The following is a 144,179-nucleotide window of genomic DNA, read 5'->3' as shown; positions in this document are numbered from 1 at the left end:
CTCAGCCAACATCCTCTCTCAGGTTCTGTAGAAGGCCACTTTGGCCATCTCTAGGAGGAGGTTGACAAGAAGGTCCCGTGACTTTGTGGGGCCACGGAGAGGGTGTGCATATATGAGAAGGTGGGGGGAGAAGCCAAAACCACAACAGTAGGTCTACGAGGAGCCGGAAAAGAGGCTGCAACCTGAGGCACTCAAGGTAAACATGTTCCAGGGTCTCCTGCATGCCACAGAAGGGACAGGCTTCGGGGACAGAGGTGAACTGCGCATGCCAAGTACACACCCATGCTCACGGCTCCATGAAGGAGCCGCCAGCTGATATCCCTGGCAGGCTGCAGGACTAAGATGGAATATAAGCTGGCCCACTGGAGTTCCCCATCCTCCACTGCTGGTAAAACGTCCCGCCATTTAGTATCTGGGAGGGACACCAGGGTGGGGAAATGAAACGTGTGCAGCATGAGAGCATATTGATGGTCTCTTGGCGCAGTTCGAAAACGAATCCGCTGCAAGACTTGCAGCCTGCTTGGGGTATGAGGAGGGGAAGGTCGGGAAGGCTCACGGGGCAGGGGGCCGATGGAAAGATGGAGGGTCTGGAGTGAGAGGCAGGCGGGGCACACCCTCTCGCAGGACCCACTTGAGGAAAACCCAAGCCGCAGGGGGCAGGGCTGCCTTCACCTCCTGGAGAACGTGCCACGGAGTTTTAAGTGTGGAGAGCCCCATGCGATGACCGAGTGCCAGAGGATCCACCCAACCCCCCAGGTTGTAGTCCAGGAGGTCTCTGATCTTTGTGACTTCTGCCAGGACCAACCTCTGGCACACCAAGGTGGACTCCGCCACATGCACACAAAGATGGGGATTGTGTAGCAGAGGCTCTCTGAGGAGATCTACCCCCTCAACAGCCGCCACGGACCTGGTTGCCTCTGGAAGAGTGGTCCTATTGGGTACTGGGAAGTGGGCGGGCGGAAGCCCGCCCACAGCTAAAGGCACCTCCCCCAGCCTGGGGAGGAGCTACTAAGACCAGACCTCAACTAACGTCGTGGGACAACGAAGGAAAAAAAACAGGATGGGTGTGGGGGTCAAAGGGCCATAACTAGGGAACCGGAAGGGGACAACGAGCAGAGAACCGCGGACAGCGTGCACTGCTCCTCAAATGCATCCAAGGAGCCAGCAGACACCGCCCAAAGGAACTCTGCCTGGATGCGTTAATGGATGAAAGAATGAAAACAGGCCCCACAGTCACAGGCCCACCCCTCAGCCAACCTCCTCTCCCCGGTGTTACGAACGGCCACCTTGGCCATGGCCAGGAGGAGGTTGACGAGGAGGTCCCGCGACTTCTTGGGGCCTCGGATCGGGTGTGCATAAATAAACAAGTGCAGGGAGAAGTGCAGCCAGAACCTCAATAAGAGGTTCTGGAGGAGCTGGAAGAGGGGCTGCAGCCTGGCACACTGAAGGTACGCATGTGCCAGGGTCTCCCTCACGCCACAGAACGGACAGGCTTCGGATCAGAGGTGAACCGCGCATGCCAAGTACACACCCATGCTCACGGCTCCATGAAGGAGCTGCCAGTTTATATCCCCGGCAGGCCGCGGGACTATGATGGAATATAAGCTGGCCCACTGGGGTTCCCCACCTTCCACTGCTGGTAAAAGGTCCGGCCATTTAGTATCTGGGCGGGACACCAGGGTGGGGAAATGAAGTGTGTGCAGCACGAGCGTGTATAGATGGTCTCTTGGCGCAGTTTGAAAACAGACCAACTGCAAGTCACACAGCTGGTTCAGGGTACGAGAAAGGGGAGGCCAGGAAGGCTCACGGGGGAGGGGGCCGATGGAAAGATCCAGAGGGCCTGGAGTGAGAGGCGGGCGGGGCGCACCCTCACAGGACCCACTTGAGGAAAACCCAAGCCACGGGGGGCAGGGCTGCCTCCACCTCCTGGAGAATGCGCCGTGGGGTTTTAAGTGTGGAGAGCCCCATGCGATGACCGAGTGCCAGGGGATCCACCCAACCCCCCAGGTCGTAGTCCAGGAGGTCTCCGATCTTGGTGACTCCTGCCAGGACCAACCTCTGGCACACCAAGGTGGACTCTGCCAAATGCACACAAAGATGGGGATTGTGTAGCAGGGGCTCTGTGAGGAGATCTCCCCCTCAGCAGCCGCCACAGACCTGGTTGCCTCTGGGAGAGTGGTTGAAGGCAGTTAGATCAGTATTAGAATGGTTAAAGCCCTTTTTCCTGTGAACTGAAAGAGGTTACTTCAGCTTAATTATGGACACCTGAGTTTAATTAAGGGCCACCTGTAACCTTTAAACACCTCATACAGGGAGAGAAAGTGAGAGAAGAAGTATGCTACAGAAGGGTTGTGTGAAGTGAGGGGAAGAGGCTTCTTTTAGGCAAAGACCTGTTTCCCCCTGTGAAAATCATTTTGTTGTTGTTTTTTTCTGTCTTGGGAGGTGACCTTGATTCCTAGCATAGCTGAGCCTACCGTGGATTAGGGAGGGTGGCTGGTTGGCAAGTGTTAGCTGGTATAAGAAGAAGAATACTGTAGTGAGAATTAGGAAATGCAATGTTTTTTGTTTTTTCATAGATTCTAGGACTGGAATGGACCTCGAGAGGTCATCGAGTCCAGTCTCCTGCCTTCATGGCAGGACCAAATATTGTCTAGACCATCCCTGATAGACAGTTATCAGGGATGGTCTAGACATGGTCCAGAGATGGAGATTCCACAACCTCCCTAGGCAATTTATTCCAGTGTTTAATCACCCTGACAGTTAGGAACTTTTTCCTAATGTCCAACCTAAACCTCCCTTGCTGCAGTTTAAGCCCATTGCTTCTTGTTCTATCCTTAGAGGCTAAGATGAACAAGTTTTCTCCCTCCTCCTTCTGACACCCTTGTAGATATATGAAAACTGCTATCATGTCCCCTCTCAGTCTTCTCTTTTCCAAACATTAAGCATCTCTGCCATTTCCAAGTTTCCTGTTACTGTTTCTCCCTCCTCACTGAGCAGTGGGCCTGCTCTGTCCTTACTTTTCCTCTTGCTTCTAATGTATTGATAAAAAGTCTTCTTGTTTCCCTTTATTCCTGTTGCTAGTTTGAGCTCATTTTGTGCCTTTGCCTTTCTAATTTTGCCCCTGCATTCCTGTGTTGTTTGCCTATATTCATCCTTTGTAATTTGTCCTAGTTTCCATTGTTTATATGACACCTTTTTATTTTTTAGATCATGCAAGATCTCGTGGTTAAGCCAAGGTGGTCTTTTGCTACATTTTCTATCTTTCCTACCCGGTGGAATAGCTTGCTTTTGGGCCCTTAATAGGGTCCCTTTGAAAAACTGCCAACTCTCCTCAGTTGTTTTTCCCCTCAGTCTTGATTCCCATGGGACCTTACCTGTCAGCTCTCTGAGCTTACCAAAATCCTCCTTCCTGAAATCCATTGTCTATATTTTGCTGTACCCCCTTCAACCCTTCCTTAGAATTGTGAACTCACTTTCACCCGAGCTGCCTTCCACTTTCAAATTCTCAATGAGTTCCTCCCTATGGAAACTAGGACAGATTACAAAGGATGAATATAGGCAAACAACACAGGAATGCAGGGGCAAGATTAGAAAGGCAAAGGCACAAAATGAGCTCAAACTAACTACGGGAACAAAGGGAAACAAGAAGACTTTTTATCAATACATTAGAAGCAAGAAGAAGACCAAAGACAGGGTAGGCCCATTGCTCAGTGAAGAGGGAGAAACAGTAACAGGAAACTTGGAAATGGCAGAGATGCTTAAAGACTTCTTTGTTTCGGTCTTCACCGAGAAGTCTGAAGGAATGCCTAACCTAGTGAATGCTAATGGGAAGGGGGTAGGTTTAGCAGATAAAATAAAAAAAGAACAAGTTAAAAATCACTTAGAAAAGTTAGATGCCTGCAAGTCACCAGGGCCTGATGAAATGCATCCTAGAATACTCAAGGAGCTAATAGAGGAGGTATCTGAGCCTCTAGCTATTATCTTTGGAAAATCATGGGAGACGGGAGAGATTCCAGAAGACTGGAAAAGGGCAAATATAGTGCCCATCTATAAAAAGGGAAATAAAAACAACCCAGGAAACTACAGACCAGTTAGTTTAACTTCTGTGCCAGGGAAGATAATGGAGCAAGTAATTAAGGAAATCATCTGCAAACACTTGGAAGGTGGTAAGGTGATAGGGAATAGCCAGCATGGATTTGTAAAGAACAAATCGTGTCAATCCAATCTGATAGCTTTCTTTGATAGGATAACAAGCCTTGTGGATAAGGGAGAAGCTGTGGATGTGGTATACCTAGACTTTAGTAAGGCATTTGATACGGTCTCACATGATATTCTTATCGATAAACTAGGCAAATACAATTTAGATGGGGCTACTATAAGGTGGGTGCATAACTGGCTGGATAACCATACTCAGAGAGTTGTTATTAATGGTTCCCAATCCTGCTGGAAAGGCATAACAAGTGGGGTTCCGCAGGGGTCTGTTTTGGGACCGGTTCGGTTCAATATCTTCATTAACGACTTAGATATTGGCATAGAAAGTACACTTATTAAGTTTGCAGATGATACCAAACTGGGAGGGATTGCAACTGCTTTGGAGGACAGGATCATAATTCAAAATGATCTGGACAAATTGGAGAAATGGTCTGAGATAAACAGGATGAAGTTTAAAAAAGACAAATGCAAAGTGCTCCACTTAGGAAGGAACAATCAGTTTCACACATACAGAATGGGAAGAGACCGTCTAGGAAGGAGTACGGCAGAAAGGGATCTAGGGGTTATAGTTGACCACAAGCTAAATATGAGTCAACAGTGTGATGCTGTTGCAAAAAAAGCAAACATGATTCTGGGATGTATTAACAGGTGTGTTGTGAGCAAGACACGAGAAGTCATTCTTCCGCTCTACTCTGCACTGGTTAGGCCTCAACTGGAGTATTGTGTCCAGTTCTGGGCACCGCATTTCAAGAAAGATGTGGAGAAATTGGAGAGGGTCCAGAGAAGAGCAACAAGAATGATTAAAGGTCTTGAGAACATGACCTATGAAGGAAGGCTGAAAGAATTGGGTTTGTTTAGTTTGGAAAAGGGAAGTCTGAGAGGGGACATGATAGCAGTTTTCAGGTATCTAAAAGGGTGTCATAAGGAGGAGGGAGAAAACTTGTTCACCTTAGCCTCTAAGGATAAAACAAGAAGCAATGGGCTTAAACTGCAGCAAGGGAGGTTTAGGTTGGACATTAGGAAAAAGTTCCTAACTGTCAGGGTGGTTAAACACTGGAATAAACTGCCTAGGGAGGTTGTGGAATCTCCATCTCTGGAGATATTTAAGAGTAGGTTAGATAAATGTCTATCAGGGATGGTCTAGACAGTATTTGGTCCACCATGAGGGCAATGGACTGCACTCGATGACCTCTCGAGGTCCCTTCCAGTCCTAGAATCTATGAATCTATTTGTTAAAATCAAATCTAGAACAGCTACCCCCCTAGTAGCTTTTTCAACCTTCTGAAATAAAAAGTTGTCTACAATGCAGTCCAAGAACTTATTGGATAGTCTGTGCCCTGCTGTGTTATTTTCCCAACATAGGTCTGGATAGTTGAAGTCCCCCATCACCACCAAATCTTGGGCTTTGGATGATTTTGTTAGTTGTTTAAAAAAAGTCTCATCCACCTCTTCCACCTGGTTAGATGGCCTGTAGTAGACTCCTAGCATGACATCACCCTTGTTTTTTACCCCTTTTAGCCTAACCCAGAGACGCTCAACACTTCTGTCTCCTATGTCCATCTCCACCTCAGTCCAAGTGTGTACATTTTTAATATATAAGGAAACACCTCCTCCCTTTTTCCCTAGTCTATCCTTTCTGAGCAAGCTGTACCCATCCATACCAACATTCCAAGCATGTGTATTATCCTACCAAGTTTCGGTGATGCCAACAATGTCATAGTTGTATTTATTTATTAGCACTTCCAGTTCTTCCTGCTTATTATCCATACTTCTCACATTTGTATATAGGCATCTAAGATACTGATTTGATCTTGCCTATCAATTTTGCCCTGACCCTCCTTTCTCTCTGCCATTATAGCCCATGCTCCCTCCTATTTCTGACCCATCTCCCAGGTCTCCATGTTCTCCACTTACCTGTGGGCTTTACTCACCTGTCCCCATTGAACCTAGTTTAAAGCCCTCCTCACTAGTGTCCAAAAAAGGTCTTTCCCCTCCTCAAAAGGTGAATGCCATCTCTACCTAGCAGTCCTTTCTGGAATAGCATCCCATGGTCGAGGAAGCCAAAGCCCTCCTGATGACACCATCTTCGCAGCCAGGCATTCGCCTTCACGATGCACCTGTCTCTTCCTGGTCCCCTACCTTTGACAGGAAGGATCAAAGAGAATACCACCTGCGCTCCAAACTCCTTCACCCGTACTCCCAGAGCCCTGTAGTCACTCTTGATTCACTCAGTGTCACACCTCACAGTATCATTTGTGCTCACATGGATGAGTAGCATGGGGTAGTAGTCAGAGGGCTGGATAATCCTTGACAATGCCTCCGTAACATCTCGGATACGGACCCTGATTGGCTGAACCTGTGGACGCGGCAGGTAAACAAACCGGCCCGGCCCGCCAGGGGGCTTACATGGAAAGCCGCATGCCAAAGGTTGCCGATCCCTGCTATATAATATTTCAAACATGAGCGAGGTCTCCCATCCTGGATTTCTTTAAATCCACAGGTCTATCTAAGGTTTGTTGAGTAAAACATTATGAAAAGTGCAATACAAAACCTACTGGCTTCAGATCATTTAACTAGTGGTTTCAATTCAGGTGGTTTAGGCACCCTGAATTTTGCTCTAAGTTTTGAGTTGATATGAATTTTGACACTCAAAACAAACCTGCTGAAATTCGTAGTTTTGACAAGAAATACATATGTGGAGGTGAAAAGCTGCTATTCTAACTCATAGCCCTCCGGCTTCAAAGGAAAGACTGAAAATATTTATATATCCCCACCAAAATTCTCAATTCAAATATAGCAAATTTGGCACGGAGATTGTTTCCCCCATTTATCTTGATGAGGGAAATATTATTTCTGTAAGAGGAGGATAATGTAATATTTAAGTAATACAGAACACCACTTTTCTAAATGTTCTTTAAGGCATTTAGAAAAAATGGTGTCAATATCAGAAAATAATGTTCATGCCTTACATTTAAAATGATGGGTAATTTCACCATGATTATTTCAGAGAAGAACAGAAAAATAAGCAATGTGATAATTTAATGTTTTTGATGAATGGCTTGTTTGGAGAGTAAGCAAGATGAATATTAGATGTATTTTGAATGTTGTTATAGGTTTTTTGTGCTTCCTCTTTCTTCATTTCAAATATTTTTTTTTCATTTTCATACAATTCCCTCCTTTTTACTTCTATTATTTCTATTAATTCTCATTGGAGGTATTATTTAGCATTCTTTTATTACACTGTCATTTCCCCCATGTTTTGAATGTTTTCTGTATCATTTTAATGATTTTGCTTCAATTTTCAAATGTTGAGCAATCCTAAATCATAAAATTGCTTTGATAGTTATTGATCTATTACAGCAGATTGCATTGATTTTGGGGTGTCTTTGGTTCTTTTATTCTCTAGTGCAGTGGTTTTCAACCTGTGGTCTGTGGACGCTTTTCAGTCCACAGACTATGTCTAAGATTTCCGAAGGGGTCTGCATACCCATTTGAATTATTTTTGGAGTCTGCAAATGAAAAAAAATGTTGAAAACCACTGCTCTAGTGCCTTCCCTGAGTCCAATTCCCTTACATAGTCCTGAACACTGTTTAGAACAAGAACGTAGACATGAACTACTTCTTAAGTAGATTATTACACTAGAGCAGGAATCTATCCATCATTTATGTCTTCACTAAGCTAAATCTCAACATGTTCCTAATGCATATATTTACTTTTCTCTACTGCATTCCACATTATATACTGTCTGAACTAAATCCAGAGAAAGATGTTATGGACACAATAAGATCAAATCAAAATACTTGTTCCAAACATTCCTGAACTTTGGAGTCATCTAGAATCATATTCTAACTTTTCAGCTCAGGCTCAATCCACTTCCAAGCCCTTTATTTTGTTTCTAATTATCCCTGTAGCTTTGGATTGTATCTGTAAAAAAAAGTGAGGTTGATAGAAGAGCTATCAGAGCCTGAAATATTAGTGTGTAATTTATTTTACAAACACAGTTGAGATATATTTTATAAACTGATCAATATAGATTGTCACTGCTGTTGCAGCGGATCTAGGAGGGGAAATACAAGAAAAGTTTCATTGAAGATACATAAGCTATGTAAGAAAGTGGCTTCTTAGAGTTTATATATTAATATTTATGTCATGGGACTCTGGTGATTTAATATATAAACAAAAACAAAAAATCACACAGTGATACTAACACTATAACCAATAAAAACAATTTTTTGAACTAACCAGGCTGCTTGAAAAATGGGATATATCTGCAAGACTCCTCTGAGATAGACCAAGGAATAGAATCATAGAATCATAGAATATCAGGGTTGGAAGAGACCTCAGGAGGTCATCTAGTTCAACCCCCTGCTCAAAGCAGGACCAATGCCCAACTAAATCATCCCAGCCAGGGCTTTGTCAAGCCTGACCTTAAAAACCTCTAAGGAAGGTGATTCCACCACCTCCCTAGGTAACCCATTCCAGTGCTTCACCACCCTCCTAGTGAAAAAGTTTTTCCTAATATCCAACCTAAGCCTCCCCTACTGCAACTTGAGACCATTACTCCTTGTTCTGTCATCAGGTACCACTGAGAACAGTCTAGATCCATCCTCTTTGGAACCCCCTTTCAGGTAGTTGAAAGCAGCTATCAAATCCCCCCCTCATTCTTCTCTTCTGCAGACTAAATAAGCCCAGTTCCCTCAGCTTCTCCTCATAAGTCAGGTGCTCCAGCCCCTTATAATTTTTGTTACCCTCCGCTGGACTCTTTCCAATTTTTCCACATCCTTCTTGTAGTGTGGGGCCAAGCTGGACATAGTATTCCAGATGAAGCCTCACCAATGCCGAATAGAGGGGAATGATCATGTCCCTCAATCTCCTGGCAATGCTCCTCCTTATACAGCCCAAAATGTTGTTCGCCTTCTTGGCAACAAGGACACACTGTTGACTCATATCCAGCTTCTCGTCCAGTGTAACCGCTAGGTCCTTTTCTGCAGAACTGCTGCCTAGCCACTCAGTCCCTAGTCTGTAGCAGTGCATGGGATTCTTCCATCCTAAATGCAGGACTCTGCACTTGTCCTTGTTGAACCTCATCAGATTTCTTTTGGCCCAATCCTCTAATTTGTGTAGGTCCGTCTGTATCCTATCCCTACCCTCCAGCGTATCTACCACTCCTCCCAGTTTAGTGTCATTTGCAAACTTGCTGAGAGTGCAATCCACCCCATCCTCCAGATCATTAATGAAGATATTGAACAAAACCAGCCTCAGGACCGACCCTTGGGGCACTCCATTTGATACCGGCTGCCAACTAGACATGGAGCCATTAATCACTACCTATTGAGCCCGATGAGCTAGCCAGCTTTCTATCTACCTTATAGTCCATTCATCCAGCCCATGCTTCTTTAACTTGCTGTCAAGAATATTGTGGGAGACAGTATCAAAAGCTTTGCTAAAGTCAAGGAATAACACGTCCACAGCTTTCCCCTCATCCACAGAAGCAGTTATCTCATCATAGAAGGCAATTAGGTTAGTCAGGCATGACTTGCCCTTGTGAATCCATGCTGACTGTTCCTGATCACTTTCCTCTCCTCTAAGTGCTTCAGAATTGATTCCTTGAGGACCTGCTCCATGATTTTTCCAGGGACTGAGGTGAGGCTGACTGGCCTGTAGTTTCCCGGATCCTCCTTCTTCCCTTTTTTAAAGATGGGCACTACATCATTAGCCTTTTTCCAGTCATCCGGGACCTCCCTCAATCACCATGAGTTTTCAAAGATAATGGCTAATGGCTCTGCAATCACATCCACCAACTCGGTTAGCACCCTCAGATGCAGTACATCCGGCCCCGTGGACTTGTGCTCGTCCAACTTTTCTAAATAGTCCTGAACCACTTCTTTCTCCACAGAGGGCTGGTCACCTCCTCCCCATACTGTTCTGCCCAGTGCAGTAGTCTGGGAGCTGACCTCATTCGTTAAGACAGAGGCAAAAAACACATTCAGTACATTAGCTTTTTTCACATGCTCTGTCACTACTTTGCCTCCCCCATTCAGTAAGGTGCCCACACTTTCCCTGACCACCTTCTTGTTGCTAACATACCCGTAGAAACCCTGCTTGTTACTCTTAACATCCCTGCAACAGCTGCAACTCCAAGTGTGATTTGGCCTTCCTGATTTCATTCCTGCATGCCTGAGCAATATTTTTATATTCCTTCCTGGTCATTTGTCCAATCTTCCACTTCTTGTAAGCTTACTTTTTTGTATTTAAGATCAGCAAGGATTTCACTGTTAAGCCAAGCTGGTTGCCTGCCATATTTACTATTTTTTCTACACATCGGGATGGTTTGTTCCTGCAACCTCAATAAGGATTCTTTATGATACAGCCAGCTCTCCTGGACTCCTTTCCCCCTCATGTTATTCTTCCAGGGGATCCCACCTATCAGTTCCCTGAGGGAGTCAAAGTCTGCTTTTCTGATGTCCAGGGTCTGTATTCTGCTGCTCTCCTTTCTTCCTTGTGTCAGGATCCTGAACTCGACCATTTCATGGTCACTGCCTCCCAGGTTCCCATCCACTTTTGCTTCCCCTACTAATTCTTCCCTGTTTTTGAGCAGCATGTCAAGAAGAGCTCTGCCCCTAGTTGGTTCCTCCAGCACTTGCACCAGGAAATTGTCCCCTACACTTTCCAAAAACTTCCTGGATTGTCTGTGCACTGCTGTATTGCTCTCCCAGCAGATATTGGGGTGATTGAAGTCCCCCATTGAGAACCAGGGCCTGTGATCTAGTAACTTCTGTTAGTTATTGGAAGAAAGCCTCATCCACCTCATCCCCCTGGTCTGGTGGTCTATAGCAGACTCCCACCACAACACAACATCAACCTCTGGAACTCCTTGCCAGAGTGTGTTGTGAAGGCTGATACTATAACGGCGTTCAAAGGGGAGCTAGATAGATTCATTGAAGATATGTCCATCAATGGCTATTAGCCAGGATGGGCAGGAATGGTGTCCCTAGCCTCTGTTTCCTAGAAGCTGGGATTGGGTGACAGGGCATGGATCACTTGATGATAACTTGTCTGTTCATTCCCTTTGGGGCACCTGATATTGACCACTGTCAAAGGACAGGATACTGGGCTTGATGGACCTTTGGTCTGACCCAGTATGGCCATTCTTATGACATCACCCTTGTTGCTCACACAAGGGTGTCTAACTGAGATGTATCTAACTGAGAACTACCTGCAGGTATTTCAAGATATCTAAATCTTCCAGGTTCCCAACTCACTTTCAAGTGATCCCAGAAAGAAGCACTGAATGTTACATTCTATCTCTGAATACAGGGTTAACATATCATCTGAATCAATATAACCCTCGGTAACTCAGCTGTGATGTCATTGCTTGCTTCACCAGGTAGATGTGCACTGCAGGTATTTTACAGATCTTGCTGCTGGACCCAGCCAAAGAAAAGGAAAAGGAAAAGCCCTCCATGTATGTCCTGGGGTTAGTGGAGCAGTTTGTAAATCTACCAAGAGCAAAGAGTGGAGCAGTTTGTAAATCTACCAAAAGCCACAGTACCCTGTGGCTACTGAGAATGTTGGAACATACTCATAAAGAATCATCCAGAAAAAAAAAATTTCTGTGTTAGAAAAATCTTGGTTTGATTTTACTCCAGCTTTACATTTGGACATTTTTCATTGATAGACTCCAAATGTTATATAATTTGATTGTTCTCTATCATAGTATAATGATAGTCAAGGGCCAAATTCAACTCTGTTGACATGAGTACATTCAATTCAGTGGACTTATCCCAGAAATAATCCTAATGCATGTGGAGGTTGCCTTTTCATATTTGAAAAACAAAATGGATATTCTACAGACAAAGACTAATTATTGAAACTTTATCACATAGAATTGAAAACAATTCTAAATTTTGGTTAAATTAGAGCTTTTCCTAGACAAAAACATGGAGTACTAAATTGTCCCAGGCCTGCCATGATGCCAAATAGGTCAAGAGACTCATCTGTCTATCTGCAGCTGATATTCTGTACTGATAAACCCCATCATATTTTTGGCAATCATCATACTAGCAATTGAATACCACGAAAATCATGTGGAAAGTACAAAAAATATTATAATGGTAGTTTGGTATATCTTGTGCATGACCTTTGCTGGAAACTGATATCATTGGTGATTCTTGCTATGTGAAAGTCCATTGCAAGAAAATTAAAACCAGTTTTCCATCCTGTTTAAATACTGGTGTTACTCCCAAGGAGATTACGTAAATTCCTGGGGCTCTGTCTGCTGGCAGCTCAGGAAGAGGCACACTGTCCCTGGTAGGGACGGAGAGTCAAGGCAAACTCAGAGTCTGCCCGGCAACCAATAGAGAGTGAAATGCCCCTCCCAGGGAGTTCAGAAAAGGGAAGAAGCCATTTTTGAGTCAGTCTGGAGCGAGCCAGGGCAAGGGCAAGACTGGCTTTGTGGGGAGCTGGTAAGTCCCAGGCCTTCATGCAGGGTTCCCCCTGAGAAATGGCTTCTAAGGACCTAAAAGCAAGATCCCTGAGCTGGGCTTTTCCTTCTCCACTGATGATTCCCAGTTTGTAGAGTTTTGCTGGGAAACTTCCCCAGCCAGGCTGAGTTAGCCTTCCAGCTCCCTAGGTGAGACCAGTAACCACATGGTCAGCTCTGCTCTGTCTGCTAGTTTAGGGCTGCTGCATGCTGTGAGTGTGTCTGGACCCTGGGCTAGGAAACTACAGTTTGGATTTTAGTACAGTTGTGTAACCTGAACTTTGAGCCCTGTATCCCTTTGTGGTGAGGGGAAATCCTGGGGCCGAAGCAGCCTGATTCCTGTCTGAAGAGGATCCCTGCCAGCAGAGATCAGCCCCTCTGCAGTGACCGAGGAGTCCAGAGTCATTTTTGAACCTGCGGATCATTCGTGAAGTTTAACAGTGCACCATCTTTTAGTTAGTCAGTCAGGGAATTTGTTTTGGGGATCTCCTACTTCCTGAACTATGTCCTTACACCAGGGAGTAAGGGTTTGGGGATTTTATAACCTGATGCATATTAAACCTGTGGAGGGATTTACCACCTTCTCCCACTTGTAAGTCCTTTGGGCTGTACTGAACCCAGTCAGCCACACTGCTAAACCACTGTAGAATTTTTTTTTTTTTGTGGTCATAGGTCCTCCAGGGCCCCAACAAAGTATGTGTACCAACGGGACACTAGTCTTACATTTGCTACATCAAGTCACGTGACTGGGGAAAGTCACAGGTATTAGCAGCATGGGCACCGGTGAACCTAAAAATAGTTTTTTACCCTGTTATGTTATATTTGTCCCCTGTTTAATATAATTAATGTGTTTGTTGTTATTTCTATCTGGCAAGTAAGTGGGGATTACCGTGTGGTTAGAATTTTCCTCCCAAGCTGCCCTGGTAACTCTGCCAGGAAAAAGCAAAGGGGGTGAAGGCACCGCCAAATAAATTCATAAAAAAAAAAAAGAAATAACACCCTGCTAAGTGGGTGGCAGGATCCAAAGAAACCCAAACCTGTCCATCAAAATCTGTAAGCAGATTGGCATTAAAAAAGGTAACCAGGTGGAAAGGGGGCACTATGCTGGTTTAATAGACAAAAGCAACTTTCATATCTAAGAGTTTACAGTTAAACATATGCAAACATTATAGGTTTTTTAACCTATTATTAGAGCAGGTTGGCAAGTGGTGCAAAGTATCCTGGTCTGAGCTCTCTGACTAACAGTGGCACTCATGAGAACACTGTTCAGCAGGATGGATGACCCAAGTACTAACATAACTGGATTAAGGCAATCCTGGGATTTAGGCAAACAACAACAGAGTCCCTGCGCAGCTATGCCCCCATGGCTCAACCCCCAGGTCATGTCCCCACTCCTGGCTTGGAGTAGCAGGGGCCACTGTCTTCTCTCCAAAAGGCAGGAACAGTGGTACAGGTCACCCTTGCCCTGTGACCCTCCTATCCCCCACAGCAGGGATCCTCTCCCTTCTGAAGAGGCAGGGTGGCGCTGTAGGGAGGAGAGGAGAAAGTACTTCACCTCAGCAGCCAAATATCTGTGTGGATGTACTCCATTCAAGCAGTGTGTTTTGAAGATAACACCCCATTGAGATGCAGGACAATTTTCTCCTCTCAGTGCTATCAATTAAGGCTGCCTGCAGATTCAAAAAGTTATTGCATCATTTACTCTCCAAGGAAGTTTTTTTTTGGTTGGTTGTTTTTTGTTGGTTGGTTGGTTGGTTTTTTTTGTATGAAAGCTGATATTCTGTTGTAATGATATGACTCAGGAGCTGGGGCTATGACCTATGCCTTCATCTGGCCCTGAGTACTTAAAGTAAATAAGTGACAAAAAAGTGCATTTTACAATTTATTCATCCTGGATGATATTCTTCTTTATGCCAAAGCCTACCAGAAGGCCTATGCACTACTTAAATCCTATTTAAGCCCTTGAAACAGGGATTTCATGATACATCGGCCTTCAGTTGGCCTTCTGCACAGGGATCTGTTTCACCCCATGAAAACTGTTTATTACCTTGTGAATTTCATACTTCTGGGATGAGCAAAAGGATGTAGATTTCCTTTGAGGAAGGCAAAAATCTATTAGGTCACATCCTCAGCTCTGCATTATCCCCTTTGTCCATCGCTAGTATCACAAAAGTGACAAGAGCCAGAGAAGGATTCCTCTTGCTTAGGGAAAACCGCTAAGTAGCATAAAGACAGCATAGCAAGCTCTACACCACCAGCTGTAGAGTACTAAATCATAGGGAGCATTTAAGAGAGGAAAGAGAAGGAGGCGGGCTGAAGTATGCTGAGATGTGTGAATCCTGAGCCAGCTTGAATGACCCCTAGAAGATAGTGGCTGTCTTTGGAAGTTAGAGCAGCCCTAAATCTTCTTTAACTTATGTTGGGAGCTGAACTGGGATGGAGGAGGGGCAGAAAGGTGTGAGGATCTCGCTTCTTGACCTCAATGGGCTGTTTATTTATGGAGGGAGTGCAGGAGCAGTCAATTAAAAAAAAAAAAAAAAGCTATGTGTGAAATCTAAAACTTCTGTGACTATAAATTAGTAAACAATACATGTTCTAAATCTCATGGGAGTTACTGTAACATTTTCTCCAATCTTCCCATTCACTTAGCACTTAACACATTAAATAATTTAGGACATGTTTTTTTCTGTTATATATTCCTAGCAACTATTGAAGGAGCATGTGGCCATATGTAGCATATGTAAAGCAAATAGAGATAATGAGCAACTTAAAAGGCAATAGTGAAATTTAATGCTACATAATAAAAAAACAAAACTGAAAAACAAGCACTATATTTACCATTCAGAATCAAGAACTCCAATATACCAAATCCCTGCCAATTATTATACTGTTATACTCTTTCTAAAATATGGTCAACATGTATACTAGATTAATCTGTGTACTATAAAAAGACACGGGCCAGATTCTGAACTCATTTTACAGAAATGTAAATCAAATCACTTGAGCTATCCCAATTTATACCAGCTAAGGATCTGGCCTCATCTGATTTCACTGGAGTTACTCCAATTTTGTGCCAGTTAATGAGATCACAATGTAGGGTTATCACTGAAATATCATTCTTTATTTAGTAACTTCAAACTATTTCTTCTCAAGAACTATTTGTGATCGTTACATCTTTACAATCTTGTTTTTCTAACAGAAGAGGCTATGGTAGAACTGGCATCCCCTTTGTTCCTTCACAAAGGAGAGAAATTGGTTGGAGATTACCCTTGTACCCTTGGGCTCTGAAAGTACCTTTGAATATGAATAATGATAGAAAGAACAGGAACTGAGCAAAAGGTGAGAATCAAAGAATAGTATTAAACAAGGGCTTTCTAAAACAAGAAACATGTATTAAAACAAAACAAAAACATCCCAGGAAACTCAAGGTTTTGAATTGTTTCAGAATCTGAAATCTGTAAAGTAGCTTTGATTTTGTTTGTTTGTTTGTTTGAAAGAGCTGAAAAAGAGCTACTACTCCTGTAACAAAAATAACCTAACATTAATTCAAGAGAGACTTTGGGCCTGATCCTTCAAATTCTGAATCATGTGAGATCTCCTAATTAAATCAATGAGATTACTCATTAAATTCAAAGTTTGCAGGATTGGGCCTTTTTTCCAAAATTTGCTATGCAGAAAAGAACTATATTTTAAAACTAGAAAAGAATCTTTAAACAGATTTCCTCTTAAAGCCTAGAACAGAGAGATTTAGGACTGGTCTGCACCTAAAACTTAGGTTGGACTAGCGATGTTGCTCAGGGTGGTGAAAATTCACACCACTGAGTGACAGACATAGGGCTTGTCTAAACAACCCGCCAGATTGGCGGGCAGCGATCAACCCAGAGGGGGTCGATTTATCGTGTTTAGTATAGACACGATAAATTAACTGCTGAGTGCTCTCCCATGAACTCCGGTACTCCACCAGAACGAGAAGCGCAAGCGGAGTCGACGGGAGAGTGTCAGCTGTCGACTTGCCGCAGTGAAGATACCGCAGTAAGTAGATCTAAGTACGTCGACTTCAGCTACGCTATTCACATAGCTGAAGTTGCATATCTTAGATTGACCTCGTGCAGTAGTGTAGACCAGCCCATAAAACCAACTTAAGCCCCAGTATAGACACCGCTAGATTCATGGAAGAATTTCTCTGTACTAGCTACTCCCTGTCAAGGGGGTAGATTAACTGCAGCTATGGGAAAACCACTTTTGTCGCTATAGCAAGTGATTACACTATGCACAACAGCACAGATAGGATTGCTTGTAAATATTTTCAGTGATCACCAAGTGCCTCCTTCTTTCTTTTAATGTTTTGATGCTTTAAATAAGGCAGAAGTTTCATTTTGAGGCTCAATATATTACTCACTCCAGCCCTTTGTCGTTCTTGTTTTCATCCTTGTTTGTACAGAAGCATCATCAAGAGTATAAAGAAAGCTTCAGAAATAGTAGCTGTGCGGGTGAGACACAGAATAGGATGATATAACTTCCTGAAAGTCTTTGGAACAAGTTTAGAAGTAATTTAAATGCAGGTATAAGATTTGTTTCAGAAACCTGCTCTGGCTCTCTTTGCAATTAAGAGCAGAAAAACCAACGGCTTTGATGGTGTGGGAATATGCCCCACTTATAAGCGGCAAAGATAACCTTCATTGATTTGTCATTCAGGTGGTGTACAAAACAAAAATAGCTTACATGTCAAGGGGCAACATACAGGATACCTGAGACAAGGTGTATTACAAGCAGTCTCCCTAATTTAATGTATGCCTACACCATCCCCCAGTATGGCGATCACAACTCCTATTGACTTCAATTTGGAGTTGCACTCGTTTGTGTTGCCAAGGATGAAACTGACCCTCGCAAAATAGCATTGGTGTAAGATGACCTATTGAGTGATAAATTGGTGTTAGATACACTATGCTGCTCACATGTATTTTCTTATTACTTCAAGCCTAGGTTTACACTATGCCAGTTTTTTTTTTTACAACGGATTTACACCAGCAAAAAACTGGAGTAACACTGTGGTGAATCAAGCTCCAGATGTGTAATTTACATCACTGTTTAATTTAGTCAAGAATGTTTTAAAGAGCAAGGGCCAGATCCTCAGCTAGTGTAAACTGGTGTAGTTCCATAGGCTACAATAGAACTATGTTGATTTATATGAGATGATAATCTGGTCCCGAAGTTTTCCTTTGAACATAAGGTGAAATAATTCTTAAATAATTACTCTGCTAATTGATAACATGTTTTATGGAAACTAATCTGTGTTTTCCACAGAAAGAAACATTCTGGGATCCTTGTTTCTTATTATCATTTAGATAATGCTGTGATAGAAGCGAAAAAAACCCTCTGAAAATAGCTGAAAAGAAAGCTTGGAACAAATAAATAGGGCCAAACACCTTGACAAGATTATGAAACAATTTACCTCAAAATAAATATTAAAGATATTTTATAGGCAGTTTATCCTAACTGGCACAGACTTCAGGACCATGAAAAGGAAATAGTAATTTCATTGATGTGTCATAGATTGTAAACCAGTGCATAGTTTGGCTCAGACAATTTACCTCATTCAGTTAGAATATTGGTCCATTAACACTATTATACTGTCTCTGGCAGTTCCACTATCTCATGATTCAAAGGAGGCAAATCACCCACACACCTTGCTAATTCATCTAGTCAATTGTTAAATGCTGTCTGCAAATAAAATGTTATTTTTGTGATTCCTATGAAGAGGAGCTAAAGCCCTGAAGCATGAGATTTGATTCCCCTTTATTGGAATGCATAACGATAAGTCTTATTAATCATAAAATTACACAAGAAATCTCAAGAAAATTATTTCCCCATCTCTTAATAAACACTAAATCTGATTCAGGACCATCAGATTCTCAACCCCTGGCTGTAATGTAGACAGCAGTTAAACCAACCCTGCTGTGGAAGAGTTGTTCTGTCCCACAATAGGTGGACTTATTATTTATTTGTGCTAGTGCTCCTCATGCACTAGGTACTTGCCAGACATTTAAGAAGATATGATTCCTGCTCAGTTCAAAGTCTGAGACTAGACAGACAAGTAGGCAAGGGTCGGGAAAGAGAACAATAAAAGAGATTGGTAAATCTTGTTTATTGGTGCAGACAGAGGTAGCACTGAAGAATAGAGGTTTTAAGATGGATTTGAAAGTGGGAAAAGTAAGGGTCTTGCAGATGGACATGAAAATTGCTCCACTGCATTGGAGCAAAAGGTTCAATTTCTGATGATGACTCATGTTATATGCTGTCACATGATGGAATTTGGCTTTTTTATAAACTCAGAAAATTGCACACAAAATTGCACACAAAAATCATATTAACAGAACATGTTTAGGGTTGCAAGTCAAAAGTTAGGAAATGCCAGAATTAAGGTTGCCTATTTTTTTCGATAGGACTCCTGCCTTATTCAGTGTACAGGATGGATCTGCTCCACAGATGAATTAAGAATGTGTCATGGAGGAGCCTGTTTCATTTATTGCAGAAGTTGAAAGGTATACAATGAATGACATAGGGTATTGCAGAAAGAGAAATGATGGTCTCTTGATTAAGGCAGTTGAATGCAACCCTGTAGAATTGGATTCTATCTCTGCTTATCCACAGAGTTCCTGTGTGATGCTAGAAAATCACTTAAAATTTTCAGAGGTGGTCACTTATTGTATGTTCCCCGTTTTCTGGGTGCCCATCTTTAGACTTTGGATCTGATATGCAGAAGTGCTGAGAACTTGCAACTGAAACTAAAGTCAATAGGAGTTTTGCTTTGAACATTAAAAAAAATGTTACATAATGGTAAGTACTCTGAAAAATCAGCAAAAAGAACAGGAGTACTTGTGGCACCTTAGAGACTAACAAATTTATTAGAGCATAAGCTTTCGTGGGCTACAGCCCACTTCTTCGGATGCATATAGAATGGAACATATATTGAGGAGATATATATACACACATACAGAGAGCATGAACAGGTGGGAGTTGTCTTACCAACTCTGAGAGGCCAATTAAGTAAGAGAGGGGAAAAAAAACTTTTGAATTGATAATCAAGATAGCCCAGTACAGACAGTTTGATAGTAAGTGTGAGAATACTTACAAGGGGAGATAGATTCAATGTTTGTAATGGCTCAGCCATTCCCAGTCCTTATTCAATCCTAAATTAATTGTATCTAGTTTGCATATCAATTCCAGCTCAGCAGTCTCTTGTTGGAGTCTGTTTTTGAAGTTTTTCTGTTGTAAAATAGCCACCCACAGGTCTGTCATTGAATGACCAGACAGGTTAAAGTGTTCTCCCACTGGTTTTTGAGTATTATGATTCCTGGTGTCAGATTTGTGTCCATTAATTCTTTTGCGTAGAGACTGTCCGGTTTGGCCAATGTACATAGCAGAGGGGCATTGCTGGCACATGATGGCATATATCATATTGGTAGATGTGCAGGTGAACGAGCCCCTGATGGTATGGCTGATGTGATTAGGTCCTATGATGATGTCACTTGAATAGATATGTGGACAGAGTTGGCATCGGGCTTTGTTACAAGGATAGGTTCCTGGGTCAGTGTTTTTGTTCAGTGATGTGTGGTTGCTGGTGAGTATTTGCTTTAGGTTGGGGGGTTGTCTGTAAGTGAGGACAGATCTGTCTCCCAAGATCTGTGAGAGTGAGGGATCATCTTTCAGGATAGGTTGTAGATCTTTGATGATGCGCTGGAGAGGTTTTAGTTAGGGGCTGAAGGTGACAGCTAGTGGTGTTCTGTTATTTTCTTTGTTGGGCCTGTCTTATAGGAGGTGACTTCTGGGTACTTGTCTGGCTCTGTCAATCTGTTTTTTCACGTCAGCAGGTGGCTATTGTAGTTTTAAGAATGCTTGATAGAGATCTTGTAGGTGCTTGTCTCTGTCTGAGGGATTGGAGCAAATGCGGTTATATCTTAGAGCTTGGCTGTAGACAATGGATCATGTGGTGTGTCCTGGATGGAAGCTGGAGGCATGTAGGTAAGTGTAGCGGTCAGTAGGTTTCCGGTATAGGGTGGTATTTATGTGACCATCGCTTATTAGCACAGTAGTGTCCAGGAAATGGACCGCTTGTGTGGATTGATCTAGGCTGAGGTTGATGGTGGGATGGAAATTATTGAAATCATGGTGGAATTCCTCAAGGGCTTCTTTTCCATGGGTCCACATGATGAAGATGTCATCAATGTAGTGCAAGTAGAGTAGGGGCGTTAGGGGACGAGAGCTAAGGAAGCATTGTTCTAAGTCAGCCATAAAAATGTTGGCATACTGTGGGGCCATGCGGGTACCCATAGCAGTGCCGCTGACTTGAAGGTATATATTGTCCCCAAATGTGAAATAGTTGTGGGTGAGGACAAAGTCACAAAGTTCAGCCACCAGGTTAGCTGTGACATTATTGGGGATACTGTTCCTGATAGCTTGTAGTCCATCTTTGTGTGGGATATTGGTGTAGAGGGCTTCTACGTCCATAGTGGCCAGGATGGTGTTTTCTGGAAGATCACCGATGGATTGTAGTTTCCTCAGGAAGTCAGTGGTGTCTCGAAGATAGCTGGGAGTGCTGGTAGCGTAGGGCCTGAGGAGAGAGTCCACATAACCAGACAAGCCTGATGTTAGGGTGCCAATGCCTGAGATGATGGGGCGTCCAGGTTATCAGCATCTCAGATTGGGCACCCAAAATTAGTGGACACATTTGACCTTAATCTTTCTGTGCCTTGCCTTTCCATTTTTAGAATATAAATACACTAAAGTTCATGAAACACTAAGATAGTATAGTGATGGGTGCCAAGGAAATTAATAATTATGTCTTCAGAGCAGGGTTGAATAATTAGTTCGGCATCATCCAGTGTTCATATGGATGAGGCAGGGGTTCTGTCGAAAATATAGTATGTGATATTGGACTTAACAACCATAATAATGACAAAGCCCTGGTTGGGATGATTTAGTTGGTGTTGGTCCTGCTTTGAGCAGGGGGTTGGACTAGCTGACCTCCTGAGGTCTTTTCCAACTCTAATCTTCTATGATTCTAACATAAATCTTATGCCTTATATCATAAGGCATATGCCCAAAGGGGCTGAATTAAATTTACGTAGGCAACTTGAATTCTGGTGTTTTCTGACTTTTGAGTGCTTGACTTTGCAACCATAATAATGTTCATGTAATGTAATTCTGTGTAGTAAATAGCAGTTGGGTCAGTGGTGGGCAACCTGCAGCCCGTGGACTGCATGCAGCCCGTCAGGGTAATCCATTGGTGGGCCACCAGACCGTTCGTTTACATTTGCACAGCTGCCCATAGCTCCCATGTTGCCTACCACTGAGTTGCGTGGATGACTATACACACCCTTTATGAAGCTCCCTCCTTTTCGCAAGTGATCATTAAAGATTGGCTGATGAGGCTATACCTACACATGTATTTTAGAAGGTACGAATAGAGGCTAAGTCCTTGTACAAATCATTATATCTATATTTATCTATACACATAAGGTTTTTGTGTTTGCTTATTAGTTTCTTTGTATACCTTTGCTATAGCTGGGGTATTTTACTATTGGAGCAATTAATAACGTCTGTTTATTTGATGTGTACCTAGATTGTAAGCTTTTTACTCAGGGCCCATCTTTATGTACTGTGTTTGTACAGCACCTTGTACAGTAGATTCCTGGTCCATGACTATGGCTCCTTGGTGCTACAATAATAATAATTAATAATAATATGTTGCATATTTGTAAAGACTGTCAAGGATGCACAGCCTGGGATGGGTGCTCTTTTTTCCTAGTATAAAATGAAATTAATAAATTGAAATTGTTTCTATAATGATTAATCTTCCTTGTCATTCACTCAGATCAAGGAGAACCATTGTTTGAACACATGGCGTCACAAGTATACACCTGGTGTTTAGAGCTAATATCCTAATATAAACTGTCATAAACATCTGATCATGTGCAAATCAGGAAAGAACAAAGTCACATTAGTGTGAACCAAATATCTAATGTTCTGTGGAGAATCATTCTAATGTATGATTTTCAAAACTTTATGCTGTAAGCTTTCTTTTAAAAATAATCTAACTTTGTTTATTCAAAGAAACTTCATATAGCAAACAGAGAATTAAATGGGAAAATTATTTCATGATTTTGAATGGGGAATTCTATTTTTGCTAGGTTATCTGACCATTTAACTCAGAAGGCCAATTTGCACACACCGAAAAAACAACAACAACACCCATCTTCTAAGCACTTGCATCTTTCTAGGTACAGTGATTTGTCCTTTAATAACATTGTAAAAGAGAAACAGATAACTTTATACCATAAAGAAACTTGACAAGGAGGAAGTGTGTGGGTTTGATATCTCCACTCTCAAAAGATACAATTCACGTTTCCGCTACATCTGAGGACCAAATAGCAATTAGAAGAGATCAACTTTATTTTGAACTTCAGTTACATTATAGTTTGTAAAAGAATGAGGCTCTGAATTGATAGTTTGATGAAAGAAAAGAATAATTGTGCAGTCAGACTTTCAGACTATTTATTTCAAAGAGTATCATTAAAAAAAAAGTAGCTGTAAAATACATTAGAAGGGAGAAGAAAAATGAAAGGAAAAGTGTGGGTAGAAAGAACAAGAAACCTGCCCAACATTCTTCATTTCCTGTCACAGAAAGCAATGTCAATATGAAATAGAAGGGAGAAAAAGGCTAACATTAGTGTAAACAAGACAAATATTGTGAAATTGGTTATAATGTAAGCAATATTACCTGAGCAGGTGCGCATATGGGCCTGGTGTAATACCCACTAACTCAACGGAAAGACTGCTGATATACATCAGGTGTATTGTGAGGTATTGAATGCATTGCAGTCACTTGACAACAGCAAAAATGGCTGGGTTTTCTACATTACAAAATTATGTCAACCTATCTTACTTCGTCATATAGCTATCACAGTTATTAAATCACTTTTGTGTGTGCATGCTTCGCTCCTGGTGTCAGCCATGCACATCCTTAGTAGGAGCGCTTGTATTGATTGTAATGTCTGTGTGGGGCGGCTCCTGAATGCCAGTAACAGTTGATGTAAGCAATGCTGTGTCTACACTGGCATTGCGTCCACCTAATTACATTGCCCATGATTCAACAGCCACAAAATGTGACACAGAAGCCCTCTGCTAAATAAATAAATAAATGGCTTTTATAATTGTGAAGATAATCTTCTAAATGTAACTCAAATGTTAACTATGCAGTGCTGCCTTCTTCCAAATGCCACCATGCAGGTATTTAATTTTTTAACTTCTTGTCATTGTATTCTTTTTAGCATATCTATACTACTGAAATCGGAGATTTAAAAACCCAGGTCCTCAGTCCTGTACTCCTTACTGTTTGAACTCAATAGGAGTTTAGCTTAAATAATAAAGGAAAGACTGGGCACCTACACCTTTTTTCTTTCATCCATCCCTAGTATGCTGCAAATAAACACCCTGTTTACCTCCTTACTCATGTAAATCAGGAACAATTCTACTGAAGTCAAATGAGATACTGACTAATGTAAACTAAAAGGAGAGTCAGGCTCTATATTTGTAAAAGGAATCATAATGCATATACTTGCAAATCAAAATCCAGTCCATTTCTTTACTGACAGTCACAGTTATTATTGTTAACATTAAAATAAAATTGGGGAGAAAAATCAACCTGTAGTGTCCATAAATAATGGATCGACTTTACATATTAAATTTGTAAACATTTGTGATAGGACTTAATTTGCTAGACTTTTTTCTTTTAATATGCTTGTTTACTTACATTTTTAAGAGTATAATTCCACAATAAATGCTTTCCATTTCCTTGGTGACTGTCTGTGAATAATTATAGTCAAGATGTTGTAAAGTACAGTCAGCACTAAACTTTTTATGTATAACAATATTATGATAAGAATAAGCTATGCAACTAGTACAGCTTTAATATGTTACTCCCTACAGAAATGTTAATTACAAGGCCTACTGCAAGTATTTGTGGTGGTGACAAGTACTGCCTTCCTATTACTAGATTTATTATGTAAAATTATTAGCTCTGGATTAAGGCTGCAAAATATGTATAATATATAATATAACATGAGCAGTGCTTCTTATTTAACACTGAAGGGAAAAAAGAGATGTTAGAACAAGAGTATTGGGAAAACAACACAGAAAAAATGGTGTTAAACTGCCCCACATGTAAACACTTCAGTGCATTGCTTTTCAAGGGAATGCTATAATAGACTATCTTCTTAGAGACAGTAAATAATTCAGTGCAGAGCCTCTCTAAAGAGGAATTTAAAAAGCTGAAAAACATATTTGTTTAGCAACTAATATGACATGTTGGCATTCATGTCTAATTTTAAAAGAAATATATAGTTTATTCCAACCAAAAGACTCCATGTTTCTGATAACTAACGACTGCCAGTAGGTGCAACATTCTTCTTCTACCAGTTAAAAGCGCTGTTGTGCCACAGATTCCTGATTCCATGCATTGGCTCTGCTGCAGCTAGAGTTGTAAAAGTAACTTCATCTAAGCATCCTTATTTTTAGGGTGAAATCACCAATCCAGTTTATGGGCTGGATAGCAGTTCAATGTTACGTGTGGAGCCTATGGTTTCTGCTGAAGCTGCTGTTAGCACCTCCCTCCATGCCAGCCTAGATAGAGGACCCTCTCCTCAATTGTTAGAAATTTTCCCATGCAGTTTTTATGCAGGGCTTACGTAGTGCAAAAAACTTTGCACTAGTCCTTTGCATCTGAGGGAAAGTGGGGACAGGAAGGGTTTCTATGGATAAGTCTTTATCCATACAGAACTGAAAAAAATATCCTGAGTCCAATGTGGCTTCCATTGACATCAAGAGAAAAGTTAATGAATTCCATTAGAGCTGGATTAATGCTAATATTGTATCTGGTAATACTAATAACAATAATAGTATTTTTTTAAACAGCTATTGTATAGCACTAGATGATTTGAGACACTGGACTTTGGGAGTCATAAGGAAAAAGGAGTATATTTGGTCCTTTAATTTTTGTGTGTAATGCCCATGAACTTCCAAATGTTTTGTTATTTATCCTGTGGGGATAACAACCCGAGTATATACCCAGAGTCCCCAGTGGGCTTGTACTACAGCAGCTAGCCGACGCTGAAATCCATGCTGCCACATCTTTGTTGTTATTGTTAGCTGTGCTAGCTAATTTAAAGATAGTATGGGTATGCCTACCTGCACTACGATTACAAATGTATTTGCTGTGTAGACATACCTTAGTGGGATCATTGCCTGAGTAAGGAGAGTGAGGCTCAGGACTGCGCACAAAGGTTGAGATTTTGAAAGCCAGCTAGGTCATTTAGACACTGGTCTAACATACAGGTATCTAAATCCCCCAGATGGCTTTGAATGCCACTGTCAAACTTTCTATCTGGAGGTATTTGGAAGGGTTGCAATTGACACCAAACTCCAAAGATATCCACAACTAGCAAGTCTTGCTCTTTACAAGTCACCCATATAAAATTTGTGTCAGGTAGATCTTCATTTAAATAATCTATTTGATAATATTCAGGGTTTCACTATTGACCCTTAAGATGAGAGTGTGCACATTAAATACAGATATAAGTCCCTTCATATGGAAGTGTACAATAATGACATTAGAATGAGTTATAGATGTGGAATTTAGAGAAGGACTACCTAAGGTCCTCATTCTGCATCACCATTCTGAGTAATGGCTTACTCCTTCAAAAAGGGCTGTGTTTATTTGTTGGCAAGGATTTTGACCCAGTTTAATGCAGGTGCAGTGTTTAAAGGGGAGAAAAGAAGAATACCCTCTTCTAGGGTCCTCATAAGGAATGTCTAGAATAGAAACCCATGGGCTGTGTGGGTTTGTGAGAGTTGCTATTGAATATTTCCACACAAAGAGTAACTCAAAATGATGTGGGGCTAAGCAGGGAGTAGGTGGAGTCATAGCTAAGCCAAACTGTTCCCCTTACACACCAGCCATCAGAACTGGCTGGCCACGTAGGAGAAGTATGTTACACCTCTTAAAAGGGTGTCACAAATTCTTTCGCACTCAGTACAACTGAAAATCTCTGAGAGTCAGTGTGCCTCTGAGGCAGAATGTCTCTTAATGGTCTTCCTTGTGGCAGTGTAGCCATTTATTTATTTATGTATTTATTGTTATCAGTATACCTGCTGCATGCAATGACAGCTCTATGTTCACAAAATCTTATATGAGAAAAAAATGATAGAAATATTTATAGTAGATACAGACCAAAATGAAATACTTTACATTTGGAAATTTAAATGCAGTGGGGTTCACTTTGACAGTGTAACTTGGCAGCCATAGTCTAGAATCTTAGTAGAAATGTCAATCTCTCCGGTTCTATATCTGTGAAACCACAGTAAACATAGAAAAGGAGCTAGCAAACATGGAAATGGATACTATTTTTTTAAAATAAATGTGGTATTGAATCCATTATACTCTCCAAAATAAGACCAAGGTGGGAAGGGATCCATCAAATGATGGGGGTATTTTGATAACACATCTATCTGTTCCCTACGTTTCATGCGCACCTGAAATAGAAATGAGTGAACTATGAGTTAAAGGTGGATGGACTTTTTTTTTTCTTTCAATTTTTGAAGTATTGAAGAAAAGAATATGGAAAAAGGAAATGCATTTAAATGTGTACAGGAAGAAAAAAGGATTCCAATGCACATTGGTATTTTGTTTAAAATGTATAGTTGCCCCCAAAAATTTAGAGATTACAGGCTGGAAAAATAAATAAATGATAACTGCACTAAATCAGTTGAGTCATATGGGTGTAAAGCTGGAGAGATGAGAAAAAGAATCAGGGCCATAGTAGCTTCTCTGTGGTTACTTGTGCCATAAGGTATTAAGATATTAATATAAATTCACTGATGTTTCAGGTTGAATGACAATCATGTAACTGGATGAACGCCTTGTTATTCACACATCATATCATACATCACTTAAAACATAGAATTAGAATTGGAATAGAACTGGAATAAAATTAAAGCAAGACAGTTGTGTAAACAGTGTATGCTTGAGGTGTATATAGGACTAGCCAACAGAGTTCTGCACATGCAGACTTCTCAGCAGTTCTCCAGAGTCCCAGTTTTAATTTTTTTTTAAATGTCCAGCTGTTGTAGTTGCGACGAATACCTTCAAAACATGATGTGTGAGTGTAAACAATACAGAGATGTTTGCATGAGTTTGCAGAGAGCTTGAAACTATAGCTTAACAGTTGGTGTGAGCTGACCCATTAATTAAATTATTATAAATATATGATACATGCAAATATTATAATTGCAATGTAAAACAATTAACAGATTAGAGACCTAATATACACTTAAAATGGAATTTCTGAACATAAGAACATAAGAAAGGCCGTACTGGGTCAGACCAAAGGTCCATCTAGCCCAGTATCTGTCTACCGACAGTGGCCAATGCCAGGTGCCCCAGAGGGAGTGAACCTAACAGGCAATGATCAAGTGATCTCTCTCCTGCCATCCATCTCCATCCTCTGACGAACAGAGGCTAGGGACACCATTCTTACCCATCCTGGCTAATAGCCATTTATGGACTTAGCCACCATGAATTTATCCAGTCCCCTTTTAAACATTGTTATAGTCCTAGCCTTCACAACCTCCTCAGGTAAGGAGTTCCACAAGTTGACTGTGCGCTGCGTGAAGAAGAACTTCCTTTTATTTGTTTTAAACCTGCTGCCTATTAATTTCATTTGGTGACCCCTAGTTCTTGTATTATGGGAATAAGTAAATAACTTTTCCTTATCCACTTTCTCAACATCACTCATGATTTTATATACCTCTATCATGTCCCCCCTTAGTCTTCTCTTTTCCAAACTGAAGAGTCCTAGCCTCTTTAATCTTTCCTCATATGGGACCCTCTCTAAACCCTTAATCATTTTAGTTGCTCTTTTCTGAACCTTTTCTAGTGCTAGAATATCTTTTTTGAGGTGAGGAGACCACATCTGTACACAATATTCGAGATGTGGGCGTACCATGGATTTATATAAGGGCAATAATATATTCTCAGTCTTATTCTCTATCCCCTTTTTAATGATTCCTAACATCCTGTTTGCTTTTTTGACCGCCTCTGCACACTGCGTGGACATCTTTAGAGAACTATCCACGATGACGCCAAGATCTTTTTCCTGACTCGTTGTAGCTAAATTAGCCCCCATCATGTTGTATGTATAGTTGGGGTTATTTTTTCCAATGTGCATTACTTTACATTTATCCACATTAAATTTCATTTGCCATTTTGCTGCCCAATCACTTAGTTTTGTGAGATCTTTTTGAAGTTCTTTACAATCTGCTTTGGTCTTAACTATCTTGAGTAGTTTAGTATCATCTGCAAACTTTGCCACCTCACTGTTTACCCCTTTCTCCAGATCATTTATGAATAAATTGAATAGGATTGGTCCTAGGACTGACCCTTGGGGAACACCACTAGTTACCCCTCTCCATTCTGAGAATTTACCATTAATTCCTACCCTTTGTTCCCTGTCCTTTAACCAGTTCTCAATCCATGAAAGGACCTTCCCTTTTATCCCATGACAGCTTAATTTACGTAAGAGCCTTTGGTGAGGGACCTTGTCAAGGGCTTTCTGGAAATCTAAGTACACTATGTCCACCGGATCCCCCTTGTCCACATATTTGTTGACCCCTTCAAAGAACTCTAATAGATTAGTAAGACACGATTTCCCTTTACAGAAACCATGTTGACTATTGCTCAAGAGTTTATGTTTTTCTATGTGTCTGACAATTTTGTTCTTTACTATTGTTTCAACTAATTTGCCCAGTACCGACGTTAGACTTACCGGTCTGTAATTGCCGGGATCACCCCTAGAGCCCTTTTTAAATATTGGCGTTACATTAGCTAACTTCCAGTCATTGGGTACCGAAGCCGATTTAAAGGACAGGTTACAAACCTTAGTTAATAGTTCCGCAACTTCACATTTGAGTTCTTTCAGAACTCTTGGGTGAATGCCATCTGGTCCCGGTGACTTGTTAATGTTGAGTTTATCAATTAATTCCAAAACCTCCTCTAGTGATACTTCAATCTGTGTCAGTTCCTCAGATTTGTCACCTACAAAAGCCAGCTCAGGTTTGGGAATCTCCCTAACATCCTCAGCCGTGAAGACTGAAGCAAAGAATCCATTTAGTTTCTCCGCAATGACTTTATCATCTTTAAGCGCTCCTTTTGTATTTTCATCGTCAAGGGGCCCCACTGGTTGTTTAGCAGGCTTCCTGCTTCTGATGTACTTAACAAACATTTTGTTATTACCTTTGGAGTTTTTGGCTAGCCGTTCTTCAAACTCCTCTTTGGCTTTTCTTATTACACTCTTGCACTTAAGTTGGCAGTGTTTGTGCTCCTTTCTATTTGCCTCACTAGGATTTGACTTCCACTTTTTAAAGGAAGTCTTTTTATCTCTCACTGCTTCTTTTACATGGTTGTTAAGCCACGCTGGCTCTTTTTTAGTTCTTTTACTGTTTTTCTTAATTTGGGGTATACATTGAAGTTGAGCCTCTATTATGGTGTCTTTAAAAAGGGCCCACGCAACTTGCAGGGATTTCACTTTAGTCACTGTACCTTTTAACTTTTGTCTAACTAACCCCCTCATTTTTGTATAGTTCCCCCTTTTGAAATTAAAGGCCACAGTGTTGGGCAGTTGAGGTGTTCTTCCCACCACAGGGATGTTGAATGCTATTGTATTATGGTCACTATTTCCAAGCGGTCCCGCTATAGTTACCTCTTGGACCAGCTCCTGCGCTCCACTCAGGATTAAATCTAGAGTCGCCTCTCCCCTTGTGGGTTCCCATACCAGCTGCTCCATGAAGCAATCATTTAAAGTATCGAGAAATTTTATCTCTGCATTTCGTCCTGAAGTGAAATGTTCCCAGTCAATATGGGGATAATTGAAATCCCCCACTATTATAAAATCTGAAAATGATTTAACTTCAGGGACTTAATTGAAGCTAAGATTATCCTTCAAATACTCATTTTATCAGATAAAATGTCTATCTGATTGTATTGTATTTTAAATGAATTTGCAATAAAATTCAGTAATCTCATACCTGACATATTTCTAGATGGCAATTACATGTTGCAGCACTTAAGAACTAATTAAAATCTACATTGGGAATTTTCCTGACAGAAACTCTATTTTACTATTCTGTGGGGGTATGTCTACACTACAGGGACTTTACCACCACAGCTACGCCACCATAGCTATGTCGTAGTATTGACACAACCTACACCAATGGAAGGGATTTTTCCATTGGTGTAGGAACCCTACCAACCTTAATGATGGTATGTAGGTCAACAGAAACATTCTTCCATTTTCCTACCTATTTCTACACTGTGGGTTAGGTCGGCATAGCTCTGCCATACTGACATAGTTATATTGACCTACATTTTAATTGTAGACCAAGACTGAGTGAGTTAATGGCTGGTAGATCCAGTACAGAACTCATGTTAAAGACATATACCCCAAATAAACACCACAAAATCCATAAGGAGGGGATCAGTTAGTAAGCAAACATATCCTCATTTGAGATACCCTGTTTTTCAGTTATGCTACTTGCTGTGTTGGGGGGGGAGGGGCGGCGGTGTTGAGCATTTTACTAGCAGCCGGAATATTATTCTTACTGCTCAAGAGCAGGATTGCATATTTAAATGAAATATGGCTGCTGCTCACCTGTACATGCAGTATTCCAATATGCTCCCTTTTCATGCTGTGTTCATGGTTACAGCTTCAGAAGTGGCAGAACAGGGGTAAGGCAGCCTATGAAGATAAAGATAAAGATGTTTCATCAGCATTGTAGACATCAGCTGAGGAATGTGAGGAAGTTTTTTGCCACTGCCCCTGCTCAGCTGCTGGTTTGTCTGCCAACTGTTTTTTGCCATTATCATTTTTGTAAGAGACATGGAAGTGTTTCTTCCATCTGGTAAACCAACCGTCACTTCCCTTAAAATCATTCAACCAGAATGAAACGGCAAGCTGAAGAGCTTTTTCCTTGATTGTAGGTCCAGCAAGCAGTGCTCCCCATGCCCTCTTCTCTTTGAACCATAGAAAGAGAGCCTGATCGACAACAGGGGCTTTTCCTTCATGCCTGCACTTATGCCAGCTATTCAACTGTCTGTCTTTGTACTTAGCCAAAAGCTTATTCTTCTGCTTCCACATTCTGCATACAACCAACCTGTGCAACTCCCACTTGACTGCAAGTTGGTTTTGAGAAGTCCCCTGAGTTTGAGAATCTCAGATAATATGTACTTTTTCTTTCAGTGAGACAATTCTTGGCATTTTGTCTGTGTTTGCCAGAAAAAAATATGCAAATAAGTGGAGGATGTGATGTCACAAATGTTGCTGTTATGCAGCAGCTATGTTGCTGTTACTGAGTGTACAATTCACAGTAGGGAAAGTGTTCCCAGTGGAACTGTTGCTCATAAGCAGTGGTTCCTCTTACAAGGTGTAGCTGCAAACAAGCATCTACTGTACTTATTACTGTTTAGTTTATCAAACTGATTTAAAACCTTATGTTGACACATCAGTGTGAGACAGTACTTCAGATCTGTCACCCAAAAAGAATCGTTCAGATGTGAGTATCTCCCTCATATACTTTGCAGTGAAGATTGATGCATAAAGCTGGCCATGTCTCTGAGCAAAACTTGGTTGGGAAAGGAAAAAGGTTGATTAATCTGAAAGAAATAGTGTCTATTTCAGTGTTTAGATAGAATCCTAGGACTGGAAACGACCTTGAGAAGTCATCCAGTACAGTCCCCTGCACTCATAGCAGGACTAAGTATTATCTAGACCATCCCTGACATGTGATTGTCTTCTATAAACTCTCCAATGATGGAGATTACACAGTCCCCCTGTGGAATTTATTCCAGTGCTTAGCCACCCTGACGGTTAGGAAGTGTTTCCTAATGTCCAACCTAAATGGGCCTTGCTGCAATTTAAGCCCATTGCTTCTTGTCCTATCCTCAGAGTTAATGAGAACAATTTTTCTCCCTCTTCCTTGAAACAACCTTTTATCTATCTGAAAACTGTTGTCCCCTCTCAGTCTTCTCTTCTCTAGATTAAACAAACACAATTTTTTCAATCTTCCTCATAGGTCATGTTTTCTAGAACTTTAATATTTTTTGTTGCTTTTCTCTGGACTTTTTCCAATTTGTCAACATCTTTCCTGAAATGTGGTGCCCAGAACTGAAAAAATATTCCAGTTGAAGCATAATAAATGGAGAGTAGAGCGGAAGAATTACTTCTTGTGTCTTGCTTAAAACACTCCTGCTAATACATCCCAGAATGACATTTACTTTTTTTGCAACAATGTTACACTGTTGACTCATATTTAGCTTGTGATCCACTGTGACCCCCAGATCCCTTTCCTCAGTACTCCTTCCTACCCAGATTCTAGCTGCTTTCGAAACATCTAAGATAGCTAGACAGATAATTTTCCTGGAATATTGAAGTTGTGTGGATTCCATTGACAGTGTCATGTTAGCTAAAATCTGACCACTTGTTTGAAAATATAGGGGACTGTCTTCAGATCTTTACTGATGATAGCAGCATACATTATTGAGGGTGGTATTTGTAGAAAAAAAGATTGTCACTATATAAATATTGTGCTCTTTTAAAGGCATAAACATTGCCACCCACATTTACATATGACATAAAAATGCTTTTTGGCAATCACTGAAGCACATGAACAGTGGCTATTATATTCCGACCCCTTTTCAGCAAAATATTCAAGCTAGAAATCTGACTGTGAATTCCATTAGCCACTGTTTTACAGAAATGTACATAGTCCAGCTCCTTCTGACTTTTAGCACAAAGGAAAGTGATTAAGTGTAACATTATGTCTGTATAAAGAATTGATATTTTGGTAAATAAATGTTTTTGTTCGAGGACGAAATTACATGTGCTAATGCTAATAACAAGGCCATTTCAACGTATTTGATATCCTTTGACAGGGCTGATACTAACTGCAAATAATTAACAGCTTTTTATCTGAACAGCATGATTGTCTCTTTTCAGTACCTCCTCTTTGCTTTATTTTTTTTCCTTTCAGTTCCAATTTTTGTCTGCAAACTAGTCTGTGGAGATGTTTTTTTTTTTTTACCATGTATATAGTCCAGACTATTGCTTAATAGCTCTTCTGGAAATCTTTAATTCTGTACTCTCTTCTTATTTAGAAATTCCTGATCAGTTTAGAAAGATTTGGCTATAGTGCAAGTCACTTAAGAAGGAATCATCAGGAAAAAAAACTCAGTTATACCATCTTATCCAACATCATTTTAGGGAATGATTTTCAACTGAAGCCGTACGGCCATATACAAAAATGTGTGTGCAATTGCGTGCCTAATGAATGTATATAAATTGGAAAGAGTGGCTAGAGATGTTACACAGAACTGTTTGGCCTGGCAGACATGGTGAGGAATGAGAGACAGAGACAGAACGTGGTCTCAACATATTGCAAAAAATGACCTCTATATAGATTATGCAATATCTTTCATTAGCAAAGACATACAGAAATTCAGTATGGATTTGTAATTTAATTTGATGAGATTAGATACTGATCTGGAGCAACTTGGTGCAGCTCCATTGAAGTCAATGGAGATAAAGTGATTTTCACTAGCTGAGCATCTGGCCCATTGTGTTGTCCTTTCCAAGAACAGAAGTGGAGTTTATTCCATCTACAAACATTATTTAGCTAATACCTGACCTGAAGATATTTCCTTTCCTTTTCTCTAGTTGACTACAGTTGCTGGGTTTGATAATGCAGACAACCATCAAAATCTGCCCAGGAAGGAATTGGGTCAAGAACTTTATAAAGGATTCTCCATAACTCCTAACTAAATCCTTCTCTTTCCATGATTTCTCAGCACTTACTAAAATGGCAATCAAACCAAGAATCCCCCTTCAACCTTTATGCAAATGTACAGATGGGTGGATTTATGTTATCTAATTTTGAACCCACTTGAGTGTGCCTATCCACACTATAGGTTTTAATTTGCAGTGTAGATCCAAGCTTTTCCAGGCTTATGATCTGTCTAGACCTTTAAAAAAGGAATGAGAGACTTTATTCAAAACCAAAGCCAGTATCTTTTGTTCCCAAAGACCCAATGAGATTCTCTGGGCCAAATCTTGGACTTCAGTGAGAGAAGGAACAGATCCTTCAAAAATACTGCTACTATTTAATTTGTAAACATTCTATAAATTGGCTATATAATGAATGCCATAGTTGGTATCTATCCTAAATAACTTATGATCTCATTGTAACCCTTGTACTCCTCCTTCTTTGCCTTTATCCACCTGTCATATCTTGTTTTATATTTAGACTGTAAGCTCTTTGGGGCTCTTTTGTTCCGTATTTGTACAGTACTTAACACAGTGGGGTCCTGGTCCATGACTAGGGCTACTAGGTGCTACCATAATACAAATACTGTGAACTAGTTGTCATAAAGCTAATACATATACCAATTCTACCACCTCCATGGAATGACAATAATGGTTCTGAACTTAAGGGACATAGCCATATGCCCTTTAATTACTTTTCTGTGTGCAAAACAAATGACTGTTAGGGCTCAAGTTTCAAACCTATGAGTGTGGTCTCTTCTGTTCCCATTCCCAACTTCCCATGATCACACCTTGTATCTTCTCCTTCATTTTCTCATTCCCCTTTTATGTAATTTTTGAAAAATGTACCCAGTCATGAGTATGGTGAATGTAAGCATGGTGTAAACTCTTCTCACTCTAATATGTTTAAGCTATCCTCATGATATGTGAAATCCGTGAAAAATAGTCTCTCTCTCTCTCTCTCTCTCTCTCAAAAACGAAGGCACAGTAATATACAAGTAAAATATTTTACTAGAAAAAGAAAAACATCCAGGTCTAGTCATCCCCTCTTCTCCCAGTTCAAAACACTATTGGCATAAAAAAGAGAAGAGGGAAGAGGGCACATATCAGTTAAATAAATATATATTTTTAAAATGGAATAAAACATAAAGAACTTGTGTGCCACTCTTTCTCTCCTCCCCCCCACCCCCCGTTTTTGGTAGGGTTTTTCTCTCAGTTCTTGCTTTTCTACCTACTAGAGGACACTTTCTGCACCATCGGTTATATTGTCCTGTCACTGTGTGTGTGTGCTGCTGTGATGTACTGTACCTGCTTAATTAACATGTCTGACACAGGGCCAGCATATTAGAAGCCACTTGCTGTGTCACTGCTTTTCCATTCCTGCCACTCTTTGTGATGTTGTACTTTGTTATAGTGCCAAAGTAAGATATTAGTGTATAACAGGGGTCGGCAACCTCTGGCATGCGGCTCGCCAGGGTAAGCACTGGCTGCGGTTCACTGCTCCAGGCCAATGGGGGTGGTGGGAAGCCGTGGCCAGCACATCCCTGGGCCCGCGCTGCTTCCTGCAGCCCCCATTGGCCTGGGATGGCGAACCGCGGCCAGTGGGAGCCGCAATCGGCCGAACCTGCTGATGTGGCAGGTAAACATACTGGCCCGGCCCGCCAGGGTGCTTACCCTGGTGAGCCGCGTGCTAGAGGTTGCCGACCCCTGGTGTATAAGGTACCTGTATATGTCTATGACTGGAAGGCTCATATGGCTTCAGTTTCTGGGAAGCCATCTGTTGTATGTTTCCTGACACATGTTCCTGTGCTATGTCACAGAGCTGTTTTTGGTAAGGTATAAATTATTTCATAATGGGCTTCGACTCCAACAGCCTTTGGGTGTGTGGATGATGGTGGTTTTATAGTAGCCCAGACACCATGCCTGCTGTGATAGTGTTGTATGTTTCCTCTTTGATGCTGCTCTGTAGTGGTACATATTGCTAATGAGTAATATACATGTTCATCTAACCCAGGACACCTACTTTGGCCATCATTGCTTTTCCATGGAGGCAGCTGCAACAATAATAAAGAAATATTCACTTGATAGATCAACTTTTCTGCCCATTTCTTTTGTTGCTGTTCTGTTATCCCACTATTGTTAGTTACAGAGTTGTTTAGTTAAATTGCACCAATAATGTAGACATGAGGTCAGACATTGGTTTGCATTGAGGTCATTGCTCATTTGCTTTATATTCATCTACTGAAACTACTTGCAACACACCACTGAAGACGGCAATGCTGTGACTGAAAAGCCTTTGGAAGGATTCATTCAGCTAAGAATCTGCATGAAGAACTTTACTGAGAAATAGGTGAATAGTTTTCTTCACACTTAAGGAAAGTGGCTATACAGATGTAGCTTGTTTATTTAGGGCATTGTCTCAGCCCTCTGGTTTCTGGAAAATGAATGGCAAGTACAGAATGTGGTGAAAGAATTCACAAAAACTGGATTACTGCAGGCATTTTCTCAAGGATGTGAATATATTTTTTTCTAAGTAGCTGCCTACAGTTGAACTAATCCAGGAAGTGACAGGAAAGTATACCTTGACTGAGCTACAGCATCTAAATGAAGAAAAACAAATTTTGTATGAGTAGTGCTTAGAAAACAGTCATCTGATACTATCCCTGTAACTAGTCATTGTAGAGAGTGAATAGTGACCCCTGACATATGATAGGAGTATAACTTTTCATAGCTCTGACCAGTGTCAGTGATGGGGGCTGAGAAGTGAAGATGAATTTCTTCCCTGCATCCCTGTGACTCACAGTTCTATAATAGAGCATCATCAACAACAACACCCCCCCCCCCCCCCAAATCTTTGGGCGGAAATTGAGCAAGTGAATTCACCTGAGTCCCTCAGATTGGAAGAAAATGTGGCAAACTGAAAGAGGTGGTTGCAGCACTTACAAATATTCTGGAAAGCAAAATATTGTTCCACAGAAATCAAAGGGGGCAGGGAATCCTTTCACAGTGCTATGGGTCACAGGTCCAATGGCACTGGTGAGTTACATCACATTATAGTAGAAGCAGGAAAATATGACAAACTGCTAGACAAAAAGATTCAAAAATAACCTGAACCCAGTGTCAATGCCACACAGTCCTATATATGGCCAAGAATTAGGGAAATTTTGAATTTATTGAGTATAAGAAAGACTGGTTTCTCTAATTCCCCATAGGCAGCAACAAAGTGTAAACCATAATTTTTCTTCTCTTATTTCATGTCTACCTTGAGCCACTGGACAGACTCTTCCTGAATTAATTCTTACACAGCTTTTTGAACCTGTCCCAAGCTCCTTGTTTCTCAACAGCAGCTCCACCTATATCTCTTCCTATATTTCTCTTCAGTCAGAACAAAATTTACCCTGGGGAACCCACTAATTCATGTATCATTTAGGTTAAGAGTTTAGTAAGTTTAAAAAGATAGTATTGGATACTTATCTGAGTAATGAGAATATGCACAGTTGTATTAAGTAGGATGAAATATAGAAGGAACTGCCTTGGGTAAAGAAACAACCTTCTATATGGGTGTGGTAGGGTCTTCCATAGCTGGGTGGCCTTAATGGCTAGATCTTTCAGTCTGTAAGGCCAGAGGGGGTGGTAGAGGGACCCAGGCCCTCCTTCCCTACTGGGTCCCAGCCCAGAGCCCTGTGTAGATCAACCCCTAAACAGGGGAGATGGGTCTCCTCCCAAGAAAGAGTCAAGACCCACTTCCCTGGGCTACTTCCTACATGTCTCTTCAGTTTGGGACATGGCCCCGCTAGCCCAGTTTACTGGGGCTCACTTAGTCAGTTGCCCCAGGGCTTATCTGCAGTTGCTGGGGTTTATCTGCAGCCTCCCATTGGCAGGGGAGCCCTTAATTGCGGGGTGGGTCTAGCTGAACCCAAAGGTTTTCTTTAACCCCCGCTGTGCCAGACGGCAGTTTGTAGGGTTTCTTTAACCTTCCTCTCAAGCATCTGATACTCACCAGTATCAAAGACTGGACTAGATGGACCACTGGTGTGGTCTGGTAAGGCAATTAATATGATCCTATGTTCTCACTCTGCAAGTGTCCATCTGTAGGCGGCTTTTCCCTAGTCTTGGTATACTGACTGGGGAATTTAGCAGACTTCTGGATTTAATTATACTTTCTCCACCACGACACAGACTTAGTTTCCTGTAAAGGACAGACTAGTTTCAGATAAGTCCTGGCCAATAGTTCAATTTAAACTAGAGATGGGCCTGAATCACAACCCAATATGTGAAGTACCCAACCAATGGGAGGAGTTGAACTCAGTGGAAACGACTCACATGAATAAAATTATGTATTTAATAGTTTGTAAGCTCTGGCTCATTATCATGATAAGGGCATGGTTTGTTCACAATAAGGTTCACTGCAGGCTGTAACAGAGAACCTTTATTTTGGAGGCACTTGTTTTTTTTATTTTATTTTATTTAAGGTACAGCTAAGTATCCAAAAATTGCAATCTTGGTTTCTTGAGCTGTCTTTCCTTTCCTCAATTGTGTGGTCTGGTCAGGCTTTTTTGTATAAAATGTGTGGGTTTAAAAAACAGAAGGGGCTTAATCTCCTGGAGTTTAATGGCACTCTCTTCCTCTTTATACAATTTTCCTGTTTTTTTTTTTTTTTTTGATGAAAATAACTAAAGATCTATATTGATGGAAAACATCTTGTTAAAACACATTCATCTAGGACAGGGATCGGCAACCTTTGGCACGCAGCTCGGCAGGGTAAGCACCCTGGCGGGCCGGGCCAGTTTGTTTACCTGCCGCGTCTGCAGGTTCAGCCGATCGCGGCTCCCGCTGGCCGCAGTTCGCCGCTCCAGTCCAATGTGGGTTGCGGGAAGCAGCGCGGGACGAGGGATGTGCTGGCTGCCGCTTCCTGCAGCCCCTATTGGCCTGGAATGGCGAACTGTGGCCAGTGGTATCTGTAACCCCTGACAGTTGGGTATCATCTGCAAAATTTATAAGTGTACTTTCTATGCCATTATCCAAATCATTTTAAAAGATTTTGAATAGAACTGGACCCAGGACAGATCCTTGTATAACCCCAATCAATGTGTCCTTCCAGCTTGGTTGTAAACCATTTATAACTACCGTCTGAGGATGGTTTTCCAGCCAGTTGTGCACTCTCCTTATAGTAGGTTCATCTAGGCTATATTTCCCTAGTTTGCTTAAGAGAAGGTCATGTGGGGCAGTATCAAAGGCCCTATTAAAGTTGAGCTATATCACGTCTACTGCTTCTTCCATCCACAAGTCTTGTTACCCCATCAAAGAAATGTATTAGGTTGGTTTGACATGATTTGTACTTGACAAATTCATGTTCACTGTTACTTATCTTATTATCTTCTAGGTGCTTACAAATTGATTGATTGATTATTTGCCTCATTGTCTTTCCAGATATTCAAGTTAAGGTGATTATAATTCCCTGGGTTGTCCTTATTCCCCTTTTTATAGATAGGTACCATATTTGCCCTTTTTCAGTCTTCTGGAATCTCTCCCCTCCTCTACAAGATCCGACAAGGAATCGCTAATGTCTCAGAGATCTCTTCAGCCAGGTCCATAAGTATTCTAGGATGTATTTCAGGGATCGGCAACCTTTGGCACGCAGCTCGCCAAGGTAAGCACCGCGGACGTAACAGGTAAACAAACTGGCCCGGTCCGCCAGGGTTCTTACCCTGGCGGGACGCGTGCCAAATGTTGCTGATCCCTGATCTAGGAGATGAAAAACACTAAATAAGTGGGGTTTTAAAGCAATTTAGTTTATTTTTAGAATGCATTCTCTCTAATCTCAGCCACAGAAGAGAGAACAGGGACAAGAAAAGACTTGATTCTAATTCTATTTGAGTTTGCTTGCTCTCGATTATACTACAGTCGTAACCCCAACAGCTTTTTACCATCTCTGCCTGGCTGGAAGGTTGAGACCTTTCCTTTTGGATGCCAGCCTTGATTCCCTTATCCAGGTTTCTGTCCCCTTAGACTATTGTAATATGCTCTACATGGGTTTACACCTTGAAACTCTATGGAGACTGAAACCTTTGCAAAATGTAGCTGATCATTTACTGAGTGAAGCATCTCACTGGGAGGTGTTTTTTATAACCTGTAAAGCCCTTCTAATGGCCTGGTACTGGCCTATTTGAAGGGTTTCCTCTCTCCTCATGCCATTCTGTCATAACTGCAGTCAGCAGGATGCATGAGCAGGACTATCCATTACTATAAAAAGAGGAAGCATCTGGCTGGGAGTTCTCTATGAGGGTTCTAGAACTTGTTCCTCCCCATTGCTCCTCAGTCCTTCTGACCACTATCCTATGCTGCTCATCCATGTGGGCACTAATGATATTGACAGGTCTGACCCTGAGCAGATCAGCAATGGCTACAGGGCTCTGGAAGCCAAGGTGAAAGAGTCAGTGGCTCAGGTTGTGTTCTCATCCATCCTCCCAGTTGAGGGTAAGGGCCCACATGGGGACACACACATCCTGGAGATGAATGCATGGTTTCACAGATGGTGTCGATGGGAAGACTTCAGCTTCTTTGACCACAGGATGCTGTTCCAGGAAGAAGGTCTGCTGGGAAGAGATAGGGTCCACCTGTCCAAAAATGGGAAGAGCATCTTTGTGTACTGGCTCGCCCAGGGGGAAGGTGACAAAAGTCCACAGGTAAGTATAAAAAATGATGACCTTAACATAGGGTTAGATATTGATGGGGTGACGGGATGGAATATTACAATAGAGACAAAGGAGCAACAAGAAGGAAATCAGTTGGAGAATATGATCTACATTTAAATGGAAGGAGGCTGAGGAATAAACAGGAAGAACTGGAAGTATTAGTACATAAGCTGAATTATGATTTAATTGGCATCACAGAGACTTGGTGGTATAAGAGTCATGACTGGAGTATTCATATAGAGGGGTAAAGCTTGTTCGGAAAAGGCAGGAAAAAGAGGAGGAGGAGTGCATTGTACATAAAGAATATATGCACTTGTTCTTGAGAGTCTCTGGGTAAAGATAAAAGGGTTAAAAATAGGGGTCATGTCATGATGGGGTGGGTGGTCTACTATAGACCACAAAATAAGGAAGAGGAAGTGAATGAGGCATTTCTAAAACAAATAACAGAAATATCCAAAATACAGGACCTGGTAGTAATGGGGGATTTTAACTACCCAGACATCAGTTGGAAAAGTAATACTGCAAAACACACAATTGCCAATAAGTTCTTGGAAAGTATTGGGGACAACTTTTTTTTCCAGAAAGTGGAGGAAGTAACACAGGTGACAGACATTTAGACTTGATTCTGACCAACAGGAAGAAATTAGTAGTGAATCTGAAGGTGTCATAACTATAAAGGGAAGGGTAACAGCTCTCCTGTGTACAGTACTATAAAATCCCTCCTGGCCAGAGACTCCAAAATCCTTTTACCTGTAAAGGGTTAAGAAGCTCGGGTAACCTGGCTGACACCTGACCCAAAGGACCAATAAGGGGACAAGATACTTTCAAATCTTGGGGGGGGAAAGGCTTTTGTTTGTGCTCTTTGTTTAAGGGGTCGTTCGCTCTTGGGACTGTGAGGGACCAGACATCAATCCAGGTTCTCCCCATCTTTCTAAACAAGTCTCTCATATTTCAAACTTGTAAGTAAAAAGCCAGGCAAGGCGTCTTAGTTTTACTTTGTTTTCTCAACTTGTAAATGTACCTTTTACTAGAGTGTTTATCTTTGTTTGCTGTACTTTGAACCTAAGACTAGAGGGGAGTCCTCTGAGCTCTTTAAGTTTGATTACCCTGTAAAGTTATTTTCCATACTGATTTTACAGAGATGATTTTTACCTTTTTCTTTAATTAAAAGCCTTCTTTTTAAGAACCTGATTGATTTTTCCTTGTTTTTAGATCCAAGGGAGTTGGATCTGTATTCACCAGGATTTGGTGAAAGGAAGGAGGGGGGAAGGGTCAATTTCTCCTTGTTTTAAGATCCAAGGGGTTTGGATCTGTATTCACCAGGGAATTGGTGAAAGGTTTCTCAAAGCTTCCCAGGGAAGGGAATTAGCTTGTGGGAATGGTGGCAGCGGACCAGATCTAAGCTGGTAGTTAAGCTTAGAAGTCCTCATGCAGGCCCCCATACTTGTACCCTAAAGTTCAAAGTGGGGATACAGCCTTGACAGAAGGTGTAAGGCAATTTGAGTGACAGTGGTCATGAAATGATAGATTTCATGATTCTAAAGAAAGGAAGGAGTGAGAGCAGCAGAATAAGAATAATGGACTTCAAGAAAGCAGGCTTAAACAAACTGAAGGAGCTGGTAGATAAGGTTCATTGGGAAGAAAATCTAAGTGAAAAGGAGTTCAGGAGAGCTGGCAGTTCCTCAAATACACAATATTAAAGGCACAACTGCAAACCAATCCAATGCAAAGGAATGATAGGAAGAGGCCAGTATGGTCCATCAGAAGCTCTTTAATGAATATCAAAAGGGAATCCCACAAAAATTGGAAACATGGTCAAATTGTTAAGGAGGAGTACAAAAGAATATTACAAGTATCTAAGGACAAAATCAGAAAGGCTAAGGCACAAAATCAGTTACACCTGGCAAGGGACATAGAAGGCATTAAAGAGGTTCTTTAAATTCATTAGGAGCAAGAGAAAAATTAAGGAAAGTGTATGTCTTCTACTTAGTGGGAAAGGAGAACTAATGACTGATGACATCAAGAAAGCTGAAGTGCTTAATGCCTATTTTGCTGCATACTTCACTAAAAAGATTAATTATACCAGATACTCAAAACAATTAATATTGACACCTGGGGGAAAGAATGCAAAAGCCAAAATAGGGAAAGAACGGGTTAAAAATATTTAGATAATTTAGATGTTTTCAGGTCTGCAGGGCCTGATGAAATTTATCCTAGGGTACTTTAAGGAACTAGATTAAGCAATCTTGGAGCTATTAGCAATGATCTTTAAGAACCCGTGAAGACTGGAGAAGGGCATAGTACCTATCTTTAAAAGCATAGAGGACCTGAGGAATTATACACTAATTAGCCTAAACTTCAATGCCTGGAAAGATACTATATCAAATTATTAAACAATCAATTTGTAAGCACCTGTAGGAAAATGGGGTTATAAGGAATACTTGATTTGTCAAGAACAAATGATGCCAAACCAACTTAATTTACTTCTTTGATAGGATTACTCACTTAGTGAATGAAGGGAGCAGTAGATGTGATATACAAGGGATCGGCAACCTTTGGCACATGGCCTGCCAGGGTAAGCACCCTGGCAGGCCTGGCCGGTTTGTTTACCTGCCGCGTCTGCAGGTTCGGCCGATCGCGGCTGCGGCTTGCCGCTCCAGGCCAATGGGGGCGGCGGGAAGCGGCGGCCAGAACATCCCTCGGCCCACGCCGCTTCCCACCACCCCCAATGGCCTGGAGCAGTGAACCGCGGCAAGTGGGAGCCGCGATCGGCCAAACCTGCAGACGTGGCAGGTAAACAAACTGGCCTGGCCCGCCAGGATGCTTACCCTGGTGAGCTGCATGCCAAAGGTTGCCGATCCCTCTGATATACCTTGATTTTAGTAAAGCTTTCGATACAGTTCTTCCTGACATTCTCATAAGCAAACTAGGGAGATGTAGTCTAGATGAAATTACTATATGGTGAGTGCACATCCACCTTTTAACATTAGTTGAAAGACCATACTCAAAGGGTAGTTATCAATGGTTTACTGTCAAATTGAGAGATCTTATCTAGTGGGGTTCTAAAGAGGGCAGTCCTGGGTCCAGTACTATTCAATATTTTCATTTATGACTCAGATAATGGAGTATATAGTGTGCTTACAAAATTTGCAGATAACACAAAGCTGAGAAGGGTTGCCAGCACTTTGGAGGACAGGTTTCAAATTCAAAACGAGGCTTGATCATTTGGAGAATTGGTCTGAATTAAACAAGATGAAATTCAATAAAGACAAGTGAAAAGTACTTCACTTAAGTATGAAAAATCAAATTCATACTACAAAATGAGGAATAACTATTTATGTGGTAGTACTGCTGAAAAAGATCTGGGGGCTATAGTGGACCACAAACTTAATATGAGTTGTCAATGCAATGCAGCTGCAAAAAAAGGCTAATATGATCAGAAGTGTTGTATTTAGGACACAGGAGGTAATCTCAGCTCTGGTGAGGCCTCAGATGGTGTATTGTGTAGGCACCAAATTTAGGAAAGATGTGGACAAATTGGAAAGAGTCCAGAGGAGAGCAATACAAATGATAAAACGTTTTGAAAGCTGACTTATGAGGAAAGTTTAAAAAAAAAAACTGGGCATGTTTAGTTTAAGAAAAGAAGACTGAGGGGGGACCTGATAAGTCTTCCAATATGTTAAGGTCTGTAATCAATTGTTCTCCATTCAACACTGAAGGTAGGACAAGAAGTAATGGGCTTAATCTGCAGTAAGGGAGATTTGGGTTAGCTATTAGGAAAAACTTTCTAAGGGTAGTTAAGCGCTGGAACAGGCTTCCAATGGAGATCATGGAGTACCCATTATTGGAAGCTTTTAAAAACAAGTTGGGCAAACACCTGTCCGAGATGATCTAGTCCAGTGGTGGACAACCTGCGGCCCGTGGGCCACATGCGGCCCGTCAGGGTAATCCACTGGTGGGCTGCGACATAGTGTTTACATTGACCATCCACAGGCAATGGGAACCATCTGTTCCCAGCCAACCGGAGCTGTGCGAAGCAGCGCGGGCCACAGGGACGTGCTGACCGTCGCTTCCCACAGCTCCCATTGGCCGGGAACGGCGAACCATGGCCGTTGTGAGCTGCGGGTGGCTATGCCTGTGGACCCGCTAGCGGATTACCCTGATGGGCCACATGCGGACCGCGGGCTGCAGATTTCCCACCACTGATCTAGGTTTACTTGGTCCTGCCACAACACGCGGGGCTAGAGTTTATGACTTCTCAAGGTCCCTTCCCACCCTTTATTTCTTTCATTCAAAATACCTCATATTTGGTCACTTTCCAGGAACTCTACAAAAGATACCTGTTGGGATGGTTTACAGAGAGGGCTGAGTGTATGCTTGCCCCAGTAACAAAAGGGTGGAAATGATCTTTCTTTGTAGATGGCTGGCTGGCTGAATTCCCTGTTTGAATTATTTTAATGCTGCTGGGGTTTTGTTGTAGTAATAATTATGTATTACGGCACCTAGAGCCCTGTTATAGGAGTCTATTTATTTAGATTTTTTTTAAAAAACCACTGATATTTGAGAAGGCATCAAACAAAGTGAGGATGAAATCTTAGAATAGGGCCAATTATGTCACCTTTCTTTATTTCGAATAGTACCTTATTCTGAAAGTAGTCCCACTGATTTAAATGTGGATACTTAAAGAATAAATTACAATATAATGTGTAAGTAGAGCTTTCAGAATCCAGTCTATAGTGATCCAAATTGATTCTTAATCTCACAGACTTTTCTTTGCCTATGGACTTTAGGATTAGGCTCATCGTTCTTTAATACAGAGATTTTTCAATTTCTGTAACATCCAACACACCAGAGAGGCTTGATATCACTTGTTATTAATAGCCAATGCTTTAGGTAATAGTAACAACAACCAGATCACCTTAGGTCTTGTCTATATGGGGAATTAGTCTATAGGGAGTTATGTATGTGGAGAGTTTGATCTACTGCTGTTTCAACCGTCAAAGTGCACTATGGAACTTTTAGTTCATGGTAGCATGATCCACAAGGCTAGATAGCATGTGGCAGGCAAGAGCACTGTAGATTTATACCCCAACTTGCCATGCACTAACGTTCATCTAGGCAAACCCTAAAAAAACCCTCCTTGAATATTTAATTAAACAAAACATTGACAGACAGTATTAGTTTCAATACATAGCAAAACAATACATCTGCATTTAAAGAAGTACTTTGTGTCCCTTCTTCAACAATTTTCACTGCATAGAACTTGATTGCTCACTATCCCTATTTCTGACTTGTAATTCTGTCATTAATGTGATTAATCCAAATAAGATTTAAATGTTTTATTAGCTGAAAAACATTCAGAAAGAGTCAAGGAAGAAACTGTGGTGCCCTTTCTTACTGTAGCATGAAAAAGACACTACAGCCAGTTTTATATTATTTTCATTATTGTGCAAAATCATCTGGGGGAGAAGAAGAGAGGAGCATCAAGATGCACCAAGCTGGCTGAGTAGAGGGTGAGAATGGAAGAACGGTAGGGAGTGGGGATGAAGAAATAAAGTTAGAAAGGGAGAGTCTTGAAGGTGATGACAGCCAGTCTGAATTCAATCTGATCTCTTTCTGTTTAGGTTTCTTATCATCACACCTTGTTCCATGTATCCTGCTGCTACCTTGTCCATGCCCTACACTCTGCCAACTCTGAATGTAGCGATACCCCCGTGGCCTCTCCCACAAGGAAGGCTACACTTGTTTTCTTGCTATCCACAGTTCTTGGAATATCATCACTGACATGCTCTGCAATTTAATGCATCTAACTCATTATCCTCCTTTGTTATACCCTTTTCTCCACCACCATCTAATCAACCCTCTTTTACTGTTATCCCTTGCAGTGCTGTGTCTAAATTAAAGTCATATTTTGAGCATGCTGCAGGGGTGAGGGCACAAGGAGCTTTCTATTCTGCCATCATTTGCACTTAGACATGGTTGAAAAACAGAAGAGAGCAGTTTTGTGGGGAGTTTCAAAATAAATTTCATTGTGAAATGGAAAAAAAATGCCATGAAATGGACAATTGGGACAGTTTTGAATAGAAAACTGTTAAAAAGGAGGAAAAAAGATATCTTCACCTCAAAAAGAATGAAATAATGAAAGTATAAGTTGATTCAATGTTTCCACTTGGAAGAGGAAGTGGCCATTTTGAGGGTATTTTTCAGTGGGCAGAGAAAGGGAATGGTGGGTTGTCACTAGATTCTAGGTGCACACCCCAAAACCACAAGAAGAAATTCAAAGGGGCAAAGGACGGGGAGAGGAAGGATGATGTGAGGGAGGTTGGGGACTACAGCTCAGTATCCCTACAGGGAACCCTAGTTGGCAGATGGCTAGATCCTCAATGAGTAACCTGCATGTAACAAATTGCCCAGCCAAGGAGTGTAAACTCTAATGGTCAGTGAGACAAATACTAGCCCAAATTCCATTCCTTCTCCCCAAGAATTGGAGAGGAGAGGTGATACAGCCCTATAGGGAACCCCACAAGGTAGTCACACAATGTATCCTGGCCAAGCGCCATCAAAAACAGAGCAGCAATTCACCCAGTGTGACATCTGGGTTATGAGTCTGTTCCACACACACCCAGTATTTATTAGTTCTTTCAGTCCTAGAACAACACATGTGATAACACTCAGATTCCAGTCACAAGTTACAGAGTGGCAAAAGATCAGGGAGGAGTTTGAATTGTTGTCAAAAAATGGGAATTTTTGAAGGAGCTGCCATATTTTCCTGAAACAGTTTGCTTTCTTCAAAACAGCAATTCCTGACTATTTATTATTGTTTGTTTGTTTTTTTAAATGACCATCTCTATTTGCAGCCCCTTTGCATAGGGGCTGGGCACAGTCACATTGCTTATGCACACTTAATTTGTGGCACTAGCCACACCAAAGGAGATCGGAAAAAGCAGGTCCATGGTACCACCCACCTCATACCAGCCACTTGATGTGGCTATGCACATCAGTGAGTTTATGCTGTAACCTCCTTAGAGTGGCACAACAGCTACACTTCCCCTCTCTACCAGGGAGTTTATGGAGGCTTCTGCTTAGTGGGTGATAAACTGCCACCAATACGTTTCTTTGCCTTTAATGCATAATAGACCCCTTGGATTCCAAGACACTTGCAACAGTTTTCTGTCTCTTACTGTAAGCAGTCACGCACATCAAAGGTCAGTACATATTATATTTGTGATAATATACTTCTGGCATAATACCAACAGTATTCAGTAGTCAGAGCTACCACACAGAGCTGTTCTCCAAAAATGACAGCTTGAAAATGAGAGAGACTTCATAACCTTTAAAAAGGTCTTAATCCATTTACTGCATTATAAATGTTTCTCAGATCATTCTCTTACTTAATAACCATACTTGTTGAACTATGCACAAGAGTTCCTTATTAATGTGCAATTATATGTTAAGATGTGATTAATGATAGTTTTTGTCTAATGAGTCAATCACAATTGCATTTATAGATCTACATTTGATATACTTCACTAGTATTTTGACAGATATATATGGGAATGAGAATCTTAAAAACATTAAATAAGGAAGTTGGAAAAGGCTTATGTGTCTATCTTCTCTCTCCAGAGTTTTCCCCCTGAAATTAATTTAAGCCCAGCCTGGTCTCAACCTTTTTACAGATGGCAAGATTTTTTCCCCAAGCTTTCTCATCTTCAATACTAATAATTTGTGGTTTTGTTTGCTTTTTATTTTCAGTTAATAAAATGAATTTTTATGTAGTGTATTGGTGCACTGCTCCTATTGCTAGATATATCTTCCATGAAATGTTCTTATTCTCATTAGCTCATCACTATTTAAACTGTAAGCTGCATAGGGAAGGCGCTATATATTATATTTCTTCTACAGTTATTAGCATATTATTGTCACTTCACAAATAAATTTTAAATATAATTTAAAAATTGAAATTTTCATTCCACAGAAATTCTGAAATTTCATCATTTGTTTTCATCCCAGTTGGGACAAAAATATGAAATATCCATTTTTTTGTGGCACCCAAAGTTCCAAAATATTTCAGTTTGGAAATGGTGAATTGTTTCATTTCAAGTCTGCTCAACGCTAAGGTACATTTCCCTTTGTTTCTGCATTACCTCCAGTGAGTATAGGTAATGTTTCTCATGCCCCATTCTGTCCTATAGGCCAAATTTCCTAGATGAATTATGTCTCTTATGATGCCCCAGAGGTCATGTGACTTCCATAATACAGCACACTGTTTGGTTAAATCAGAGACCAGATTGAAACATGAGAGATGGAGTTTGACTATGAACCCTAGTCCAAGGGAGAGAAAGGGGGATGCAGTTTAATGTTAACCCAACTGTGACAGTCTGTATCCCTATGTTCACCCTTTTTAGAAGACTATGATAATTTTTTTACAAAGTATGACATGTGAAATATCATTTGAAAACTCATAATTTGCTGATCAATATTGTCCTTGTAAAATATGTGTGGCCACTTTGAAAGTAAAGTTATAAGATTCTACTGTATAACGTTACTGAGATATGTTCCAAATTTAAAAAAAGCAGGCACAAATCAGTTCCTCAATGACAAAAGGCAAACTGATGCCTCAGCCAGTTGTCAACAAAATCAAATGGACTATCACTTGGTTAAGGAGCCATTCTGTGGCAGGAAGAAGAGTGTGAGTGAGAAATTGACTTATTTGCAAAGAAACAGCTGGAGATTCCTGTCCCACATATTGTCTGTTGCCTGAACCTCAGCTGGAGATGATTTTCAAAGAAAAAACTATAAGAAAGAGGTATAGATGCCCCAAAATGCTTCTTCCTTTCTCACTACCCAGGGTATCAACAATACCTGAAGGACAAGGAAACTAATGCTGAACTGGGGGAGGGATCCTGGCTCAAATAAATCCAGCCAGTAAAACTGCTAAAGCATGTGGTGAGAGGAACCTTTGCTTTGAACTCATTTAACTTGTTAAGTTACATATTAATTGTTTTATTACCTTGTATCCAATTCTGACTTTTATTCCTCCTTATTTGTAATCACTTAACATCTTTCTTTTTTAGTTAATACACTTGTCTTATTGTTTTATCTAACCAGTGTGTTTGGATTGAAGTGTTTGGGAAATACCATTTGAGATAACGGGGTTTGTGCATATCATTTTCTATTAATGAAATGATGGACTTTCTATGAGCTTGGATTGTTCAGAAGGAGAGAGCTGGGCAGTACAAGATGCAAGCTTCTGGGGACAAGTCTAGGACTGGGAATTTGCTGGTATTGCTCATGCAGTGTAATTCAGGAATGACTGGCTATAACACTCATATAATACAGCTGGGAGTAATTTACATGCTTGAGGCTGTCTGTGAGCAGACCAGGAGTGATAGCGAAGCAGTGTAAAAGGCACCCTAGGTTTGAGAATTGAGGAGACATGGCTGTTCAACATTCCAGATCGTACCTTGGGTAATGTCACACTAGTCCAAACTGAAATATTTCTTTTTGGTTTTCCCACTGGAAAGCTAAAAATGTTTTGGAAAAATTACACTCTTCCTGTGGAAATTCTCATTTTTACCAAATCTGCATTTTCATTTGAAAAATCATTTTGATGGACAATTTCAGATCAGCTCTAACAATACATTCTTGTGAATATAATACAATAACATCTTAATAATGGTTCTATGTACAATCATAGGGGCAACAAGAAATTCCAAACTTTCATATGCATTTGTATAAATACCTTAGCTTGCAACAAAATATATACCAGTCATTTGGATGATACATTTTCATTGCCAACTAGGACTTAGACATATCTAGATTGTTCTATAAAATATAATGGCTTAAATTGATGTACATTTCCTTTTGAAGCACATTATTTGAGTGTAAACACCAGCCAGATAAAGAGCAATGCTATACAACATTTTTATGTTGGACTTTGTTCTTTCTACACCTGGTTCTGTGGCTGCAAGCTTCCACCCCCCACTTCCAGTAGTAATGTGTATTGTATGCATTGTGCCACAGAGAGCTGCCACAGAGCACAACTCTGCAGTGCAAAAGTGTGAAAGGCTCCCCCACCCTCCATATGGCTTTCTACAGCCTGTTGGCTTGAAAAGGCAAATCTAGATAAGCACTTACCATCATGTTAGGTAACTTATGTCAGTCAATTAACTCCAGTTAAACCAGAACCACAAACTCTAGAGTAGGCATATTTTATGGATCGTATTGTGCTCACCATGCTCATGTGAATAATTCTAATGACTGCAGTGGTACTACTCACATCATAAATAAGGTAATCATGATTTGTCCCTTAAGGGGTATAATTCCCTCTCATTTGTGGCAGCACAAATTCACACAGATAGCCAAATTATAATCCCTTTACCCATGTTTAGTAGTTCCTTATTTGGTTTGTAGTCCCATTTATTTCAATGAGGTTGTTTGTGGAGTAAGGTGCTACTCCATTTGCATAACTTAGAGCCAGATTCTGATATCTTTTATCGGGGAACTTTGGCATTAGACACAATGTATTGTTGTAATAAGGGAATTCTCTATCCTGGCAAATGTGATAGGTTAAAATATCGATAGCATTAATGAGAATGACCTCACCACACATTAAGCAGTAGGAGCCGTTGTCTGGCTCGTTGGAAAAGGTGTGTGCCCCTTTAAGGGCTAGAGGGGCAGAGAGTGACTTGCTGCAGCAACTTCATCACAGGTCAGCATGGGGCTGCTGACCATTCCCCACTCAGATGACCGGAAGAGAAGGGGGACTAAGTATATCCATGTCGGTGCAGGAAAAGCCATCGTTTACCTGGAGCAGGCAAAGCAGCAGCAGCACAGCAATCACCACTCTCTCATGGTGCTTAGTGATAGCAGACCAAAGAAAACAGGGAAGTGGGGGGTGGAAGCTTGCCGCCACAGAAGCAGGTGTTTGATAAGAGAAGAGAAGAGGGAAGGAATTTAACTATGATAAACAGTTTAGATTAAGGGTGGCAACACAAACTGGGATCTGATGGGCCATACCACATCAAAAGCTGTGGTTAGAGTGGATGACAACACAGGGATCTGGTTTCCACACTGATAGTGGCCTGTTCATTCTGCAGCAATGCTGCCAGAGACCCGAGGCTCATAATGACATTTGCTGGGCATTTAATGAAATGGGTATTTCTGTAGCATCTGCAAATTTAGGAACGCTTGCAAAATGTTCTTTGAGGCCCATTAAGTCTGCAATTGCTAAGCAGTTGGGGAAGGCCACAGTGTGGGAACAGAATTGGGAGGGTAAATCAGGTGCTGCCCACAGACCCATGGGGACAGGAGCAAGGTATGGAGGACAAGGCACCGGAAGGTAAGGGGAGGTGAGTTGAAAATGGGGGGCTGGACAAGAGCACCATTTCCAGGTAAACCTGAAGTATTAAGGATGCTCCTTTGGGATTACACTAATAAGATAGATGGGGGATATTTGTGGGATGGGTATACTGTGGAGTTTACAATCTCCTTTAAGGGGGAAAGAAGTTAAGTGATGTCCAAAAATTTGAAGTCCTTAGTGAGAATGGGTCATATTGTAAAGAAAAAAATTACACAAGACTTGATGGAGAATAGGGTAGCAGGACCATTCAATCATTTACTTAGACAACTTGTGGATATCTTCCCTAGCCTGGGTCCCTAAGAAGGTTCAGGGTGAATATCCCTTAAATCACTTTCTGTCATACCCACGGGTAGCTCAATTAACGATGGAATAGGTCTGACCCTGTGTTCTATTCCTTTTTTGATGAGGTTAGGTCTTGGGGCCTCAGGGCAGTGATGGACAAATGTGATATTCAATCTGTTTTTTGACTGCTGCTGCTGCATCCTTCTGACTTTAACCTTTTGGGTTTCTCTTTTGAAGAACAATTATATTTTAATAAAGCTGTGCCCATGGGATGTGCAATATCTGGTTCAGAATTTGAGAAATTCAGTACAATACTACACCGGGCAGTGATGTGAAAAGCTGGTTTGTGACAGGTAGTGCATTACTTAGATAGCTTTTTGTTCATGGGAAGGGCAAATTTGGATGAGTGTGTTAGCCTGATGGATGCCTTTCAGGCCCTGGCCAAAAACTGAAGGTACTTGTAGTGGAGGAAAAAACAGAGGGGCCTTGTACTATGCTGACCTACCTTGGGATTGAGCTAGACAAACTGGTGGGTATATCACGACCCTCACAGGATAAGCTTCAGGAGCTACTTGGGCTTAATTAGGAGAGGTAAGACAACCAGGAAAGTTACACTCTGTGAGCTACAATCTATTGGTCACCTTTACTTTGCCTACTGGGTGGTAGCCTTTGGGCAGGTATTCTTCACCCGGCTTGCAGCGGCTACCACAGGCATAGCCAGACCTCACCATATTATAAGAGTTACTAGAGAAATGAAGGAGGATTTGGGGTGTGGAACAGTATGAGGCATATTAATGGAGTGTCATTGTGAAGGGAGGAATGGATACTAAAGGCTGGTTGAAAGCTCTACTCAGATGCTTCTGGAGGTACAGGTTTGGGGCTATTTTACAAAGGCAGATGGAGAGTCCAGAAATGGCCCTTCACCAGGATACAAAAAGGATTGTGCAGGATTTATCATTTCTGGATTTCCCCCCCATTTTGATTGCAGGGGTCATTTGGGGAATGGAGTTCGCTAATAAGTGGGTGTGTTTCTGAAGTGAGAACATGGCAGTAGTACATGTTATCCATCTTTGTCCTCCAGATCACACAGAGTTATGAAGTTGGTAAGGGCATTTGTGCTACAGTGTTTAAACTTTAACATCTGTTTTTCTTCCAGTCATGCTCAGGGTTGATGATGGCCTAATAGATGCATTGTCTTGTTTTCAGATGGACAGATTTTGGGACCTGGCACCAGGAACCGGAAAAGAACCTGAACAGATGCTGCCAGTATATGGAACCTTGGTGTATGATGATAGTCAGTGTAGTGCAAAGATCAGTGGCATCACAAACATTGTGGAGCTATGAGAGATGTTTTTAATTATTTTATGCAATGTCAGGAGTGGGAGGGCTTGTCATGGATATGGCCCATTACAGAGAAACAAGTGCTGCAGTGCATGGTAGTATTAGTAACCCAGTAACTGGCATCAACTGTCTTCACTTGCCTATTGTCCCTTACATTTGCCAGTAAGCCGAATGGTTACCCAGATCCTTGTAGTGGATTTTAGTTTGGAGATTTCTAGTGGTGTGGTCTCGAAGCACTGGTTCTAGAGAGGGTACATGTCGTCCCATCATTGGTCATACACTTAGGGATCTGGTGCAGATCCTTCAGCCCATATGTCGTTGTGGACAAAAGATGGCCTTGCTCAGTGTGGCATTTCTGGTAGAGTTTTTGGGGCTCTTAGGATCAGCGAGCTAGAACCTAGGTCCTGTAAGCACTCTTCTGGAAGGGCTTTGTGAGAAGGATATGCATTGAGAGGGGCGATCGGTGATATTAACCTTGAGGAGGTCGAAGACAGCTCAAGGAAGCCAGGGTGAATTCGTTATTTTACTGCCCCTTCTGTACACTGGCCATGAGCAGGTACCACATATGATTGTGGTTCCCCTTGGAACAAAATTATTTGGGAATGTGCAAAGCAGTGTAAAGAGTAATCTGATTGCAGGCCGCGAGACATTTTGCTGACATTGACTGTCTGCAGGCATGGCCCCCACAGCTCTCAGTGGCTGCGGTTCGCCGTTCCCAGCCAATGGGAGCTGTGGGAAGCGGCGGGCCACAGGTTGCCCACGACTGATGTAAAGTGATCAGAGCTATGAAGGACTTGGGGCAGATCCTGGAACTTTTCCCAGAGTGAAAATTATTTGGTCAGGCATGTTGCATTGTAAGGTGTGGCAGGGAGCTGTGAAGCCCACTTGAGTTGACAACGGTAGGAGGTATATGAATATGGAGGTGGCCAAATTCATAGGTGGCATAGGGGTGGTCGTAATTTCTCATCCAGACATACCATATGATGCACCAGAATTATACAGGAAAGATGGGGTCCATCTGTCAGACTTGAAAGCTGACATTATTTTTGGCTGATAATATAGAGGGAATTAGATGTCTGGGAATGCAGCTAGGTATGGGTTGGGAGGCAGCCAAGCTAATTGCTGGTGCCTCCTTGTGGCAGTAGTCCAGTGCAGGTACTCTGTAGGGGAGGGATACAGTGATCAGATAAAATGGATTAGTAAAGGATTTAGAGGAGGAACTCTGTAAAGGAGTGGAAATGGGGCAGGGGTTACAGGGCTTTCCCCCCTGCCCCTGGTGTATGTAAATTATTATGAAATTATCTGCACTGTACTCTTTTAGTTGCAAGGTATCCCCAGACATTAAGGAATAAAGTTTTGGCCTAATTAAACCACATCCAGTGTCTGATGTCCTTAAGGATTTATGAATGGTATGCCAAAGTTTAATGGACTTAAACTAGCTGTCAGCAATCTCTGATAGTCAAAATACACCATCTTCTATGGGTTGGGTTGGTATTTGCTGGCATCTGGAACAAAAACAATGTGACTTTGTTACAAGTGAAAGGGGAAATTAATTTATGGGTGCATGTGACGTGGGGGGAGGGGAGGGAGGGAGGGAGGGGATACGGAGAATGTGTATAAGTATAAATATGCTTGCCCAGTGAGATTCAGGTCTACGCTGAAGATACATATGTGATGGGTTGGATCACAGAAACCCCCTTGGGGCTGCCAACTGATCTGCCAAAACTACTTCTGCCCCTGCTTTCCTGCCCTGGCAGCTTGGGACTTCAGTGCCCTGCCTGATTTGAGCCAGCCTGATTTGAGCAGCCTGAGTTTGCCTGCTGCAAACTCAGACCCAGGTCTGAACCATGTCCCCTAACAGCTGTAGGCTTAATTGAAAGCAGCTTAAGAAGTGTTCCTGTCTCTAACACTCAGATGCCCAACTCCCAGTGGGGTCCAAACCCCAAATAAATCCGTTTTACCCTGTGTCATAAACAGATAGTTAAGGGTTAATGCCTCGTTTACCTGTAAAGGGTTAAGAAGTTCACCTAGCCTAGCTGACACCTGACCAGAGGAACCAATGGGGGGATAAGATGTTTCAAAAGGAAGGAGGGAAGTTTCCTTTGTTTAGTTTTCAGTTTAAGTTTTGACCGGAGTGGGAAAGCTCCAGAATTCAGCCTCTTATCAGGTAGTGAGTATTAGTGAAGGAAATAAATAGGTTTATGTTTATTCTTTGTAACTTGTCTTGGGCATTAGGGAATAATCAAATTGGGTAATTTTTGTGTAACTAAGTTTTTGCCCAGGGGAACATCCTCTGTGTTTTGAATCTGTTGTCTGTGAGATCAGCTGGTATGCTATCTCCCAGAGGGTTTTCTTTTACCTTTCTTTTCTTTAATTAAAAGTCTTATTTTTAAGAACCTGATTAATTTCTCCTTGTGTTAAGATCCAAGGGTTTGGATCGGTGTTCACCAGGAAATTGGTGAAGAAGTCTCTCAAGGCTACCCAGGGAAAGGAGTTAGAACTTGGGAGTGGTGGCAGCAAAACCAGATCTAAACTGGTAATTCAGTTTAGGAGTTCACATGCAGGTCCCTATATCTGTACTCTAAAGTCCAGACTGGGGGTGAAACCTATGACACCCTATGTAAAGGTTATGCAGTGTAAACTCATACATTATTCGCCCTCTATGAAGCTGATAGAGAGATATACTCAGCTGATGTGAAGAAAGTGGCCCTGCTAGCTGAGCAGTTTGTAGGAAGCAATCCTGTATATCCAGAAGAATTTCTCTGTGATGGAAGAAATGTATGAAAAAAGCAATTACAGAGAATACACTGCTGAAGTCCATGGAAAATTTCAGAAAACATTGTTCTAATTATGCCTCCAGTGTGCTGACCCATAAAGTGCGACACAGATCCTGCTTTTGATCTGAAAGAGAGAGAAGAATTCATGGTTCTCAGAAGGAAGTCAGCAAATTGTACTACTGAAAGCCATCTCAGAGGAAGGAAGAGAGAATTCCAGATACATTCCTGAAAAGTGAGAGTCACACTTGTATCTAGAAAGTATTACAAAATTGTCTGAGGAAGTTATGACCATATAATTATAACAACACTTGGCATTTATATAGTACTGTATAATTTCATATCTAAGTAGCATTCACAACAGTCATCTGAGGTGGATATTATTACCATTTCCCAGATTCCCCATATACAAATTAAACTCTTATGTCTTAGGGCCAGATTTTTAAAGGTGTTTAGCTGCCTAAAGAAATCAATAGGAGCTAGGTGCCTGACCTGCATAGGTGCTTTTGAAAATCCCGCTAGGTACCAATCTGCATCTTTAGGTACCTAAATACTTTTGAAAGTCTGGGCTTTAGACACTTGAAAAGTGTACAGTATATGTCCATTTGACTATCCATATGTGTTACAAGATTTCCTAATGTAAGCATTCAACTGTAAAAGTTGATGTCATGCTATAATTGCTGTAGATAGTGTCTGTTGGTATTGATATTAAAAATTTCTGAAAATATATTGGTTCATTTATTACATTATCAACATATAAAATTAAGTAGTTTTTAAAACAGACTCTTTCATATCATTGATATAAAATCTATTTACTGTGCCTATTCTCCTCTCCAGTATATGTTGTTTGAAGATTCATTTGAAGATTCTGCCAATGTATTAAGCACCTCAGGCACAATTAGCAAGAGCCTGGCTTTCTAATGGTTCACTTCTGATCCAGTTGGAATCATATTTGGAAATCATAAAGCGTGTTTTTTATGTTAATGTCATTACAACACCACTTATTATGAGCTATGTAAATCAAAGACATGGATGCATCTGAAATAATCTTTGAGATTCATCCATTACTATATTAGATAATTAACCTGAAGGTTGTGGTTTCCAAAAAACTTATTACTCCTTTACCAAGTGTGACAGCCCTGCTCAAGCAAGGACGACTGTGATGGCTGGGCCATCTGAGTTGGTTGGAAGCCGGACGCATACCCAAGGACATGCTATACGGGGAGCTATCAGAGGGAACAAGAACAACAAGACATCCCACGCTTCGCTCTAAAGATACATGCAAGCGAGATATGAAGGAATTTGGAATTGATCCTGACCAATGGGAAATCTTGGTAAGTGATCATAACAAGTGGTGCCATCATCTCCATCAGGGTATCAAAGTCCATGACAGAAGCTGGTCCTACAGCTTGAAGAGAAAAGAGCCCGTAGGAAGCAAGCAGCTCCCAACCAAGATACATATATTTGCATAAACTGGCAAAGTTCATGCAAATCTCAGATTGGACTATTCAGTCACTTGAGACATTGCAAGGCATCCACATCATAGGCTGCGATTCCCACCATCTCTCGCAGATGAAAGGATGCCAACAGGAAATGACTCCTCATAGTTGAATCACGTTCTGATTCTGAGAATCAGAAAGAAATAGCGTACAATAAATAAATTGAAAAATTCCACATAAGCAAAATTTTAAATCTGAATGTACCATATTGCACATCATCAGTCCTTTGGTGGGGAAAAACAGCATAATTTGAGTTGTTTTTGATTTCAGAATTCAGACCCAATCCTTCTGTTATTGAAGTCAATTGCAGCTCTCCTAAGGACTTCAATGCAAGCAGGTGCATCTCTTAAATCATTTAGCCTTTCATTTCTAGTTGAAATTATAAAATGCATTTGGAAGAGTCATTTTGATTTCCAAATTAAATGTATCCACACAAGAAAATAAACAGAAGTAGTAATATAATCCCTTACAATTGACAGATGGAACAGAGGAATATTTAAGGGTAGAATTAAAGTACACTGGAAGAACTGTGGGAGGATCTTCATTCATATCTATCTATTATTTTTAACATAATATAATAAAGTTTAGGAGCATAAATATATTAATAGAGGAGCAGAATGAGGAAAGGGATATCAGTTTCACTAGGCATGTTACATGAGGCACAATTAAGGCTAATGTGCTGTCTCACAGAGGTCCCAGATCTGGGTCCTTGAATTGTGGGTGCCAAGTTACTGCTATTTTTTTCTTGCTAAAATGGTTAATGCTGTTCCATCTTGGCTCTTTTTGTAGATATCATGACCTTGCACAGCTGAATTTATTTTGTGTATTCGGCTTTGCTCTTAGCACTATAGCCTTTAAAGGACCTTAGTTGCCCATTAACTAGCATTGATCTTAAAATTTAATTCCATTTTCAATGACTGTCTAGCTTGACATGTCTAGCCTGAATGTCGAGCCATTGGCCATTACCTTTGAAAACTGCTGGTGATCAGGGGAGGTCCCGGATGATTGGAAAAAGGCAAATATAGTGACCATCTTTTAAAAGGGGAAGAAGGAAAATCCAGGGAACTACAGCCTCACCTCAGTCCCTGGAAAAATCATGGAGCAGGTCCTCAAGGAATCCATTTTGAAGCACTTGGAGGAGAGGAAGGTGATCAGGAACAGTCAACATGGATTCACCAAGGGCAAGTCATGCCTGACCAACCTGATTGCCTTCTATGATGAGATAACTGGCTCTGTGGATATGTGGAAGGTGGTGGACGTGATATACCTGGACTTTAGCAAAGCTTTTGATACGGTCTCCCACAGTATTCTTGCCAGCAAGTTAAAAAAAGTATGGATTGGATTAATAGACTATAAAGTGAATAGAAAACTGGCTAGATCGTTGGGCTCAACAGGGAGTGATCAACGGCTCGATGTCTAGTTGGCAGCTGGTATCAAGTGTAGTGCCCCAGGAGTCTGTCCTGGGGACGGTTTTGTTGAACATCTTCATTAATGATCTGAATGATAGGATGGATTGCACCATCAGCAAGTTTGTGGATGACACTAAAATGGGGCGAGAGGTAGATACGCTGGAGAGTAGGAATAGGGTCCAGAGTGGCATAGGCAAATTGGAGGATTGGGCCAAAAGAAATCTGATGAGGTTCAACAAGGACAAGTGCAGAGTACTGCACTTAGGATGGAAGAATCCCATGTACTGCTACAGGCTGGGGACCGACTGGTTAAGCAGCAGTTTTGCAGAAAAGGACCTGGGGATTACAGTGGATGAGAAGCTGGATATGAGTCAACTGTGTGCCCTTATTGCCAAGAAGGCTAATAGCATATTGGGCTGCATTAGTAGGAGCATTACCAGCAGATCGAGGGAAGTGATTATTCCTCTCTAATCGGCACTGGTGAGGCCACATCTGGAGTATTGTGTCCAGTTTTGGGGCCCCCACTACAGAAAGAATGTGCAGAAATTGGAGAGAGTCCAGCATAGGGCAACAAAAATGATTAGGGGGCTGGGGCACGTGACTTATGAGAAGAAGATGAGGGAACTGGGGTTATTTAGTCTGCAGAAGAGAAGAGTGAAGGGGGATTTAATATCAACCTTCAACTACCTGAAGGGGGGTTCCAAAGAGGATAGAGGTAGGCTGTTCTCAGTGGTGGCAGATGACAGAACAAGGAGCAATGGTCTCAAGTTGCAGTGGGAGAGGTTTTGGTTGGATATTAGGAATAACAATTTCATTAGAAGGGTGGTGAAGCACTGGAATGGGTTACCTAGGGAGTTGGTGGAATCTCCATCCTTAGAGTTTTTTTAGACCTGGCATGACAAAGCCCTGGCTGGGATGATTTAGTTGGGGTTGGTCCTGCTTTGATCAGGGGGTTGGACTAGATAACCTCCTGAGGTCTCTTCTAACCCTAATCTTCTATGATTCTATGTTTCTGTGACAGAGGATATAATTCCAGAGACAAAGAGCCTGCTCCCACTAAAGCTAATGTCTAATCTCCCACTGACTTCAATAATAGCAGGATTAGTACTTCCTTGATATTTAGTCTCTGTGATTGGTTACATAGAGTATATAGTGTGTGTTTCCTTTTCCTGATCGGATGGCCAGACTCTTGAACACCTGTAGGGCAGTGAGTCTCTCAGAAAGGTTTGAGAGCTGTTGCGTGTTTGAATTAACGATGGCTCAAGATTCTCAAATAACAGGTTCAACTGAAATTATTTAATCTAAAATTATCAATCAGAGATTAGTACAGCACTATACAGAATAAATACAATATCACCCTTTGTTGTCAGACCAAGAGCTGGCTCTGTCTCTCTCCTTCACTATATTTGGAGGGACACACATTTTTCATTCCCTACTAAGTTCTATACTAGTGTCATTATACAGGTTTATAGACAAAGACCTATTTGATGAAAGAAAGATATTGTGATATCATTTCTATACATTTTCAGTGTGCCTAATTTATGTATGAAGGTATAATTATTTACCTTATAGTTATTCTTCCCTATTGATTTCCCAAAAGAAAATATCTGCTGTACCAATCATCCCTTATTAGTTTCCCAAGTCAATACATGCTTATGTAAGCATTTTACATATGTTAAGGAGATGGTTTCCAAGAATATTGTGAGTTTGATCATTCTTGGCTGCCTTCAATTCTGTAAAATACAGCCTAATGGATAAAATTCCTGAATAGATTTACTTATCGGTCAAGGGCCAGTGTTCTGGGCCTTACAATTCAGACATATTCTTTGTTGACGATAAAGATTCTAAAGAATAATTAATATATACATTAATCAAATATAAAAAAGAAAGGGTTAATATTTATTAACAGAGTTTAGGGAAACAAAGTCATTGGAGATTAACCTTTGGGGAACAAATATTTAATAATAGACTCTTCAGTGTAGCGGAGAAAGCTATAACATGGTCCAATGGCTAGAAATAGAAGGTAGGCAAATTTAGACTGAAATAAGGTATACAAAAGGTATACAATTGTAAAAGTGAAAGTAGTTAATCATTGGAACAATTTACCAAGGGCTGTGGTGGATTCTCCATCACTTACCATTTTTAAAATCAAGATTGGATGTCTTCTCTAAAATATATGTTCTAGGAATTCTTTTTGAGGAAGTTCTATGGCCAAGTTATATATGAGGTCAGACTAGATGATCACAACAGTCCCTTCTAGCCTTGGAATCCATGAATATGAATCTCTGAAACCCTAGGGATTACTAGGATACTTAAAATCTTCCCTTCACATAAGAAAAGGCATTCTATTTGGACTCATACTATTCATAGATCACGGATTTAACTGTGTTCCTTTCCCCCCCCCCCCCCCCCTGGAAAAGGCTAAAAGGCTCTTCACACTTGTCTAAATGAATAATCACTCCAAGGTCTTCATAACACAGTAACTCCTCACTTAAAGTCCCTGTTAACGTTTCATTGTTACATTGCTGATCAATTAGGGAACATGCTCGTTTAAAGTTGTGCAATGCTCCCTTATAATGTTGTTTGGCAGCCGCCTGCTTTGTCCACTGCTTGCAGGAAGAGCAGCATGTTGCAGCTAGCTGGTGGGGGCTTGGAACCAGGGTGGACCGGCAGCCCCCCATCAGCTCCCCGCTCCCCTAAGTTCCCTGTGCAGCAGCCGCCCAGCAGGCTACCAATCGCCGGAAGTTCAGATGTCCCTCCCCCACTGCCATGTGCTGCTGCTGCCCTCTGCCTTAGAGCTGCTCCCAGGAGCCTCCTGCTTGCTGTGCAGGGAAGGAGGGAAGAGGGGTGTTAATGTCAGGGTGTCCCTCTCCCCATCCTGCTCCTGCCCCCTGCTTACCCCTTCTCCATATAGAGCAGGGTGGGGACAGGACAGGGCTCAGGGTGGAGAGAGCTTGCTGGCCACAGCTGCTGTCTCAACTTCCTGATTTTTTTAAAGGCAATGTATTTAGAGTGGGGTCAGCATACTTAAAGGGGCAATGTGCATCTCTCTGTCTCTCTCTCTCCCACACACAGGGTGTGTGTCTCTGTCTCTGTCTGCCATGCTGTCTCCCCTCCCTCCATTCTTGCTGCCTCGTGGAGTGTGAGGCTACCTTAACAACGTGTTAACCCTTGAGGGCTCAGCCAAATGCTAGTTCATCGTTTAGCAGTAAGGCATTCCCCAGGAAATATCCTGCCCTCTTCCACCCTCTAACTTCACCACCTCAACTGAGCTTCACAATCATCACTGCTGTGCATAGTATTACATTGTTTGTTTAAACCTTATACTGTGTGTATGTGTATATATATATAATATATTTTTTTGTCTGGTGAAAAAAATTTCCCTGGAACCTAACCCCCCTATTTACATTAATTCTTATGGGGAAATTGGATTCGCTTAACATCATTTCGCTTAAAGTCGCATTTTTCAGGAACATAACTACAACGTTAAGCAAGGCGTTACTGCACTGGAAATCTCAAAAAAATGTGAGTTCAACTTTTTCATACTGAAGAGAGAAAGTGGGAAATAAATATTCAAAATAATTATTTACTATATAGAGAGTACATAATAATTTGGGGAATAATTATGGAGAATTGTCAGCTCAGGGTTAAAAGTTTTCATTCCAAATGGAATATTTTTATGTTTAAAATTCCACGCAATATTTTTCCTTTTAAGGTTGGCTGAGGTGATTAATTTATGAAAAAGACCCTTCTCGACCATCACTTCTGTCTGTCAAGCAGATGTACACAGCAGAGCAAGCACTTTCAGAATTACATTCCAGAAGTAAGGGATGAGCATAAATAACACCAAAAGCACCAGTTTAAAACTAGTGTGGATAAGTCATTCACTATAGTGGCGTGGGTGTAGTTAGACTCTTGTATTGCCTCTTTCCTTTTCCGTATCTACTGCTGAGCTGATTGAATTTCCTTTCTCTTTGTGATATGTCTGTAGCTTTCAACAGCAATATCCTTTCCCTTCCCCCAAACTCCCATATACCTTTATGGAATTGGGAGGGTAAGAAAACCAGGGGAAAGTTCTGCAGGAAATGGAATTTCTATTTTGCAGAACATTCAAATCATAATGAAAGAGTATTACACAATTTCCCACAGCTGGGCACTTCTAAAAATCCCACTCAGTGCCTATCTGCATCTTTAGGTGATTAAGTACCTTTGAAAATCTGGCACCCTGTGGCAGTGTACTGCAGAAAAGGCAAAGGTGGCCATTAATATCTGGGGTTTGATCAAGGTCAGAAGATTACACCGTATTGGAAGGCAGCTTGGGTGAAAGTGATCATGAAATGATAGAGTTCATGATTCTAAGGAATGGTAGGAGGGAGAACAGCAAAATAAACACAGTGAATTTCAAGAAGGCAGACTTCAGCAAACTCTGGTAGGTAAGATCCCATGGGAAGCAAGTCTAAGGGGAAAAACAATTGAAGACAGTTGGCAGTTTTTCAAAGAGACATTATTCATGGCACAGAAGCAAACTATCCCACTGCATAGGAAAGATCGGAAGTATGGCAAGAGACCACCCTGGCTAACCCAAGAGATCTTCAATGATCTAAACATCAAAAAAGAGTCCTACAAAAAGTGGAAACTAGGTCAGATTGCAAAGGATGAATATAAATAAATAACATAAGTATGTAGGGACAAAATAAGAAAGTCCAAGGCACAGAACAAAATTTAACTAGCTAGAGACATAAAGGGTAACAAGAAAACATTCTACAAATACATTAGAAGCAAGAGGAAGACCAAGGACAGGGTAGGCCCATTACTCAGTGACGGGGGAAATAATAACAGAAAATGTGGAAATGGCAGAGGTGCTTAATGACGACTTTGTTTCAGTTTTCACCAAAAGGCTGGTGGTGATTGGACATCTAACATAGTGAATACCAGTGAAAATGAGGTAGGATAAGAAAAGGCTAAAATAAGGAGAGAACAAGTTAAAAATTACTTAGACAAATTAGATGTCTTCAAGTCACCAGGGCCTGATGAAATGCAGAATACTCAAGGAGCTGACTGAGGAGATATCTGAGCCATTAGTGATTATCTTTTAAAAGTCAAGACGAGAGAGATTCCAGAAGACTGGAAAAGGGCAAATATAGTGCCAATCTATAAAAAGGGAAATAAGGACAACCCGTGGAATTACAGACCAGTCAGCTTAACTTCTGTACCCAGAAAGATAATGAAGCAAATAATTAAACCATCAATGTCCAAACATCTAGAAGATACTAAGGTGATAAGTAACAGACAGCATGGATTTTTCAAGAACAAATCATGTCAAACCAACCTGATAGCTTTCTTTGATAGGGTAACAAGCCTTGTGGATAGGGGGGAAGTGGTAGATGTGGGATATCTTGACTTTTGTAAAGCTTTTGATACTATCTCGCATGACTTTCTCATAAACAAACTAGGGAAATGCAATCTAGATGGAGCCTAAAGTGGGTGCAAATCTGGTTGGAAAACCATTTCCAGAGAGTAGTTATCAGTGGTTCACAGTCATGCTGGAAGGACATAACGAGTCGGGTTCCACAGGGATCAGTTCAGGATCCAGTTCTGTTGAGTGTCTTCAGCAATGATTTAGATATTGGCATAGAGAACTTATAAAGTTTGCGGATGATAAAATTAAAATTCAAAATGATCTGGACAAACTGGAGAAATGGTCTGAAATAAATAGGATGAAATTCAATAAGGACAAATGCAAAGTACTCCATTTAGGAAGGAGCAATCGGTTGCACACATACAAAATGGGAAATGAGTGCCTGGGAAGGAGTACTGGGGAAAAGGATCTGGGGGTGTGGACCACAAGCTAAACAGTGTAACACTGTTCCAAAAAAAGCAAACATCATTCTGGGATGTATTAGCAGGAGTGTTGTAAACAAGACATGAGAAGTAATTCTTCCAGTCGTCTCCACTCTGATAAGACCTCAACTGGAGTATTGTGTCCAGTTCTGGACGCCACATTTCAGGAAAGATTTGGAGAAAGTCCAGAGAAGAGAGACAAAAATAATTAAAGGTCTAGAAAATATGACCTATATGGGAAGATTGAAAAAAAAATGGGTTGTTTAGTCTTGAGAAGAGAATACTGATGGGGGACATAACATTTTTCAAGTATGTAAAATGTTGTTACAAGGAGAAGGGAGAAAAGTTGTTTTTCTTAACCTCTGAGGACAGGACAAGAAGCAATGGGCTTTAATTACCGCAAGGGAGATTTAGGTTGGACATTCGGAAAAACTTCCTAACTGTCAGGGTGGCTAAGCACTGGAATAAATTGCCTAGGGAGGTTGTGGAATCTTCCTCATTGGAGATTTTTAAGAGCAGGTTAGACAAACACCTGTCAGGAATGGTCTAATACTTATTCCTTTCATGAGTGCAGGGGACTGGACTAGATGACCTCTCAAGGTCCCTTCCAGTCCTATTATTCTATGATATTTCCCATTTCCAGTCTCATTTAAAATTCTCTCAAAGTCTGTGCAGACTGAGTAGTCCCTTCCCTGAGGTTATTTCTCACATTAATACCTTTAGGAACCCAGAATTCCTGACTGTTCCCTCAGAGCCTCAGTAATCAAAGCATTCCCAGATTCACTCTTCTGTCTATTTGGTTTCTAGAGCACTCTCTTTCTGCAGTGAATCCAGTAGCACTCTGTTAGGAGCATAGCCTTCAGGCCACTCAGCTTGCTGAAAGGTGCTGTAGTCTCCCCGTCCATTTCCTGCTGCCTTCTTTTGTGAGGATCGGCCAGTTAAATTCTGGTTCTTTTTCCCAGGTGCAATGGATGGAGCTAATCAGACAGACAGACATCTGAAGGGCTCTGACCCCAGAGGAAGGGTAACCTTTATACCTTCACATCCCATCTCTTGGTGTTTTCTTAAAATTAAGTCTCCTAGGTTTTCTACAGGCATCAAGCTCCTAAGGTAACATCTCACTGTAACATATAAAACATAAATGGGACTCTCAGGTAATATATAGAGTAATTATTATAACATCAACACTAGACCTAGAAGATTTCTAAATATTTCACAGTGATATTCAGGTAATTATCATCAAAGGTGTTGTAAGATAAGCATCATTATCCTCACTATACAGATGGGAAAACTGAGGCAAAAATGCAGGATAGAAGGGAGAATGTGCTTAGTGGAGAGCTCTTAACTGTTGGTTTGTAAGATATTAAGTCTTTTGACTTTTTAAGGGATGGTTTCAGTCTCACTAATGCATGTTTTTCTTTGATGTAGATGTTGAATGAGTCTTGTAGAGAGACAATTCTGTTTGATGTTGTTAGAGCAATAGATTTTAATTTTAGAATATGCACTCAGAACCTGATCCAGAGTTCAGTGAAGTCAATGAGAGTTTTTCCTTTATTTAAATCACCTTTGGATCAGGCCCCTGGAGACTGGCAGATAAGTGCATTATGTAAATTAGAAAAAATAATAAATTGTTACTTTAACAACAACCCTATTAGCTGTCAGTTCCATAAAGGGGTACTAACTCTCTCTTAATTTGGGTGATGTGATTCCGTATCTGTGAAGCTTCTGTTTTGTTGCTTATTTAATTCAGAACTGTAGGATTCCTTAAATGTGTTTTATTCATGTATATTGTACTTTGCTTATAAGATGAGTGCATTACAAAATGCTTTGCTTTCCAGCATACAATACATCGAAACACACTCATTTCTGGAACAGAGAATGTTCTTTTTGGTTTTCAATCCTCAACAGAAGGAAACTGTTATATGCTTTAGATTCACCTTTTAAAAATCTAATTATTCATAGCTCTGGCTACTTGTACTATTACTCTGAAATATATTCTTTACTGATATCCTCTCAGTTTTTGGAGCTGGGTTTTCACTACATGGTGGTAGCTGGCAGACACATTTATTTATCCTCTACTTTCACATGAAAGTCCACTGGGTCCTCTCAAACCACTTTCTCAGATCTTAGATAACTGTGGTGTAATGTTGTTCTCATGAAGAGAGAGAGACCTTTAATTGAACATATGAAACTTCAGTTAAGTCCCCAAAAGATGCCTCCTTACCTTCAGCTTCTCAAACAGGGGCTAATATTTTATTTTGTTTTGAAGAATCTGTCCTTGGGTCAATGTCAGGGATTGTAAAAGAAACTGCATATTTTATAATGGAAATTAATAGCACTGAATTTCTTGTAGTTTCAAATTATTTAGACAAGTTAATCCACAGACAAACTGTTCAATTACCCCCACTACCAGTTGGGAATCCATTCCAAGTCATATTTGCAGTGTGTTTCAGGGTCTCAGAACCAAACCAATGCTATGGGGAATACTTTCCATGGGCCTGAAGACTTCTTACAATTTTATGGTACAGTGATCATAGATAGGAACTTGTGAGGTCATCTAGTCCAGTGCCTTGAGCTGAGGCAGCACCAAGGCTGCCTCTAGATCAGGGATTGGCAACCTTTGGCATGCGGCTCACCAGGGTAAGTACCCTGGCAGGCCGGGCCGGTTTGTTTACCTGCCGCATCTGCAGGTTAGGCTGATCACAGCTCCCACTGGCCACAGTTCGCCGCTCCAGGCCAATGAGGGCTGTGGGAAGCGGCGGCCAAAACAACCCTTGGCCCGCGCCGCTTCTTGCAGCCCCCATTGGCCTGGGATGGCGAACTGCGGCCAGTGGGAGCCGCGATCGGCTGAACCTGCGGACGCGGCAGCTAAACAAACCGGCCCGGCCTGCCAGGGTGCTTACCCTGGTGAGCCGCATGCCAAAGGTTGCCAATCCCTGCTCTAGACCATCCCTGACAGGTGTTTGTTTAACCTGTTCTTAAGAGCCTCCAATAATGTGGATGCCACAAATTCTCCTGGAAGCCTATTTCAGTGCCTAACTATCCTTATAGTTAGAAAGCTTTTTCCTAATATATAACCTGATTTTCCATTACTGCAGATTAAGACCGTACTTCTTGTTCTACCTTCAGTGGACATGGAGAACAGTTGATCACTGTCCTCTTTAGAAAAGCCCTTAACATAGATGAAGACTGTCATCAAGTCTCGCCTCAGACTTCTTATTTCAAGACTAACCATGCCCAGTTTTTCCAACTTTTTCTCATAAGGAAGTTTTTTTCTAAATCTTTTACCATTTTTATTGTTCTCCTCTGAACTATCTCCAAATTGTCGGCATCTTTTTTTTTTTTTTTAATATGTTGCTCATCCCTGACACAATACTCCAGCTGGGGCCTCATCACTGCCGAATAGAGCAGAACAATTATCTCTACGTCTTACATAAGACTCCTGTTAATACACCTGGAATGATATATTAGGCTTCTTAGCAACTGTATCACACTGTTAACTCATATTCAATTTGTGATCCATTATAACTCCCAGATCCTTTTGAGCAGTACTGCTGCCTACCCTGTTATTCCTCATTTTGAATTTGTGCATTTGATTTTTCTTTCCTACGTGTAGTACTTTGCACTAGTCTTTATTTAATTTTATCGTCTTAATTTCAGAGCAAGTCTCCAATTTTCAATGTTTTTTTGAATTCTAATGCTGTCCTCCAAAGTGCTTGCACCTCCTCAGAGCTTGCTGTCATCTGCAAAATGTATAGGCATGATCTCCTCTCCATTATCCAAGTCATTAATGCAAATATTCAGTAATACCAAATCTAGGACAGACCCATGCAGAATCCCATTAGATCCCCCCGAGTTTGACAAAGAACCATTGATAACTACACTTTAAATATGGTGTTTCAACCAGTTTTTACACTCACTTTACAGTAATTTAATCTAGATCACATTTCCCTAGTTTTCTTATGAGAATATCATGTGGGATTGGGTCAAAAGCCATACTAAAATCAAGATATACAACATCTACAGTTTCCCCTTTTACACTAGGCCAGTAACCCTGTCAGAGAAGGAAATTAGGTTGTTTTGGCATGATTTGTTCTTGAAAACCCATGTTGGCTATTCATTATAACCCCATTGTCCTCTATGTGCTTACAAATTGATTATTTATTTGTTCCAGTATCTTTCCAGGTATCAAAATTAGACTGACTTCTCTATAGTTCCATGATCCTCTTTGTTCCCCTTTTCAAAGACTGGTACTTACTATATTTGACCTTTTCTGGTCCCCTGCCCATCCTCCCTTTCTCCTCAAAAATAATTGCTAATTGTTCTGAGATTGCTTTGTCTAGTTCCTTAAGTGAATTTGATGAGGCCCTGTCAACTTGAACACATCTAACTTGTCTAAATGTCCTTTAATCTGTTATTTTGCTATTTTGGCTTTGGCTTTCATTCCTTCACTTTGTTGTTAATATTAATTGTATTAAGTATCTGGTCACAATTAACCTTTTTAGTGAAGACTAAAGCAGAACAGGCATTCAATGCCTCAACTTTCTTGATTTTGTCCATTGTTAGCTTTCCTTCCCTACTAAGTAGAGGACTTACACTTCCCTTCATCTTTCTGTTGCTCCTAATGTATGTATAGAGCATCTTCTTATTGCCTCTGATGTCCCTTTTAGATGTAACTCTTTTTTGTGCCTTAGCCTTACTTAGTCATATATACTGTTAGGTGATCAGGAAAGTTAGAATCACATGTAGTTCTATTTTTAATTTCCCCTGATTCTGCAGCATTTTTGTCTTCCCATTGCCTGACCAAAAGAGGGATCCCAATGAGAGTAAACTGGCTGGAAGCGCAAGTAGCACTGGTGGTCAAAAGCATCTTTTAAAATCTGCTTCTTGCTAAGTGCAATGTTTTATTTTAGACCTTGCCACCATAATCCATAGATCTGTGGTTTACAAATTTTATAACTGCAATTTGCTTTACATGCATTTACAATTTCGAAGACCACTTGAAAGTTACAACTCATGGAGAATGCAGCTGTTCACTTGCTGAGAAATATTAGCCTCAGGGAGCATAATACATTAGTTCTTCAGCAACTACATTAGCTTCTTGTTGACTTCCAGCTGTAATTCAAAACGTTGATTTTCATCTATAAAGTGCTTATCCTTTAGATCCTGTCTGTTTGAGAAACAGCTACCACTGTGTATTTTATCAGATATTTCACCCTGGAACAGGTTGATAAATCTGTAATATAAATTACATATATTTCTTCAAGAACAGAAGGAGCTGTCAGGGTGAAGTTCACCCTCGTGTTGATAGCCTCTACTGACTTAACCCCTATATTGAAGAAGATGGTGAAAGGCTAGTGATGATTGTATTCAACCAAAGAAGATAAGTAGGTGGTTCCGGAATATAACCAAGAATAATTAATTCATGTGAGAACAGACTTTTCTGTTTCTTTGGTTGAAGCATCTTGGGAGGTTTTGGGGGACAGTAGTAGCAGAAGGATTATGTATTTTACTGTAGATAGGTTATTAAGTTTTTAGAACCATTAGGAAGGTTTATGAGTAGCAAACAACTATGTCAATTACCTTTCACAAAGTGTTCTAAATGTGTTAGGGAGATAAGTTATGTTCCTTGAGTATTGCTACTCTGTAAGACCCTGCCTCCCAAATGGTTTGCCTTGCTCTATTCTTTAGTGATCCTATTTCTATCACAAAGAAAGAAGCCAAACACACAACTCAAATATTGGAATCTTCCCTATATAAAACTCAGCCATCCATTGGCTTATTTTCTTTGTGATGCATCACTTGTTGTATTAGCAGTACCATATTGTTTTTACAAGCTGAAGCATAACAAGCAGTGACCGATATAAATTATTAAAAATATTGGATCAAATCCAGACCTGGAGTAAACCAATACAGCTCCCATTGAAATAATTTTCATTTTGTTTGCTTTTTCCATTGTTTGCAAAAACAAAGTTTTGCTGGTAGTCTTCATAGAATTAGTGCTAACTTTGTCTTTATAAATGTAAGGCACTGAGACATGAATTTGTGTGGATGACCCTTATTAAAGTGCTATGAAAAAGTTCAAATTTAACTTTCAGAGCTGTACAAATAATTTTCAGTGAAATATTTATTTGATATAGCCTCTGTTCTCCATTCATTAATTGCCTGCTTATGATTTTCTTAGATTTTACTCAAGATTCAAAGGTATTTCCTAAATAACTTCTGTGACCAATTCTTGGCTCACAGATTGTTTACAAGCTATTTGTATCTATTTGTGTCTAATGTTAAAAATTTTAGCTGTGATAGATTTCATTGGATATGCAGATCACAAGGGGTGTGTGTGTGTGTGTGTGTGTGTGTGTGTGTGTGTGTGTATATATATATATCATTAGGTGAGTAAAACTCATACTCAGGTGGCATGTTTCAAAATTTGCTATCTGAGAATATTCAACAATAGCCACTTACAAATCAGGGTTTCAACCAAAGTATCTGCCAGCACCTTTAACTGATAGATTGTTTGTATAAATGAGCAAAAAAATGGATGGAGTAAAGGCCAAAGGAATGTGGACTTATATGAGGTGAATTCAATTATTTATTAATGCAACAATTTGTGGAAAATGTCTGGAGGTATTCACCCCGCACTAACAGTAACTTTCTCCCTGACTGGCCCAGCCGCAGAACTCTTTATTTAATGTAATGAGTAGGAAATTTTACTATGAAATTAAAGACCATGAGTTTGAATGCTTGTGAGGATAAATATATAAACATCCAGACAACTGAGAAACATGACCAAAGATAGTAGCAGCAGCCTCCTGACTGTAATTCTATTCTGGAGCTCAGCTAAGGACAAAAACAGATCATATTGTCTGAAGCTTTCTCCATTCCTTCAAAGAACCACTTACTGGAGAGGGAACGGGGAAGCCCCTCATAATTCTGACCACAGGAGCTCCCAGTACAGCAGTCATAATCCCCCAAAGCACTTCTTGAATGTAGGGATTCAATTATAAGCACCGCCTACATTCCCACACATTTGCTCTCAGTCGTTATATCTGGCTCTTAGCCCATTTATCTCCCCCACTGAGTATGAGTTATTTCAGCTTTGATAGTAACTAATGTGAGATATACACAGTGACAGGAGAGAGATGGCCAGATCAGCACAGGACATTTTAGAGCCAGCTTCCTTCCAATCAGCTCACTTCTGAGGATCTTTTATTGTATTTGTATTTCTATAGATGATCAGTGTTTCCCTGAAGGGAATGCCCTGTATTTCATATTTCTTCACATTGTATTTTGTGAATAAATACATAAGTAAATCTTTCTTATGGATCTTGAGTTAAAGCCACAGAAAGTGGCAAACAATGTCTTGGTAACATTTAAAAATGTATAACATGTTTACTATATATCTAAAATAAATTCCCCACCTATTTGCAGATTTATGGTGCAGAAAGTTAGAAGAAGAAAAATGCAAATAGCTATGATTTGCAGGACAAGCAGAATGTCATAGACAATGTAATTCTTATTAACTGAGGTGGAGGGAATGTATGTTTACCTTTATATTTTCTTCTAAAAACACTATATCTATGCAACAGCAAAATTCTTCACTAATTTATTAACATCTCTGTTCACTGGTGTTTGCAGTAGCAAATTCATTGTAAATGAAGAAACAGATTGTTTTTGTGAAAGGAGTCTTAACTACAAATTAGTTACAGCAGGGGGTTCTGTTTTACAACTCATTAAAATCTGCTGAACTCACTTCCTGGAGTTCTGCCTAAGCTGTTTCTTAGGAATTACACACTTGGAAATTTCTTGTTTGCTATAATAGATACACAAAAGAGTTATAAACCAACAGTGCTGAAAATTATTACAGTGCATTATCTTCTACTTCATGTCACCTACAGTTAAATCGATGCTTATCATTTATTTAATTGCTATATTTCAAATATATTTGCACCTGTTTCTAATCTCCATAAGAGCATTTTACCTTTTTATTCTTGCTGTGAATGTATAATATTTAAAAGTAATAGGCTATGCATTCAACATTACTGTGATTCAGGAGTGAATAAAACTTTCATTGGATGTATTAATTCACCATAAATGCAGTTTTTTAAATAATACATTTTGCATAAAGAGAATGTAAAAACACATACACCGTTCCAATTGATTCATAATCACTTATTGTAATGGATGCAGGGGAGATAAGCTGCTCCATCACACTATAGGCAACTATTAAAGGAGCTTTTGCACATTGGCTGTAACTATTATCCAGCTACATATTGGTTAACATTTTAATATTAAATTTCAATAATTTAATTCTATGTCTTCACTGAACACTATACTTCCAAACTTGACTATTTATTTCAGGGTCAAAATAAATGCATATAAGAAACTTAATAATTTTGAAAATGTCCTAATCCATTTACTACTCTTGCTAGAATGTACCATACATTTTATATCCCCTTTTTAGCTTCTCTCCATTTATTTCCTGCCAGCATATAGATACTTTTGTAAATTGACTCCTACAAGTAGGAGAAAAATACACTAACTGCTGTAGAAAAAGTGCACAAATAGACATTGAGAAGACAAATTATAGACAGAGAACCATCATGAAATTTGTTGTAGGTATGCTTTTTAATATCTTTATGAGATAAGGCACATTTGGCTTTATAGCAATATATTAAATAAGCACATATTTAACAATATTCATAGATATTTGGAATGTTGGATAGATTTCTGAAGATATACTTTTCTTTATAGTAAAGAAAGATTGGTCATCAAAACTCATTTTATTGAGTCATTTTAGTCTGTTTACTTTTCCTCTCAATTCACTGTTGTCTTATTCTTTGAAATTTTATTTCACCCTTTGTTTTTATTCTGTCACATCTTTGTTTTACTAAACATTGAATAATGCTTCTCTCCTTCCTTTTTCTTCAGTGATTTGCCAGGTGTTATGCTGTATTTCTTCTTCTTTCCTTTTAATGGTTGATTATGTTTCCTGATACTCATTTAGGTTTTTTTCCCTATTTCCTATTTTGTCTGCCCTGTTTCTGCCAGCCATTCAAGAGTGATGATCTCTACTATGCTTGGCTTAATCCAAAAGCCAATCAAAGAAAGGTTCATAGGTTCCCCCTTTCTACTGGGACTCAATCCTAAAAAGTGCTGAGGTCTCTGGCCCCAGTCCAGTAAAGCACTTCAATACATGATTAACTTCAAGCACATGTGTAGTCCCATTAACTTCAATGTACCTTGCAGGATCAAGTTTCTGGCTACAATAGCTACTGTTCCATTTCTACTTGCACACTTTTGCTTTTCAGGAAGATCTGATGTGCAGCCTTATCCATCCTGTCCTCACTGCCACTCTTTAAATCAGTTTATGGAAGGCAATCAGTAATCAGTCTCCTAACACTGAGTTGAAATATATCACCTTTGAATCTGCAGCTCATCTATTCTCCACTGGCAGAAGAAGTCTTTGAGTCCCTATATCACTCCCAGGTCAGTCTACACTATCAAATTATTATAAGTCATTTTCTATAATTTTCTCCCCTACCTTTAATTTATCTGGGTTTTATACAGATTCAAATGAACTTTTCACTTCAAAGAAAAACTCTATCAACCCAGCAACATTTCCCCAGCTTTAATATCACCAGCAAGTGAAACTGCAGGCAGGTATTTGTGCGTATTGATGCAAATCCATGTTAGACTTAGGTTTTCTTGAAAGTTTTGTGTACGTTATAAACCCTGTTGATGAATTTCATGTTTGTAAAGAAATCCCAAACCACAGGATATTTGATTTGTAGCTAACACTACAACAGTTCTACATTTAAATAACTGTTAATCTACTGAAAATGTGATAAATAACTGAAGTTTGTGCTCCATGTGCCAATGATTTTTTTTTTTTTTGATCGGGCTGGTTGGGGGTTACATAAACAATTACTCGAGGTAATTTATTTCACTGCATTTTGAGATTGGCCCTCCCCACCTTCCTCCAACCCCTCCTCCCATTTTCATTATTTTTAACTCAGTTCCCTGAATTCAAAAATACTTTTTCCATTGGATAATTTCTCCAATTCCTCTAAACCCATATTTTAATGGGCTATATTTTCAGCTGGTGTAAATGAGTGTAGCTACCTAATATGCTTTTTTTTTTGAAGCCATTTGTCCTGTAGAGACTTGATTTCTATCTTTCCAATGAGGACTATTTCACATGGACACTGTTTTCCTTTTTGTATATATTTGCGTGTTGTGAAATAATTAATTCCAGTTTCTGCTGTTTTCGGCCTGTGGCCCTATAGTGGGGCGGTTGCCCCACTCCGATAGGCAGAGGTTAAAAGTGGTCGAGCTAAGCTGATTGGGGAAGCAGCCACAGCTGTGACCAGCTCAATCAAGGCCCAGCTGGCCCTAATAAGAGGGCTGTTGGGCCAGAAGCTGGAGGAGTCCCACTCTAGTCCTGGAGTGGGAGAGGGCCTAGCTGCTGGGGAACTTATGGTACCTGAAACTGGAGCAGTACTGGGGAATAGGGCAAGGGAGCTCCAGCCTGGTAAACCCCCAGGCTGCAGGCCTTGGTGAAGGCCTACACAGGTAGTGGGGTTGCAGAGGTGCAGCCCGGGGTTAGGCAGAGACAGCTGGTCCAATCTCCTTGCCAATGATGCGTGGCCTTTACAGACTGCAGTCTGCCCTAGTGAACAGGGGCTAGAGGATGACTGGCAGTAGCTACTGAGCAAGGTGGGGTTAGAGGGTTGGGGGTTCCCTTGGGAGGGAAGACCCAGAGTGTGCAGGTACTGTGGAGCAGAACCGCGAAGTAAAAGGCATTGGGGTCCAGGAGGGTCATGGGGCCAGCGGCAGGCGAGACACCGGCCTGCAGAGGGCGCTCTGGGCTGGAAAAGAGCTAAGTTCCAGGACGACCAGCAGGAGGTGCCGCACTGGTGAGTCATCACTTCACTACAGGCCCATAACAGTTTAGTCTCCTAGGACAGAAATGCTTTAGTCTAGCTCAAGTTACTGGGCTCAATGTACAGGTATTTGGGTGACATTTAATACCGTTACACACAGGACATCAGACAGATTATTTCTGTCTATACTGGTTCTTTCTGGCTATGAAACTACAACATATGTCAATTAGAAAAGAACTGGGGAAACTAGAAATATGTTTGTTTTAAAAAACTAAAGATAGCTAGACTTGGAACTTTATCTGTTTTAGAGGCCGGGAAGATGTTTTACAGAGTTGAGAAGGATTATTTAGGTTTTGCCTGGAATACATTTTGAATATATTCCATACATAGTTGCAGCAATGGTATAATAAAAGTTGGGTGAAATCCCCACTTTTGCCTTCACCACTTCCACACATCCACCCTCCAGGTGCCCCACACACCTAATCCCACATTGGTCCTCTTTTTGACTTCCTCATCCACATATACTTAATATTGCAGGATAGCGCACCAGCTCACCACTCTGGGACATCCCTCCCATATACACCACTGCTCCTATGGCTCATATAGACATACACACCTATGCACTGACTGCTCCTGGAACTCCATACCACTCTCCTAGTCATCACACCTACACACCCACTGCTCCTGAAAGGATCCCCCTTCCAAAATCACACAGACATCCCATTTAAATCCCACCCACATTACCAAATACCCTTCATTTTAGGAGGGTTCCTGATGGCTAACATCTACTACTCCAGGGGCCTGTATGCACATAAATGACATTTGTAGCCCTCTTGGAGTTTTCTCCATACATGCTCACTCCAGAAAATGGAGTACAAGTGAGTAAGCTTACTCTGCCGATAAAGGAATGGTGGAGAGGGACTCACTGACAGGAATAGTTCCCTACATGAAACATGCCATGCCAAGGATTCATTGCTATCACCTTTCTTACCACTCATCCAGAGCCCAGGTGGTGAACCCTGTAATGATCTTCATAACTGTTCTGGGACCACAGGAAGAGGTAAAGACTGAGGCAGGGTCTTCACTTTTTCTTCCATTAGGACTGATGAGGGTGGAAACAAGTGGGTGCTTCTTTCCCTTTTCCCAGGGTCCAGTCTTCATTCCCCCTCTCAAGAGGCCCTGTGGAGGTATAGAAACCATGATCAGGAAGCATGGGAGCAGTGAGGATCTTCACTTCCCGCTTTACCAATGCCTAGGGTAGGGGAATGTGGTTAAGTCAGTGGGAGTCAGACATCCCCTGCTGGAAGTTTCCCTTGCCCTTATGGAAGTGCACTGAGTTCATCTACATGTGAAATGTCTGGCTGGAAATGAGAAACTGCCTATATAGACACTTGTTCCCATTCTTTTTTCTAGGGTGGGGGAACAGAGGAAGGGAGATCATCGATGCAAACAAAAATTGAAGCAGGGGGTATATCTCCCTTATCCCTCTCCTGGGTATTTGTCCTTATGTTCAATAAGAGATTTAGCTGAGTAAGGACAGCCGCTTTTGGAACCCAGAGATGTAATTTAGCTTTCCTTCTCTGCAGCAAGTTCAACTCCCATTTCTGTGTTCCTAAATTGTTTGTTTCATCTCATATCCATTTTCGTGTTGCTTCTTTGTAGCTTTAAGTGATATTCCACTCACAGAAATCTCAAATCTCTTTATTTGCATCCAACCCCTCATTTTGTTTATATACATGCATTTTAAATGCCTTTTGCAAGATAATGATCATCCAACAAAGATCTTTTAATCCCTTAGATGCAGAAAGGGGCTATTTGTTCAAGCTTCTATTTCAGTATGCTGATTTTCACTGCCCTTTTAACTTGGGAATGATCACTAAGTTCTAAGACCAGAGATTGGTGAAATGTTTGTGAACCAGTTGGGATTCCTGAAAGCTAACCCTGGAGTTATCCACCTCACCTCGTTCGTATTGATGAAACTGCTTTAAGCTTTTCATTATGATGACTGAAAGTGCACTGCAACCTAACAGACTCAGAATATTTGGTTTTGTGATTGAATGAAGTATTCCTCAAAATGAAGGACTGGTAGTGCTGGGAAGAGTGGGGCATTCAAGCTTTGTGCAAGCTTCCTCCCACAACTACTCCAGGGCCTGACCTGTATCCTCTCTGATATTTCACTCCTGAGCTGTCTTGAACAGCATCTGACAATCATGCTGAATTATTTTCAGATTGTTCAGTGGTTTTATGAATTGGAGGAAGGAGGGGAAATGAGATGGTCACAAAACTAAATTTCACTTGTGACCTCACCACTATCTATTTTTATTGTATCTATTGAATTAATTTACTGACCTCCATCTCTATGCTAAGTATTTTACAACATAAACCACTAAGGAATTTGTTAGGTTTCAAATAAGAGCTATTATTATACTAATCTACTCTGATTTAGAATATTTTAAACTGTCAAAGCTTCCATAAGCTACAGTAGGTGCTATAATTAATTCACAGATTCATTTATTTACATGCTGACACTACTTTGCATAACATAATGCCTATTCAAAACTTTTGGACACTTTTGACAATCTCTTAGAAACACATTAATAAATCAACAGACCTAGCAATTACCATCAGATCAAATACTCTTGCCACAAGATACGCTCATAGACTATAAGGCCAGAAGGGACTGTCATGATCTAGTCTGACATACTGCATATTGCAGGCCCCAGAACTTAGCCCACCCCCTCCGGTAATAGACCCATAACATCTGGCTGAGTTACTGAAGTCATCAAATCATGAATAAAAGACTTCAAGTTACAGAGAATCCACCATTTACACTAGTTTAAACCTGCAAAGGATCTGTGCCCCATGCTGTAGAAGAATCCCCCCCCCCCCAAAAAAAAACCCGCTAGGGTCTCTGCCAATCTGACCCAGGGGAAAATTCCTTCCTGACCCCAAATATAGTGATCAGTTAGAGCCTGAGCATGTGGGCAAAACCCACCAGCCAGACACCTGGGAAAGGATTCTCTGTGTAACTCAGAGCCCTCCCCATCTAGTATCTCATGACTGGCTATTGGAGATATATACTACTAGCAGTTGCAGATTGGCCACATGCCATTGTGGGCAGTCTCCTCATATCATCCCCTACATAACGTTATCAAGCTCAGTCTTGATATAATATTTAGCCCCCATTCCAAGAATCTCACAGATATCACTACCCAACCTCACCTGTCCTGGGTGAGGAAGAATAGCTAGGGCTTACAGCATGGTTAAGACCATCAAGTAGTTATAGGCCAAGGGGAAAAGTGATTTTAAATGATGCAGTGCCCTTAAGATTGTAGCACAAAGAGAGAGCCTGAAGAATGGTGCCTGGTACAAGACCTAAGGCCTGAACTAAAGTGAGCAAAAGTCAGACTCTGTTGATATAAAGCAAAGTTAGCAAGAGTCAGGCTATGAGCAAAAGTCAGGTACTGTTAGAAACAGATGCCTGCTTGCAGGTTCACTGTCTGATACATGAACTTGGGAAGAACAGGGTTGGCATTACAAAAACACAAGCACTGCTAGGCACAGGATACTTGCATAAACACATTCCAGAAGGATCGTGACAGAACACCGTTATATCAAGTTATGATATAAACATACTTTGAAGATGATACAGGGACACACAGGGCCCTCCTAAAGATAAGGTCAGGATGATAGGGTGATGCCTAGAGATGTTCTGATCGAACCAACACGTACAAGGTAAAGGGTGGTAACTAACCACATCAGAGAGGCAAAATGTAACTTGTTTGTATAAGTGTATAAAAGAGGGGTCACAGAGGGGGTGTCTTTGTCTGGCTGAGGGGGGAACAGAAAGTCCCACTGCTCACTGAGCTGGTCCATTGTAACGGGCATACATACATTTGTGATGCTATAGAGTTTCAGGATACTAGGACTGTGCTTAGTTAACAATAAACCTGGCCAAGTGTCTTTGCAATGAACCAAGTCTGTTGTCTTTTTGGGCAGTTCGATCAAAGTCTGCTGTATGGGATCTCTGACTGGAGCCAGTGCAGCACGCTGAGAGAACACACAGGAAGCCAAAAACTCACAACAAAGGTCAACATACTGCCTGCAGCCCCATCTCTTATACCAGTGGAATACCTCTGCTAACTGGTAACTGTGGTAGTGTCTCAAAGGTATTCATGAGCACCAAGGCACAAAAAGTTTCAATATTTAGGAAGATTCCTTAAGGTGCCATCTGTAATGCTAGTAGACGAGGAAAGAAGTAGAGAAGAAAGGCTAAGAAAAACTATTACACTGTATAATTTGTGGCCATAATCAGCTGCTGGTAAATGACGTTGTGATTAAAATTCTCAGAGTGCTATGTTAAGAGGCCAGCTATCGTGATAAAGGGTTGCTATGCAATGTTATGATAGGAACTTTACTCCTAAAGTGTGTAATTGTGGTGGAATGCTTAGAAATCAAACAGATTAAAACTGAGAACATCAAATATTTTCTCACTGTACTCTCCATTTTTATTCTGTCTTGAAGTTCTGTTCATGTTCCTGATACTGTTTCTTGTTGAGAGTACAGGATTATAATAATAGAATGTTAATGTTTTATATACACCTCTACCCCGATATAATGCTTCTCTCTCTGTTTCTAACTAGTTTAAACTCATTTTGTGCCTTGGCCTTTCCAGTCTTGTCCCTACATAGTTGTGTTATTTGTTTGTATTCATCCCTTGTAATTTGACCTACTTTCCACTTTTTGTAGGAGACTTTATTTATTTATTTATTTTGATGAAACAACTCAACAAACCCAAATTTCTTTATGTAATCAATCCTTACCTGCATGCTGGTAACCCAAGTTTATGCAATTATGTTTTTCCTCTGCAGTGCAAAGTATTTATATAATACCATTTTTCTTGCCATTAATTTGTGCTTCAGCAGCAACAGTCCCAAATTTCCAGAAGTGCTGAAAGTGTAACTCTGTAAGGAGAGGTAAGCACAAAACCTATGCTGTGGCTAGGCTGGGTTATCAGATGTCCTGGAAATTGATATCCCTCATTTGAGGATAGGCAGCTGATATTTATAAGTCATTCCTATGAATAACTTCCATAATTCCAAATAATTAAGATAATGAGGGAAGAGGGTAATTAGACAACATATTTGCATGAAGCAACTAGCACCACTGTGTTATGAATTGTCTATTTGTATTGTAGTAACTGTAGGCACTGGTCAAACATCTAGGAAATGAGTGTTCCAGACCCCAAGAGTTTACGGATAGAAAGAACAGACAGAAGAGATGTGTGAAACAAGCAGGTGGGCAGGAGGGCAACACTAATAGAATATCTTAGGACAGAGTAGCTAAGTGCACAAATCAAAGGTACATTGAAATTAATTTAGATCTAAACCAGTGTAATTTGAGACCAGAATTTTGAAATGTACCACCACAACGCAATGGTGTGTGTGTGTGTGTGTGTGTGTGTGTGTGTGTGTGTGTGCGCGCAAATATATATGTACACAACAGACTTCTATTTCTGTACATTTTAATTGAAGTAGCTGAGATGCAAAGAATTCATCTCAATAATCAAGCATAAAAAACAGTGAGATGATATATACTTACACTTATAAACATTATATGTACTACTACAAATGGCTTCTTTCTGTGTCATGGATTGTCTCCAACAGCAGACTACGAAAATAGTGTGACTTTTGTATATACCTTTTTTCTCTTGAATCGTAAAGAAAATAAGATGTCTACATGTGCTTCCAGCATTTTTTTTCCTTTAGTAAATATGCAATTCAAAAATCTAGCTTAGGAATTTGCTCAGGAGGTTGGTGATCTGGTAACAATGAATTAAAATATATGAAAGTTTTCAATATCAATTACAAAGGGGGAAAAAAAGAGGCAGCTGACATTTTTTCCCCCCTTTCATCTTGTGGATACAAGTACAATATATGCTACTGTGCGTTTTGCAAACCAGCAGTGTGTAAAATTGCTTTGGGTTGATGTATTTAATGTGATGAAACAAGCTCAGTGTTTTTATAATTGATCATTCAGATTAATTCCTTATCTCTCAGCAACTTCCAGTAACATTCACTATTAGAAATAGACGTCTGTAGTAATTAATGTAGAAATAAAGGTTACTGAGAATGAAAATTTTAATGTAGGAAGTTTCTGAAAAAATCTATGTATACAAATTCAGTGTATTCATATTCTAATTCCCAGAAATGTCAAATGCTTGTACTTATGTTCAAGCCTTATTATCCCTTATTTACATAGAATTACACAAACATTTGCTCTTGTTACACATGGATAAGAACATATTTCTACTAGCATTTTATTTAGAATGTCTTTGAGACATTGTATGATAGTACATGCAGAACAATATATTTTCCCACACCGTGAAAACCCTAGTTTCACAAATGATAAATTGTAGCTCCTGAGAAAATGTTTAGGAAGTCAGGGTATATCAGTAATATTTCATTTGCTTGTGAGCAAATTTATTATAAGATGCTGGTGCTGATAGCCAGTATGATAAAACTAGCCCAGAATTAGTTACTTGAACTGATGATATCTTTTACTGGATCGATAAAAAGCATCGAAAGAGAAGAAATTAGTTTCTTAAACAAGTTCTAAAAGGACTGAGTTGCACTCTGTTGGGTTCAATCACACCATATCACTTTATTTCAAATAAAAACCAGCATGAAGTAATCTATTAGGACACAGCATGATCTGACTTAGTGTTGTACAACATCTCAGAAATGGGATTTTAAGAAGTGCTTTCATTCATGTTAAGTACTCACGATCATAATGTCTTCTCCAGCTGATTTTTTTTAGACAATGGTCAAATACTAAAAAATATTCACTAATAGTTCACAAGCACCTAAATTACAATGAAGATGAATCCTTGTGAATTAAAAAACAAATGTAATCTATGCAATTGTACAGGATCTGAGAAGGGGGCAAAACAAAACTAATAAAAATGTATCCCCTGTAAGAAGGCCTCAAAACTGACATTGGCTGGCAGAGTTCCTAGTTCTCTTATTGTTCTAGGAAGCAGGTAGCTTCTCATTTTCCCATAGGCATCAGGTCAGGGAAGAGCAACCTAACCAGGGACTTGTCTACCCCAGGGTATTTAATCTGCAGCTTTTGTGCTGCGTGTTAGGTAATGCACAGTATGCAAGCTGTAGTAATAGTTGCACATGGGATGCTGTGCCCTCTGTGAATGCACAGAATTGTGTACACATGGCAGTAGTTTGCTGTATACTGAGTGTATCCCATACTGCTTTGTTTTACAGCTAAGCAGTGTGCATTCTGGGATTTTTTATTTCTGTGCATTGTGAGATGCATAGCAGGACCCAGTCTAGTTCAAATGTTTGGATTTTTTAAATCCCATGATTCATCCGTCTCTGACCCGCTCTTCCTTTATGGGTGGGCTAGTGTCTTTTCAAATTGCTGCTGGCCACCATGGACCCAACAATGATTCATGCTACTATACCACAATGTTAAATATGCAAATGTTGCTTGGACTGTATTTCAGCATACAAAGTCAGAGGAATTAGGCTTGGGACTTTGTCTACCACATCGCTGAGAAGATATGGCAGCAGCAGCAGTTCCTCCAGTAGCAGAAAAGTCTTCAGCAGCAATGGAACCAGGACACAGACACAGAAGAAGAGGAAGACGCTGAACAACTAATAGTAAGACATCTGATTCCTGGAGCAGCTTCACAGCCTGAAGCAGCACTTCTGGGCTCAGGAAAGCAGCACGAGAAATGCTCTGCAGATCTGAAATGACAAGCAGTGGTGAGAGAATTTCAGGATGAGAAGGCTACCTTTTGGAGAGAGAGATATATATATAGTACTAACCCTAGACCTACAGCAGCAGCATATCAAAAAGCAGTGCCCCATGCCCATAGATTAGTGGGTCACAACTGGAAGCTGGCCATCCCCTAATGCTATGGGTCCATTGCAAACAATTTGGCTTGGGGATATCTACCGGGGGGAGGGAGGCGTTTTGTCTTGCAGATGTGTGATGCCAAGGAAAAGGTAGTGTTGCATAGGGATATAAAGCTTGGTGATGGTCAAGAGATTACTGATTGTTTTGCATTGGGGTTCCCAAACTGTATTGGGGCAATTGGTGGGCCCCATATGCCTATTATTCCATCCACCCCCAGCCTCAATAGGCTTCAGAATTTATAAACAGAAAGGAATATTTTTTTCAGGGTAATTCAAGGGCTTGCCATCCACCATGACAGAATTACAGACATGCTGGGTGGTCTAGAAGGATCCACGATGCTAGGATCTCTCAGAACTCAAATCTATTTACCTTAATGGAGAAAGGACTGTTTGCCCCCCCGGAACACTATGCACATCAATAGTGTGAACATTGCTCTGGTTACCCTGGGAGACTCGGTTAATGAAGCCATTCATAGCCGCTTGGACAGAAAGAAAGAAAACTGTTTAACTATCACTTCAGTAGCTACCGAATGGTAGTGGAGAGTGCATTAGCCATTTGAAGGGAGATGACACTGTTTGTGGAATAAGATAGAAGCAGCATTAAAAAATATACCAAAGATTATAGTGACATTGTCTTTTGCCAATATTTGTGAGTTAGGGAGAAAGCCTTACCAATGTGTGGAATGCTGAGCTGAAGAGACTTTCTCAGTGGATTGAGCAGCGACCAAGGTGTCCAGTGCAAACAGACAGAGTAATATTGTCAGGGATACCTATTGCTCTTATTATGAGTCTCAGGCCTGAAATTGTGCATCTAGTTATTAACCCACGAAAGGGGGGAAATATTGTGGCAATCCTTATTGTACCTTGTGTCTTTGCCTACATGTGTCTGTAAAATCTTATGAATTGTGAAAACTTTATTTTATGTGTAAAATGAACTGTCATCTCTTGTGAATGAAATTATAAGGTTTTTATTATTAAACAATCTATTATGTAACAAACAGAAATGAACCTTCAACTAAAACAAGTGAAACAGTGGCTTTTAATTATGAAACTACACCTCTACCCCGATATAACGCGACCCGATATAACACAAATTCGGATATAACGCGGTAATGCAGCACTCCGGGAGGGTGGGGCTGCGCACTCCGGCAGATCAAAGCAAGTTCGATATAACGCGGTTTCACCTATAATGTGGTAAGATTTTTTGGCTCCCGAGGACAGCGTTATATCGGGGTAGAGGTGTATATTAAAACAATCTATTAGCTAGCTATACAGAATCCTTTCATTAAACCATCAGTGAAACAAAACAGTAAAGTGCAGCTGTCCAAGGGATGGGTTGGGGCTTAAAGTCACAGGCAAGTATATTTCTTGGCTCTGCTTCTTCTCATTGGTAGAAGTTCTGGCGTGGAGTCCCACGGCTCAAAGTTACCAGGGATGATAGAGGGCTGAAATGACCTGGAGTCCCAGGTACGACTGTTTACAGTAAACTGGCTTGGGGTCTGGGAAGGGAATGGCCTCTGGGAACAGTGGTGTGTTGGTACAGTGGGGAGGAATTATTGTTGTCCCCAGTAGCCTGTATTGTCCAAAGGCTGGATAACATGGTCTGGGTGTTAGTTTGCAATACTGCATTGCCTGCTGCCATAGTAGTAACATGTCTTGCAACAGGGCATTTTGGCTCTGTATTGCCTCCAGGAGTTGCTTCTGCATCTCCCTGTCTTTTTCTGTACTGTCTTTGGCCATGGCAGTGTTTTCCCTGGCAATTGCCACACAATCCTTTCCCACTGCAAGGATCTCCCTGAAAATCTCCTTGTCAGATAACCTTTTGGTCCTCAGATACTGCTTCCATCACTCTGCATTTGCGGGGGGTTTGGACGCTATAATGTCTGTGAATGTTTCATGAGACTTTTGTTTTCTCCCCCTCTGGTTTGCCAGTCACTCAGCCTCAGGTGTGGCCTCATTTCTTGCGGATCTGGCCAGTGCAGTGCCATAGTCTTGGGGGAACCTCTGAGATGGTAAGTAGTGTGTGCACTGGTCTTTTTGTCTGTGCAGTATATGCTGTTTGGCTTTGTTGTTGTGTGTGGGACAGAGTAGATGGAGGAGGTTGGGAATTATGTTCCTGATCTGGCTTTTCAGTTTTGCTATACATTGGAGGTGCTTATATGGTGTCAGAGTGGTTATCAGTGTGATCGTGGGGTGAGTGGGATAGTAATCCTTTCAACATCCCATTTAGGCTGTCCTGACTTTGGATGACATTACACTCAGAAGGGTGTCTATGCGGCAGAGAATGGCCTTCTTCAAAAAGGCAAAGGGCAAACCAGATATGCTATGAAGTTATTCACCTGGATGGTTCCTCCAGAAGTGCTGCAGGAGTGCAAGGAAATCGTGAACTATACTGGGGAGCGGGGAGGGAAATGGCCATGCAGCTTTTCTTCATAATCTCCAAACAAAAACTAAGCTATTTCTCAGCCTTTAGATTTTGCTTTATGTCCCCTGCAGACATGGTGAACATGCAGAATAAAATTGATAGGTTTCTGCAATGATTTCCTAAAGCATACACTGTTACTAGTTTGTAAGAATGCATGTTACAGGGCATTTACAGGGGATCTATGCCCTTTTGAAACTTTATGGGCATGCAGTGTCAATATCTACCTCATGTTAAGTGAGAGCACTAAACAAACTTATTTTCCTGTAACCACTATCTCAATAAACTTTTGCATTTCACACAAAATAATATTTTCCTCATTTGAATCAGCCACGGGGACTTGTGGGGGAAGGGGAAGGGGGAAGAGCAGTGGCTGCACCATGATGCTGGCCACCATTTTGAACTGGGAAACAAGGGCACATTCACCATGCAAAACACCTAATAGAAGGGGAAGGGCAAATAGACATATAAAGATATATATATTAAACATATGGGCACATGCCTTCCATGGAGTGGGCCTGAAAATGGTTGGTAAAGTCAGGGCTTTAGCATCAGAGGGAGGCTGATTGCCTGGCCCGAGTAACCTACATTTTGGAAAGGTATACTTGGAGTGGGGTGGGGACAAATGGACAACATAAGCTGAGGAAGGAAGGGATGAGAGACCTGAGCCTCAGAAAGGATTCTAGCTGACATCCATCTTCAGTGGCTGCAGCCCAGGGACACCTGTAGCAGAAGCTAGCATGGCAGCATAGCTAATAAAATAATAAATAGTAAAATATTTAAAAAATAAAATCTTACATGATAACGTTCCCTTCATAAGATCAGCTTCCTTGGTCCCAGTCTGAGTTGAAATTGGATTGGGAGCTCCAGGTCAGGAATTGAGCTTAATTTCTACATGGCCATTATCAGGATCCTGAGTCCCAAGAGATTCTGGATTTCAGGGGAGATCTCTTCACTGGCCTCCTCATTCTCATCCTCCAATGATTTTTGATGGCCATCCTTGGGGAAAGTGGGGTGCACAAGCTTCCTGAGGTTGGTGGTCATGCAGTTATGTAAAATCCTGTACAGCTCCTCAAAAAATGGACAGGTTACATGTCCCCTGCTAGAATTTTTCTTGTTGTCCTTGGTTTTAATGGAGGTGCTCCTGAGCTGTTTGCTCTTTATCTGGGACTGTTCAGCCTCCCAGTAATGGCTTCTCACAGATATCTTTCTATAAATGTCCACAAAAATGTCTTTATTCCACTGGCTGGACACAAGAGCTTCCTGCAGTGATGTTTCTCCTGAAATGGTGATGAGATCCATGGTCATGGTGGGGCTCTAAGCAACTGCTTGAGGTATGTTTTAGGGCTTCTGGAGTATTATTGTAGCTATTGTTATAAACTGGAATCTTGGAGTGAATAGACAAAATGTGGCTGTTCACCAGCTTACAAACAAAGGATGGGACATCCAGTTAATTTGATCACAGAGCTGGGGACAAGTCAGTAATGGTCACCTGCACAGTAGTGTGGGATAGCCATTGGGAGACTGCCAAAATAGTTTGCAGCAGCATTGCATGGACAAAAAACAATTGACTGGACTAACTCACTATACAGCAAAGTTCACTTTGAAAGAAGGCTCCACTGTTCCTGATAAATGTGGAGTCAGTGCCCTACAATTAATTGCATTGTGCATATGCAAGCATTTTCAAAATGGATGAACTCAATTTAGTGTGGTTTAAACTTGTGTAGGCAAGCCCATAGTTGGTAAAGCCCTTATCTCAGAGATCTGAGTCAAAGCAGCCAAACTATCATCAGAAATAAAATCTCTAATGCCCAGCTAGTGTCCTGGATTCTGAGCATGGCCTGCAACTTATACCAGCCAGGATGGCTTGTAGCCCCTTCTCTCCTTTTGGTCATCTTCCCTATTTGTACATTCCAGGACCAGCAGTGGGGCAGAGTCTTCCTAGACTACATTCAGGCTGTTATGGGTGTAAGCTCCAGACTGTTCCTTAAAGGGGTAGTATACCCACAGCAATATATCGTATTTTACCCCTCCAATTTTCCTGCTAGAGTGGCATAAAATTGCATGTATTGTAAAACAATATAGTACAGCTAGTAACCCTATGTCAGTTTTATCAGGACAAGTTCCAGTATCTCAGTACTGTAACTTCTTTCAGGACACCTGAACCATCCCAGTTATTCATTTAATCAGTCAAAACATCTGTTTTAAATGCAAAATGTTTTTTTTTTCATGACACATTGTAATGTAGAAATTGCTCTGTGTTTCTCAAGAAAAACTATTCACTGGAATGAGTACTCAGTGGGGGGAACAGTAGAATGAATGTGGCACACTTGCAAAACTTCAAATGGATGCTTAATGACACTACTTCAGTTTCTTGAATAAACTCTTTCAGAATACTAAAAGAATGGACAAACTCCTCTCTTAAAGATGGCAAGAGCAACACCAGGGTGCTTTTTCAAGTGAATCCTTTTGGTATGAATATTTCACTAACCTAAAAAAAATTCACCACAAAAGTGTCCAAGACTTTGTGCTTAAGGTGACCATATTTTCAAAATCAAAGAAATTTAATGTTGTTAAGAAAAAATATTGGGCCAAATATTCCCTCAGGCTAGCACTAGGGAGCAGAAATTGTATAGTATGTGCATGGTGAACTATAGGAATAGAAATTCCACTACTAAAGCTGCTTAAAATCTATCAAATTTTGATATTTAAATTTCCAAAATTTTGATCTTCTACATTTGAAACAATTGGGAAATATATATTTTAAAATGTTTGATTTTTCTCATCCTTTCCCCTTTATTTTTTTTTAACTGACTAGCTCTCACTACTATGTTCTATCTCTACCTCAAGTCTTTGGAAGATCCTCCGCAGGATTATGGTGGTTATCCAACTGAATGGGAGGCGACACATTGGGTTTGGAAAGCAGCCACCCCACAAGGCATGCTCTGCTCCCAAACTAATGGAAGTACTGCTGGAAAAAACCAATGGGGTGTAATCCCTCTAACAGCAATAATTCCTGGTCAGCACAGACAGGAGGGGAAATGAGAGGAGCTTCCTCTCTTTGATAAACCATAGGTTTTTCAGCTACATCATCAATGGCTCTGATCTTCATGGGCCCATTCCTCCCCAGTGGGCAATATTTGTCAGAAACTCCAGAAGGTGGAGTGATTTTGGTGTTGCCTGATCTTTTGTACTAGATTTCCCTGTGGAAATGATATGGCCCATAAAGCAAATAAATCCATGGTTATCTTTTCCCCCATGTAACTACATGGAAAATCAGTCAGTAAGCAGCCATTAATATGTGACATTCATGGTCCAGTAAGCTTGGCAGAAACATTGATCATGAGAGCAATTTCATTGACCAATTATTTGCCTTTTTTTTCTTCCTTACCTCAAGATATTTGTGCTTTTGAATTTCTTGGATTCTTCTACTTGACCCTGTAGTGAAATTATAAGCCTAGGTTTGTGACATCACCATCAGCTACCACAGAAATAAATGTGCTATCATAAATTCAGTATCATTATGATTTGACCACAGGATTTCAGAGGAGGACCAATTATGCTGGGAGAGGTCAGGCTTTTCAACAAACCTCTACACTAATTTGAAAATACTGTGAAAGCAGTTATTAAAACAAATGAAATGGAAATAGATTTTCCTTTCTAATATGACATTTGCCTTTTCTTCCACCAATATTCCAAAAGAATTCTCCAGGAACTAGTTCATGTGACTTGATTATATAATTTTTAAAACACAGCTTTCATTTTTTGAAAAAAAATTGACTATTTTATTCATAAGGCATATCAGTGTTGTTATTGCCATGGCACACTTGGAGCAATACAATAGAGCTTTTTAAAGTGCATTTCAGGTGCCACATTTCCACTGGATGTGCACTTTAATCAGCACCATCAGATAGTATGTCATGTATCTTATTGATCAAAATGAGGCAAAAGCTGAACGTATTAATATGACACTGTACCAAGGTCTAGCAAGACCACAACTGGTACATAATTGTGCACAACAGAGAGATTGAAAAATTTTGAAAAGGTACAGAAGAAGGAAGCAAGCATAATGGGTCTCAGGAAACTATAACTATGAAAAGAGAGAAGTAAAATTAGGTTTATATTTATCAGAAAAAATGATTTAGAACAGGTATGATTGATGTATATAAAATTAGAAAGGACACAGAAAAAGGGAATACCATGAAATTATTCCACTGGGTGATCAGATCAAGAACAAGAAAGTAAAGCCTTAAAGCTGAGAAAGGACTAGGCAATGAGTATTGTCTGAAGATACATTCTGTACATATAATAAAACTAGTGTGTGGAGTGGATGAACATGATAAATCTGTCAATATAAATTACTAAAAAACCAAAGACTTCATTAAGAAACACCTGAGTTTGAAAATGAGTCAATGGTGTCTACCTAGTACAGAGAAAATGCATTATAGTTTCCATAGAATAAATCTTCTGCCTAAAACATGAAAATCCTTGGAAGTGTGAAAGTCTGGAAAATAATAAATAAGGGATGCAGCCACTTTTTATTTAAAATGAGCACTAATGCCTAGGTTTCTCTCTCACACACACACACCTGGGCTGAGATGGCATGCAATTTTTCTGGAGATTCAGTATATCCCTAGAGAATTGGGGCAGATTCTGGAGGGGCTCAGTGTTTTAAAATACAGTTTATAAATTCAGAGCTAACTTTATCTTTAACTATGGATCAACTACCGCTGGTCCAAAATGGGTAGATAGATAATATAGAAAATGTTAAACACATTAAGGGCAAGACAAATTAGAGGGTACCAGTGTTATACTTACATGATTCAGTCTACCTCATATGCTCCTATTCTATATTCAGCTGAGAAGGAATGTCAGAGTGATATCTTAAATAATTGAAAGGAAAGGGTTTTGGGGTATAGGGGGAAATCTGAATACAAATTTCACTACAGAAGCATAAATGAAACAGTGTACTAGCACTTTTAAAAATATCTGCTTGCTTGTTTGAAAACTTGCACAACAATCTGTCGCTATGTCTATCACATAATGCTAAACCATCCCAGGGTTTGGAGATAATTCTTTCCATAGGCAAAATCAATATGATACAATCATTTGTAAGAGTGGGGATGAGGAGGAAGTAGGAAGTAGTCATCCTCATCCTGACCTTACTGAATTAGGGACTTAGTTCCCATTGTTTCCAACTAAAGTGGGTTGAGTTGTGCTTAAAGCACATTCAAGTAAATAGAACTTAAGCACATGTTCAAATGCTTTGATGAATGGGGGCCTTTAGCTTCTTTTAAGATGTGTTCAGCACCATGCTGGACTGAGAGCTAATTCTGAAGTACATGACAAGTTAGATCTTAAAGACAATTAAAAATATCTTTTAAAATGTCCTCATCCTTGTCTTGCACCTCCCAGGGCCCACAAAGGTTTATTTTAGTGCATTTTTCTTTTATCTTGGAAAGCTTTCCTTCTATCTGTCCATTTGTCTGAAATTCTGCCTTTTTAATGCATGTTGTTACAGCTTATGCCACTTCTATAAAGACACTTAAATCAAAATGCAGCCCCCTAAAATCTCCCTATACTGAAATGAAGAGCTGATACCGGCAGCACTACTTCTTCGCGTATATGCAACTTGCCTCAATCCGCTAGTTGGATCATTAGCTTCACTGGCCCAGAGCAGGTATTGACAGGGAGCATGACTGATCCATGCCCCCCTCTGCCCAGTAGCACTGCCAGGGCCTAGCTGATGCCAAGCACTAGAATGATAGGGCTCGTTTTCATATATCAGTCACTTTTCACTCTTTGATGTATCTAAAACGAACAATTTGTGAAAAGAAAAGCATACCAGCCTACTCTGGTGTAATATACAGTACACGCTAAGATGGTGCAATTTGTTACTGTGCTAAACTGACTTAATCTGAAAAAAATATGAATATTTTAAAAGCTCATACTTTTGTAAAACAAGCTTCTGAGCAGGTACGGATGGAAAGCTGGTAAATTTCCCTGCCCTGCGACTGGTATATAAAAAAAAAGAAAATCTGCCCCACCTTCAAATGTATGTATGACATAACCAGACATTGGGTCTGGATGCACAGGGGTGAGTAGGTGCTGTGCGCCCTCTGCCTTACTGGAGCTGGTGGAAGGGGAACAGACAGGAGGGATGGGGAATGCTCAGAGCCTCCAACTCTTTAATAAGTCCATCTACAGCTGAACTAGCATGAAGGAGTGTCCTGCTTTGCTGCTGACATAAGCTAATCTAGAAGCAAATAGGGAGGGAACTGGTTCTTTGAGTCATGAAACTTCCTGGGCCTACACCTGAGTGGGGCAGATTATTCACCACTTCTTGCTCAGGTCTGTGCCTAAAGCTACCCAGGTTATGTCTAGACTGCAATCACAGGGTGTGATGGCAGCTCAAATAGCTATACCCAAGCTAGTTTTAATCTGGCTGGGACAGTAGATGAACTCCAGGAGTAATTACCCAGGGCTCTGGCTAGGTTTCCACATTGCACTCTGAAGCTTGCATTACCATGGCTTCACTGTTTCAGGACCCAAGCTAGCTAGATTACAGCTAGCTCAGGTTTAACCACCTGAGCTGCAGTTGCATCCAATGATTGCAGTACAGACAAACCCTAGTCTAGCCCTTGGTATATATTAATCATTTCTTTTAGCACTCAAAATATAGTAGACCCTTTCCAAACAGAACAGAAGGCCAAGGAATTTGTACAGTGGTATCATAACATACAGTATATGGTTACACATAATATTAAGATTTGATTAATAAATGATTTCTAAAGGACGAAGAAATTATTAATAAATAGGATAAGCGTGTTACAGACATGAACAGTATGTGTTTATAGACATGGTTAGAAGGAACCTCCAGCAATCATTCAGCTCTTTATTAAAACTACTATTAATCATTTTGTAACCCCTTATAAATGGAACCTCAGTATCAACAATGACAGGATATATAATATGCACCACATATATAAAAATACTGCACTGGAATGGAGATGGACGAAATAACCTTTTGGCCTCTTTCAATTGTAACTTCTGTCAAATGATTCTTCTGACACAAGAATCATTATTTCATTGCTTTAATATGTATATATGTTAATTTTTTCTGAAGTGCTGAGTTGGACATATTGCATTTTTCCTCATAAAGCCAAATGTTAAGTATGCCCTAAAACAAAGATACCAAATTACTTGAATTAAAAGGGACATTTCCACCTTATTTTTCTTAATTGCCTAATTTTTAATGGAGTTCTTTGATAGAACACTTTTCATAGTGTTTGGATTTCCAGCGGGAGGTTTTCCAAGGCATGAATGCCAGGTAGACCCCTAATACCCAATGAAAGTCAGTGGGAGTTATGTGCCTAATTGTCTTTTATACCATTAAAATGTTCTCCATTAATTCATATAAAAAGTACTGTAAGGCTTTTTCTTCTATCTTGATGTGTTTATAAGATTCATAGATTCCAAAACCAGAAGGGATCACTGTGAGCATCTAGTCTGATCTGTATAATACAGGCCATAAAACTTCCTCCAAAATAATTCCTAGAGCATATCTTTTAGAAAAAAACATCCAATCTTCATTCAAAAATTGTCAGTGATGGAGAATCCACCATGACCCTTGATAAATTGTTCAAATAGTTAATTACTCTGGTTGTTAAAAATTTATACCTCATTTCCAGTATGAATTTGTCTAGCTTCAATTTCCAGCCATTGTATCATGTGATATCTTTCTATGCTACACATTTGTTCCCAATTTATGTATTGAAAAACTGATCAAGTCATTCCTTAACCTTCTCTTTGTTAAGCTAAATAGATTGAGCTCTTTCAGTCTATCACTAAAAGGCATGTTTTCTAAACCTTTAATTATTCTTGTGATTCTTCTCTGAACCCTCTCGAACTTATCAACATCCTCCTTGAATTGTGGACACCAGAACTGGACACAGTATTCCAGAAACTGTTGCAACAGTGCCAAATATGGAGGTAAAATAATGTCTCTACTCCTACTTGAGATTCCCCTGTTTATCCATCCACTGCGAGCTTATTTATATTCAGCTGACAATCCACCATGACTCCCACATCTTTTCAGAATCACTACTACCCAGACTCCCCCATCCTGTAAATATGGTATGTATTATTTTTTCCTAGATGTATATATTTACATTTAGCTGTATTAAAATATATATTGTTTCCTTATGCCCAGTTTACAAAGCAATCCAGAGTGCTCTGAACTAGTGACCTGTCCTCTACATTATTTACCACTCCCTTAATTTTTGTCATCTGCAAACTTTATCAGTGATATTTTGTTTTCTTCCAAGTCATTGATAAAGTTGACCACTAGAAACACACCAGCGTGATGACGATTCTCTGTTTATAATTACATTTTGAGACCTTACAGTTAGTCAGTTTTTAATCTATTTTATGTGTGCCATGTTAATTTTATATTGATCTATTTTATTAATCAAAATGTTGTGTGGTACCAAGCCAAGCACTTTACAGTCTAAGTACATTACAGTCTAAGTCTAAGTATATTACACCAACACTATTACCTCTCCAATCAAACTTCTAATCGCATAAAAAAAATCAAGTTTGTTTGATAGGATCTATTTTCCCATAAACCCTTGTTGGTTTGCATTAATTAATTTGTCCTCCTTTAATTCTTTATTAATTTTAAAAATTGGCACAAGATTAGCTTTCTTCCAGGCTTGTGGAACTTCTCATTGTTCCAAGCCTTGTTGAAAATGAACATTAATGTCCCAGTGAGCTCTCACCCACCCCTTTTAAAGCTCTTAGATGCAAGTTATCTGGACCTACTGATTTTAAAATGTCCAAATTTATTAGCTTTTGATTAACATCCTCCAAAATCCTAGCGGTATGGAAATTGTATTATCACGACCATATGATAACACTACATTATCTGTTTTTATACCCAAATATAGAATAGAAATATTTATGTTACACTTCTGCATTACTGTTGATAATTCTACCCTGTACATCTAGTAATGGTCTAAAACCACTGTCAGAATTCTGTTTATTCCTAATATATTTTTAAAACTCCATCTTATTGTCCTTAACACGGATTTCACCTTTGCATTCCTTGTCAATTTTCTACAATTCTTAACTGCTGATTTATATTCAACTATCAATGCCCCCTTTCTTCTATTATATATTATTTAAAAAAAAAATACAGCTACCTTCACTTCACCTCTAAACCAGGTTGTTGTTTTTTAAATTAATACTATCTTTTTTTCAAGATTTGGGGATTGTGGCTTTTGGGCTTCTAGTAAGGTGTTCTTAAATGATTTCCAATTATCATTCACAGTTTTTCTGCTTCAATTCTTCCCTCTAGCTGATTTGGCTCATAACTGTTTTCAGCTTTGTGAAATTGGCCACATTAAAGCACCCAGTATTACTGGTAATGAATCTCCAGCAAAGATTGTCTGTCTGCCTTGGATGGCTGCAGAATTCTTTGCAGACAAGCTTGTTTTTCTTACAGATTGAGCTGGGCTGCTATCTGTGTGTGTGCCCTGAACCTCTGTCCATTGCCCTGGACCTGCTGGATCATGAGAGATATATTCCATAGTTTCCACCTTGAGGACCTGGTATCAACTTGAAACTTCTAGCTGTGTGGAATTCCTTCTTCTTATCTTCTCTCTAGTGGTCACAGCCTGCCCATCCTCAACTGTCTACATCCATATGGAATGCTGCTGTGACCTCTTTCCTCTGGTAGTTATGAACCTCCAGGCCTCTTCTCTGACTTCCTCATTCTCCAATCCCTTGCTGGCTGTTTAGGAATTCCTCACATTCTATGAGTATCAGTAGTACCTCTACTTGCCCCTCCAATCCAAGAATCCTTTCCTCTAGAACAGCTACCAACTTGCACTTCATTTACAGGAAATTCCCTTCAGGAAGGAACAAAAACATGGCACATCTATTGCAGTCACCACCACTATTCCATCACTGGCCATCTTTATATTACTTCCAGTGATGAACTTTTAAGGAAAGTCTCTTATATAGCTCCTCTAAATTCCTTCTGAAACTGTCTTGTTAGCTGCCCAGCTATGTAGCCTGTATACAGAGAACAAACACACAGTCAAACAAGTACAACCCATATTTGGTAGGGACCACATTCTGAAAGAAATCTTTTGTGAACGCCATCCTCTGGCTTTCAAAAAAACCCAAAATCCCTCCAAGTTCATCATCAGAAGCCAGATCCCCATAGAGAAGCCCATCCCTATTCAAAATGGCACCAGACCCTGCCAAAACATCATATGCAAAACCTGCAAATTTATTTCCATTGTTACGATGGTCAATACCACTGACAATACACCTTTCAAACTTCATAGGTCCTACATATGCCTACAACAACCACATAGGTGAAACCAGACAATCACTACAATCAAATGAACTCACACAGAAAAATGATAAAAGGCAAAACCACTCATTTCACAAATCATTTACTCCATATCAGACATCTGAGTCCTCATTCTCAAAGGAAAACTGCACAACCCATTCAAAAGACGAGCCTTGGAACTTAAATTCATAACTCTGTTAGACAGTAAAAACTATGGACTTAACAGAGACACTGGTTTTATGGCTCATTACAACAATGTATAAAACACCCTACTGCCTGCTAACATTTAATTGCCTACTTCATTGTAAGTGGTCTTTGACCGCATGTGTGACCCCTCATGCTTAACAATCTATCCCAACTTTTATTTTAATTTAGATACACTGGTTACCTCCCCGAGGCCTGAAGAAGAGCTCTTTGAAGCTTGAAAGCTTGTCCTTTCCGCCAACCCATTTGGTCCAATAAAAGATATTACCTCACCTATCTTGTCTCTCTCATATTCCTAGACAAACAAGGCCTCAACACTCCAAAAAACAAACACCCCACAGATGGACCAAATGCACTGCTCACCAAGTCCAGCTACCTCCAAACAGGGTTTCCAGCTGTTCCCTCCAAAACTCTTCTATTAGCTTCCTATGTTTGTGGTGATCTTGGGACTGACCAAATGGGTCACCATCACCAAACATTGTCAGGCTCAACTTCTCCTTTCTTTTCTCTCATACATCTTCAATTTGTTTTGCTGCTCCTGCTGCTGCTACTGCTAAATAGCCTTTTGCACTGCCTGCAGAATGTCGAACACTTGACCCCTCTCCCACTCATCACCCTGGGTAGGGCAAGAATGATGTCACTGACCGTCAACAGCACCAAAAAGCTAATTATAGACAAAGTGGTGTGAAATGGAAAACAAAAATAAAAACAAAAAAGGAAAACACTATGGATACAAATAGCTCAAGGACCAACTTCCTTCCCCCACTCCAGCCCCAGAAACGACATGTTTCAGAGTTGGTTTGGGAGAAATGTAAGAATTCATTATTTACACTAGTAAGGATAAGATTATAAGAGCTACCAATTGTCATGCTTTAGGGCAGGCGTGGGCAAACTTTTTGTCCCAAAGGCCACATCTGGGTATGGAAATTGTAGGGTGGGCCATGAATGCTCACAAAATTGGGGGTTGGGATGCGGGAGGGTGTGAGGGCTCTGGCTGGGGGTGCGAGGTCTGGAGTGGGGCTGAGGATGAGGGTTTGGGGGTGCAGGAAGGTGCTACGGGCTAGGACCAAGGGGTATGGAGGGCGCGAGAGGTATCAGGGCTGGAGCAGGGGGTTGGGGCATGCGAGGGGGTCAGGAGGGCAGGCGCCGGGTGGAGCTTACCTTAAGCAGCTCCCAGAAACAGCGGCATGTCCCCTTTCCGGCTCCTATGTGGATGCATGGCCAGGCAGCTCTGCACGCTGCCCTGTCCGCAGGCACTGCTCCTGCAGCTCCCATTGGCTGTGTGTGGAGTGGGGCAAGACCCCGACCCCAGTCCCTGGCTGGAGTGCCTGAGAGGGGCAAATTCCAGACCCCACTTCTTGGCGGGAATTTGAGGGCCGAATTAAAACGTCTGGAGGGCCGAATGCGGCCCCCAGGCCGTAGTTTGCCCACCTCTGCTTTAGGGCATAAACTCATAAACCTAGTCCTCAGCTCTCACAGATGCAAATGTTTAGCACATGGCTTTAATTTGCTTGTCAAGGAAAGGGATCAACATGAATTATATAACAAAGCACAAGATTAGAAAGCTATGACTAACACAGTGTTCATTTCTATGCCATATAGTTTTCTAAAACCTCTATTTCACAATTCTGCATTTTCTATGCTGCAATATACAATGAAATACACCAGTTCTGGAACTGATAAAGGTACATTGGAATCTAAAATTATCAAGTACAACTGAGAGGTACTGAACTGACAAGGACAAATCTACTCCTGCCTTATTTATGTGATTGTGAAAAGAAAGTATTGGTGAGTGAGGAATTGAGGTTTGTTTCATTACTCAAAATAACTCATATGACTTTGTAGCATTCTTCTTTGTAAAAACAAACAAACAAATTTGCATGCTTCAGAATTAGAAAAAATATATATCAAGGGCTGTTGGAATACACAGGTTGTTCAATGTGCCTTGGATGGGATGTACAACCCTGACGCCTTCATGCCCCATAAGAATGGTAGGCAGATGCCTTGCTGACCCCAAAATACTTGTGGTGTTTTATGTGTATATATCCCACTGGTGATTGTGCAATAGGTTCTTCACAGTGCTTGATTTGCAGAGGATATGAGAGTGTTAGAACTATAGCTACAGAGCTTTAGTTCAAGCGGCAGCCCCTCATGTTTTATCTCTGAACGTCCTGGGTTCAGTATCTCTTCATTGTTCGCCATCACATGTGTATTTAATTTTAAATTCTAGCAGGGGTTTTCTGGAGAGAGGAAAGTATAGTGTTACAAACATGAATGGTTTTATCATGAGTCTTGTGATATTTGAGGTTTTCCTTAAAGCCCCTACTCTTGGATTGATGTTATCTCATGAGACTCTCAGCTTTCAGTTAACAAAGACGTTTCTAATTATCAGGATTGCAGAGAACATTTTGAAAAATGTGAATCCTAAATGCACAAAACTCAAAAGAGAATTGAAAGGAATCAAAATGTATTATTAAAAAAAAACTCATGATTTTTTAGGGTCTTACTCGTGATTTTTGAATGAATGTGGGTGGGCAATGAAGGAGTACAGGGCGGGCAGAGTAATGAGAAGATAGAAAGGGAGAACATATAAGGCAGGGAGGGAGTTGGAGAGGGGAGGAATGGTAATAGAGGGAGAAGGACCAAGAGGGAGGAAAAAAGAGCTCAACTCACCCCAAAGTTTAGGAGAGGACAAGTAGAGTCCACCCACCAGCGGAGACTAACAATTGTGTGACTGCACAAGAGTATTTGACAGATGTGTAAGTTTGATTTTCCACTGTAAAATGATCACTCACAGCTTAGGAGAAGGAGTCATCCTGCTCAAGTCTCAATATTCAGAATGAAGACACAAAACGTGATTTGTTATTTTCAAACCCTTTTCATATTTTCTCCTGATTGTTTCATGATTTTTGAGGCTTGATGTTGGCCATACTGCCCAAGAGAATGAGGAGAGTGGACTGCCAACCAACTCCTCTCCTGTCTCCCCCAATAAAGAATACAAGGAAATCTCTGTGAACACCATTTCCAGGAAACAGCAAAAATAACTGGGAACTCTTGGAGGGGGCAAAGTCCTGAGGTCAGAGCTAAAATTCTACTTCCAAAGCCCAGAACAGAAATTATCCTATTCTAGGTACTGGATCTGATTTTGTTGAACCAAACACTCATGGTGAAATCTTGGCCCTATTTAAGTCAATGGGAGTTTTGTCATTGACTTCAGTGAGGCCAGGCTTTCACTCTTGAGTTTTAATTGAGGCCCATCTGTGCTAAAGATGGAGGCATCAGAGAATGTAGGGCTGAAAGGGTCTTCAAGAGGGGAGGGATGGCTCAGTGGTTTGAGCATTGGCCTACTAAACACAGGGTTGTGAGTTCAATCCTTGAGGGGGCCACTTAGGGAGCTGGAGCAAAATAAGTACTTGGTCCTGCTAGTGAAGGCAGGGGGCTGGACTCAATGATCTTTCAGGGTCTCCTCCAGTTCTAGGAGATAGGTATTTATTTATTAATAACCCCCATGCTGAGGCAGGGTTAATTAACCATAGACCATCCCTGAAAGGTTTGATTTACTGTTTTCCAAGAGTTTTCCACAACTAGAAAGTTTGCTGCTGTAAAGAAGAATTTGAGGGGATGTAACAGACTATTAGAATAAAGATTGTAAAACTAGAAAAAGCAAACATTGTTTCTGCATAGCCAGGATAGAAACGGTCTGGGAATAATTACCGTAGATATTTTAGTACAAGAGTTATTGTAGGTTAGAGAAATTCTAAAATGAATATCAGAAAAAGTATGTTCTTTTCTGCAAAAGACAGTAATTTATATTTTTGTTGAGACTAAGAAGGAAAATTGCAGTTTACACTGTCACATTTTATTTTACTTTGGAATCAGGGAAAAAGCACAGTAGTCACTTTATTTGGAACAACATCCTCTGCCACAGTGGACAATGACAAAATTAGGCTCGAACCTAGGTTACATAAAGGAACTGGTACCAAATCCATTTACTTGTGTTATTTTTATATTTGTCTAAGAACCTATACCTGCTTAATAAGTGGTTTGGTTCCATAATTTGTTTAAGGCTTCATTCATTCTTCTGGTGGTGGTTTTTTAAATTAAAAATACATTCTTTTTTTTTCAGATTTCAATATCAGTGTATCCCCCCTAGTAATAACATATGGAGTCTGAATCCAAACAGCTGACTGATGTTTATTTAAAAACTCTCTGCTGAACTAATTCATTATACATTACTTCAGATTTTGTTTTATCCTCTGATTTTTATCACACAGCACATAATGCTGGAGTTACATAATTTAAACCAAAACAAATAAAGTACACATCTGCAATGTAACTTCTGTCTCTTTTTTTTTTTCTAAGGGTGTCCTGAGACAGCAAAAAGATTGGACAGATAGGGTATATGCTTGAAAGTTACAGTGCCACAAGAGATTAAAATATATGCATATACATTTTTTCTCCTTTTGCAGTAAAAATGTAAGCCAGTTACAGGTCATAGTACTGCTGCAAACTGAGAAAAGACGTTCTTCAACAATAGATCATGTACATAAAGAACTAAAAGTACTTGAAGTGCTCAGACCTAGATTCTGTAAACAATTAAGTGTGTGTGTTGCTTTCATTGTGTCAGTAGCTGACTAAAGTCTATTGGACTATCCACATGTAAGCATTTGCATGATCAGGGCCTAAGGATGGGATTCCAAAAGGGACTTAGGCACCCAAGATGGTTTTCAGGCACTGCTGCAATCCATAGAACTCCCATGCAGCTGCCATTTATCCCTGTTAGGTGCCTAAACTTGCTCAGGGCCTAAATTTTTGCAGTAAAGTTCCCTAGGTTCTTGGCTATGAACATGGGCATTGCTCCCTCACTCTAGGCACCAAGAAACCTATCTCCCACCTAAGCCCAGAGCAAACCACAGGAAGGATAGGCAGTCCTCTGCCTAAATTGTGTGTGCAGCCTGATCTGGTAGATGTGTTCAAATGCTCCCCAACTCCACACAAACAGTGGAGGAGGAGGACCCCCTCCCCTTATAACGTTTAGCCTAATGGTTAGGGTATTCACTTAGGATATGGGATACCCCCAGTTTATGTCCTCCCTTTGCCTGCAGAGAAGAGATTTGAACTGGAACTCTGCCACCTCAGAGGTGAGTGCCCTAATCACTGCACTTTTATCAGTCTCACTCTTCATGTAGCCCAATTAATATGTATTCAATTAATTAAAGTGGAACAACTTCAGTGAGAGAGAAGGAGGAATATCTATATCAGAATATTCCATAGTCTCATGGTTAGGGCACTAACATGAGAGGTGGCAAATTCCTGTTCAAACTCTTTCTCATGGTAGAGAGGAGTTGGACTGGGGGTCTCCCACATCCCAGATGCGTACCCTAACCCTTGGACTACAGGTAGACCCTCCTTATCATAGAAATGTAGGGAAAGAAGGGACCTTGAGAGGCCATCTAGTCCAACCCCCTGCACTCTGGCAGGACCAAGTATATCTAGGTTCTCCCTAATAGGTGTGTCAAGGCTGTATCCCCACTTTGAACTTTAGGGTACAAATGTAGGGGCCTGCATGAAAACCTCTAAGCTTAACTACCAGCTTAGTTCTGGTCCGCTGCCACCATCCCAAAGCTAATTCCCTTTCCTGGGTAGCCTTGAGAGACCTTCACCAATTCCCTGGTGAATACAGATCCAAACTCCTTGGATCTTAAATAAGGAGAAATTGACCCTTCCCCCCTCCTTCCTTTCACCAACTCCTGGTGAATACAGATCCAAACCCCCTTTGGATCTTAAAACAAGGAGAAATCAATCAGGTTCTTAAAAAGAAGGCTTTTAATTAAAGAAAAAGGTAAAAATCATCTTTGTAAAATCAGTATGGAAAATAACTTTACAGGGTAATCAAACTTAAAGAGCTCAGAGGACTCCCCTCTGTCTTAGGTTCAGAGTGTAGCAAACAAAGATAACCACTCTAGTAAAAGGTACATTTACAAGTTGAGAAAACAAAGTAAATCTAAGACGCCTTGCCTGGCTTTTACTTACAATTTTGAAATAAGAGAGACTTGTTTAGAAAGATGGGGAGAACCTGGATTGATGTCTGGTCCCTCTCAGTCCCAAGAGCGAACAACCCCTTAAAACAAAGAGCACACACAAAAGCCTTTCCGCCCCCCCAAGATTTGAAAGTATCTTGTCCCCTTATTGGTCCTCTGGGTCAGGTGTCAGCCAGGTTACCCGAGCTTCTTAACCCTTTACAGGTAAAAGGATTTTGGAATCTTTGGCCAGGAGGGATTTTAGTACTGTATACAGGAGAGCTGTTACCCTTCCCTTTATAGTTATGACAAGGTGTTTGCTCAACCTGCTTTTTAAAAACCTCCAATGATGAGGATTACACAACCTCCCTTAGAAGTTATTACAATTAGAAAGTTTTTCTTAATATCTAACCTAAATCTCCCTTGCTGTAGATTAAGCTGGTTACTTCTTGCCACTTCAGTGGAAGTGGAGACAGTTGATCATTGTCCTCTTTATAACAGCACTTAACATATTTGAAGGCTGTTATCAGGTCCCCCCTCAGTCTTCTGTTCTCAAAATTACTCATGCCTAATTTTTTAATCTTTCCCCATAGGAAAGGTTTCCCAAACCATTTATCATTTTTGTTGCTTTTTGCTGGACAGTCTCTGATTCATCCATATATTTCTTAAGAAATGGGACACTGTTCTCCAGCTCAGGTCTCACCAGTGCTGAGCAGAGTGGGACATTACCTCCTGTGTTTTATGTACAACGCTCCTGCTATTACATGCCAGAATGATATTAGCCTTTGTAGCAACAGCTTCACATTGATGACATATTCAATTTGTGTTCAGCAGTTATTCCCCAATAAATTATTTATTGAATTTCATGTTCTTGATGTCAGACCAATTCTTCAATTTGTTAAGGTTGTTTTGAATTCTAATCCTGTCTTCCAAAATGCTAGCAACCCCTTCCAGCTTGGTGCCACCCATACATTTTATAAGCTCATTCTTCACTCCCAGTCATTAATGAAAATATTGAATAGTACCAGACCGAGGACAGGCTCCTGCAGGACCTCACCAGATACATCCCTCCTCCCAGTTTGACATCAAACCATTAAGTACAGCCTTTCAATCAGTTTTGCACCCATTTTATAGTAATTTCATCTGGACAACATTTCCTTAGTTTTTTTTTAATGAAAATGTCAGGTGTAATGGTGTCAAAGCCTTACCTAAATCAAGATATTAGGTCTACAGCATTCCTCCTATCCAGTAACCAGTAACCCTGGCAGAGAAGGAAATTAAGTTGGTTTGGCATGATTGTTTTTGACAAATCCATGCTGGCTATTACTTTTATTCTAATCTTAGAATTCAATTTTATATAATTTCAATGGATAATATCAATGTTTATTTTTAAGCTTTTTGAATATTTTTAGGACCTTACATTTCACAGTGTGGGAAATCATGGGGATGTCAGATAATAATTACAGTAACTCCTCACTTAATGTTGTAGTTATGTTCCTGAAAAATGCAACTTTAAGTGAAACGATGTTAAGCGAATCCAATTACCCCGTAAGAATGAATGTAAATGGGGGGGTTAGGTTCCAGGGAAATTTTTTTTGACGTACAGTACAGTACTATAGTTGGGAGGTGCCCCCGCCTTACCCCACACAGGCACAGACCACTGGCACTGGAGACAATGAGGCAGGCAAGGAGGCTGAAGGTGCTGTAGGCTAGGAGAAGCATGTTGCGCAGCAGCAGTGGTAGCTTCCCCTACTCTGGAAGCACCAGGGGCTCACCCCTCGGCCCACCCACGCCACCCCTTCCCCTAAGCTCCCACCCTTAACCCGCCTCTTCTTCCCCCCTCCCCCTTTATTCCGCATGCTGCATCCTCGCTCCTCCCCCATCCCTCCCCTGCCTCCTGCCCTCAGCAATCAGCTGGCTTGTGACATTCAGGGGGCAGGAGGGAGGGGGGAGGAGCGAGGACTCGGCGCGCAGGCTCCCCCCCTCCCTCCTGCCCGTGGCAATCAGGTGTTTTGCGGCATTCGAGAAGCAGGGGAGGGAGGGGGAGCCTGTACGCCGAGTACTTGCTCCTCCCACCTCCCTCCTGAATGCCGCAAGCCAGCTGATTGCCGTGGGCAGGAGGCGGGGGGAGGAGGGGAAGGCGCTGATCCGCGGGGTCTGATGGTGGGCAGGAGGCGCTGTGGGGGAGGCATACGGGAGCTGATAGGGGGGCTGCCAGCTGTGGACAAAGCAGGCACCCAAATGTTATAGCGAAGCATTGCATAACTTTAAATGGAGCATGTTCTGTAATTGAGCAGGAACATAAGATCAAAACAACATTAAGCGAGAGGACGTTAAGTGGGGAGTTACTGTATTTAATGATAATAGATGCTGAGATTCACAAATTTTAAGATTTATAACCATTACAACCCAAATTGTCAAGATCACATGTCAAAATATAGAAAGTAAATATCCTAAATCAAACTCTAATACATTCTCAAGAATCAGTTTTCTTACTTTGCCTATCTGTACATTTCAATTATCAATGTAATTTTTTTGTTGATTTGTGTGAGTACAGTGAAATTGACATTTAACTATAAAAATCTAATCCTTCCAAGACTTCTTATAACCCTATTGTCCTCTAGAAGCTGGATAAAATTGATTGCTGAATAACTTGTTCCAGTATCTTTCAAGGTATCAAAGTTAAGCTGACTGGTCTATAGTTTCCCTCTTTCCCCCGCCCCTTTTTAAAAATAGTACTATATTTTACCTTCTCTAGTCTTCTGGGACCTCACCCATCTTCCATGTGTTCTCAAAGATAATTGCTAATCATTCCAAGATTGTTTCATAAAGTTCACCTTAGGATGAATTTAATCAGGCCCTGCTAAATTGAATACATCTAACTTATCTAAATTCTCTTTAACCTATTCTTTCCCTATTGAGCTTTGTGTTTCTTCACCCCTTCTTGTTTGTATTAATTGTGCTGAGTATCTGGTCACCATTAATCCGTTTAGTGAAGACTGAACCAAAATAAGCATTATATAATTCAGCCTCCTTCATGTCACTGGTTATTAGCTCTCCTTCCCTGCTAAGTAGTGAAGCTATATTTTCCTTCATCTTTCTCTTGCTCTGATGTATTTATAGAACCTCTTTATGTTACCTTTTTTGTCCTTCGATAGATGTAACTCATTTTGTCCTTTTCCTTTCTGATTTTGTCGCTAGATGCTTGTGCTATTCTTTTGTACTCTGATAGCACTGTTCCATGTTTTCACTTTTTGGAGGATTCCTTTTTGATTTTCAGTTCATTAAAGAGCTCTTGACAGAGCCATATTGGCTTCTTATTCTTCTTCCTATCTTTCCTTAGCATCCAGATAATTTGCTGTTGCACCTTGAATATTGTCTCCTTGAGAAACTTCCTTTTTCTCCCCTGCTTCCCAGATTTTTTGTGTGGAGTTAAGTGGTTTCTGAGCATGCTTACTGGAATGGGCGCTGTACATCATTTACGTGGAGGAGCACCTATCTTTCCCAGTTTGTGGCTCACTAGCAGAGATGGGTGACTCCCTGAAGCCTGGACTTGGGTGCCAAACTCTGAGAGAGGGACAGGACTTAGCACACACCCCTCTCACCAATATCTCACCTTGTCTAGCTTAGTTGGCTCCCTAACTAGCATGCTGTCTTTCTGGATCACGTTCTTAGGCACTTATGTCTCCCCATTCATTGCATAGGGAACCTCGGCGCCTAACTCAGGCTTTGAGAATTGTAATGTTGTTCCTGTGATTTTCTAGATGTCTAAAAGTTAGGCATTACAATACTCAGCATCACACTTTCATGTGAAAAACCGAAAGGGTTTTTCTATATAGAAGCCAGTACAGAGGGTTTTGGAGACAGAACTTCCTAGTATATATTTGTAAGAAAACCATATTACCAGAGTATGCATCAAACAAGCAAAGTGATACACTGTGTAACCAGTGACTTTGTGATATAGATGAAGTTTTTGGCTCCAATCTTGCAAACTAATGCATGTGAGCATATACCACTACCGGTTGCAGACTGCCACTGAAGGAGGATTAGTGCCTTAGGCAAAATTCATGGATTTCCTCACACCTATCAGTGATAGTCACCAGCTTCATCACTATGCCTGTGCCTCACCTTGGAAAAAGAGAAAAGAGAGAGAAAGAGAGTACCCTTGCTAACTTGCCGAACAAATATAAAGAAACATAATATATTCTCTAAGGATTGGAAATGTAAGAAGAAATCGTGTCTGAAGAAAATGTAGTCTAATGTGAACATCATGTATAGCAGAACACCAGCAATTCAATTCAATGAGACTTTTTTGGCATGCCAACACTTGTATATTTTGTCAAAGTACAAAAAAGGGAGCAGTATTTGTCAGAAGTAGGTAAGATCTGCTGATGGTAGGGCTACGTGCTGTTTGCAATAGGCTCCTCTGTGTTCATTTTTCAGCAGTATGTGTTCCTGATCAGATTGTAGATCTACCATGGCGCCATCTCCCTTCTTGCTCCCAGGCTAAAACACAATGTGTGTTTTGTTCTTCTTATTTGATTTACAGTTGCATGTGTGTGGGTGTAAAGGAAGAACCCTGCTGTTTTATTACTTTTACTCTTTATAAATTAATTTTTGTTTTACACTTTTGGAAACTCTTGGCATCTTACTGCTCCATTTACTCTTTATATATATATATTTTTTCCATTTTCTATTTTCATTAGTTGCAAGCCTTCTCTTGGCTGCCTGCCTATCACCTGTCTTCACTTCCTCACTTTATGTATAAAAATCTTGCATGGTAATAAGATCAACAGAGCTGATTGTAATTAGATTTTATTTTAGTCCGTTGTGGGATTTTAATTCCTGATTCTGTTCACCTCCTTCTGTGTATCTCTAATAAAAGTTCTACCTTTGGGGACAGCGGTTTGTTTGTCTCTTGCTTATTGCAATAAAAGACTTTAATATGTCCCCCCTTCCACACAAACTGTATTAGCACGTGAATACAAAATGCCTTGGTTTTTTGTCATTGTTCTGTTATAAAACCAAAAGAGCATATACTATATATGTACATAATAAAACAATTTGTTATGCATGGACTGCCAAGTTTCTTTTTTCTAATAAAAATAATTGCCATTATATCTTTAATAATGTGCCAATTCTTATATAAAAATAAAACTAATGCTAATTATCACTAGAGAACTGTTCATTAACTTTTGCAAACAGATAAATAATGGATAGAAGATGTTTAGTTAAACCTGAAATACAGCAGAATACTCTTAATTGGGAAATGGGGGTTGGTAGGTGGTCTGTCATCCCAATTAGGGTACTATTTTGATTATGCAAAAAGGCCTTTAAAAAAAACCTGAAAAATAATGAAATTAAATTAAATACTGTACTGACTAAAATGCAATAGTGAAATAAAGGATATTCAAATCAATTTAGATATATTCTTAGAATTTTTTGGCAACATCTGAATAAGAAGATTAGAACTTAGAAATTCATACTTAGTGGACCTCTGATTAAACCCCACTTAACCTTTTGCACTGTCGGCCAAATCTAATGCATACTGAAGAATATGGGAATCTTTCCGTTGAACTCACTGAGAGCTGGATTGATCCCTATGTGAAAATGTCCCTATTAAGTAGAATTTTTACTAATGCTGTTCCAGTAAAGTAGCAATCATCACCATTTGCTTCCATTAGCTTAAACCTGTGCTCTCATATATCTTTTGATAAAAAGACCTCCCAATTAAGGGCATCCTGATTAAAGTGTAGTCTAGTTATGAGTAATTCCAGTTATCCTACCCACCTTGCTTACAGTGCTACTTCCAGAACTGGTTAAGTGTCTAGATCTGTACTTTGTGTTTTTATATATATAAAAACTGGGAAGTAGCACTGGGGGGTGCTAACCACTAGGCCACCTAACCCACCAAGAACCCAATTACAGCACCCAAGGGACAGAGTTTGAAAGAAAAAGGCAGTAAATTTAAGCCAGCAAAGGGAAGGAGTACTTTACCGTATAAACTCACACTGATTAGTATGGCTGAATTTTGAAAGATTTTATAAATCTGATATTTGTGATAAATTTAATATTTACAAAGATACAATTTAAAGATAAGACATTGAATATTCTAAATTAATAATTTTGGATGACACCTGACAGTCTGTGGCAGTTAGTAAGAAATTCCCACCCTTAAGCATAGTATTAGTGTTAGGAGTGTTTCTGTCTTTGTCTTGCTTTAGTTTGAAGCATCCATAGTGGCCACTGCCACAGGATGTGACATTGGACTAGATCAGGGATCGGCAACCTTTGGCACGCAGCCCGCCAACCCTGGCGGGCTGGGCCGGTTTGTTTACCTGCCGCATCCACAGGTTCAGCCGATCGCGGCTCCCACTGGCCATGGTTCGCTGTCCCAGGCCAATGGGGACTGTGGGAAGTGGCGCGGGCCAAGGGATATGCTGACCGCCACTTCCCGCCACCCCCATTGGCCTGGAGCGGCAAACTGCGGCCAGTGGGAGCCGCGATCGGCCGAACCTGCAGACCCGGCAGGTAAACAAAACGACCCGGCCCACCAGGGTGCTTACTCTGGTGAGCCGCGTGCCAAAGGTTGCCGATCCCTGGCTTTGAAGCTGGTATTGGGCAATGTACACATTTAGAGTGTAAATGGAAAGAAGAGGGGCTTGGCTATAGCAGGTCCAATATGTAGTGGGGACAAATTATGATATTATATGATTAAAATATGACTATGTAGATCATTGTTGCTACCACGGTTACATAATTGCAACAAATCTTGTACAAAATATGTCAGGTAAGGTGTCAATGAAAAAGTTTTGGTTTGTTGAATATCATTATCCTATTTGTATGCATGTATCATTTTTTTATCTAAAGTTATGAATATTGACTATGTACCTCTATTTTCAAATGGGCCAAGGAAGAAGTTTATCCGCACCTGATGAACTTTCCTGTGGATGTTTTAGCTAGAATATGGGTAATGGCCTATACTATGACTCATCAAAGCCTGCAAGGTCATGTGATTAGCTTATGTGACGCTAAACTCCATCTTGTGTCTATACTTTTCCACAAACTGTGCTAAGGTCTTTGCTTGGGACAGGGAGTTTCCCTCCAAATGGCAGAAGCTATAAAATGCCCTGGAAACATCTCCATTTTGCCTCTTTCGTGCTCTGATCTATGGACTATGAATTCATACTAAGGGGAACATTCTAACCAAAGGACTGAGGACCTTCTGATTATTTGGAAGCAACCAGAGATTAACAAGCCAGCAGTTTATTCCATCACTGCTTCAAGCCTAATCCAAGAACATGATAATTATTGGATGTATTTGATTTCTTTAACCAAATTTAACTCTCACCTCTTTTCTCTTATAAATAAACCTTTTGACATTAGATACTCAAGGATTGGCAACAGCATGAGTATTGGGTAATACCTGAGGCCTTGTCTACACTACGAGAGTACTTCGATTTTAGTTAATTCGACTATGTGGAATCGATATTACTAAGTCGAACGTGTGTGTCCACACTAAGGACAGTAATTCGACTTTGTGAGACTTTGTGAGTCCACACTAACGGGGCAAGCGTCGACATTGGAAGCGGTGCACTGTGGGCAGCTATCCCACAGTTCCCGCAGTCCCCGCTGCCCATTGGAATTCTGGGTCGAGCCCCAAATGCCTTCTGGGTAAAAAAATGTGTCGAGGGTGCTTTTGGGCGCCTGTCGTCATCCGTCCGTCACTCACGCCCTCCCTCCCTCCCTCCCTGAAAGCGCCGGTGGGAAATCAGTTCGCGCGCTTTTCTGATTACTGACAGCGCGGACGCCACAGCAGTGCGAGCATGGATCCCGCTGCGACCATCGCTGCAGTTGTGGCAGTTCTCAACGCCTCGCAGCTTCTCCTCCACCTGTACCAGAGGCAGCTGCAGATCAATCATGAGAGGAGGCTACGGCACCACCGTGACGGCATGAAGTCGGACACTAGCTCCGACCTCTCTGAGAACATGAGACCCAGTGCCCAGGACATCTCGCTGTCACTGGGTCTTGTTGATACTGTTGAACGGCGATTCTGGGCCCGTGAAACAAGCACAGAATGGTGGGACCACATAGTGCTGCAGGTCTGGGATGAATCCCAGTGGCTGCGCAACTTTCGCATGCGGAAGGGGACTTTCCTCGAACTGTGTGAGTTGCTGTCCCCTGCCCTGAAGCGAAAGGACACCCGGATGCGGGCAGCCCTGACTGTCCAGAAGCGAGTGGCCATAGCCCTCTGGAAGCTCGCAACGCCAGACAGCTACCGGTCCGTCGCTAACCACTTTGGTGTGGGCAAGTCTACCGTGGGGGTTGCTGTTATGCAAGTAGCCAGGGCAATCGTCAAGCTACTGCTATCTAAGGTAGTGACCCTGGGAAACGTGGAGCTCATCAGAGATGGCTTTGCCGAGATGGGATTCCCAAACTGCGGTGGGGCTATAGATGGGACTCACATCCCTATCCTGGCACCGGACCAACAGGCCAGCCAGTACATCAACAGAAAGGGGTACTTTTCCATGGTGCTGCAAGCACTGGTGGACCATCGGGGACGTTTTACCAATATCTACGTTGGATGGCCTGGCAAGGTTCATGACGCTAGGGTGTTCAGGAACTCTGGTCTGTATAGACGGCTGCAGGAAGGTCTTTACTTCCCGGACCACAAAGTAACTGTTGGGGATGTGGAGATGCCTACAGTCATCCTCAGGGACCCTGCATACCCGCTAATGCCCTGGCTCATGAAGCCCTACACTGGCGCACTGGACTCAGGGAAAGAACTATTCAACTACCGGCTCAGCAAGTGCAGAATGGTGGTGGAGTGTGCTTTTGGCCGTCTCAAGGGGAGATGGAGAAGCCTACTCACTCGCTGTGATCTCAGCGAGACCAATATCCCCATTGTGATAGCTGCTTGCTGTGTGCTCCACAATTTGTGTGAGAGCAAGGGGGAGACCTTTATGGCGGGGTGGGAGCTTGAGGCAAATAGCCTGGCTTCTGATTACGTCCAGCCAGACAGCCGGGCGATTAGAAGATCCCAGCGGGACGCGCTGTGCATCAGGGAGGCTTTGAAAGCCAGGTTCCTGACTGAGCAGGGTCTCCAGTGACTGTTCACTTTGTGGACACAGATACTGAACCTGCCCCCGTTTCTTTACCCAGTTACTGTTGACTATCCTTCCAAGTTACATACCCCCTTCCCCACCTTCCCAACAAATAAAATCTGTTCCGTTTTGTTACTGAACAAGGTTCTCTTTCTTACTGTTTTCGCGGGAATGTTTTAAACCGGGGACGCAGACTGTGGCGGGGGGCTGGTTTATTGTTTTGATGCAAATGATGCTTCTAAACTCCGGGAATGACAGGCTCCGCAGTGCTGGATTGGTTGTTTCAACGCAGCCTGCCAGCAGTCCTGGGCGGGACTGCATGTATGTGTCGGCCAAGTGACTTTCTGGCAGGGGGCGGAGGGTAACAGATCCCCTGCTGCGTGGCTCTGTGATCCAGGATAAGGACCGCGGCAGAAGATCTGTAACTGCCCTCCCCCGCCACAAAGTCACAGATCAACCCCCTCGCATCCCAGAACATGAAAACCGCCTCCCAGACTGACCAGGGTAACTGGTGACTGTACTGTGTATGTGTCCTGATGCTGGACCTGCCCCCGCCTCTGTAGCCTGCTACAGGTGACTGTCCTGTCCAAGTAACAAACCCCTTCCCCCCCTTCAGACAGAATCCCCTCTAAAAGACACTCTCGGAAACAGTACTTAACAGAAACAGATGTTTTATTATGAACCGCACATGAAAAGGGGGGGAGGAAACTTGGACGTGGGCTATTGTGAGATGGGTAGGAAAGGGCTTTTCAAACTTTGGAACGAGAGCCTTCCATTGCTGCAGCAGTGTGCAGGGGCCGACTGAAAGTTTTAACGGCCCTTGCCGCCCCTCCTTCTTTGGACTTTTGGTGAGGGGGGTGTGGGACTTGGTGGCGGGGGAGGGCGGTTAGAGATAGACAGCAGCAGGGCTCTGTCCTCCTGCCTCCGGTCTTGCAGAACATCCACTAGGCGCCGGAGCGTCTCCGTTTGCTCCCTCATTAGTCCAAGCAGGGTTCGAGTAGCCTGCTGGTCCTCCTGGCGCCACCTCTCCTCCCGTTCCATGACTGCTCTGTGCATTTGTGACAAGTTCTCCCTCCACTGTGTCGTCTGGGCTGCCTGCTCTCGTGAGCACTCCATAAGTTCATAAAACATGTCTTCACGCGTCTTTCTCTTCCTTCTCCTAATCTGCGCTAGCCTCTGGGAGTGTGATGCCAGGCTGGGTTGGGAGACAGTCGCAGATGTGTCTGTGGGAATGGGAAAAAGGGAGTAAATTCCTGAGACAGATAAATGAAGTTGCTAACAAAGAACATAGTCTTTCTCTGTGAACAACACCATGCACTGGACCTTTCACATGCGCACACAGGACAAGGTCGAATTTTCGGCCCTCGCCTTCAGTGCCTGGGGTCTTGCAGTTGCGATCAGAGAAGCGTGGCAGGACACCTCTACTTTTGTTGCAGGAAAACATGGTAAGCCGTAGACTTGTGGCAGCTTAAAAATGTAATAGTAGCACTGGGCTCCTTTCGCACTGAATGCAAGGCCACTCTCTGCTGGCAGCAATCAGGGAAGCATGAGCTCTGCCCCTGTCCCACCACCTCGCGGCTGTCCCCGGGAAAGATCACTGTATGCTGCCCCTCTGCCGCCTCCACCGCGTGGCTGTAAAGCAGTCCCAATACTAACATTCCCCTCCCTAATTTAAAGCAGGGCGTCATGTGCGATATAACTCTAATGAGGATCTCGGAGAGCGAGAGGGGAAGAATGCTTCGGGAGACCATGCAGAGGCCAGGGCCGTATGCCGCCATGCTGTGCCGTGCCATGATCCCAGACTACTTACTGGACTCATGGCGTGGGAACGTGTGTTACCACGGTGGACCAGTTATGTTAAAATTACATGTTTAGATGTTTAAAGCACTCACTGCTTGATCCTTCCCCTGATTCGGTGTCCGGGGTAACGGCTGTGGATGGTTGGTAGGGGATCTCGGTAAGGGTGATGAAGAGCTCCTGGCTGTCGGGGAAATCAGTGGTGCAAGCGCTGTCGACTGCCTCGTCCTCCTCATCTCCTTCCTCATCTTCCCCGTCCGCTAACATTTCCGACGAGGAACCGGCCGTGGACAGTATCCCATCCTCTGAGTCCACGGTCACTGGTGGGGTAGTGGTGGCGGCCGCACCTAGGATGGAATGCAGTGCCTCGTAGAAACGTGATGTGTGGGGCTGGGATCCGGAGCGTCGGTTTGCCTCTTTGGTTTTTTGGTAGCCTTGTCTCAGCTCCTTGATTTTCACGCGGCACTGCGTTGCATCCCGGCTGTATCCTCTCTCTGCCATGGCTTTAGAGATCTTCTCGTAGATCTTTGCATTCCTTCTTTTGGAGCGCAGCTCTGAAAGCACGGACTCATCGCCCCACACAGCGATGAGATCCAAGACTTCCCGATCAGTCCATGCTGGGGCCCTCTTTCTATTAGATTGCACGGCCATCTCTGCTGGAGAGCTCTGCATCGTTGCCAGTGCTGCTGAGCTCTCCACGCTGTCCAAACAGAAAATGAGATTCAAACTGCCCAGACAGGAAAAGGAATTCAAATTTTCCCGGGGCTTTTCCTGTGTGGCTGGTCAGAGCATCCGAGCTCGAAGTGCTGTCCAGAGCGTCAACAGAGTGGTGCACTGTGGGATAGCTCCCGGAGCTATTACCGTCGATTTCCATCCACACCTAGCCTAATTCGATATTCCCATTTCGAATTTAGCACTACTCCTCTCGTTTTCGAGGAGTACAGAAGTCGAATTTAAGACAGCTCTATGTCGAATTAAATAGCTTCGTGGTGTGGACGGGTGCGGGGTTAATTCGATGTAACGGCGCTAAATTCGATATAAACTCCTAGTGTAGACCAGGCCTGAGTTATATATTGACCTGGTATGTGGCTAGTCCTTTGGGATCAGAAGAATCATTGTTTGATTAAATTGGTTTTAAATAACCACTCATCCTTAGGTCTCGTGTCTTGGTGTTGAAAAAAGGACTAGAATACCTAAGGAGACTGTATTTCACACTTCTTGTTAGCCAGTGTGGTGTGTCTGCCCTATTCCTTATCAGTTTATCCTGAATCTGGTATTCTCAGTTGTGACCCATTGAGGCACAGTGACACAAATTATGAAGGTTTTTTTCTTTACTTTTAAAAAATGAAGAGGTCTGTGATTACACCTGAAGAGCTACTCTAAGGGATGTGGAAAGAAGAAAATTTTGCCCAAAAGCATTAAAATGATCACATGAAAAGAAGAGGCTTTCTAAGGAGGTAAACTTTGGACAAGTTGTTATACCTGTTTTTGATCTTGTAAATCAAAACAGAAACAAAGAGACTGAAAGATTCATATAAATTTAGGGAAGAATAAGATAAGCCTTTTGAGATTTTTCTGTCTATAGTCTGAATAGTACTGTGCCTAGAGAAAGCCAAAGTTTGTTGAGCCAAATAGCTTTGTCTCTAACAGGTTTTCAGTCCCATTATCAATTACTTGAGTCTCATTCTAGTGGAAGAATAAATTGAAGCATTAAAATGGCATGTTCAAATATCAACCCATAGTAGATTAACTCAGCTAAAGGGTACTTAGCTGTGATTGCAGACTCTTCAATTTCAGCTCTTTTTTTTTGAAATGCTATATAGTAAGAGTTCCCTTTTTCTCATCCTGCTCTTCATTCTTGATTTGTCTCTGTGTTTTGCTTTCCTCATTCTTTCTAGTTTGCACAATTTAGAAGCACAAACAGTCTGATACACTGCCTGGAACAGTCTGGACACATACTGAATACACGGAGGCAAAACCAAACCAGGCCATCTGGCCACCAAGTGTGTATAAGGATCTAAATGTGCAGGTCTACAACCTGGGGGTCCTGGATCTCTGATACTCCATCATTGACACCATGGGAGATGGGTGAAGCAGCATCTCTCTAAACATGGAAGGTCAGGACTCACAAGAAGTTCTATTGGAGAATCCAAGGCCTTCTGCTGACTGATTGGCTCAGACCTGCTACTTAAGCTACAAAGTGAGTTGAGTGGATAGTCTGAGCAGCTATGGTGACTTCCAGCTGTTGATGCCATATTGGATCCTGCTCTTACTTGCCTCCTGCAATCTTGATCCAACCCTGTTCCTGAGTCCTGCTCTGCTCACAACCTGCTCCTTGCCTGTTTCTCATTCCTGCACTTTAACCTTGTTCCTGACCATTGATTACAAACCCTGGTTCTGACCCCAGCTCTGACTTCTTAACCCTTGGCTCTGGCATTTGGTATTGGATCCTCAGCTTTGATTCCTGGTCCTGATTCTGGCTGAACCCCCTGGCTCTTGTACTTGGCAGTTGAATTTGGTTCTGAAACCTGCTTCTGTTCCCCAACCTGATGCCTGCTCTGCCCAGTAGGCTAGACCACCTATGTCCCAGTTTCTAAGCATGTGAAAATATTAGGGTCAGGAAGTAGTAAGTAGGTACTAATGAAGAATAAAGAAGTGGACACTTCTTGATAATATGATCTTTTCTAATGGGGAACAAGCAACAAGATTCCATTAAGTTTGGAGGGAAAGAATATGGGAAATGTCTTAGTATTCTGCAAAAGGAGAGTCACACTGATGTTATTATCAAGCACTAGACTTTTCCCAAGCAAATCTTTACAACCAACCTGTTGTTATATAATGTAAACTAAGTTCTTGAAAACTTGGGTACATGTGGTGATTTAAACATATTGTGGTGCATCTTGAGTTCCAGTTCTGGCTTTCACGTTAACCAGTTCTATCTCTGCCTCTGGGAAATGGGGGGAGGGATAGCTCAGTGGTTTGAGCATTGGTCTGCTAAACCCAGGGTTGTGAGTTCAATCCTTGAGGGGGCCATTTAGGGATCGGAGCAAAAAGCTGTCTGGGGATTGGTCCTGCTTTGAGTAGGGAGTTGGACTAGATGACCTCCTGAGGTCCCTTCCAACTCTGATATTCTATGGCTCTGGCCCTTTGGGTGGGCCAAGCACCTCTTAGTCTATGGCCTAAGCTTACTGGTGGGGCAGACAGCAAACAATACAGTCTGGGGTCTCTGACCCTCTGGGCGGGTCAGAGAAATATGCAGTCTTTAGCACAGCCTCCTGGGTAGGGCAGACAGCAAGCACACAAAGCACAGGCTTTCAGGCCTAGGTGAGTAGGCCACCACCACAGGGGTGGGGTCATCGACAGACAGGCTAGGGGGACCTAGGCCCACCTTACTTCACTGGGTCCCAGCCCAGGACGCTAACAGTGGCCGATGATCTGCAGGATCCTACCACAACTTGCTGACTTGTATTGTGACAGCACAACCCGACTAATGTCTGGTTTCCTTGGGCTACTTCCTACTAGAAGTAGGCAGCCTCCATCATCTGTGAGTCCTCAGTCTCCTCGGGGTAAATGGTGACCAGCAGCCCCTCTCCACACTCCATCTTTTCCAGGGTCAGGGCACCACATGGCTCAGTAGCAGAACCAGAGTCCTGCAGCAGGCTAGAGACATCTGCCTCTTTCTCTGGCTCCAGCACAACTGAGCAGAAGGGCCCACCTCTTATACTTCCTGTCCTGCCCCTCTGATTCTTGCAAAGTTGGGATGGGGCTCGCTTGGCTCCATCCACTGGGGGAGGGGAGTGATCCTTCCCCATCAGGGACTTAGAAAGACAATTAAAGTTCAAAAGGTTTTTTTTTTTTTCCTTGCAAAGGTTTGTTTACTGGTGAGCTTATCATGCTAAAAATAATATTTAAATATATGGGATGGGTGACTCTATGATCACACACTATATCTCAAACATCTCACTATATTATTCAGTTCTTTCTACAGACTTAGGCCTTGTTCCTGAAAGCTGTCATGTGCAGACAGATCCTTGCACGTGCATGGATGCCCACTGACTTCAGTATGTGGGTGCTGAGGTCTGGCTGCAAAGAGCAACTTGAAGGATGATGGCCTTAGTCCTCCATCTGGACTGTGTTGTAATAGGCTCTACTACTATGTACATGCAGATAGTCAGTTAAAGGCATCAACATACAAATTCACAGTGAATGAGGCAATAGCTCATGTTAGATGGTTAAGGAAAATATTGTAGTGTGATTTATGACATTGGATTTATATTGTGATCATATAATGAAATTCTTTTTATGTTGCACACCTTCGTAGTGACAACTCCTGTCTCTGTAGTGCTTATCTCTGCAACCTTAGTGTTCTCATTGCACATCTTTAGCCAAGATACCCTTCACTACAAGTGATTCAGAATATTATCTTCTTAGGAGTTGACCTTCATGCAGCCACATACAATTTCATTGCTAACCCCCCATTATGACCATTGACCTCAATGAGCACTTGACCAGTTGCATTCCTAAGTGAAAACTCTTACCCCATCCAAAAGCAAGGAAAGGAAAGGAGATTCCATTCACGCACCATCAGGGTTTCTTCAATGGACTTAAAAAACAAAATGAAAAAAACCTGGGCAAATATGCCCTATAATAATATCCAGCTCTTATCATCCATAGATGTCAAAACATTTTCAAAGGAGGCCAGTATCGCTATCCTCATTTTGCAGATAGGGAAACTGAGGCACATGGAGAGCAGTGATTTGCCCAAAGTGACCCAGCAGGAAGGAGGCAAAGCCAGGAATAGAACCTAGGTAAGCCGATTCCAAGTCCAACATGTTATACACTAAGCTGCCAAACGCAAAGCTACAAATCTGCCCTGATAGTGTCTTTCTCCTGTCTGCAAAATATCCTTCTAATTTAAATAACAATAAGACACTTAATATTCTAATCTGAGTTGCCTGGTTCTATCACAAATATATATATATATTTCTGCACAACACTTTCACTTACAATATGGAATTATGTCTTTCTTTTTGCCTAGAGACTGTTCAATTGCACTTGCTAGGCTTTATTCACAGGTCAGTTGAAGCAATTTATACATGCCATAGGAGAATATGGCTCTCTGCCTCTTCTGCTGCTAATACTTATTCCCTATGAATCCTGCCATTGCTCAGTGAGATTTAAAAAAGAAATAAAAACATGTTTTATTTCTGATTATATAGTCATCCTTTTTATACAGTCAGGGTCCTCTTTTTATGAGGCAGCAAGTCATATCAGGAGTTAGTTTGTTAGAATTTAAGGTAATAAAATCCTTTATTATTAAAATATAAAACTTTAGACTCATTAGACCAAAGTGAACACCTCAGACATACAAAGTGGTTTGAGTTTGTCAGCCTGAGGCATTTCCAAGGTTAATGTCTATGTTGCCATTCAGCAACTACTCAACATTCTTCAGTCCTGTGTTTTTTACACGTGTAATGCATACAACTGATATTGCAGCAAATGAAAAAGGACATATGTCTGCTCTGATATGTGAGAATGGAGGCGTATGTGCTGTGATTTAGCTTCAAAATCCCCTATTTCTCCTTTCTGTACTGGAGCCACCTCTCGTCTATTTTTCCCAAATAGTGTGACAGAAATAAATAAACATACATGCCCTCTCATTTTTTAAATTTTATTTTTCCCCTACCCCAACCCCATAAAATGGCCTGATTTTCAGAACTGAGTCTCTGGATCTCTCATTGATCAAAGTTGGAGGTTGGGGGTTGCTCAGTCCCTCCACAAATCAGGTTACATTTTTTTTTAAATAACCCTGTTCTAAGGCCTGATCAAGCAAAGGCTTATAGTGTTTAAGACTAGAAGGGACCCCCAGATCATCTAGTCTGACCTTCTATATCCCAGGCAACTAAATACCACCCAGACATCCACACACCAAGGCCAACAACCAGAATTAGATCAAAGTATTACAGCTTTAAGCAGATTAAAGGTATGTCTACTCTGCACACACACATCAACAAAACAACATCCTGCAGCACTGAGTCTCAGAGCCAAGTCAACTGATTCAGTCTTGTGCTCTGTAGCTAAAAATAGCAGTATAGATGTTTGGGCTCAGGCTGGAGCCCCAAGTTCTGAGGGCCTTCTCCTCACTGGGCTCTGGGCTAGCCTGAGCCTGTATGGCTATGCTGCTATATTTACACTTGTAGTGCAAGCCCTGCAAGCCTGAGTCAGTTGTCCCAGGCTCTGAAACACACTGCTGTGGGTCATTTTTTGTAGCATAGATGTACGCTAAGGGCATCTCTGTAGTCAGACACGGCCCACCACATTTGCTCTTTTCAGTGCAGTCTGCAGTGAATGATTTTCCTGTTATGCTGTTACAAAACCACAAGCAGCGGAAAGTCCCCAATGATGTTAGATGCTTGCTTAAAGCTGCATTGCTCTATATGATCAATTGTATTTATGCTTATGAATATGTAATCAATTAATGTAAGGAATGAGTGAGATAGTATGAGTGACAGCCAATGGCAAAACAAAGAGGCAGATATCACCTTTTATGGAACCATGGTATTATCTTGGGTGAAGGAATAAATCTCAAGATGCGTGGCCAGGACCGGGGTTCTAACAAGGAAATGTAACTGCATGCTAAACTCGGGACTGGACTGGAAGCAGTAAAGCCCTCCCATGGATCTGAAGGGACTTTGGGGACTCTCATCACCTCGCAGCCGATCTCTGGGCAGCTGTCGCCTGGGCAGCCTCAGTCACCTGCAAAATTGAAACCAATATCTGCGCCTGCAGCCTGCTAGCTAAATGAGTTGTGTGTGTGAGTATAATTGTGCAAGCAAATAACACCAATAAACAAACCTCAGTACTGCTCTAGTTCAACCTTTGTCTGTGTTTATTCCTTGGATGGTTCCAAGAACAGGTAACAATGTCTACACTACAGCTGCAGCTACACCACTGTAGTGCAGAAGTATCCTACATCCATGGAACATTATTTTCTATCAGTATAGTTAATTCGGCTCTCAGAGCCAGTAGCTATGTTGATTGAAAAATCCTCATGTTAACCCAGTTGTGTCTACAGAGGACTTTAGGTCAACCTAACCACAGTGCTCAGGGCACAACATTTTTCACAATCCTGAGCAATGTAGCTAGGTTGACCTAAGTTTTAGGTATAGACAAAGCCTACATTAATGTGTGTCACAGGGAGAGAACTTGTTTAATTTTATGTACCATGATGCGTACTCCATATACTCGATGTGTAAGTCTTTCAAGGATCATGGGCTAAGAAATTACTAAATTCCAACTCTTCAAATAAATGTACTATCATAACTGGAATTGTATCATAATCACATGTACAGACTCTGTTGCTTTGAATTGTTAAAAAAAATAGAATAACCCAATGTTGGTCAATATCATATATCATATATTGACCAAAATTGAGTAATTCTTTTTTTTTTTTTCATTCAAAGCACTGCAGTCAAAATGTGCTGCTACGGCTATACTCTACTCTGAAGCATCTTCTTTCTCCAGTGTCTTCCAGCATGCTTGTACTAAAGTGATCACCTTGCTAGTTAGGGAGTTCGTCTTCGCTAATGACTGTGCACTTGAAGCGCATACCATTGAAGACATGCAGCATCTAATTTACTGCTTTTCTAGATCAGCAAAGTGATTTGGACTCTCTATCAACCTCCAGAAAACTGGAGTTCTTAACCAGCCTGCTCCAGGAAAAAAAGTATTCTGCCTTGAAATTGCAATTGATGACACGTGGTAGAAAATTTTGCTATCTTGACAGCAGTTTATGTAATAATGCCATGATCAGTGATGAAATCATGCAGTGCATTTCTAAAGCCAGTTCCTCCTATGGTTGACTTTGTTGCCACTTCTGGAATGTGAGAGGAGTTCAACTTCACACCAAGATTAGTGTCTATCGTACAAACATGTTAAGCACTCCTCTCTATGGCTGTGAGACATGGAGACTCTGTAGCAGGCACTTGAAACAACTAGACCATTTTCACATACACTGTCTGCATCTCATCTGTAACATCAAGTAATTGTACAAGATGGCAAACAATGAAGTGCTGGACCCATGCTTCATGACTAATATTGAATCCCTAATCATTCAGAAACAACTCTGCTGGGTTAGTCAACTCATACATGTGGGTGATACATGAATCCTCAAAGCTATATTTTACAGACTGTTGAAAATAGAAGCATGTATGCTTGGAGGCCAATAAAAACAATATAAGTACATTCTCAAAGCTCAGCTAAAAGCTGGCAAAGTCTACTGAAACACATGGGAAGCTGCTGTTATGGAATGGTGGCAGACCTGTTTGTGGTTAAAGCCATTGAGAATAGCAGAAGAGAAAAATCCAAAGAGAAGCATGAATTAAGAAAGAAAGGGTCTGGAAAAAATATGCAACCACATCTGCCCAAGGTCCTGATGCATCTGTGGATCCCTCATCAGGTTTACATTTGCACAAGAAGACACACTGAAACAAACTGACTCTCATGCGTCATCTACGACAGGAGATTCAAAAACCAATGCTCTGCTTTGTATCAGAATTAAGTATTGAGTTAAAGTACCTCAAGTACAAAAAGAAGTAGAACAAGTCACCACATTTGTATGCTAGAATCTCCATCCACTGACTGGCTTATACTCAATAAACAATCAGGAAAAAGAAAGTTATTAATAATAGTGGTCGCAAAGCAGAGGATCATTAAAATCATTTACTAAAATTAATGTTGTTACTGTTGTTTTATAAAACTGAGTATCATTTTATTTAATATTCAACAAACAAATTGTTCATGATATTCTTAAATCAAATTACTTCTACTTGAACTGATGGAAATGTTGTTTGCAACTTTTCTTTTGACCAAAAAAGAAAAATGCCTTTTTTTTGAAACAGGAAACTTTTTCAAAAAAAATTCTTTTTAAAAACATTCAGATTTTTACTGAAACAAACAAAAAAAATAGAAAATACAGCTTTTTTCCCCCTTTGTCCACCTTTTTTCTTTCTTTTGATGCTGAATGCAATAGAATAATTTATATCCACATTTTTTTCACTTTATTTTATTTTTCCACTCTAATTTTAAGAATTTCTTCAACTTTTGCAAAGTTAGAGTGGCAACAAGAAAAATTAAAATCTGTAAATCAGCCACTCCAAGAATGTGGAAAATAAAGAAAAGCTTTTCCATTTTGCAGGAGAAATAACTTACCTATTCTGAAATTGGTCACAGAATTGTTTTTTTTTCTTCATTTTTTTCAACCAGTTATAACTTTTATACATTGTCTTCAACAGAACAATTCACAATGCAGAAAGTTAGTCACAGGCATAAATCTTTGAATAATAGGACCATAAATAATAACAGGGGTTTAAAATAAGGCAAAATTTAACATTGTAATCTGAGTTGCGTGTCTGCTTTACAAATACTGAGGATAGTTTAGTTTTAAGGCTAATGACATTTCAGTCTAAAATGCTACTCATATGATCCAGACTACTTCCAAAATTTCTTGTCTTTATAGCCATGATTTCCATGTTTATTACTGAGTGAAGACATTTAAGGGCACTACATATGAACCTTAACATCCAGATGCTAAATTATTGTTAATATGAACTAAGGTTAAATGAGAATAAGTAGGGTGGAATGTTTAGCCTTGTCCTAACTTTTCTCCCACTGAAATCAATGGGAGTTTTACTCAGACTGTGTAAGCTCTTTGGGGCAGGGACTATCTTTTTGTTCTGTTTCTACATGCAGGCCAACACTAAGTGCTTATGAAAATCCCACCTGTATGGTATAATTTTTCTTCTTTGGAAAATGTGGTGTTCTCCATTTTCTGGTACAATGACAGACTGACTATATCCACTGGCTAGATCCACAGTTGACAATCGTTTAGCACATAGTATTATAGATTATATATGTAAAAAAACCCCATACATCTTTCAGGGTAATATCATGGAATAATTGCAGCCTACACATCCTTTCTAGGAATCTGATTGGCTAGTTGTAGTCATGAACTTGATTACACTTGAATAATCCCTTTGTATCTTTCTGGGATAGACCTATATTGATCTGCAGATAATAAATGGTATCTGAGGTTAGTAATAAAATAGTCAATTCTACAGGTTCACCTGAGGTTACCATAATTTATAGTATAGTTATGGCATCATGATCAGTATGCAAAGCCTGTTACATATATATGATGAGAATGCAGCAACTTAAGTGATAAAAATAGACATGCTTCCATGACATAGAGTTATGTGCCCTTATGTCTGCCCTAAATATCAGATTCACCAAGTCTTACAAGAGACAAATTCATGAAGTGTGTGTATCTGCATCATGCTGTGAAAAATTATGCCATTTATATAATATAATAATGCTTAGCGTTTACATCCCGCTTTGTTTTCAAAATGTTTTTCATTGACTTAATCTTCACAACACCTCTGTGAGTTAATGTATGTAAGTATCTTTTAAACAGTGCCTTTCTTGAAGAAATAATGCTTATGATGTGCAGTTTTCCTTTACTGAGCTAGTTTACTCCTAAGAGTTCATAACAGATATTCAAGTAAGTGCACAATTTTAAATATCAAACCCATTGTTGAAAAAAAACATGTCTGTATGAAATATAACATCATATAACAATCATGCAATGTGCTATTGCCAGAGTCTACTGTAATTGAACTTAACATTTCTAGAGGAACTGCTTTCTCAGAGGACCTTGCTGAGATGTGTTGTCAGCTATTTATAATGGAAATGAAAGCTTAAAGTTCCCTGCTTGATCTTCTCATATATCACCATTAGTTCTGCTTGAGATTCCATAACTCATTCCTAAAAGGCAATGAAGAGTACCAATATTTCCAACTGCTGCTATCTTCACAATATCTCTTAGTTCCTATATAAAAACTTACCTAAACTGGGGTTAGGTTTGAGAGTACACCTCTACCCCGATATAACGCGACCCAATATAACACGAATTCGGATATAACGCGGTAAAGCAGTGCTTCGGGGGGGGAGGGGGGGCTGCGCACTCCGGTGGATCAAAGCAAGTTCGATATAATGCGGTTTCACCTATAACGCGGTAAGATTTTTTGGCTCCTGAGGACAGCGTTATATCGAGGTAGAGGTGTATATATCAGGTAAAAACAGTGCAAGGGTGTTATACCAATAGAATAAAACCCAGCAGGATCTTATTAAGAGGGATAAGGCAAAGATGCCACATTTATTGTAAATATAATGATAAAGCAAAAGATAAAAGTAAACAACGTTGTTTGACTTCTTATTCCTATCACTACTTATTCCTTATACACACACACACATATATATATATATATAGAGATTCATTCACACAATCATTCATTCAAGTTCTGTATAGGTGTTATAGTTACCAGCCTAGAAGTTGCTCATGCCAAGTTACTGGCCAGGTATCTTGGTCATGAGGATGGAGCCGAGTCTGTGTCAGGTGCACCTGAGGCTCCTGGAGGTTGGCAGCAGAACCAGAGACTCAAAATCCTCAGTCTTGAGAGTCCATTCTTATAGGAATTAATTCCTATGTTAATCTATGGGAGCTGTTTCATCCTGCTGTTGCTGACTCAATCAGTGGATGGCACATTCCTGGGCACATTCCTGGTGGCTCCACACTGTCCAAAGTTTGTGTTTCTCATCTTTCCAGGTGATGGGGTGGATCCCAGTTTACCCTCCGGGGGTTCTGGTGGTCCAATTTACACATTCTTTGGCCGATGGATACTCCCTTTTTAGGCTGGCACCTCCCTAACCATTTATGTACATCAAGCATTCATCAACATACATTCCATATCTTAACCATATTTTAATTTACTGTCTCCACCACTTTCGGGGTGTGTGCTAATTCATTTGAGACTCCCAGCCCTTTAATCACAGAGGGTGGGGGTCTAGGAGCCGTTGCTGTTACAATGAAGTGAAAGTGACTTAACGGCATATAGTGTTTGTTTACATTGTATCAATTACTTCAAGAACAAAGTCAATTAACTTGTTTGTAAGTTTAACATAGTAATAAAGTATCTTTCACGGGATAGACACAATCAATGGTTTCTACAGACAGTAGCTTACAAGTTTTAACAGAAGACCCAAGAGATTGTTGTACTTGGTGAAACTGTTGGATTTTAAGGTGTGGGGGACAAATTATTGGGGGGGGGTCACTGTCACTTGGGGGAATCACTGTTAGTACCTTCTTTAATATCCCTACAAGGGTGTAGTAATTATTTCGAAAACAAGCATTGTAAAGCTAAGAAATTCAGAGTTAAAGTAATACTGAAAAGAAATCCAAACATATTAATGTATGAATATGCACAGTGAAGGCACCCAAACAAATGTACACCCATCCTGTAGTGAAGACATACAATAGCAACACAATTATGTCTAGTGTGTAAGTGTTTGTCGTCCCATATTAGATAAAATTGATTTTTTAAAGACACATTATATTTTGCTTTCTTATCATGTCACTATAGGGTAGTATTAAAGTTGTTTGGGTGCCTTAAAATCCATTTATTCATCTGCTCTCTCTGCTAAGTATTCCCAAACTTTTAAATGTCTCATCATACAAAAAACTATCCATGGCTGCAAAAAGTTTTGTCACATATCTTGGCACACTCCTCTTATTTCTTGCTACACCTTTTTTAGACAGAATGGACAGAACTGAATAGAGTATTCCTAGTGAGGGAGCCTCATTGATTTAATTTATATAATGATATTATAATATTTTAGTATTATTTTCTATTCCATTATTTCTATAACCCAACATTTCATCGGATATTTTTGTTGTTGTTGTTGTTGTGTTTGTTTTTACCACCACTTATTATTGAGCGGAGCGGAAGTTTTCATCAAGCCATTTGCAATGACACTAGCATGTTTCTCATAAATAACAAAAGTTCATTTAGAACCCAGTAACTGATAAATGGTTCAAATTATTAATTTGGATGCTGAGCTGGCTGAAACACTGCCAGGTTCATGTGAAATTTCAAAAGTTGTGTTGTTTTTTTTAATCAGAATTCCTGAAAAAAATAATTCAGGAATGGCATCTGCTGTTTGAAATAGTCATTCTTGTCAGTTCCTTGCCATTAGCAGAGTTGAAGCTCACAAAAATGTCAGTTTTAGTCAGCTGCAGCTTGGGTTCCCAGGGTCTGCAGCTGAAGGGAAGCCCCAACATGTGGACTCCCTGGGGACAGGATCCCAGGCCTTCCAGATTCCCGGGCCAATTATTCAGATATTTGGCCTGCCTGACTCCTGAGCAGGCAGCCTGGTGTCAGTAAGATCTGGGGTGCCCAGCTTGGGGCAGTCTGCATCACAGGACTGCCCTGAGGTCATGAACCCTGAAAGCACACCTTAGAGGTCCCAGGGCTTTCAGATTCCATGGCAGGGAGTCTAGAAGCCCTGGAATGTTAAACCTTCCCTGGAACTGTGGACCCTAGAAACCCAGGTCCCCAGACCTAGGTAGGCTACATGGCAGGGCTGCCTTGGAGAATCGGAACCAGGCAGTCCACATGGCTAGCCTGTCCTGGACCCAGGAAACCTTGGGACGTTTCACCGACATTGTCATAAACAGATAGTTAAGGGTTAATGCCTCTTTTCCCTGTAAAGGGTTAAGAAGTTCACCTAGTCTAGCTGACACCTGACCAGAGGAACCAATGGGAGGACAAGCTGGTTCAAAGGGAAGGAGGGAAGTTCCCTTTGTCTAAGTCAGAGTTTCACTTTGGACCGGAGTGGGAAAGCTCCAGAATTCAGCCTCTTATTAAGTAGTGAGTATTAGTGAAGGAAATAAATAGGTTTATGTTTATTTCTTTGTAACCTGTCTTGTGCAATTAGAGGAATCATCAAATTGGGTATTTGGGTATTCCTTGTGGGAACTAAGTTTTTGCCCAGGGGAACATCCTCTGTGTTTGGAATCTGTTGTCTGTTAGAGTAGCTGGTATGCTAATCTCTCCCAGAGGGTTTTATTTTACCTTTCTTTTCTTTAATTAAAAGCCTTTTTTAATAACCTGATTGATTTTTCCTTGTTTTAAGATCCAAGGGGGTTGGATCTGGATTCACCAGGAGTTGGTGGGAGAAAGGAGGGGGGGATGGTTAATTCCTCCTTGTTTTAAGATCCAAGGGGTTTGGATCTGTGTTCACCAGGAAATTGGTGAAGTCTCTCAAGGCTACCCAGGGAAGGGAATTAGTGCTTGGGAGTGGTGGCAGCCAGACCAGATCTAAGCTGTTAATTGAGCTTAGAGCTTCTCATGCAGGTCCCCCATATCTGTACCCTAAAGTTCAGAGTGGGGAAGGAACCTTGACAGACATCAATGTGGAAAGGCCGGGAAAGGTGCATGACACTCACATCTTTAGGAACTTTGGGCTCTTCGAGCAACTGCAAGAAGGGACTTACTTCCCAGACCAGTAAATTACCGTTGGGGATGTTGAAATGCCAACAGTTATCCTTGGGGACCCAGCCTACCCCTTGCTCCCATGGCTCATGAAGCCGTACACAGGCAGCCTGGACAGTAGTAAGGAGCAGTTCAACTATAGGTTGAGCAAGTGCAGAATGGTGGTAGAATGTGCATTTGGATGTTTAAAAGCTCCCTGGTGCTGTTTGCTGATTAGGTTAGACCTCAGCGCAACTAATATTCCCATTGTTATTGCTGCTTGCTCTGTGCTCCATAATATCTGTGAGAGTAAGGGGGAGATGTTTATGATGGAGTGGGAGGTTGAGGCAAATTCTCCTGGTGGCCGATTTTGAGCAGCCAGACACCAGGGCGATTAGAAGAGCACAGCTAGGCACACTATGCATCATAGAGGCTTTGGAAACCAGTTTCATGACTGGCCAGGCTACAGTGTGACAGTTGTGTGTGTCTCTCCTTGATGCAAACCCGCCCCCATTGTTGATTTTAATTCCCTGGAAGCCAACCACCCTCCCCCCTTCCATCACAGCTGGCAAAGGAAATAAAGTCACTATTGTTTTGAAACCATGCATTCTTCCTTTATTAATTTTAAAAAAAGTGAGATAACTGACAAGGTAGTCCAGGTTGGGTAGGGGAGGAAGGGAAGAGGGAAGGACACACTACAAATCAAAACTGTTTGAATGGCAGCCTCCTGTTGCTTGGTCCATCCTCTGTAGTGGAGTGGCTGGGTGCAGGAGCCTCCCCCCACCCAGCATTCTTGGGCATCTGGGTGAGGAGGATATGCAACTTGGGGAGGAGGGCAGGCAGTTATACATTGGATGCAGTTGCGGTCTGTGTTCTTGTTGGCTTTCCTGCAGCAGCACCAGACGCCTCATCATGTCCATTTGCTCCCCCATTAGCATCAGCATTGCCTCCTGCCTCTCCTCATTGAGCTCACCTAATGCTTTCCTTGCCTCTGCCACTGAATGCCTCCATTCATGCAGCTGTGCCCTAACAGTGCAGGGGGACTGCATGAGCTCGGAAAACATGTCATCGCGAGTACGGTTTTTTCGCCTTCTAATCTGCGATAACCTCAGGGACGGACATGATAGGGGGAGCATAGAAACATTTGCATCTGCAGGGGGATAAAAAGGGAGAATAAAATTTAAGATGATACATTTCTGAGAACAAAAGGGAGACTCTTTCACAGTGAATCAAGCAATTGACAGCAGACAGCACATGTGCTTTAGGTACAAGGTCACATTTTGCCTTTTATATTGAGAGCCTGCCAGTATGGTGACACATCACACAGGGATGGGCAACAGAATTCGGTTTCCAGGCAGCAATGGTAAGCCAAAGGGTATGCGGGGTTGGCTTCTTCTGCCTTCATAACGTGTGGGAATGGTTTCAAACTGCAGCGCCCTCTTTTCCCATAGCAAGCAATGCTGGTTGCATTTGCCATTTAAAAGGAGGGGCTGTGGTTTTCAGGTGGATGTGCAGCACACACCTCCACCCACCCCAACACGTGGCTATTCTCTGGGATGATCCCTTCACCCCTTCCCCCACCACGTGGCTATTCATAGGGATGATCCCTTTTTGCCAAGCACAAACAGCCCAGCATGAACAGGGTGCTTTTACTGTCCCCTTACAAAAATTCCCCTATTTCAACCAGGTGACCATGAATGATATCACTCTCTTGAGGCACAAAAAGATATAGACCGAATGTTGCTTGAATGTGACCAAAAACCAGGACCATTTGCTGCCATGCTTTGTGCTACAATGATTCCAGACTACTTGCTACTGGCTTGGCATCATAAAGTGTCCTACAATGAAGGATGAAATAAGGCAGCCCTCCCCAGAAACCTTCTGCAAAGGCTTTCAGAGTACCTCCAGGAGAGCTTCATGGAGATGTCCCTGAAGGATTCCCGCTCCATCCCCAGACACGTTAACAGATTTTCCAGTAGCTGTACTGGCCGCAAATGCATCCCAATTCTTCAGGGCAAATCAAACATTAAACACAATTGCTTTTAAACCCTGTACTGTAGTTACAAATGTGCACTCACCAGAGGTGCCTTCTCTGGCTTCAGGGTCCAGGATCCCGCCTTGGGAGGGTATTGGCTCCAGCGTGATGAAAAGGTCCTGGCTGCCGGGGAGAATGGATTCGCCACTTGTCTGCTGCGCATTCTCCTCCTCCTCATGTAGTCCTGTATCTTGTCTTTGACAATAATGGAGATATCCTATCTCCTAGAACTGGAAGGGACCTTGAAAGGTCATCGAGTCCAGCCCCCTGCCTTCACTAGCAGGACCAAGTACTGATTTTTGCCCCAGATCCTTAAGTGGCTACCTCAAGGACTGAACTCACAACCCTAGGTTTAGCAGGCCAGTGCTCAAACCACTGAGCTATCCCTCCCCCATAATAATAACTGCTACCAGATGCTGCCTCAAAGAAAGATGCAACAAACCTGTTAGTAGAGACTGCTAGCGAACACTTAGGTACTGAGGGTTTAATGATGCTCCCATTGAAATCAATAGCAATACCTCCATTGACTTTAATGGAACAAGATTAGGTCTTTATTCATCCCACTGATTTTCATTGGGATTACTCATTTGCTTAAGGTTAGGCATGTGCATAAGAAGAGTTTCTCCCTAACCTCAAACAGTAAGTAGTTGACTTATGCCCTGAGGCATGAGGATTTTATGTCCTTATACTGTTTATTGTATCATATAATATAGCTGTGGATATTGATTATTCATGTCAATATCTAATACTTTTTTTTTTAATCCTGATAAGCTCTGGCTATCAATAACAGTTTGGACCAGCAAATCCCAGTAGTTATGGTAAAACAATCCTCATCCCTTCTTTCCAATTTCCCTTTTTTCAGTTTTAAATATGTTGCCTTCTAGTTTCCTTGGATATATTTTTATTAGTATTATGGTCATTAGGTAAATATTAGGTAAACAGAAGCTCTGAACCATCATTTGTATGCCTCTATCACATAACTGCTTATACCGCTCCTCTGCCAACTTTAGTTGTAATCTTTTTAGTGTATCCTCATATGAAAGGCATTCCATGAATCTAATAATTGTGTTAGTCTTCCCTGAAACTATTCTGTTTCTGCTATATCCTTTCTGAGATGAGAACTGAATACAGCATTCAAATTGAGGATGTACCATCAAAGTAAATGATGACATTATAATACTTTCAGTATTATCCTCTATCCTCTTTCTTAATTCAAACTTAATTCAACCTAACATCTTATTTGTTTTTTTGCTGTGTCCTTTTGGCAGATGTTTTCAAAGTCATGTCATTGTCTAAGTTGCTGAAGTAATGCCAAGAACTATTCCTGAGTAGCTGCAGTTAATTTAGAATCCATCAATGTATATGGCTATTCATCTTGTTTCTTCCAAAGTGCCTCTATTTGTACTTGCCTATATTGAATAAATTTTGCTATAATTTTGCCCAATTGCCTACTTTAGCTACACCACCAATTCAACAACTTAACTTTAAGCATCTACTGTAGTCTCATTGTCTTCGTATTTAAGCGTTTGGCTGAGCAAGAATGAGACCACTTATGCTTAAAGTTAAATATCTGGATAAGAACAGGAGTAATTGTGGCACCTTAGAACATGAAAAGTTGGGAGTTGTCCTACCAACTCTAAGAGGCTAATTAATTAAGAGAAAAAAAACTTTTGTAGTGATAATCAATATAGCCCAATACCGACAGTTTGACAAGAGGTGTGAGAATACTTAACATGGGGAAATAGATTCAATGTGTGTAATGGATCAGCCATTCCCAGTCTCCATTCAAGCCTAAATTGATGGTGTCTAATTTACAAAAGTTTTTTCTCCTACCTTTTCATGTTCTCTGTATGCGTATATATATCTCCTTACTATATGCTCCATTCTATGCATCTGATGAAGTGGGCTGTAGCCCACAAAAGCTTATGCTCAAATAAATTTGTTAGTCTCTAAGGTGCCACAATTACTCCTGTTCTTTTTGCGGATATGGACTAACACGGCTGCTACTCTGAAACCTATCTGGATAAGGGCTTTGCTAATCCAGGCCTATGCCCTTCTGTAGGATTTTTCCTTTTATTTATTGGACAGTGTCTTCTATATCCTGGGATCTTGAATCAAACGATAAATGGGTGAAAGTAATTCTGTATTTTAACCTTTCACATATGGGCACAAAAAGAAAACTGCAGCTATTATACTATAGCTGACAACCAAAGCAAGTCGGAATCTTGAAGAAGTGTATCTTTTACAGAAGCATTTATTATTGAAACTTAATCACACTAAAACTTTCCACTTCCTTTATTTAATAGTTTTCATTTTGCCTTCAACTTGAGATATCATCACTTTTCCCCTTTACTGCTGTCTAATTCAGGAAGAGCCAAGTTTTATATCAAAGATGTTCTTCAATCAAACAACTTGCTATTTCCTATCAGTGCTGAATATTTTAGAACTCCACTCCAATTGGAAAAAATACAAGCACAAATTTATATTTGAAATGGCTGGGCTATTCCTGAGCCATAACAGCTTCAAAGGGCTACCAAAGGACTGGCAGGCACCCTAGTTTGTCAAAAATATCAAAATACTTTAGGCATTAAATTAATCCCTCTAAAATCAATATGGTTTCAAACTCCTTTGAAATAAGATACAGAAAAAAGACCGATCAAAAAAAGTTACTGTTTTATTTTATTTTTTTACATAGGCATGTTGTTAGGCTAGGACAGGGGTCGGCAACCTTTGGCACGCGGCCCACCAGGTGGGCCGGGCCGGTTTGTTTACCTGCCATATCCGCAAGTTCGGCTGATCGCGGCTCCCACTGGCTGCGGTTCGCCGCTCCAGGCCAATGGGGGCTGCAGGAAGCAGCACGGGCTGAGGGATGTGCTGGCCACAGCTTCCCACAGCCCCCATTGGCATGGAGTGGTGAACCACGGCCAGTGGGAGCCGCGATCGGCTGAACCTGCGGACGCGGCAAGTAAAGAAACCGGCCCGGCCCGCCAGGGGCCTTACCCTGGCGGGCCGCGTGCCAAACATTGCCGATCCCTGGGCTAGGACATTGGTTTTTAATTAAGGGCAAGGGCTTTTTTTCATTTGTGGACCCTAAAGAATGTCAAATGGAGATGTGAACCCCTTTCAAAATTCAACCTGTGATCAATAGACCCCTACTATAGAAGACTTAGACTGAAAACTAAGAATTCAACTATAAGTGTTGCCTGTGCTCGGCACGGCATTTGACACAGCGTTAGAAAGGGCGCTAAACTATGGGCTTCTATGGTAAGGACAGCACTGCCGAGTTTTGACCTTTAGGTGGGAGTATTCACATACATTTGATTTATCAGAAAAACTGAATGCCTTTTCTGGGATCTGAAACTTTATTTTCATAGTAACCTTTTGTGGCCCCCTTAGATATAGTCTGCATACCTCCAGCGGTCCACAGACCACAGGTGGAGAACCACTGGGCTAGGAGAGGAGACTAATAATTTTTGCTTGATGAATCATGCTTCATTTCACTAAACTGGATGTCTGGGCCTAGATTGTGGTTAGTGGAATAAAAATGTGTGGTAGAATTAGGGGTGGATATAAACAGGTAAGGAGAGTTGAAAATTTTCCTGTGAGCTTCTTTCCCTTGCCCATAATTACAGACTATACAATGCCCGTAAATTTGATGTTTGAACCTATCGACTCATAATCATGAGCCTCTTTATTAATAGTACAAAACAACAAGGAGTTTTGCTAACATTAAAAAAATTGGTAACCCACTAAAAATCACTACCTGTTATGTTTTGGTTAAAGTTAGCTATAAAAAATTAGGCAAAAAATATGCACAAAATCCTTTTACCTGTAAAGGGTTAAGAAGCTCAGGTAACCTAGCTGGCACCTGATCAAAAGGACCAATAAGGGGACAAGATACTTTCAAATCTGGAAAAGGCTTTATTTTGTCTGTTCTTTGTCTGTCTGTGCTGTGTGCTTGCCGGAGACAGATCAAGGAGGCAAGCAATCCACCTCAATTAGAATTAGTAAGTAATAATAAGGAAATGTGTTAGCTTAGTTTTATTTTGGCTTGTAATTTTACTTGTCTAGAGGGAGGTTTTGTCTCTGGTTTTGTAACTTTAAGGTTTTGCCTAGAGGGGAGAGCCTCTATGTTCTTGAGTCTTTTGTTATTCTGTAAAGTACTTACCATCCCAATTTTACAGAGGTAATTCTTTTACCTTTTCTTTAATTAAAATTCTTCTTTTAAGAACCAGATTGATTTTTCATCATTTTAAGTTCCAAGGGTTTGGGTCTGTGTTCACCTGTACCAACTGGTGAGGATATTATTCTCAAGCTTCCCCAGGAAAGGGGGTGTAGGGGCTTGGGGGATTATTCTCAAGCCTGCCCAGGAAAAGGGGTGTAGGGGTTTGGGGGGATATTTGGGGAAGGTAGGGCTCCAAGTGGCCCGCCAGTGATTTAAGACTCAAACCCTTGGATCTTAAAATGATGAAAAATCACTTGGTGGTGGCAGGGTCACATAATCCAAGGAATAGGGGAGTCTTTAACCTAAGCTGGTAGAAATAAGTTTAGGGGGTCTTCATGCGGGTCCCCATGTCTGTACCCTAAAGTTCAGAGTGGGGAGGGAACCTTGACAGGGGCCATCAGTGGGGTTACCCAACTAAGGGGCCAAAAATCAATTACAAGGCTTCAAATCCTGCCTTTACTTTTAAGGACTGGCCAATGGGCAGTGTTATTGGGCTTGACTGTTCCATGAAAACTCCTTGGCTTAAAAGCCCATCAATTGTTTTTTTTTTTTTAGGCTGGCTTTTGCTTTCTTTGGATACCTATACTGCTTCTGGGGTGGGGGTTCAGGGTCTATAACTAGGATTTTTGCTTTAATTGTACCCCATTTTATTTTATTTTTGACCAACATTTCCTGTTGTTTTTTGCAATTGCCAGAACTTCTGGGGGGCTACATGGGCCACTCCAGTTCTTCAGAAGCCTTAGGGGCTGCTAGCCCATAGCTTCCTGAAATCTCCATTGGCTTCAGGGTGTGCTAGGAGGCATTTTTCATAGGGTCCTGTTAACAAAATTAACTAACCTTTTTAATTTTTAATACATTCATTTTTAGGATTTTTAAAAAAAATTATTAAGCCAAATTCCAAATTGTCCTTTATTTATTTATTTTTATGTGATACAGAATATTCCTGCAAAAGGGAACAACACTTTGTGCCTTATTAAACCTTTGTAAGGTTTTAACTTTAGCCAGAGATTCAAACGGGTTTTTATTCTGGTTACTTATCAAGGAATAAGTGGGACCTGTGTTTAACAACAAATTTTGTCCTAACATTCCTCTTTTAAACTCCACATAAACAGTGAATTTACTCCACCCATCCTTGTACAAATCAGGGGATCTAGGGGGTGCCTGGCTTCCCTAAGGGAGGCAATGGCAAGCGTAATCTGAGTCTTCCCTTCATGCTCAGCCAGCCTTAACAAAATTTCCAGGGTGGACAAGTCTTAGGAGCCATCTTCAAATTTCAACCTGCCAGGGATTAGGGGCTCTGTCCCGACTTTTGTAGGACCTGCCTTTTTTTTTAAGCCCTTGCATTTTTTAAAGTTTTATTCGTGAGAGCGATTGCTTTAAATGAGTTTGCTTCATGCAAAGCCACAAATCTTTATGGCCATGGAAATAAATGGCAATGGGCCTGACTCTCTCTCTCTCTTTTTTTTTTAAATAATTTACTGCTTTTTGTAAAACTGCTTCCAAGCAGGATTAGTAGCAACATTTCTTATTGCTTGGCAACCATATTTTCAAGGACAGTAAAATACTTTCAGTAAAGTAAATGTAACTGTGGCTTTAATACTTAACTTTTAAAATAAAAACATACAAAAGAAGAAAAATGGTGGGGGAGAGTGAGGGAGAAGAGGGGGAGAGGGGGCAGAAAAGGGGGGAACATAGGGGAGAAAGAAGAATTTAGGAGGGAAGGGAAACTGAAGTGAAGAAAAACTACAGAGAACAGCAAGAAATCTAGAAGTGGGGCTCCTTGGGTGAAAGCATCTAGGAACCCACATCCCTAGCCCTTATCCTGGCTCTGAGAGGAGAGTGGGAGTTCCTACCACATCTGCTGGAGTGAGACTGGAAGTGCCAGCTATCTTTGCCAGTCACCCCAAGGCTGTGCTCCAGGTTAGCAGGCCAACCAATTTTCCCATAACTCTAGTCTGGTTAGGGGCAAAGGGCCTGTCCTCTACCCATTTTCCCTCTCCTTGGTTACTCCATTGGGGACTAATCTTCTTCATTGTGGGGATTATGCGTGTGGCAGTCTGCGACTTTTCCAGCATTTCAAGCAAGGAATGATATGGGGACTGTCCAGAAGAGCCCAAAGGAAAGGGAAGCTCATGGGGATTATTCCTTTATTATTATAATAAGAAGGATACAAATCAGGTTCCTCCTCTTACCCATCCCTCCCTTCCCAGCCTATGATTCCTTTGAATCACAGTCACTATTTCCTTCTTCTCTTCCTACATGGCTCTGCGAGCACAACTTTGTCTCAAACATTCCCCATTAATCTGCCTGGGTTTTATCCTGAGAATCCTTCAGTAAGGCTTTAATAATTACTTCACTTTTCCTTGTTTGCTGTTTTAATTCAACACTTCCTTCTCTGTTTCTCTCACTGCTTCTGCAGTGCTGCTATTTGAGCTGCCCTCAGGCTGGATGCTTTTTTGGTGTTTTTTAATTTTATTTTTTAATTTTCTTTAATTTGCCTTTAACTGATTTATTTATGTATTACCATTGGTACCATTTGCTTACAGGGCTGCAGGAATGCTCCAGTTCCGGTAAAGCTCCCAGGCTTCCAGAGACCATTACCATGTTCCTATATAAAGTCAGTCAAGCTGTTTCCCAAAATCATTTCCAACTATTCTTTCTTTCCAGATTTTCCTTCCAACATAATTCCTTGACCAGGCCACCAGCCTAAGGTCCTGAGTACCAGTAATGAAATATATCCGTAAATTGACTCATAGACCATGACACGGGGAAATTCCACATCCTCCCCTCTTGCACAGCACAACAAACCCCATGCAACAATTATCCTCTTCCTCTCCACCTTTTTTACCACTCCTGGGTGGCTCACCATATCTGTTACATGGGGTTTCTCAGAAACCACAGAAATGGTAACTTAGCTGTTTCTTTTTATGCAGTGTTAGGAATAAATCAGTGGTGGGCACAGCACATCTGTCTGATAAATTATTGATACAAACCAAGAGTGCATTTATTTAAAACTACTTTTTATTAGATTGTAAGCACATACACACACATATGATGAGGTAGTAGATCATTTTAAAAGAAGTATGTTTACATAGAATTAAGAAATGGATTTGAAGGATCAGCAGCCAGCCTTTCAGGAGGCCCCACCTTCTGGCTAAATGCCAGGGAACGTAGCTGTCATTCTTGCCCAAAGAAAGCTTTTTTGGACTGCTTCCAAAGCATATTTTTTGCCTAATTTTTTATAGCTAACTTTAACCAAAACACATAATCGGTAGTGATTTTTAGTGGGTTACCAACTTTTTAATGTTAGCAAAACTCCTTGTTGTTTTGTACTATTAATAAAGAGGCCCATGATTATGAGTCGATAGGTTCAAACATCAAATTTACGGGCATTGTATAGTCTGTAATTATGGGCAAGGGAAAGAAGCTCACAGGAAAATTTTCCTGATTCTCCAATTCCTCGCCCCCCACAACTTGTGTAGTCATTTATAGCTATGTAAAGTTTGTGTTAGACACTACCATTGGTGTTGGTGGAGAATTCTGACTGGGTGCTTTTTTATACACCCTTAGCACAGTTGCAGAGGACTACAAGAGTTACAAAGCAGTAGACAAGCAGGCCCAATATTTCCTAATTATTGTTTGATATCCATTTCTTCTGTACATAATAACAAATAGTACAGACACTAAAATTCCTGTACCCTCACCTATGAATGGAAATTTTGTTCTGTGACCACTTCTTCTGTATTAAATGGTCTATGATCTTGTACTCAATGCAAGGGATGGTGTGTTTATACAGAAAGGTGGTTACCCTTCCCTTTATATTTATGACAGACCCCGTTGTGGTTAAGTATCAGGAAGTGATGGCCTCCATTGTAGGAGGGGCCCAGTGGTTTCCAATTTTGAATTTGACCAATGCTTTCTTTGCTATCCCTTTGCATCATGACAGCTATTACCAAATTCACTTTTACCTTTCAAGGGAAGCAGTTGTGTTTTTCCAGGGTCCCCATGGGCTAAAAAAATAGCCCTAGTATTTGTCATGCTCATGTAATCAAGCTGTGGAAGAAAATGCCTGAATAAGACAGTGAGATTTTACAGTCAAACAAAAAAAAATATTAAAGGTATTAAATAGGGTATTACAATAAAATCAGGAAACTGGGTTTAAAGTAAGCCCCCCAAAAGGCCAGTTATGCTCCCAATGAGTTAATTACCTTAGAGTGACTTTGGGATAGGAGGGACATTCCCCTGATTAACAAAAAGTGGAGCTGATTCTTAAATTTTCAGCACCCACAGATGTCAAGGCTTTTAGATCCTATCTGGGCATGGTGTAATTTCACCAGAGATTTTATTAAGGGATTTTCAAAAAAAAGGCAGTCCTGCCACATAAATTGTTAAAAAAGGGAGCAGAGTAAAACAATGTTTGTGCTGTGCTGGCAACTACAAAAAGGGGAATGGAAACTGTGCTGAGTCGGAGCCATGGAACAGGGCTCTGCCCCATGGCTTATGAATCCAAAACTTTAAGTAAAGTAGAGAGTGGGTTTACTCCCTGTGAAAAGGAGATTTTGGCACTAGTTTGGGCTTTGCAGAAGTCAGAATATTCAATGGGATTGTCCCCGTGTTACTAAAAATTGACCACTTCCCAGTGAAATATGTGCTTACTGGCAAAATTAATAATGGTCATGTGTCCTAAGCAAGCCATAAGCAAATCAGGGCTAATAAATGTTCTGAGCCCCAAGTGGGTACTCAAAACATAGTGAAAAATGCAAAAGCCCACTCCCCCCACTCCCCACCCTCCAAAAACAAGGGGGGGGGGGGCGGGGAAACTCAGGCCTAGATGGGTTTAAGTACAAGTTAATAAGTTTAGCTTAAATGTTTAAGTAATACCTTCCACTATATTGGGAGGGGGAAAGGTTGTTTTGCTTTGTGTTTTAAATTATTAATTGTACAAAAGCTAAAAAAAAAAATTAAAAACAATGCAATCCTGTGTACTGCTTTTGCTGGCATGTGGATCACAGGCCTATTCCTTTAATGGTGTGAATCTGGGCTGGTGTGCCTGCAGCATGGGAAAACTTCCAGTGAATGACAGTGGCGTGCAAAGTAAATAATACAGTGAAAACTAATGTCAGCCCTGGTGACCAGAAAAGTCTCGAGCAGTGCTGCGCCAATGCCTACTGAAAGTGTTTAAACATTAATGAAACAAAATTGACCCCATCCGCGAGCCACCTCCAGAAGCCACAATGAAGGTACATCTGCTAGTTAAAAAAAAAAAAAAAGGACTTTGGAACTACAAATTGGTTACAAATGCCAGTTTAAATTTTAGTTCTTTTTTCTAACTGTAAAACCCTTTGCGTTCATTTATAAATTGACATCCCCAAGCAGACAGCACAGGGAAATGACAGTTCATTTTAGGCTGAAATTCTAAATATTAAAATATTAAACAAAAAAAATTGGAAAAAGGCAAAACTACAAATAGTAGCACCAGAAAGGAAATGTCCATCCAGGACAGAGAGGGAGGGTGGTATAATGGGTTCAGGTCCTAGCCTGGGATTTAAGAGAAACAAGTTGAAAACCCTCCCCTTTCACAGAGTCTGAGCAACAATCTCTTTACCTAATCTGTACAATATGGGTGAAAACACTTTCCTTCTTCTCAGGGACGTTGTGAGGATAAATACATTAAATGTTATAAGGTGTTCACTTACTATGATAATTTAGGCGACATAGGTAGTTATCCAAGAGACTTTAGCCTGGTCTACACTACAAACTATAACAAGTAACAACCCCTGCTTTGAGCAGGGGGTTGGGCTAAATGACCTCCTGAGGTCCCTTCCAACCCTGATATTCTATGATTCTATAAGGAGGGTTTGCCAGTATCCCTATAACAAACCCTTTCTAATCTAAATGAGGTGTGTGAAACAAGGATTTAGAAGACAGGGAGGGGAGGGAAAGGCAGGGGCCAGGGTAGATGGGTGTCACAGGCTTCAGGGTTCAATCCAGACCAGTAAGGGGCAGTGTCACCACTTGCCCTGAAACTCTAGGTGCTTCATAATGCTTTGCTGCTGTAGCTCTCCAGTTGGGATGCTTACCACCAGCCTACAAGCTCACAGGTCAAACCCTGAGTATCAGTGTGCTAGTCAACCGTGGTTCAGCAGCTCTGATGCCAGCAGCCTGTCTACAACCTCACAGCCCCATTGTGGCTTCCACCAGCCTTTGCTACTACTTGTAGGGTGACCCCAACACATCCCCATTTCCCCAAAACCCTGATTTCCCCCAAACCCTGTGTTCTGTAAACTCCAGCCCTTGCCTGGACAGTTCAGAGAAATAAGGTTTGTTTGTTCCTCTAAAGACACAAAAGCACCTCATAGATCAATAACTTAACTAGGATAAATGCACCCTTCCTTTTAAACATAGCACTGATTTGATTTATAGAAAAATAACACAAATCTTTTAACAATAGGACATAGGTTAAGTGATGCCAACTAGAAGGAACAAAGTTAGAAAGGGTTGCAAGCAAATAAAAGTGAAAACACACATCTAAAAGTCTAAAACTTAACCCTAGCAAGGTACAATCTTTGTTCAAGATGTTTTTGTCACATATATTCGGTTCCCACAGACTTCAAACCTATCCCACCCCCTTGCTCGAAGGACCCATCTTTCTCAGGTTGCAAGTGCTCTGTTTCCTTGCATCTGTCTAGCCAGGAATAACAATTCTCTGACCCTCCCTTTATAGTCCAGTAAAACTTTTAAAAGTTTCACAAAGTTCATTGACCTTGCTTCAAAAGGCAAGATGACCTCATGCTATTCTTCCCTTCCTCTAGTGTGCTAATTTCTGTGTAAATGGAGCCTCCACTGGTTTTGGTCACACCTTGCTCAATTTCTTTGGAGGCAGGTAGATATTTATGACATCACCTCTCATCTGGGGGACACCTGTTTGTCCCTTTGTTTGGGTCACAGACTGTAAAGCATAATATCACTGAGTATTTATAATTCTTTCGGTAGTGTTAATATATACAATTCACAATTATATTAATCAGCAGAATATAATAGGCTTTCATAACAGACCATGCTCAATACACTTTTATATTAAAGTAATATTGTATACAATCAGTTGATTCAATTCCTTATCATGTGAGGTTAACTCCCCTTCTCCTTCCCTCCACGCCTGGCTTTATAGACTAGTAAATCTTTGCAATGTAGTCTTTGAAAAGTAAAACCTAAACCAAGATTCTCTCTCCTGCAGGGTTTAGACACCATGCTGTCTCCTCCCCCACTTGTTGGCTTGTTAACTTTGTTTACCTAATATGTAAAAATTGACCTTCATCCTCTTTGCCTAAAGACTGGTCTGGTCAGAGAATCAAATATGTACTCTTTTGTCTAAGGCCGACTGTGTTTATGCAGTGCTTGCCAAACACATTTTAAGAATCTTATTCAAAAGCATATTCATAACTTTTTGTATACACCCTGCATCTATTCTATGTAAGAATATTAATGATCAGTGAGTTATTAGTTTTCCAGAGATATCTTACATAACACCCTTTAGATACAGATTATAACCACAATGGGTTGGGGTAGAATGAATTGGTCAGGCAAGCTGAAACTCATTATCTGATACCAGTAAGTGCCTGGCCTTCTGCCGCTGGCATGATCTTGGGGTCACAGTGGGATAGTTAAAATAAGGATTTACTTGAAATGTTTATCTTTTAAAAAAATGCTGTCATTTCTTTTGTGTCTTTTAATACATGTTAAAAACATGTTTTCATTTGGTATATATCAAGTGAAATGGAGTCCTTGGCAACAAAATCCCAAATCAAGTAAAGATTGTTACAGAAAGAAAAGTAACCAGTAAAATTACTTTTAAATGATAACCTACAATAAAAAAGAACTTATCCAATTCACACAATGTGGTGAATGTATTGTGACATGCTGATTTCAGCATTCTCAGAAGCCAATGACTGAACTGGCATGGAAACTGAACAATCCTCCCGCCTCTAGAGATTGTTCCTCCATGCCAGGTTGGAGGCACATTGGCTGCAGCAGCATGTGAAATCTGCCAAATGCAGTAGTTGTTTTCCTCTTGAGCATGACTTCATCTTTCAAAGCTGTCAATCGAGCACTGTTTGTGAGTATTCAATTCACTTAAGCCTTGCCTGTCAGTCAGACCCCACCCTTTTCAATCCATTATCTATTTGAACACCATGCCACTTGCTTTTTAACAAACATTATAAAGCTGGCCTAAGCATTACTACAAAGAAGGACAGTCCTTGCACACAGGAAAATAAAAAGCCTGAGGCTGAAACATACATTTGAAAGTACGTGTTTTTATTGCAGAAAAGCTAAGCAGTGCTCATTAATGGAATCAGACCCATTCGCACATCCACACAGTGGTGAACATTTGGAAATGAAAGAATACACTCCTTATACTCCTGTCTGCATGATATACATGTTGAGATACACCATGTGAGATGGTGTAAATGGTGCTGAAATAAAACTGGACAATTAACAGTCCACACTGGTGAGCATAATCCAAACTCCTCAGTGGGAGCCCATTTTAATGAGAAAACACACCATCCCTTGCATTGAGTACAAGATCATAGACCCTTTAATACAGAGGAAGTGGTCACAGAACAAAATTTCCATTCATAGGTGAGGGTACAGGAATTTTAGTGTCTGTACTATTTGTTATTATGTACAGAAGAAATGGATATCAAACAATAATTAGGAAATGTTGGGCCTGCTTGTCTACTGCTTTGTAACTCTTGTCGTCCTCTGCAACTGTGCTAAGGGTGTATAAAAAAGCACCCAGTCAGAATTCTCCACCAACCCCAATGGTAGTGTCTAACACAAACTTTGCACAGCTATAAATGACTACACAAGTTGTGGGGGGCGAGGAATTGGAGAATCAGGCCCATGGTGCCTCTCATATTTTCATGTTTATTGTGTAGTCCCCCCCAAATATATATAAACACAAAAGGAGGCATGCAATATATCATTGGAAAACTCAT

This window comes from Emys orbicularis, chromosome 1, assembly GCF_028017835.1.
Source record: "Emys orbicularis isolate rEmyOrb1 chromosome 1, rEmyOrb1.hap1, whole genome shotgun sequence".
Lineage (NCBI taxonomy): Eukaryota > Metazoa > Chordata > Testudines > Emydidae > Emys > Emys orbicularis.
This window is presented reverse-complemented; position numbering follows the sequence as displayed.